Source organism: Brassica napus, chromosome C2 (assembly GCF_020379485.1).
Source record: "Brassica napus cultivar Da-Ae chromosome C2, Da-Ae, whole genome shotgun sequence".
NCBI lineage: Eukaryota > Viridiplantae > Streptophyta > Magnoliopsida > Brassicales > Brassicaceae > Brassica > Brassica napus.
Genome location: NC_063445.1, coordinates 24,701,377 through 24,845,555, shown reverse-complemented (window position 1 = coordinate 24,845,555; position 144,179 = coordinate 24,701,377). Strand labels below are relative to the sequence as shown.

At 35.6% G+C, this 144,179-nt stretch overlaps 11 protein-coding genes, 2 non-coding genes and 2 pseudogenes across 22 annotated transcripts in view; 9 read left to right on the top strand and 6 right to left on the bottom strand.

The window, feature by feature from the left end:
• LOC106430283 (myb-related protein 306) overlaps positions 1 to 3,336 on the bottom strand; it is a 3,399-nt gene extending 63 nt beyond the window's left edge. The window contains exons 1-3 of the mRNA XM_013871054.3: positions 3,054 to 3,336; positions 2,829 to 2,958; positions 1 to 918 (exon numbers count right to left, since the gene is read on the bottom strand). The exon at positions 1 to 918 is cut by the window's left edge and continues 63 nt beyond it. Coding sequence (XP_013726508.1) covers positions 165 to 918; positions 2,829 to 2,958; positions 3,054 to 3,186 — 1,017 coding nt within the window. The 5' untranslated portion in view covers positions 3,187 to 3,336 and the 3' untranslated portion in view covers positions 1 to 164. The remainder of the gene's footprint in view (positions 919 to 2,828; positions 2,959 to 3,053) is intronic.
• Positions 3,337 to 34,142: 30,806 nt separating this feature from the next.
• LOC106430254 (ATP-dependent DNA helicase PIF1-like) lies at positions 34,143 to 40,933 on the bottom strand. The gene is made up of 2 exons (XM_013871018.2): positions 40,569 to 40,933; positions 34,143 to 40,466 (listed from the first exon to the last, which is right to left on the bottom strand). Exons 1-2 carry the CDS (start codon positions 40,931 to 40,933, stop codon positions 39,713 to 39,715), a joined length of 1,119 nt encoding a protein of 372 aa, XP_013726472.2. The 3' UTR covers positions 34,143 to 39,712.
• Positions 35,267 to 36,126, top strand: LOC106430255. Its single transcript, XM_013871019.1, has 4 exons — positions 35,267 to 35,406; positions 35,485 to 35,611; positions 35,709 to 36,017; positions 36,079 to 36,126. The coding sequence occupies exons 1-4, from the start codon at positions 35,267 to 35,269 to the stop codon at positions 36,124 to 36,126; spliced, it is 624 nt and encodes a 207-aa protein (XP_013726473.1).
• A 7,421-nt stretch (positions 40,934 to 48,354) lies between the features above and the next one.
• LOC125582271 lies at positions 48,355 to 51,034 on the bottom strand. Its single transcript, XM_048748874.1, has 9 exons — positions 50,849 to 51,034; positions 49,956 to 50,229; positions 49,762 to 49,876; positions 49,548 to 49,669; positions 49,378 to 49,459; positions 49,173 to 49,284; positions 48,940 to 49,097; positions 48,751 to 48,871; positions 48,355 to 48,651 (listed from the first exon to the last, which is right to left on the bottom strand). Exons 1-9 carry the CDS (start codon positions 51,032 to 51,034, stop codon positions 48,355 to 48,357), a joined length of 1,467 nt encoding a protein of 488 aa, XP_048604831.1.
• An 18,187-nt stretch (positions 51,035 to 69,221) lies between these two features.
• On the bottom strand, positions 69,222 to 71,620 carry LOC106430277. The gene is made up of 4 exons (XM_013871041.3): positions 71,285 to 71,620; positions 70,622 to 70,937; positions 69,918 to 70,080; positions 69,222 to 69,849 (listed from the first exon to the last, which is right to left on the bottom strand). Exons 1-4 carry the CDS (start codon positions 71,456 to 71,458, stop codon positions 69,381 to 69,383), a joined length of 1,122 nt encoding a protein of 373 aa, XP_013726495.1. The 5' UTR covers positions 71,459 to 71,620; the 3' UTR covers positions 69,222 to 69,380.
• Positions 71,621 to 76,329: 4,709 nt separating this feature from the next.
• Positions 76,330 to 78,744, top strand: LOC106430241 (pentatricopeptide repeat-containing protein At1g74630). The gene has a single exon (XM_013871004.3). The coding sequence runs from the start codon at positions 76,466 to 76,468 to the stop codon at positions 78,398 to 78,400; it is 1,935 nt and encodes a 644-aa protein (XP_013726458.1). The 5' UTR covers positions 76,330 to 76,465; the 3' UTR covers positions 78,401 to 78,744.
• A 126-nt stretch (positions 78,745 to 78,870) lies between these two features.
• LOC106430242 (glutathione S-transferase U10) lies at positions 78,871 to 79,844 on the top strand. The gene is made up of 2 exons (XM_013871007.3): positions 78,871 to 79,234; positions 79,307 to 79,844. Exons 1-2 carry the CDS (start codon positions 78,911 to 78,913, stop codon positions 79,679 to 79,681), a joined length of 699 nt encoding a protein of 232 aa, XP_013726461.1. The 5' UTR covers positions 78,871 to 78,910; the 3' UTR covers positions 79,682 to 79,844.
• Positions 79,845 to 80,966: 1,122 nt separating this feature from the next.
• TRNAL-AAG lies at positions 80,967 to 81,047 on the top strand. The gene has a single exon. It is a non-coding gene; the product is annotated as a tRNA-Leu (tRNA).
• Positions 81,048 to 81,479: 432 nt separating this feature from the next.
• On the top strand, positions 81,480 to 82,924 carry LOC106430280 (HVA22-like protein a). Its single transcript, XM_013871048.3, has 5 exons — positions 81,480 to 81,725; positions 81,878 to 81,904; positions 81,995 to 82,117; positions 82,202 to 82,445; positions 82,697 to 82,924. The coding sequence occupies exons 1-5, from the start codon at positions 81,664 to 81,666 to the stop codon at positions 82,778 to 82,780; spliced, it is 540 nt and encodes a 179-aa protein (XP_013726502.1). The 5' UTR covers positions 81,480 to 81,663; the 3' UTR covers positions 82,781 to 82,924.
• Positions 82,877 to 84,077, bottom strand: LOC106430250 (annotated as a pseudogene).
• Positions 84,078 to 99,376: 15,299 nt separating this feature from the next.
• LOC106393735 lies at positions 99,377 to 100,815 on the bottom strand. The gene is made up of 3 exons (XM_013834406.1): positions 100,806 to 100,815; positions 99,788 to 100,350; positions 99,377 to 99,739 (listed from the first exon to the last, which is right to left on the bottom strand). The coding sequence occupies exons 1-3, from the start codon at positions 100,813 to 100,815 to the stop codon at positions 99,377 to 99,379; spliced, it is 936 nt and encodes a 311-aa protein (XP_013689860.1).
• Positions 100,816 to 101,180: 365 nt separating this feature from the next.
• On the top strand, positions 101,181 to 101,287 carry LOC125582606. The gene has a single exon (XR_007320063.1). It is a non-coding gene; the product is annotated as a small nucleolar RNA R71 (small nucleolar RNA).
• A 29,258-nt stretch (positions 101,288 to 130,545) lies between these two features.
• LOC106430264 (transcription factor PRE3) lies at positions 130,546 to 132,706 on the top strand. The gene is made up of 2 exons (XM_013871027.3): positions 130,546 to 131,480; positions 131,570 to 132,706. The coding sequence occupies exons 1-2, from the start codon at positions 131,349 to 131,351 to the stop codon at positions 131,717 to 131,719; spliced, it is 282 nt and encodes a 93-aa protein (XP_013726481.1). The 5' UTR covers positions 130,546 to 131,348; the 3' UTR covers positions 131,720 to 132,706.
• A 2,301-nt stretch (positions 132,707 to 135,007) lies between these two features.
• LOC106430284 lies at positions 135,008 to 137,153 on the top strand. Of its 10 annotated transcripts, XM_048747670.1 has the most exons (8): positions 135,015 to 135,346; positions 135,436 to 135,705; positions 135,792 to 135,874; positions 135,960 to 136,091; positions 136,169 to 136,217; positions 136,304 to 136,427; positions 136,701 to 136,846; positions 136,964 to 137,153. In XM_048747670.1, the coding sequence occupies exons 4-8, from the start codon at positions 136,055 to 136,057 to the stop codon at positions 137,064 to 137,066; spliced, it is 459 nt and encodes a 152-aa protein (XP_048603627.1). In that variant the 5' UTR covers positions 135,015 to 135,346; positions 135,436 to 135,705; positions 135,792 to 135,874; positions 135,960 to 136,054; the 3' UTR covers positions 137,067 to 137,153. The 10 variants fall into 10 exon arrangements, 9 of the variants coding, with proteins under 9 accessions (XP_048603628.1, XP_022551901.1, XP_013726513.1 ...); XM_048747671.1 differs by having other exon boundaries at positions 135,008 to 135,705; positions 135,960 to 136,088; XM_022696180.2 differs by having other exon boundaries at positions 135,008 to 135,705; positions 135,792 to 135,880; positions 136,002 to 136,088.
• Positions 137,154 to 140,128: 2,975 nt separating this feature from the next.
• Positions 140,129 to 144,179, top strand: part of LOC106430247 — a 4,933-nt pseudogene continuing 882 nt past the window's right edge.

The following is a 144,179-nucleotide window of genomic DNA, read 5'->3' as shown; positions in this document are numbered from 1 at the left end:
TCAGAAAAAAAAACAAGCAAGCAAGCCACACAGTAAAATAAAATCCAGCTAAATAAAGACAGTAAACCTATGATACATAGATCTCCCCACTACCCCCCAGACAAGGTTCGAAGTAGGTGCAAAGTGCAACCTCATTTTGGAGTTGGTACATGTTTTTTTTGTTCTTAGAACAAATCTTGATCGTTGTTATCATTATCTATACCTTCAAAAGAAACCTCAATCAGATCTTCTTGATTGCCATCACACTGACATATACCTTGTTCATCAAATAACCATTGCTCGATCAAAGACAAGGAGCCATGATCATCAGTAGTAGCATCGGTAGTTGCTTCAATGTCACCGTTAGGTTCGCTTCCATCTTTGAACATACTTGTCTCCGTCATCAAATTCAACTTACCATCAACTGATCCAGATTCTGAGTGCGATGAGAACAAAGACTGATGATCAAGAACTCCTACTTCACCGGTGCTTAAGCCCCGGTTCATGGAGTGTGATGAAGTGTTAGGGATTGAAGAAGATGAGCTTGTCCAGTTCTGTAGTAACTTAAATATGTTATCCGTGCTTGAGGCATAAGTAGAGGTGGCAGAATGATGAGTTTCTGATGAGTCGGGATCTGGAGGGATCGATGAAGATGGTTGGTCAAGTGATAAGGCTTGGAGTAAGGCTTGTTTGGCCATGTTTATGTCTGTTTGAAGCTTTTTCTCCCATTGACCTTTGTTGACGACTCTTTTGTTGTTGTTGTTATTACAGCTATTGTTGTGAATATTACAAGAGGGAATCTCTGTCATATCGGTGTTATCTTCGTTGGTGATACCATTTTGAACCTTCAACTCGAGTTTCTTTTTAAGATGAATGTTCCAATAGTTCTTGATATCATTGTCGGTTCTCTGTGGTAGATATGATGCTATGGCTGCCCATCTGAAATTAAAAGACGATAGCCAATTAAATTCAAGAAAAAACTAGAAACAAAACACTAATCGATAGATCAAACAAACAAAGATATTGGAGAGGAAATAAATATATTATTAAGTTTATGAGCTTTTACTTTGAAATCAGTTTATGATATAGCTCATATAATTATATATTATTGCAAATCTCATTTCATCCCTTATATACTAAAGCACAAGTCACTCAATCAATAAAATTGTGACACATGAAAATTATTTTTCACAAATTAAATAGAAGAAAAAAAAACAGTTTCTTTTTTCTAAAACTTATATCTATATAAAATTAAAAAATCCCTAAAATTTCTCACCAACACCACGATTTCACGATTTGGAAACCGTTAATCTTTTTCCCTTAAAATATTTAACTCATGATGTCATAAACTTTAAATCATTTCTATTTGCTTTCAAAATTATAAATTCTCAAATTCTTTGAAACGATTCCTGGCTCTTTCTAAAGTGTGATGAAAACTTCTAATGGTCGTGTATCTACAGTGTCGAATCAACAATTGTAGATCCATATAAACATAGTATATGGACAAAAGGTGGCACAACAAAAATATTCAAAAAAAAAATTCAACGAATTGAGAAAACAGAAATTTTCTGTGGACGGATAAACGGAACTTCATTTCAAAGTTGGCAGATGAGAACAAAAATTCCAGGTTAGTAAGATTGAAAACTCCCGAATTCTTCATGTTCAAATCAAATTTGTTTTATGTTGAATTTCATTTTCCATAAACCTCTTCCTCTTCTAATCTACATATAGTTTTTTAGATATTGGCAGATACTACATGAAAATGGAAACATAAACAAAACAAGTCAATAAGATTTTCAAAATAGACTAAATCAGTTCTCAGTTTTGCTGTAATATATATATGTTCATTTATCGTGGTGGTGATAATTCAGGGAGAGAGTAAGAGCGAGTCTTTTTTATAACGCACTTGCAAAGTCTTAAAGAAACTTTGGAAGCAACACTAGAAGAAAAAAATGCGGTGATAACTACAAGGTAACAAATAAGGCTTACAAAATTCGGGTGATAGGATAGACGAGAAAGACTCATGTTTACTCTTTAGATCAAGACCTAACCTGATCAGGTTGGTCTTCCTTATATTTATTTTATTTATTTATAATCTTACAAAAATGTGGTTACATTATTTTATGTTTACCTTCTGATCAACAGATCAACATTGATACACTTTTGTTTTATTTTTCTTATAGTGTTACCAAAATCTAGATTTTCCTTAAAACAAAAAAAAAACGTTGGAGCAAGTATGGTATTGAAGATGAAGAAATGTAAAAGCAAAACTGAAAGAAAACAAAAAAAGTTATAGAAGTAGACGGAAAAACTACAAAGATAATAGAGAGGTCAATTATCCACAAAACTAAGGTTGGTATTTTAATCTTGCTGGTGCAAGCCATTCTTTCAGTTTGTTCTCCGTAGTGATTTTTATTTTGGAAAATCAAATATTTTAGCTCTATATATATATTGGACAGTTTAAGATGTAACAACAAATTTTAATTTTCTGTTTATGATTCACAATAACATTTGTTCATTGTAAATTTTTATTTTATTTTAGTTTTAAAGAACACTAAATTTTACCAAAAAAATAAACAATAAAGAACACTATAATTTTATTTTTTAAAAAGAATTTAGTTGCAAGCAAAAATTGATCCGTGCTTAGCACGGGGTGATAATACTAGTTTAGCTAGATATAAATTTCTTAACATCTATAAAAATTAGTTTACAACTTATATATAAAGATCAATAACCATTTACTTTTAAGTTTCATGAGATGATAACTGACTAAAAGTGACTGGATTATTAATATATAAAATACACAATTTCTATAAATGGAGGATAACTAAGGTAGTATTTTTAAATACCTATTTCCCAAAAGAGCTTGGAGGCGGATGATCGTTTTCTCCTCAGGCTGAGTAAAATTTCCTCGTTTAATTCCAGGACGAAGGTAATTAGTCCATCTAAGTCTACAACTCTTGCTACACCTTAGCAAACCTGAAACCATATATACATGTATATATCAAGACCGGTGTTTAAAGAGAAGAAAAAAATATGGGATATGCATAAGAAAAAGAGAAGAATATCAAGACCGGTGTTTAAAGGAACAGATCTCCAGTTTCCAGGGCCATGTTGTTGGATATAAGAGACCAAGATTATATCTTCTTCAGGAGTCCATGGTCCTTTCTTCACCTCCATCTTCCCGCAACAAGGTGGTCTACCCATATTCACAGGCACACGCTCTTGATCGTGTCTCTCCTGTGTTTCTCTTCTTCTTTCTCTCTCTATTATATAATAGGTAGGTATAGTGTGAATGTGTGCGTAAGATATATAGTAATTAGAAAAACTCCATGATTAAATTTTTGCAAAAAGGGTCTTCTTGAAATGTCGATTTCGTACGTCATGAAATAGTTTTCCTATTTTTTTGTTGAAACTTTTATTTAGCTCCTGTTGTCGTCTCATTACAAGGTAGGTTTTAGAGATGTCAAACAAGTTTACCCATCCCGTTTCGTCCCGTACCGCAGCGGATTAGTCGTCGAGCGGGTCACAGCGGGCCTGTCCCGCAAGGGCTGCGGTCTTTAAAATGCCGGCCCAAACCCGTACCGCATAATATATAGGCCTTCGCGGGCCGTCCCACGGGATGCCTCCTTATCAAACCGCCTGCTACAACTTATTTCATGAATGTTCAAGTAGAAGAGTTGTGTAAGAGAGTTGAAGAGAGCTCATTAAGCTTCATTGAAGCCTTATCAAAATCAATGCCACAAAGCTCTGTTTGTGCTTGCATTTTTGAGTTAAAAACCTTCTTTTGTTATCAGCATTAGCTTTTGTTAAGTTTGAATCTGATTGAGTTGTTGTCTTTGTAATAATTTGGCTCAAGTTTTGTATGTCTTCATCAAACCATCTCTTTTTTTAACTATTTGGATTGCAAAAAAATTCGTAAATCACTTTGCCAAGTTATACAAGTGACGTGATATACAACTAACTTTTCTGCTAAATAACACCATTGTACTCAAATTTAATTTAAGAAAAACACTACTTCACAATACTGAAAATAAAACCAATCAACTTAAACAAAAAATATCACATTGTAATAAAATAATTCATAGTTGTGTATAATAAAAGAGAAAACAAATCAAAACACCACCAGAACTCGAATCGTCATCGCCGGAGCTCGAATCATCATCACCGGAACTCCTTATGTTTTATGGGGGAAAAGTCACAAGAATCGCTTTCTTCTCACTATCTTTCTCGTCTTTTTCAGGTAAAATAAGAAATGAAGAAAAAAATGCGGGTCCATGTAATCCCGCATAACCCGTTTCGACCCATCCCGCAAAAGACCCAATCCCGCAAAGACCCGTCCCGCGAGGCCCGCAAATTTGCGGGCCTAAAAAACCTCGTCCCAATACCGTTCCGCGACAGTCCTTTACGGACCAGGTCCGCGGTCCAGATCCATGATTGCCATCTCTAGTAGGTTTCAATAAAGAGTTTGAATGTTGAAGGAAAGGACAAGCGTCTTGGTTACATGGGTCGTTCGTTGGATTGAAATAAAGACACGCATTTAAACCGATTCGATCGCTAGCGCATGAATTACAGTTATACTCTATATATAAATGTATACATTTTGAGTTTATTTTTTTTTCTTTATCATATGTATGAAAGGATTTTAATTAAGTTGAATAACCAAAAAAGATTAAATTAGAAAATGACAAAAATAAATATATTGATTATAATACTTGTGAAATATATGTAATATTATTCCTGAATCTCACCCCTAAGAATGAAGAGATACGTGTGATATTTTATTGCCCTTAGTTTTACTAGGATGCGGACCTCCGCCAAATTGCGGAGGAAAGTTACTATTAAGTTTTCAATATTAATTTTCAATGATTACATATTAAATGTTTAAAAAATATATATATAAGATTTTAAAAAATATATATAACTGATATTGTTAAAATAAAAACATTAAAGATGAAAATAAGATTATTTGAACTTTATTATAAATAAAAGACATAAAAACACTTATGCCAAAGTGATGCAATCCTTCAGAATTATTAGGTTAACTAATCAAAATTAAAATTTCAATATTATTTTTAAAATTATTATATATTAAATGTTGAAAACAAAAAGGTTTATATATTTGTTAACTTATTCAATTTTCTATCATGAAATGGTTGAGTGAAAATGTACAATGGTTATTTTTTTTATAAGATACAACTCTTTAATGAATTAACATGTTTTCTTCTTAATTGATCAAATATTTAAATGGTTCTTATTATGAAATGGTTCGAAGGTAAAACTTCTGAAATATACAACTTTCCAATTATGAAAAATATTCAGTAAAAAAGTTCATATTAAGTTTCAGAAAATAAAAAATTCTTTAAGGAACGAACAAGGTTTTTGTTTAATTGAAGCTATGTTTTCATACTCAGGTTCCTAAATGAAATTATAGCCGATAGATTAAAGATTATGAGCAAACTCAACCGTTAGATTGATTTTTTCTATAAACAATTGATGACATCTGCGGAAAAAAAAAACCTCGGAAATAAATCAAGAAGTCATTGAGGAGCAATTTTATGAACGTTATATGGGTTTCTGCTTTAAATACGTTTGTGAAAAAATAAAGGAGAAATAAAAAACAATTTGTTATAGGTTTCTGTTTTAAAAACGTTCAATATATAAGATTCTGAAAGATACAAATTTCTGTTTTAAAAAGGTTTAGTATATAAGTTTTTGAAGAGGTAGGTACTTTGCTACTCCATAAGGTATGTGTTTCTTTAGAAGAAAATTTTACAAGTAGATTAATATTTCATAAATCATAACACTGAAAATCACACCTCTTTTTTTTTTTTAATTTAACAAATAAAAACAATTATGAAAGGGTATGTTAGTTATTCTTAAAAAAAATACCTTTGTTAATCTAAATGGGATGTATTGTTTGGAAAAAGAGAATATTCAAAGAACAGTTGCCAGTTTGTATTGTTTGGGTGATGTAACCATTCTTAGGAAGAATGTATTATATCCCTTAGTTTATATATAAAAAAAATTGACAGTTGGTGATACTGCTATATTGACATGTATATATTTTTTAAAAGGTGCCATTGTAGGGAACGGGTTGGTTCAGGATGACAAAAGACCTTCTTGGCGTTAATAAATGATGGTGTCACTTATTGTATAAATTAAATCAATCCTCACCATTGGATTGTATAAATTAAATCAATCCTGACCATTAGATATAAAAGTTGTATAATGGGAAAACAAAACTAACTTCAGTTTTATGAAAATATACAACTCTTATAGTGAGAAGATAACTCTTAAAACTAATAAATGCATTTATTTAGATATTATAGCTACTTTTTAAAAAGTTCCAATAGTTGTATGTTGAAAAAATATAGGAATACACTTGTTGAAATATGTTAACTACTTTTAAAAAGTTTTTTCAATAGTTGCATGTCGGGAAAACAAAATTAATATAATTTTTTTTTAATGAAAAGACACAAATCTTATAGAAAAGACACAACTCTTAAAATTAGTAATTGTATAAATATACTTATTTAGATATTATAACTACTTTAAAAAAAGTTTCTAATTGTTGTATGTTGGAAAAACAAAACTAATCATTTTTTGTTTTGAAAATACACAACTCATTAATAAGAATCCTAATTAATGTCCAAGAATGCAACTTTTCACTTTAACATTGTGTCTTTTCGTTTTAAGAGTTGTATTGTTTTTTTAAGTTGTCAAAATGTAGAAATATGTATCTTTTCATCTAAATAATATGTTTTTTCATCATAAAAGTTACATTAATTTATTTTTATTTGTCAAAATGTCTAAAACGTAACTTTCACTCTAACACTGTATATTTTCATCTTAAGAGTTGCATTGGTTTAAAATAAACTGTCAAAATGTATAAGTATGTAGTTTTTCACTTAATAACTTTTTATCCTAAATTTGCATAAGTTTTTAATGAGTTATCTTTAGATTAATTTTTATATATATTTAGAAATATTAAAATTGATTACAAATATGATGTGATTAGATTTTTTGGTTAGTTTAGTTATTTTATAATATTATATATTTATAAACCATTGCACATATTTATATAGCTACATATACATCTGGATCCAAAACGACACATATAGTTCCCATTAAATGCATGTTGGATTATTTTTTCGAATAAATATCAAATCACTTAAACATTTTAAGTATATATATCTACAACAAATGTGCATTAAGTTTTTGAGATCTTAAAATGAAAGACGACAGTTTTTTTAATGCCACAAAGCATACATTCAGATCATGAGTTAGCAGTAGCACTCTCTTTCGCGAACCAATGCAACGCTTCAATTGCCATCTTCATCAATTATGTATGTAACTTACTTTCCAAATAATTATAAACCAAAATATTTTTAGGACTATTAGATAATAAAAACAGACTTGCAATCTTATTTTATTTGAGACTTGCATATTAAAAAAAGATTAATTTTAGGACTTCTTATTTTACTTGATCCTAACGTTCTGGCGGCAACAACAGCAAGGTCGCTTGCGATAGTTATTATCCTACTTTATATTTTGGTTTGAAACTTAAGTCATTTCGTTTGTCTAGTATGTAATCCTAATTGATAGTATTATTATAATATCTTTAGATGACTTCTGTCAAACTCAAATTGTTTGTTTATGTTTTATGCTAATATAAATTTTGCCATGTGTAAACTCGTGAAACACTAACGATGGTTAGGTAAAACTTACGGCTCTGCATATATTTCGACTTCGACGGAAGGAGAAGACGAAAGACTATTTATGTGTGCATTTTCATAATTTAAATTCTGTTTCATATTTGTACACTTTGTGCAACCGTTATACAATTTATAGTTAAGCATCAATAGTTAAGTTTACAAGAATATACCAAATGACATACCTTAACAGAAACTAAAAAATAAAAAAATGAGATAGAAGATGAATACTAAAATATAGGAGATGAATACTAAAGGAACCAAGTATATTTTGTAAAACTATTTCTACTGTAAAAAGTTCAATACATAGATTGTGAAACGGTACATCGAGGGCTACTCTAGAAGGTATGTGTTGTTTGAGATGGAAACTCTTCGGAGAGAGTTGCGATAAGATATAAGACATTTATACCAAAATAATTTTAGGACCATTAGATAATAAAACAGACAATTATGATGGATTGTAACTCTTCAATGTTTTTAAAAGTATTTAAAATTATGAAAAGGTATGTTTGTTAAGAGATGCATTGTTTAAATAGAAAACTAAAAAAAATATTTGTTAAAGGATGTGTTGCTTAAATAGATAATTGTTTAAGGAGGAGTTGTCAAATTTTCTTTTTTTTTATGACATCAGCAAAAGTATTTTATGTTCATTAGATCATTAAAAAAGGAAAATGTTGACCATTAGATTGAATTTTTTTCCTATAAAAAAGATGATATCAGCGAGTAGAGAAAATGAGTTTGCTATTATATATACAGTGAAACCTCTATAAATTAATAATGTTGGGACTACACCAAAACTATAATTTTTTTATTAATTTATAAAGATATTAATTTATCGATATACTAATTGAACCAAAAACTCAATTTAGGACTATAAAATTATATTATTTTATAAAGATTTTTAGTGTATATTAATTTATAGAGTATTAATTCAAAGAGGTTATACTGCAGATTGTTTTACCCTTGTCAAAAACGATGATTCAGAATTCTAGAAAAGTACTTATCTAGGAATGGATTGAGAAAACCAAACAAACTCATGCTTGCGTATATTAGGCCACTAGAAGTCTTAAAACCCTGCAACCCACTAGAAGCTCTTTTTTTTTAGCAAACTGAAAGCTCTTCAACACTTAATCAGTTTCCCATATTATTTGAATAAGACCAAACCAACAGATTTTCTCTTGTTAGTCACATTATTATAGATCTCTTATATTTTGCATGTTGGCACGAATACTATCGTTTTCTTAAGCTTATATATATATCTGACTAATGATATTATATCCCTATCACGCGTTAATAGATATGGTAAATGAATTATCATCAAGCGATACTGTAAAGCTTAGCCACTACCAGCAGTGACAAAGAAACGTTAGATCACATATTTGTCAGTTTAAATCTCTTAAAATTATAAGTAAGGACACGGGCTATCTCTTTTCGTACGGTCATTATTATCCACAATTTTAAAATAAACTAGATTTTTACATGCGTTTTCAAAACGCGTAATAATTTTTCGTTAAAAACTTTATTTAATCGCATTTTCTCTTCATTTTAAAGTAGACGTAGACATAAAATCCGTAACGTAAATTCCGAACTAAATCCAAACAAAAACTCGATCCGTACCTTGTCTAAAATATAAGAAATACCAAAATGGTTTTTGTAGGGTGGTACAAAACATATTTAAACTCGAAGTATTATTACACATACCCCTACATGTAACCCAAAAAATGAAAGTCCCAATTAATCACAAATATAAATATTTGATATACAAAAATGTACTTGAAATATTTAATTGTATATTTATTTTCAATGATATCTAAAACTAAGTATAAATTTTAAATTAGTAACTTAAATATCCAAATCTATATAAATAAGTATTTATTTCTTTTTAAGAAAAAACAAATATTTATTTCTTTTTAACAAAAAACAAATATTTATTTCTTACGTTTTAATTTTAAATTTTGTATATAACTTCAGATATATCTAAACCAAACCAATATAAACCGAATCCGAAAGATATCAAGTTACTTTATGGGGTTTAGGACGTGATACAAATTAGAACTAAACCGATGTGTTATATCTGAATCCGATCCGTATTTACAAATTTTTCAGAATGAGTATAAATATATATATATATATATATATATATATATATATATATATATATATTAACTATATGTTATTTAACCCGTTTTTAAAACGCAAGATTATTTTTTATTATTATATACATTAACTATATGTCATTCAATCCTTCACATACTTGGTAAATATATTGAATTGTTTTTAACATTCTAATTTAAATATGTATATTAAAATATGAAATTATTTATTAGTTTATATATCTTACTTTAATATTTTGTTTTAATAAATTGAAGTATTTTTTAAAATTCATGAATATATGTTATTGTTTAAATTTATAATGTATAAAATAGTTAATATATGGATTTTAGTTACTTTATATTTTAATTGGTGTAGTAATTTAATTATGAATATAAATATTATAGGAATGTTATTTCTTATTCTATATAAAAAAAAATAATTACTATTCATTTATAATCTTATTTAATATTAATTATGAATTTTATTATTTAAAAGTAAATATAAAAAGAAATGTATATTTACATTTTAAATAAGAAAAACGTATTAAAAGATATCATTAAAATGCAATCTTACAAAAAGATACTTAATAATATCTTTTTGGATATCTTATTTTGAAAATATTAAAATAATAGGTAAGATATGATATATATTTAATAATAACTAAGTTAGCTGTACGAGAAAAAAATAGGAAGTAAAATAAATGTTATGGTCCAATCTATACTATTTTTAAGTAGATAAAAAGTGTTTCTGTTTTAATAGTACTAGGTTCTGGTCGAATAATGTTTCAATATTTTTTTCGAAAATATAGATTATATTTTAAAATTTTGGTGTTTCAATCGATTAGAGGTGGAAACTATTATAATTTAATATTAAAATTATTTTTAAGTTGATAAATAAAAATAAAAAATTACGAAAGAGTGATGTTTTAATTAAGAATTTTTTTACTTTTCTACTTTTCTTTGTTATTAAAAATTGTTACATTGTTTTCATATATTATGTTTTCTAAAAACATCACATTAGTAATAGTATATTTTAAAAGTGTAACAGATGAACTGTTCCATTATTTGATTCAAAGTTGTTCATTTATATATATTGAAATAATATAAAGTTTAAGTGTATATTTGTATGTCATATTTGCCATTTAGTGTAGCCATAGTGATTTTTATCGTTTTATTGTTTTTTTTATTATGCGCTTTAACTTTTCTTAAAATATTTTAATATTTTCTAATTGAGAGTTGTTAATGATAGACGATATTGATTTGAAATATTTCTATAAAAACTAATTATATATATATATAATATTTAATATTTTAGTAATGTGTAGATATAAAAGAAGTTATCATATGAATTTTAACTAACTTAATTTTTTTGAACAGAATGATTAGTACTCTTAACTATTATATTTCTTTCTGTAGCATATTTGTAGTTTCTATTAGTAAATTTTTTTTTTCCATAACATGTACTCTTTGGTAGAATTCATTAAGTTAGTAGAACTTAGTTTTTTGGTTGGTATTTGTAGATTTTTATGAAACTAATCAGTGATCTTACTGTTTTTTTCGTTTAATAGTTTTTAGTTGTATACTCCAGTATATTTTTATATGTAGTAACTATTTTTAAAATAGTGAGGATACATAACGATTAAAAGGTTATATCGGCTAATCACATATTCAAAAGAATGATTAAAAGTTAAAAACTTGACATATCTTTATGAAGGTAATGGATATTTGTGTTTCTGATTTGTTTCTATAATAGTTGTTTTTACTTGGTTGATGTTAACTTTCTAATGAGTTAGTATTGATATCTATTTAATTTTAACAAAGCTTATTTTGAACTAAAATATGTAGCTATATTTTCTTATTCGGTGTATTAGAAGCGTATGATTTTATAAATAAAAATGAGTATGCTTAATATAATGATTACTCGAGTCATTTACAATGTACATTTTAAATGGTAGTTTTAAAATTACCCTTTTACTTTAAAATTGACATATAATATAAATTTAGAACATATGAATTTTCTTTTAAGATACAAAAAATTGTAAAATGAATTATTTCATTTTATTAAATTAAAAGGTAATTTGATCTTCTGTGTGTTATTCGTATTTGCCTATTTAAAAAAACTATTATAATTTGATGGAAAACAATACAATTTAGAAATACATAAATAGTTATATAAACAGATTATAGATACAAATATAAGAGAATTATAGATATTAACTTTATTTATTTGAGAAGCTAACAACTGAAACATTAGATTTTTTTTTTGCATACTTTTTAAAGTATATCTCATATGTTTACCACATTCAGAGTGTTGCAAACATAAATAACAAAATATTTGAAAATGAAAACTTAAATTCGTATATTGTTGCAATCAAAATCTCTGAATGTTTTTTTTTCTCCTCCGCCAGCAAAGAAAACAAAAATACAAAAACAGAGTTCGGTCTTTATGACACCTCAAATGTCCAAGCACAGCCTTCCACTAAGAAAATATTCTTTCACATGTTGTTACAAACCGGTGGTGCTCTTGATGGATTAGTAACCCTTGAAGGTTTTTCCTTACATTTTTGTGCCTCTAATCCTTTACCCAGCCACCTGCTTTGTCATTAATCTCCACCTTCCTCAGTCTTCTTGCTTGCTTTTTCTTCTTACCATCACTCGTGTCTTTTACAACCACTGCCTCTGCCGCAGCCACAACCAACTCTGCTGAAACAGATAATTTTTTTAAAAAATAATCACTCAGCAAAGATGAATCTGATACAAACAAATACTTGTGACATGAACAAAATTGTCTAACAATCATACCCACATTGCATTTCAAAATGCACCTTCAAAGATAGATTAGTCATAGGAATAATGCTAATGAGAAGACCAAATAGATAAACACTCAATTAGAAGTCGTAAAACTTTCACAAATAAACGATCAAACATAGAAATTAAAAATTAACCTACGAGCAAGGAAGATGCATTCTTTACCTCAAAATTTCTGAAGAGCATTAATTTAGATGACACCCTTGTGTTCAAGCTCTCGGTTCCCTCAGCTGTGGCCAATACTCCAGCCATAGTGGTTTCTGAGATGTCACCCAGTTCTCTGACTAAGAGCATCGCCCAAGCTCCTGGTGTACATTAGATGAATCTGATTTAATATTACTATACGTACTCATAAGACGTATCGAACATATGTAGAAGAGCATAAGCAGTTACCTTATAGACTTCTCAAGCAGTGGGTCACCTTCAACAATATTATGGTAAGACTTTGTCAAGACATGTTATGATAAGACTTTGTCAAGACTGTGTACTTAAAATAAGGATTCGAGTCAAAGGATAACTCAAGTTTGAATCCTTTAGGCTCTTCAGTCATGCACCATCTAAGTGATTTGAGAGCCTAATTAGTAATCACGCTCTGTGGCCTGACATCAAGGACATTACGCTAGAGTTATTGTCCTTGGAAGTGACATCATTGTTGTTCAAGGCCATCAGCAAAAAACATGGAACTCCTTTCTCTGCAATGTGTAACACATGGAAACATGTTAGATCGTTTTTTTCTTTTATATATTTAAGGAAAAAAAAAGACACAGTATTCTTCAAGTTACCATCTTGAGTATCTTCCTCTCCTTAGTCCATCATCCATCTTCGTATCATCTGGAGTTAGTTTGACATCAGTAGTTCCATTCACTGTCTCGTAAGGCTGTGCATACCGAGATAGAATTCTAGAGAAAGTTTAAGATTATATATATATATATATATATACACACGCACACAACACTGTTGCTCATAAGTAAGATAAGGAAAATAAAAAATAGAATACACAGAGATGCTCAGGGTTTTCCATTGCTTAGATATATTGGTTTTGAATTTAACAGATGAAAATAACACGGTCCCACATAAAACTTTGAATTTCTCACTAACAATTACCTTGATATACAAAGCTTGATATATCTTTTCATACTTGGCTTCAAGAACAACAGATATATCCATGTGTTAATGCAATTAGTTTGGGGTTTTTATTCGTGAATAGGGATAATATAGGAATAGAAAATAGAATCACTACCTGTTCGTAGATGAGCAGCATCTCTACAGCAATCAGACACTTCCGCCTGCCGTGTGCAATCTCCCTAAAAATGGATGTGGTTGAGATGATTCCTGGTCTCTCCCTACCCGTAGCAACGTCGTTAAAGACCTCAATGGAGGGTTCTGTCGTCGTTGATTTTGATATCTTGTTAGCCATGGATGCGATAGCTGATACTTATTCTTGTATGCGGAGTGAATTTTATAGTGGGAAGCTCAAGAAGGTGAAGAGGACACCTCTGGAAAATTAATGAAGGAAGATTGATGATTATTGTGGGAGAAAGCGTTTCGTCACAGATTGCTAAAATTGTTGTCGTTAGGTCTTCTTTTGGGAAGGCAGAGAAAAAACAGATTTTGAGTCACTTAATGGGTACAGTGAGTCTAAGCTGGGCTTCGACATATTTTTTTAGGAAATTCACATGTAGTAAAAATTCTGGATTTAGTTAATTGACATGCTGATGTTTAACATTGATTGGCTCTAAATATTTTAAGTGACGTGGCATAGCTTAGGAACCTCCAATTTAGTTCCTTTTATATAGTAGATATTGATTGCGATGACGACTTTGAAATACCGCTAATAATTAGCACTACTTCTTAAAACAACCATGCATGATAGATCTCTAGTTTTATTAAACGAACAGCTAATAATCATCGTTGTCGTAACAAAGATCATGACGACGGGGCTACTCGGAGTTGCTAGTTCTACTAATAAAACCTTATGCCTTATAAGTATATAGAGGGGACAGGTTCGAGCAGTGCCGGTCCGGATCCGAATGGTGCCTAAAGCGCACAAAAAAAAATCTGCCCCACTATATTTTTTTTTTGCAGTCATTATGGAATCAAAATAATGAAAAATATAATTTTATTTTTATTTTTTGCATATTCAACATGGAATCAAAATCATGCAAAATATAATTTTTATCATGGTCATATGCTTTTGATATCACCAATAACTCATTTTGTTGTGTATGAGACATATTTGAGTATAGTTATTTTTTATGAGATTCAGTTTAAGCTTGGAAGTATTAGTAATATACAATAGGAAATATTGTATTTTTGGATAACAATCATTCATTCAACTTTGAAAATGTTATTAAAATTTTTAGAAAAAAAAAATCAGAAAGCAGAGCCTAATTCATGATAAAATTTTCTGTTTGTTTAGATTTTAGGAATTTTCTATCTTCAAATATTTTAGAAATTTGTAAAAGAAATAACAACAATCACACAAAAATTATAGAAGAAAAAAATGACATGGTAGAACAACAAACAATCAATAAAAGATGAAGACACAAATATTCCATAAAAAAACAAAGTTAGAGTTCAAAAAAAAAGATAAAATTAGGTTAGAGTATAATATTTTAATATTTATTTTATACGTTATATTTAATAAAACAATAATAGTTGAAAGGAATAAACTAAAATACTTTGAATATAATAACCGTATACTGGACATAAAGAATTAAAATAAAATTATTTTGTATTTATCAAAAGAAAGAGATGGAAGAAAAGGAAAGGAAAGGAAAGGAAAAAATACAGAAGTGAGTTTTCAACTTATCACCCATAGGCAAGAAGACAAGTACACAGACCACTACACTAATGAGAATTGATGTTATTTTTGCGCCCATAAGATTTTTATAAACCTGGCACCTAAAGCCTTTACTTTACGGACTTTAGCCCATGGCCGGGCCTGGGTTCGAGTCTCAGCAATTGTGAAAAAAAGATTTAGCAACCAACTCTTATCATTGTTCAGAAAAGATTATGAGTTTTTCCCCGGAACTTCTTGCAATAATTAAAAAACAAAGACCTAACGGTGTTATACTGTTACATAATGAATTAAAAATAATTAAAAACTTACTATATATATAAATAGTTGCTGAATATTTTTATATACTACAAAGTTTTCTGAAGAAATGATATTTAATAATATTAGTAATTTTAGCATTTGTTTCTAGTTTCATTTAGGATGCATTTAGAGGTTTTTCATGCACATATTTGTTCAGTTGCATTTGTTAGGATTTAAAATGCACAATTAGAAGTTGATTAAAGAGGTCATTTCTGTCAATCCGAAAGTTTGAGGATATCAAGCGTGATATTGACCTGGATATTCTTTTCCTCTTGGAAACCAAAAATCCCAATGAATTTGTAAGGAAAAAACTTGAGCAATTAAGCTTTGACTACTTTGAGATCGTCTCCCCTGTGGGACATGCTGCTAGAGGCTTGGCACTGCTCTGGAAGGAACGAGTGAAGGTGGAAATCATTGATGCCAATGCAAATCTGATAGATAAGGTGATGGAATATGAGGGCAAAAGCTTTTTCTCTTCATTTGTGTATGCAGACACAGATTACATTAAACAGAGAGATTTATAGAACCACTTAATATCCTTGTCTGATACTAGAGAAGCCCTGGTTTATAACAGGATATTTTAACGATATCTTAAACGAAAGCGAGAAATAAGGCGGGCAAAAAAGGCCGGAAAGCTCCTATAATGATCTGCGAACGTTTTACTCAGAAGGGGACTTGTATGACTTATCGTTCTCGGGGGATCCCCTATCTTGGAGAGGACAGAGAGGTGATTACCTAGTTCGATGTCGGCTTGATAGAGCAGCTGCTAACTTCAGTTGGGCTAAACGCTTCCCGGCAGCCAGAAGTGTCTATCTTACCTACGAGGGAAGTGATCACAAGCCAATTGCTTCAATCTTTAAACCAGGTAAGAAGCGGAGAAGGGGAGTTTTTTGTTTCGATAGGAGATTGAAGGATAATCCTAAAGTTCAGGAGCTAATAAAAACCACATGGAGGGAAGCGCACAACAAATCAGTTACGCATCCTATAGCGTTGACTCGAGGAGCAATATCTTTATGGAGAAAGAAGAAACAGCGTAATAGAGCGTAATAGCAGGCTATCAATAATTTGAAAGAGGATCTGGAGGGAGCTCAATGTTACATGGCTAATGACACGGTCTTGATGCAGAAAATTTCCTCGGAGCTGCAAGAAGCCTATAAAAAGAGGAAGAATATTGGAGGCAAAGAAGTCGACTACTTTGGCTTCGGTTGGGAGACAAGAACTCAGGTTACTTTCATGCTATTACCAGAAACCGCAAACGAGTTAACGCTTTCTCAGTGCTCGAGGATACAACAGAAGAGCTGGTATACACCGAGGAAAAAATCAGCAAAGTGGTGGTGCAATATTTTAAGAACATGTTTACCAGCGGCCATGGGGACAGCAGGCGATAGTTGAGGAAGCTCTCCGGCCAGTTATATCTGACTCCGACAACAAGCAGCTGATCAGCCTGCCTACTGAACAAGAGATAAAGGAGGCTGTGTTTTCGATCCATGCCGATAAGGCTCCCGGGCCTGATGGCTTCTCAGCTAGTTTCTTCCATTCCAATTGGGATTCCACTGGAAAAGAGATTGTGGAAGAAATTCAAGCGTTCTTTACAACTGGCTCTCTTCCCGGCAGACTCAATAAAACGTTCATCCGACTGATTTCAAAGATTCAGAACCCGAATGCTTTGGCGGATTACCGGCCGATTGGTCTGTGTAATGTGTATTACAAGATCATCTCCAAGTTGCTATCGAAGCGTTTGCATCCACTGCTTCCTTTCCTTATCTCGGAGAACCAATCTGCCTTCGTTGCGGGGAGAGAAATATCAGATAATGTCTTGATAACCCGAGAAGTACTACATTATTTGAAGACGTCAGAAGCTGAGAAAAGGGTGTCTATGGCGGTGAAAACTGATATGAGTAAAGCTTATGACATATTAGAGTGGGATTTTTATTGAGCAAGTTCTTCGGAGATTGGGTTTTCATCCTCGATGGATCACCTTGATCATGGCTTGCGTGACTTCAGTTACGTATGCCTTCCTCATCAACGGCTCGCCTAGAGAAAGAATTAAACCGAGTAGGGGAATCCGCCTAGGAGACCCACTATCACCATACATCTTCATCTTGTGTAGTGAAGTTCTCTCGGGACTGTGTAACCCAACACAAGCTAATGGCCTCTTGAAAGGTATCTGAGTTGGGGGAGGGTGTCCTCGGGTAAATCACCTCCTCTTTACGGATGATACCATATTTTTTGTCCGGGTAAATGAAGACAGCAGCCTCGCTCTAAAGGATATTTGGCCAAAGTATGAAACAACATCTGGACAATCGATAAATGCAGCCAAATCATCGATCTCCTTCTCGAAGAGGACCCCTGTAAGACCCGATCCTGGTCTCTCGACCCAACTGGATACGAATGCTTACTTATTAATTTCTTTGCTTTTTTGATTCATTTTAAGTCTTTATTTACTAAGTCATATTCGAATATGAGGTTCATAAACAAACGAACAGATTGCACAGCGGAATATAAATGTGTATGAAGTGTATTACTTAGAAACATGAGATCCAATACACAACTTCTTAATAGTTTCATAGACAATCACTAGTTCATCCCTAGCATCATCTAACCACACGTTACACAGCCTCTCACTGACCGAGCCTTCACGGCTCCTTGGCTTGACCAGAACCATCTTTAGTTCCTGAAACCACAACCAGATAAGCATTAATCATAACCGAGAATAGAACGGATCGATTCTACAATGCTTGGCTTGGTTCCTAGAACTTAGATAAACATCAGACAATATAATAATAAAAAGGTATGAACCCATCTACCGTATCCTAAGTCATTCAACCAACCACCCCTTGACTTAGAATCAGATAGACGGTCCAGAATAGATAAGCAGAACACACGAACAGGTCCGGATCGTCCCCAAAGACCAATCCGTCTAACCGGATAGAATTTAGGTGCGACCGCTCCATGAAGTCCGGCTCAATGGCCCAACAGACTTCCTTACCTGATCTGGCCTTGGGCCTGGATCCAAATGGCCGAGTAAGCCTCAAGCCCAATCCGGTAGGCTTAGCAACTGATCGGACCATGCGACTCTTCCCTGGCTTAGACAAACCGTGAACCATGTCTTGACTTAGCAAGTCATAGACTGATCCATATGGATCGGACACAACCTGTCTCAACAGACAACGTTTGGAACATGCACCCCTTCGGTCCTTGGTACCTCTTGGTCCTCGTACCTCTTGATCCTCATACCTCTTGGTCCTCGTACCTCTTGATGTTCGTAACACTTGGCAACTTGTACCCTTTGGTTACTTGCACCCTTTGGTAACTCACAACCTTTGGTAACCCGTGACATTTGGTAACTCACAACCCTTGGTAACTCGTGACCTTTGGCAACTCGTGCCTTTTGGGACATGTCCAACCGTTTATCCCAACCGCCCAGTCCATGGTGCGATTCGAACCATCCGCTTAGCCGACCCATGTCAAGGCTAATGGTTCGGTTATGAATGGCCAAGTCTAGGGACGTGTCCCTTGGACTGAACCAACACAACCCTTCGTGTGTAAACAGAAAGAACAGAAAGAGATCGGATAGAAACAAGTAAGAGAAGGCGGATGGGACTTAGGAACCGACAGAGCCACGGTGCGATCGCATGGACCATCCGTTCGGTCTGATGGAGCCACGGCCCATCACATACCTTCTGAACCACCTCTGGGTTCTCCACGTCCTTCTCCTTGTCTTGATCTCCCATCTTGATCGGAGGTTGCTTCACAAACGATCAGAGTCACCGGAAACCTAACCACCCTAAACTCGGTCTTTCCTTGGCCAGAACTCTCTCTCTCTCTCTCTTTCTCTCTCTCTACGTTTTTCTCTGAGTATTTTACTCTGGAATTGGATAATGAACTCAACAGGAGGGCCCCCATATTTATAGAAAACGAGGGGGTAAGTCTTGCCCCACGAACAGGCACGGCTTGCTATCGAATGGGCACCATCGGCCAAGAGTTGTGCCCTCTCGGCAACTAGCACCCCATCGCCCTTTCTGATTGGGTTTGGGGTCGATCACAAGTCCAACCCACTCCCCAAGCCCTCTAGACTTAGCCCACGGCCTTGTCCAAAGACCCAACAGACCATGGCCTCATGGCTGGACCTCACAGCCCACCACTGGCCCGGACTCGGACAATCGGCCCGAAACCCGAACAGTCTGTCTAGCTGAGATGAGCTAACTCCCAGCTGCTTCAGCTGAGTGAGCTAGTAGTCCAGCTAGTGGAGCTGACTTAGTAGTGGTTGAGCTGGAGTGAACTTAACCTAGCTCCTGTGAGCTGGTTGAGCTTCTCGAATACTTCTTCCAGCTACCGTCTTACTCGTCCTAGCTGTCTCTTTGCTCTTATAAGGTTAAGTCTAAGTCTCCTTATGTTCTTAACCTTCTTTCTTGGCCATGGAACGCCTGCCTTCATGTCTCAAGACTGGCTAGTACGTTTCCTCGATCCATGGCCGTCCCAACGATCCTATTCAGGATCGGGGATGCGACAACCCCGGGTGCTTTAAAAAATCGGGTGGCGTGCATTCTCCAAATCCATAGTGAAGGTGGAGTGGGCAAATATATCGGTCTCCCGGAACATTTTGGACGCAGAAAGAAAGACCTCTTCAGTTTGATAGTTATGAGAATCAAGCAAAAGGCTAGAAGTTGGTCTAATAGACATCTCTCCTCGGCCGGGAAATTACCTATGCTACAGAGTGTACTCCCACCCATTCCCTCATACTCCATGACATGTTTTAAGCTTCTAGTGTCTCTTATTAAAAGAATACAGTCTGCGATCACCCGGTTCTCGTGGGATAGCCCGGATGGGAACTGAAATGGACTTTTCAAGGGTCCAAGATTCAAATCATTATATTATTTTAGATGTCAATCCATTTCTAAGAGTTTTACTGCAAGGAGAATTCAGGTTCACACTTAAGCTAAATGCAATCAAAGTGATGAGGTGATTCAATCAAGCTAACAAGGTTCTAACACAACTAACTAGCAACTTTCAAGCAAATGGATAAAGGAGGACACATGGGTATAGGAATTTGATTTCAGATGACTAAGATTCAATCTAAAATGGCAAGGTTTCAATCAACATATTTCCCTAAGTCTAGATAACAATTCTAAGCTAGTTCTTTGTCAAGACAAAAGCTCATTTACTCTCATTGATCAAACATCAAATGCCTTTGGTTTGTGTCAATCAAGCAATCATTAAGAACAGATCATTCAAATTTCTAAGCTCCCCTAACATCAAATGTCTTTGGTAGGATAAGCTAAGAGCATGTTGAGTTGGCTCAGACATTTCATCGAACACCTCCCGGGCAATGAAATGTCTAGATATCTAATCCAAATTGGCCAACTCTAGATTAGCATTAAGATCACTCAATCAAGCAAGGAAACATATTAATCTACTATAAACATTCTAGATCATCACTTAATCATCCTAGCCCATGAATCCAAAGATGACTACTCACTCATTATCATAGTAGACACTAAATCATTAGTTGATCTAAGTCTAAACATGATTAATGATTAAAGCAATCAAGTAAACACAAAAGAATATGATCAAGATTAGATCTTTCACCCAAAAGTAGCTTTTGATTAGATAGAAAACAAGATATTCCCTAAAATTAGGTCTAAAAAGTATTTTATAGTGGCCTAAAAACGAGTTGGGTCGACCCAACAAGCATGGGTTGACCCAAGATAATTTGGGTAAAAAGTTGGTAAAAACAGAAGTACAGATTTTTTAAGTGTCGCAGCTGGTTTTCGACACGCGTCTTCAGGCCGCTGCAACAAGTACATATGGGGCAGGGGCGTGTGCATTTCCCCAGCGGTTTGGCTTGGCCGCTGCATTTGGCCGCTGGGACAGTTGGGAACTCGTCTTATGAACCAAAATCACCATTCTTGTCTCTAAACCATCCCCAAAGGTTCCAAACTCACCAAATAGCATCTCCATCACCTAATAGAGACAAATGTATATGCAATACACCTAAATCTACTCTAAATGCATCTAAATGGACAAATTGAGAACTAAAATGATTGCTAAAACTATGCAAATACACAAGATATCAGGAACCGAAAATGGTGTGGGTGGCTTGGAGTAAATTGAAACAACCGAAGGCTATGGGCGGCATGGGACATGGATTTTGAGTGCTATAATGATTCTTTCCTGGAGAAGTTGATCTGGTGCCTCATTGACAATCCGCCTTGTCTCCTTAGTCGGGTTTTGTTTGGCAAATATTGTCACGAGGAAAGCTTCCTTACTGTGAAACAAGGATCTTCTGTTTCCCATGGTTGGCACGGCATTCTAGTGGGAAAAAATTTGACACGGAAACACGCAGGCTGGGTGGTTGGTGATGGGACCAATGTGAGAATCTGGGATGACGCCTGGCTTAGCCTAACCCACCAAGAAAGACCGATGGTACCAGTATCGGAACCATGAGCCTCTCTGAAAGTTGCAGACCTACTTATTGCAGAGTCGAAGGAATGGAATGTTGAAGCTATCCAACGATGGCTGCCTGATTACGAGGAACAAATAAGACTTATTAAACCAAGTATTACCGGGGCTCCGGATAAGCTTGCCTGGCTAAATACTAATTCTGGAATTTTCACTACTAAATCTCGTTATCATGCTGCTTTAGAGGAAAGTGAGGATGGGAAGCTGCCAATTTGAGTCTGAAGAATTGGAATCGAGAAATATGGAGACTGCCAGTAGCACCAAAGGCAAGCTCTTCCTTTGAAAAGTTTTTCAAGGAGATCTAGCGGTGGGAGAAAGACTGGTGGCACGCCACATCAACGTGGACCCAAAATGTAAATAGTGCAATGAGATCGAATCTACTAATCATCTTCTGCTCCACTGTAAGTTTGCTAGGAGTGTATGGGATTTGGCACCCTTTAGCATAAGCATTGATACTAGAGGATTGGTAGATTTGGCAGCGAGCTGGCCTAGACTCTACGGATTGATCACACTCCCACCTGTGGGTTTGGGAGAGGGATCTCTGGCTCCATGGATCCTATGGGCTATTTGGACTGCAAGAAATAACTTGATCTTCAACAACAAAGGTACATCACCTGAGGAAACTATCACAAAAGCTCTGACAATCACTACAAGAAAACACAATTTTAATGACGAAAATTAACGAGGAAAAAAAGTCTTCGTAAAATTACGTCCTTTTTACGAGTATTTAACGAGGAAAAAATCAATGTAATTTCATCATAAAATAACGACGATAAATAATCATCGAAAAAACGTTGCAACTTGACATGGGTTTTACGAGAAAATACTGTTTGGTCGTAAAGTAGACGTGAATATAACGAGGAATTTACGACGAAATATTTAACATGAAAATTGACCTGGTTTTTACGAGGAAATACCTTTTCGTCGTAAAGTAGACATAAATATAACGAGGAATTTACGAGGAAATATTTAACGTGAATTTACCGTTGATATCTCGAGTGCACCAACCTTTTAGTTGTAACACATTTTTTTGTTTCGGCTGACTAATTATATTTTCTAGTAAAACTTCACCTACCAGTTTCGAAAATTTCCTATAAATATGTCGTTTGTGTTACACTTTAAACACACCGAAAAGAAAAAAAAAACTAAAAACGTGAAAAAAAAATGTTGAGTAATGGAAATATTATTGACTTTCGGAGGTGGATGTATACACACAGAGATGCTAACGGGAGAGTGACGAAAGAATATCTCGAAGGGCTAGAGACATTTATGCATCAAGCAGATTCTACACTGCTCGCCCAGGAAAGCGGTAAGATGTTCTGTCCTTGTCGGAAATGCAACAATTCAAAATTGGCAACTCATGAAAATGTATGGAAGCAGTTAATAAATAGAGGTTTCACGCCACATTAATATATCTTGTTTCAACATAGAGAATGTTATAATTATGGAAATGAAGCTAGTAGTAGTAATAGCAATTTTCAGGATGAACCGGTTGATCATTTGCATAATGAACATAGTTACCATCAGGAGGAGCAAATGGTAGATTATGATAGGGTTCATGATATGGTAGCTGATGCATTTGTAGCTCATGATCAAGTTGAAGAACCAAATATAGATTAAAAAAAGTTTTATGAAATGTTAGATGCTGCGAATCAGCCAATTTACAGTGGTTGTAGAGAAGGTCTCTCTAAATTGTCGTTGGCTGCTAGAATGATGAATATTAAAACTGATAACAATTTACGTGAAAGTTGTATGGATGCATGGGCAGACTTGTTTAAAGAGTATTTGCCGGAAGACAATGTGCCTGATGATTCTTATTATGAAATTCAAAAACTGGTTTATAGTCTTGGGTTGCCTTCGGAGATGATAGACGTTTGCATCGACAATTTCATGATCTACTGGGGAGATGATGAGAAGTTAGAAGAATGTCGATTCTGCAAGAAGCCATGATTTAAACCGCAAGGACGATGACGTAATAGGGTACCGTACCAAAGGATGTGGTACCTACCAATTACAGACAGATTGAAAAGATTTTACAAATCTGAGCAGACTTCTGGAGGGATGAGATGGCATGCCGAGCATACTCACACGGATGGTGAGATGATTCATCCATCAGATGCAAGAGCCTGAAAACATTTTAACAAAGTACATCCAGAATTCGCTAGCAATAGCCAAAATATGTATCTTGGATTATGCACAGATAGATTTAGTCCATTTGGAATGTCAGGGAGACAATATTCATTGTGGCCAGTCTTTCTTATGCCATACAACCTGCCACCGGAGATGTGCATGCAACAGGAGTTTCTATTCTTGACCATATTAATACCTGGTCCGAAACATCCAAAAAGGTCTCTGGATGTGTTTCTACAACCACTGATAAAAGAGTTGAAAGATTTGTGGTCAACATGGGTGAGGACGTTTGATTGCTCAACGAAGACGAATTTAACAATGCGAGCGATGTTTTTGTGGACCATAAGTGATTTTCATACCCATGGGATGTTATCTGGATGGACTACACATGAGAGATCATCTTTTCCATATTGTAATGGAATGACAAATGCGTTTCAACTGAAGAATGGTAGGAAGACAAGTTGGTTCAATTGTCACTATCGATTTCTTTCCATTTGCCATCCGTACCGAAGAAACAAGAAATTGTTTAGGCACAAAAGGGTTGTCAGAGACACTCCTCATCCATATTTAACTGGAGAAGAAATTGAAGCGCAAATCGATTACTATCTACGGAGCTCAAGAAACAGTTTATTGTGGTGGTAATTGGCATGTTCCCGGTAATATGCCTGGTTTTTACGGAGTTCAGCACAACTGGCACAAGAAGAGTATATTTTGGGAGTTGCCATATTGGAAGGATCTTCTTTTGCGCCACAACCTCGATGTGGTGCATATAGAGAAGAATGTTTTTGAGAAAATCGTGAATACAATATTGAATGTCCCAGAGAAGACAAAAGACATAAAAACAAATCGAGGTTGGACTTGCCTGTCATTTTCTCAAGAAGCGAGTTACATATAAAAAGCAATGGACAAGTTCCCGTTCCGATTTTCAGATTGTCTTCCGAACAAAAGTCGGTGTTGTTCAACTGGGTGGCATCAGAAGTGAAGTTCTCCGATGGGTATGTTTCAAATCTCTCTAGATGTGTTGAAATGGTCAAATGTTCTCCGGGATGAAGAGTTGTGATTGTCATATCTTTATGCAACGACTAATTCCCTTTGCATTTGCGAAGCTACTTCCAACAAATGCACATGAAGCACTTGCAGGTAATATATCACGCAATAATTTCTTTATTGCTCTATAATATGCACAAATAAATAATACGACTAATAATGTGTTTAATTGGAATATACAAGGCATTGGAACATTTTTCAGGGATCTGAGCACAACACTCTTAAAGAGGATGTCGTAGAACAACTTCATGAGAAGATTCTCATACGACGAACGAAGCTGTTGAAGACGAGTTTAATGAAAATGATGATGTTTCTAGTGATGACGAGAATGTCAATGATGCATCTGAATGATGATGTAATTTTCTTTAATATGATTTACACTACAAGAAAACATAATCTTAACGAGGGCGGTTTTCCTCGTGAGTTCGTCGTAAAAGAGGAATTACGACGAATTAGCGAGGAACCACGTTTGCTCGTTACTCATCTGTCGTAACACATATTTCCTCGCTAATTCGTCGTAACTTAGCGAGAAATATATTTCCTCGTAAAAACGAAGTAGATCATTTCGTCGTAAAGACCACGTCAATATTCCACGTAAGGAGGTCGCTATATTTCCTCGTAAATACCTCGAAACGAGTTCCTCGTAAACTATACGGAAATACCTTGAAAGTGTTTCCTCGCAAAATACACATAACGACCACGAAAGGATTTCCTCATAAAATACTCGTTTATCTTTCCGCGTTATTTCCTCGTAAATGTTTTCTCGTAAAATACTCGTTTACTATTTCTCGTCATTTCCTCGTAAGGTTTCCACGTAAATAGGTCGTACATTAGCTACGAATTTACTTCGTTTTTATTATTTTACAGAATTTAAAAATATAATTAAAAAATAATTAAAATTATTTAATTTATTAATAAAATTAAAATTTAAAATAAAAATAAATCAATATGAAAATATTTTATATATAAATAAGTTTTGAATTTATTATACAACAACCGGAAAAAAAAACTAAGGGTCGTTCATCGCCTGGTAGAATTCATCACTCCTCCTCGTAACATCCGCCTCGTTATGTACGTCGGATGACTCGCCTCGAATAGGATGTTGTTGTCGCATGTTCCTCAACATGGACTCCCATTCCGGATTTGTGGCCGCTATAACGTCCAAGAAGCCCTCGACTCCACCCATACGAGATTTTGTCGCGGCCAACTCGTTACGCAACTGAGCGGACTCTCTACGCAGCTCAGTGACTTCATCATCCCGTCGCTGACCATAAGACGATGTCGCTCTCGGAACATCGTTGACGGAACCAATCCCCAACGTCCGTCCCTTTTTTTTAGGGACAACCTTAAAAACAAAAAATAAATATTGTTAGTAAAAATTAAGAGTTATATTAAATGAATAATAAAAAATTAAAATTTTTGAAAATTTACCTCCTCGTAAATCTTATCCACTTCAAGTGTGGATAAGGTGACGGGTAATCCGTCGGTAGACTGCTGGGTCAGCTGAGTCTGGCGGTCTTCAACCCGAGCAACCACGTCGTTGTAGATTTGCTCGGACTTGCCATCTACAAATACGCCCGCCTTGTTCTTGTGGGTCCTCTCGTAAATTTCCATAAGAGACGGGAGATGTCCCGTCTCTTTGGCCTAAAAAACATTTAAGAAAGTTAGAATAAAATATATATATTAAAAAATTTATTTAATAAAATATTTAATTACCATTTCCAAACGGACACCGGCGTGGGGTTTTTGGCCCGTAGTGTGAAGCATCGGCCCGTTTCCGTGCTCATCGACCGTGTTACGGGAGTTAGAGCAAGCCTGGGCGATTCTAATGGAATCAGGAAGGCGCCAATAACGGATGAGGCCATCCCACACATCCGTGGTGAGCTCAGCGGGTTTGCCACGCTCATACCCCTTCACGATCCAGTCACCCTTCCAGTTGGAGACCGTGTCCAACAAGCGAACTTTCGCCTTCGCGTTAAACTTCTTCCTCACCCTCTCAGTGATCCCCAAGGCCCAATTATATTTTTGCTGTTGGAAAAAATAAATTAACAATTAGTTTTTTAGAAAGTATATATATAAATCATGAAAAAATTAAAGTATATATAATTAATTAATAGAAACTTACAGCGTAAATTTTGAACCACGTCTTTCTGACGTAGTGAGGCGTCTTACTCCAGTTCGGATGTGCCATGGAGAAGTAACCTTTGATCGTGTCGGTTACGTCCGATGCAAGACATCCGTCAACCCCCCACCTGGAAAATACAAATTTAAAATATAAATTATTTTTTAATGTTATAAAAGAATTTTAAACGAATTAAAAAAAAATTAATGCAACATACCACAAAGTTCCGTCCGGTCGGTCGGGGTCGATGACTGGTAAACCTTCTCTGCCTGGCAGACGGAGAATGTCCTCTACAGTGTACTGCGAGTAAGGAGCACTCGGAGGCACCATCAAATCGGGATGAATATCGGCGGTCATCGGAGGTGCCATCGGAGGAGGCACGGAGGAGGCATCGTCGGATGAGCCATCGGGGAAGGCACATGAGGAGCCGATGGTGCACTAGAAGAAGTAGACCCAGAGACTCTCTGAGTGTACTGAGTCTCGGGGACAGTCTCCTGACCCGAAGAACCGGGGGCTGAAGAAGAGGCCGGGTCTAAACGACTACCCGGCTCACCGAAGATCTCTCTGTAATGGGCAGTAAGTCTTCCTTTTCGAACCTGAGAAAAAAATTAAAATTTTAAAATTAACATCAACAGTATATTTCCCAACATTATCCACCTAATGAACAATAAATAACATAAAATCCGTAAATCTATCTAAATTTCCTATACTAACCACCTAATCTACCCTAAACTAACCAAATTAGAGAGGCTTACCATTGCTACTAAATGGAGAGGAAGTGGAGAGGAAGTAGAGAGGAAAGAAAGAGTGAGCGTTCGGGGGTATATATAAGATTATATATCGTCGCAAATTCGTCGTAAGGTTACGACGAAATAGCGAGCAGTTACAAAGGCCCGTGTTTTTCAATACGAGGAAATTACGAGGAATCACAAAGGCCCGTGTTTTTATATACGAGGTATTAACGACGATTTTGCTTACGTGGAATTAACGAGTCTTGCTTTCCTATAAATATACCCACAACTCTCATTCTCAAACCACACACAAACTCCCAAATCACACCCTATCTCAAATCACATTCCTCAGCAAAATCCTATTCAAATTATAAATATTTGAAAAAAAATAGGAAAAGGAGAAGATATTAGAATTCATGTGGGCGAGACTTACGTATTATAATTGCTGGAAGTCTTGCCACATATTAATCTGGTATTATTCTCCTTTTCCTTTTTTTCTAGTTTTTACACTACGAGGTATTTACGACGATTTCTGCTTACGTGGTATTTACGATGATTTGGGCTTACGTGGAATTAACGACTGTTTTGTTTAAATCTTTTTTACGTGGTGTTTACGACGATTTCTGATTACGTGGAATTAACGAGTATTATGTTTAAATCCCTAAAATCCGAAACCTCTAAACCCCAAACCGCAAACCCCAAACCCCAAACCCCAAACCCCAAACCCCAAACCTGAAACCCCAAACCCCAAACCTCAAACCCCGAAACCTCTAAACCCCAAACCCCAAACCCTAAACCCCAAACCCCATATATCCAAACCCCAAACCTGAAACCCCAAACCCCAAACTCCATATTCCTTATTTTCATATATTCCAAACTCCATCTTTATTTTTAAATTTCGTCGTTATTTCCTCGTTGGCTTACGAGGTATTTACGACGATTTCTGCTTACGTGGAATTTAAGACGATTTCTTATACGTGGTCTTTACGACGATTTGTGATTACGTGGAATTAACGAGCCACACGTTCTTTATTTTAATATTTCGTCGTTATTTTCTCGTTGGCTTACGAGTCCTTAACGACGATTTGTGCTTACGTGGATTAACGAGTGTTATGTTTAAATCCCTAGAATCCGAAACCCCAAACCCCATATTCCTTATTTTCTACTTCATATATTCCAAAACCCCATCTTTATTTCCATTCCAAACCACAATTCCCATATTTGCTTATTCATAAAACAAACTCCCACATTACTTTATTAATAAAACAAACCCCACAGTATCTTATTCATAAAACAAACTCCCTCATCTTATTCATAAAACAAATACATCAATCGGATACATCGACATTCTCTTCATCACTAGAAACATCATCATTTTCATTAAACTCGTCTTCAACAGCTTCGTCTGTGGCATCATCGGTAAGATCTTCGTACTTTTGATTATGCGGATCAATGAGAAGGATGTCATCGATTTCTTGTTCAGGTTCCTCGACTTCATTTATCTGTTCTTCTTGCAATGGTGGTTCTTCTCCACTGATGATTCGTCCTCGAGGTGTAACTTTGATCACTGCTAACCAATTTATACATGAATCTCTCATCCGAGGGTATGGAAGGAAGCTAACTTGGTCTGCTTGTGAAGCTAAGATGAAAGGCTCGAATTTGTTGTACCTTCGTCCACCGTTGACATCAACTACACCGAATTTGTTAGACCGAACACCTCTGTTGACGACGGGGTCGAACCATTCACATTTGAAGAGGACGCATTTCAGCTTCAGTATCCCTGGAAATTCGACTTCAATAATCTCCGTCAAGATCCCGTAGAAATCTGTTTCCCCTTTCACACATATTCCATAGTTACTGGTCGCCCGCTGTCTACCATACTCATATGTATGAAAAGTATAGCCTCGTGTGAAATACATCTGTGATGTGGTGACCTTTACAAGTGGAGATTGAATTACTTCGTGTAACCACTTAGGATAATCTGCATCGTCGTCGTCATAATCAACCTGCAAAAATAAAGAGAATGTTAATGAAATACAGATCATGTATGAAAAAAGAGTTTGAGTTAATACCTGATTCCGCAACCACTTAATGAAGTGTTGATCTTTCCTTTTGTCTACGTCACTTGTGGATATACCAGGAAATGTTTCTTCGACTTGAGAAACAAATAGGCTGTAAAATCACATTTTATAGGAATGAATCTCTCGCAATTATACAATTAATTATACTTATATGTGTTTCGAAGTGTCAATATATGTTACCTTTCAAAATAACGCATCAATGGATCTTCGCAATTGAGTAGAATATAGGTGTGTGCACTATGAGCGTCTTGTTCACTCGACCACCAAACCTCTTTAGACTTCCCACCGAGTCGTCCAATCTGGCTAAAGATGTCTGGAACACCAGCAACTGCATATGTTGGCGCAACACCACCATCATCATATCTTCTTGGAGCTCTTCTCCGGGTACGTACTTTTGACGCAAAGTAGTACGATGTGAAGTGAGAAACTTCTTCCGTCAAACTTCCAGCAATTATAGAACCTTCAACTTTGGCGAGGTTCTTTGCTTTTCCCTTCAAATATTTCATGGCTCGCTCATACTGATACATCCATCCGTAATGTACAGGTCCACGAAGCAATGCCTCATATGGGAGGTGGACAGCTAGATGCTCCATGACGTCAAAAAATCCGGGAGGAAATATCTTCTCCAAGTTGCACAATAAGATGGGAATGTTCTCCTGAAGCTGTTCCACAACTTCTTCTTTAAGAGTGCGTGTGCTCAGATCCCTGAAAAATGCTCCAATGCCTTTTATATTCCAAAAAAAATTAAACACATTGTTAGTCATATATTATTTTGTAAATTATTGTGATATAATACACTACGTACCTGCAAGTGCTTCATGTACGTTTGTTGGAAGTAGCTCCGCAAATGCAAAGGGCAGTAGTCGTTGCATAAAGACATGACAATCATGACTCTTCATCCCGGAGAACTTTTGACCCTTTTCAACACATCTAGAGAGATTCGAAACATACCCATCAGGGAACTTCACTTCTGATGCCACCCAGTTGAACAACACCGACTTTTTTCTGAAGATAATCTGAATATCGGAACGGGAACTTGTCCATTGCTTTTAATATGTAACTCGCTTCTTGAGCAAATATCCGGCAAGTCCAACCTCGATTTTATGTTGTCTTTTGTCTTCCCTGGGACATTCAATATTGTATTCATGATGTTCTCAAAGAAATTCTTCTCTATATGCATCACATCGAGGTTGTGGCGCAGAAGAAGATCCTTCCAATATGGCAACTCCCAAAATATACTCTTCTTGTGCCAGTTGTGATGAACACCGTAAGAATCAGGCATATTAAGAGGGACATGCCAATTACCACCCCAACGAACTGTTTCGTTAGCTCTGTAGTAGTCGATTTGCGCTTCAATTTGTTCTCCATTTAGATATGGAGGAGGAGTGTCTCTCACAACCCTTTTGTGCCTAAACAAATTCTTGTTTCTTCGGTAAGGATGGCCAATGGGAAGAAATCGACGGTGACAATCAAACCAACTTGTCTTCCTACCGTTCTTCAGTTGAAACGCATATGTCGTCCATTACAATATGGACAAGCTAATCTCCCATGTGTAGTCCATCCAGACAACATCCCATAGGCAGGAAAATCACTTATGGTCCACAAAAGCATCGCTCGCATCGTAAAATTCGTCTTCGTTGAACAGTCATACGTCCTCACCCATGTTGACCACAAATCCTTCAACTCTTTTATCAGTGGTTGTAGGAAAACATCCAGGGACCTTTTTGGATGGTTCGGACCAGGTATTAATATGGTCAAGAATAGCAACTCCCGTTGCATGCACATCTCCGGTGGCAGGTTGTATGGTGTAAGAAAGACTGGCCACAATGAATATTGTCTCCCTGACATTCCGAACGGACTAAATCCATCTGTGCATAGTCCGAGATACACATTCCGGATATTGCTAGCGAAATCCGGATGTACTTTGTTGAAATGTTTCCAGGCTCTTGCATCTGATGGATGAGTCATCTCACCATCCGTCTGAGTATGCTCGGCATGCCATCTCATCTTTCCAGCAGTCTGCTCTGATTGATACAATCTTTTCAATCTGTCTGTAATTGGTAGGTACCACATCCTTTGGTACGGTACCTTATTACGTCCCCGTCCTTGCGGCTTGAATCGTGGCTTCTTGCAAAATCGACATTCTTCTAGCTTCTCATCATCTCCCCAATAGATCATGCAGTTGTCGATGCAAACATCTATCATCTCCGAAGGCAACCCAAGACTATAAACCAGTTTCTGAATCTCATAATAAGAATCAGCAGACACATTGTCTTCCGGCAAATACTCTTTAAACAAGTCCGCCCATTCGTTCATGCAACTTTCAGGTAGTTTGTGATCAGTTTTAATATTCATCATTCTAGCAGCTAACGACAATTTAGAGAGACCTTCTCTACAACCACTGTAAAGTGGTTGATTTGCCGCGTTTAACATTTCGTAAAACTTTTTTGCATCTATATTAGGTTTTTCATCTTCATCATGAGCTACGAATGCATCAGCTACCATATCATGAACCCTATCATAATCTACCATCTCCTCTTGATGGTAACTATGTTCATTATGCAAATGATGATCAACCGGTTCTTTTTCCTGAAAATTGCTATTACTACTACTAGCTTCATTCTGATCATAATTAAAACCTTCTCCATGTTGAAACCAGATATAGTAATTTGGTGTGAAACCTCTATTTATTAAATGCTTCCAAACATTTTCACGGTTTGCCAGTTTCGAATTGTTGCATTTCCGACACGGACAGAACATCTTACCACTTTCTTGGGCGAGCGGTGTTGAATCAGCTTGATGCATAAATGTCTCCAGACCCGCAAGGTATTCTTTTGTCACTCTCCCGTTAGCATCTCTATGCATATACATCCACTTCCGCAACTCGTAAATAGTCCCGGAGCCAGCCATTTTTTTTTCTTTCACGTTTTTTTGTTGTTGGTGTGTTTAAAATGATGTTCAAACATCCATATTTATAGGAAATTTTGAATCTGGTAGTTGTAATTTTCCTATGAATTTACGACGAAAATTAATTAGGTGGCAAAAAAAAAACGTGTAACACCTACAAAATTGGTGGATTCAAAATTTCCTCGCTAAATACACGTAAACTATTTCCTCGTAAATAACACGCAAAGTTTACGTCGTATTTACAAGGAAATAGTTTTTCCTCGTAAAATACTCGTCAAATTACATCCACTTTACGACGAAACACTTTTGTCGTTACGTTACGAGGAAATAACGATGACTTTAGTTTTCCACGTAAGTTCCTCGTAATATCGACGTAAATTTACGAGGATTGTTTTTCCTCGTTAAATTTCCTTGTTAAGCATGTGTTTTCTTGTAGTGTTACTTCCAGACTTAAAGCATGTGTTTAGTTTGTTTAATCATGAAAATTAAATTATATAATTCGATTTTGTGTAAGGCAATTGGGGGTTTGGGGTTTGGGGTTTAGAAAGAAGAGATTGAGTGATGAAGTTAAGGAACTTGGTGTTTCGGGTTTTGGGTTATAGGGATTTGCATATCTTCCTCGTAAAACACTCGTAAAAAAACACGGGCCTTGTTATTTCCTCGTAAACTAACGATGAATTTACGACGAAATTGATAAACACTTCGTCGTAAAATACTCGTAAAAAAAATGCGGGACTTGTTATTTCGTCGTAACAAAAACACGAGTCTTGTTATTTCCTCGTAACAAAAACACGGACCTTGTTATTTCCTCGTTAATTAACGAGGACTTTACAACGAAATTGAAAAACACTTCGTCGTAAAATACTCGTAAAAAAACACGGGCCTTGTTATTTCTTCGTAACAAAAACATGGGCCTTGTTATTTCCTTGTAACAAAAAAACGGGCCTTATTATTTCCTCGTTAATTAACGAGGATTTTACGACGACAACTACTTCTATAAATAAGCACACCCCTCCCATTCTAAACTTTCACAAAAAAAAACTAATCAATAGTTTAAAAAAAACTGAAGGGAGTGCACGGTCACCTGAACAGTTCTGATCAGTTTCAAATGCTATTTGGAAATGATAAAACTGTTCTGGTGCCAGTGTCTTCCTTCAGGTTTTTTTTGTAAATTGAAAAACACTTCGTCGTAAAATACTCGTAAAAAGAAAACGCGGTCCTTGTTATTTCCTCGTAACAAAAACACGGGCCTTGTTATTTCCTCGTTAATTACCGAGGATTTTACGATGAAATTTAATAACACGGGCCTTGGGGTTAGGGGTTTGGGGTTTCGGCTTATAGAGATTTACAGATCTTCCTCGTAAAATCGTCGTAAAAGAAAACACGGGCCCTAGTATTTCCTCGAAAAAACCTCGTAAAGAAAAACACGGGTCTTGCTAATTCCTCGTAAATTTACGTTGGCTTTACGACGAAACATAAAAAATAAAACGCGGATCTTGCTAATTCCTCGTAATTACACGAGGGTTTTACGACGAAATATAAGTCTCTATATATACCCGAACCAAATCACTTCTCATTTTGTAGTCATTTCCTCTCCTCCTCATAGCAAGGTACTCCTCTCTACTTCCTCTCTAATTTAGCTTAGGTGGTTAGTTTAGGGTAATTAGTGTTGATTAGGTGGTTAGTGTAGGGAATATGTAGATAGGTTTATGGAATATGTAGATAGGTTTATGGAATTTGTTGATAATATAGGATGATAATTTTTAAATGTTAATTAATAATCTATTTATATGTTTTATATGGATAATAATGACAATTAAAAAAAAAATTCCAGCTGGTTCGAAATAACAAGCTTACAGGCATTACAGAGAGATGTTTGGTGAGTCTGGTAGTCATACATGCGCATCATCTTCTTCAACTCCCGGTTCTTCGTTTCCGGAGACTGTCCCCGACTCTCAGTCTTCTCAGAGAGTTTCTTAGTCGCCTCTTTTTGGTGCACCACCGGTTCCTCCATATTTTCTGCCACCGGTTCCTCGGTTTGATGCGCCACCCGCGCATTATGATCATGTTCCAGAGGAGGCACCTCCTCCGATGGCGGTCGGGATTCATCCCGATTTGCTGGTGCCACCGAGTGCTCCTTATGCTATTTACACAGTCGAGGACCTTCTCGCTCAGCAAGGCAGAGAAGGTTTACCAGTCCTAGACCCCGACCAACCGGACGAAACTTTGTGGTACGTTTACATTTTTATTGTGCAATTTTTTTATAACAAAAATAAATAATTTAAATACGTTTTTTTTTTGTTTTTCAGGTTTGGAGTTGATGGTTCTGTCGCTCGGAACGTAGCCGAGGTAACCAAAGGCTACTTCCCCGACGCTCATCCGAACTGGAAATTGACGCCAGACCACGTCAGAAAAATGTGGTTCAAAATGTTCGCCGTAAGTTACTATTAATTAATTTTATAGACTTTATTTTTATTATTATGACTTTTTATTATTTTTAGACTAATTATTAATCTAATTTTTCTTGTTACAGCAAAAATATCATTGGTCCATAGGGGTGAACGAGAGGGTGAAAAAAACGTTTATTGGAAAGGCGAAAGCTCGATTGTTGGACACGTTATCCAACTGGAAGGATGATTGGATCGTGAAGGGTTATAAGCAGGGAAAACCCGCTGAGCTCACCACGTCTGTGTGGGATGGCCTCATCCATTTTTGGAACATGCCATCGTCCATTAAAGTCTCCAACAGTTGCTCCACCTCCCGTCAGAAAGATGAGCAAGGCAACGGGCCGATGCTTCATACTACGGGTCAAAAATCCCACGGCGGTTTCCGTATGGATATGGTAAATATTTTAATTAATTAATTTTTTTTTAATATATTCTACCTTGTTAAATGTTTTTTAGGCCAAAGAGACGGCTCGTCGGCAGGGAGTTGAGTGGATTAGAGCTTGACCGCGGAGCTGGACGACCAACCGCAGTTACCAATGCGATCGCAAACGCAGTCGCAAAGAAGTGCCGATTGCGATCAGAAAACTACGTTTGGCATTTTAAAATCATATTTACTTGGTTTAGTCCGAGTTAACCTAGGTCTGTCCGGTCGACACGTTTCGATTTAAGCCTCATATATATATATATATATCTGTTTCAGGACCAAACTTAGATTTAACTATTTTTCTCTCAAGAACTCGTACAAACTAATTAAAGTTTGGATCTTTTAAGCATTTTCTTCATCTTTTTTTTTTGAGCAACTTTTTCTCAGTCTGGTATCTTTATCTCTAAACTTAACTTGTGTTTAGTGGGGTTTATAATGATTAGTGAGTAGCACTTGTTAGACGTATGGGTAAGATAGATTAGCTAGGTTGATTTAGTGATGAGAATTAATGTTAATTACATGATTAGTATAAGGATTAAAACTACGGAATTGGGTTAATCTAATTTGGTGTTCCTGAACTTAAAGATTAGCATTAGATCACCTAATCAATTGGCACCCAAGTTCTTGAATGAATTTGAGTACACTTTTCTTGCTTATTAATTGGTTATTCTTAAACTCATCTTGTTGGCTTAGATCAAGCATGAAATTTGTATTTTTTCTGTCTTGAACTATTTGATTTGACACTTTAAATGTTATTATAATGATATAGTTTTGCTTGCAACTAGAATGTTAAGGAAATTAAACCTTTTACTCATCAAGAGACAGATGAACCATTAATTCAGATGGTTAACATTTTCCCCACTCGAAAAGATCACTAGACCAAACGATGTTGGTAATCTAAGTTTGTTGTGTTTGTCTAAAGAATGGTATAATAACGTCCACGTTTACTTTTCGATTATTTGCTGAAAGAAAAAGTTTCAACCGCGTTAACTGTTCAGAATTTTGGACATATCAAAATTTAATGGTACGAGAATTTACTGCTCGTTAGTATTACTGTTTCATCTTTTAACTTTTACAATGGTTCATTTAAAACACATATCTATATATGTTGGTAAGCATAGGAAAAGTCTTTTTCTCTTATATATTTTGTTAAATCGTTTACAATTAATATATATTCCATATCGTCAATTCCATGTCAAGTCGTTCTTCTTCATATTTAACAGTTTACAGTTACACGTCATTTGGTTTATGACACAATAAATGTGCGGTAACTTATACTATTTCATGCAACGTCTTATAGTTGAAGTATCAATGTTACAGCAACGCAACCTAGAAAGTAATTAATTAGTTAGTTCACACTTCAAGCAGCTGTTAACATCATAGGGAAGCTTTAAGAATTCATATCCACAAAAATACAAGACATTAATATTTTGTACGAACGATGGCTAGCTATTGTCTTACATAAACATCCAAGAGATGAAACATCGATTAATATCTAATCCTATTTTATACATTTTATGAGACACATCAGATATTAGAACATGATTAACTCCGGTCTTTTATTTGGAGTTTTTAACTCATGATTTGACTTTTTTTTTTACGTTTTTCGGCTAAAATACGTTTCTTATATCTCTTATGTAAGACACGTTCTTAGCTTTTTTAGTTAAAAGTTAAGAACCGTCTCTTATCCGAAGCTAAGAATTTCAGTTAAGAGACCGGTGTTAATCATGGTCGGGTGTAAGTGACCTGAACCAAATGACAGAAAGGCTGACTCATGACGTGAACATGCATGGTGAATATATTTAGCAACCAGCTACACATTCCATTTTCCAATACCAATGAGATAGACGTGTAATAATAGCCACCTAACATACCGTCGAAATAGGTGAACGAAAACCCCAATGAGATAGACGTGTAATAATTAGATTTTTATTTTGGAACGAAACTTAGGTTCATAAGTTAATAATAAAATACATTAATTTAAAAAAAAAATTAAAATAATTCAAAAAAAATAATGAAGCTCATTTTAATGACGCTAACGCCACTAACTAAATCATAAATTTTAAATTCTAAACCCTAAACCTTAAATCTAAACCCTAAACCCTAAATTCTAAACCCAAACTCTAAACCCTAAACCCAAGCCTATATCTTAAACCCAACTCTTAAACCCTAAACTCAAACCGTAAACTCTAAACCCAAACCCTACACTTTAAACTCAAACCCTAGATCCTAAACTCAAACCTAGACTCTAAACCCAAATCTTAAACCCTAAAGAAACAACATCAACATTAACCCAAATCTTTAGGATATAGGATTTGGGTTCAGGGTTTACGATTTGAGTTTAGGGTGTAGGGATTAGGTTTGGACATACGGTTTGAGTTTAGAGTCTATGATTTGAGTTTAGGATATAGGGTTTGGGTTTACGGTTTACGGTTTGGGTTTAGGGTTTAGGATTTGGATTTAGGATATAGGGTTTGGGTTTAGGGTTTACGGTTTGGGTTTAGGGTTTAGGGTTTAGGATTTAGGTTTAGAGTATAGATTTAAAGTTTAAAGTTTAGTTAGTGGCGTTAGTACCATTAAAATTGGCGTTATTATTTTTTTTAATTATTTCAAATTTTTTAAAATAAAATTAATCTATTTTATTATTAATCTATATGACATTTCGACTGGTAACAAGAGGAGAACTGAATTTAACCTAAGTCTTGTTCTTTATTTTGTGTACGACGAAAGCAAAACACAGTGCTGAATCGTTTTAATGCATGCAGCACGTTTTAAAAACAGTAGTAACAACTAACAATTAAAAGCCCAACCTTGATAAAAACTTTAGTCGGCAATCAAACCAATTACTATTATATTGGTCCATCATAGTAAAGCCGGTGCTAGCTAGCAGCCTAGCAATAAGAAAGACAGTTATTAATTGTTACCTTTCTGTATTTATTACAGTCGCTTCCTGCATCATTTGTCGGCTGGTTCCACATGAAGATTTAGTTTGTTGATATATGCATTGTGTAGTAGAGGAAGCATATGTAAATTGATATAGTAAATCTATGTTATGTTTTACCAGAAAAATATAAGTAATCAATATTTGGGGATCGGCAACTTAAATTATGATCAAATATCAGCACTCTAGCAATATCTCCGATGTAATCACTCATGTCGATCCAAATGTGAAAATATTGTGATTATCAATTGTTGTCATGTTCTATTTAATTAGTTCTCCTATTATCTGTTAGCTAGTTGTTATTTATATGACCTACCATTACATATACTAGGGTCGGTGTACGTGCGGATTACATGTGATATTAAAGTAATGTTGTATTAAAATTTGAAGTTTTAGTTTGTGAAAGTGTGAGTTAAGTTTTGGTTGTTTGGATGTGAAGACGGAAAAACAAAATAGTTTGACAGTAGAAATAAGTAATTGTCCAAAGGGAATAGAATTTGGTAGATAACAAAAAAGAATTAAAATAAGATAAGACATAGACGATGTCTACTAGGTTTATTGTGAATGGTCTTGTAGAGCGGCCACTTTCTATTGCGGGCGGACCTACAGATAAATACAATTTTGTTAATACAAGTTCATTATTGAGTTTGAAGAGTTTCGGGTCGGAAGACTTACTGGTAGCTTGCATGTTATGGTATAGAAAGTTTTTGAAGATTCTGGGAAGCCTATTCTGGATGATCATCGGATTGTGATTCTGGAGGAGAGAGAGTAAGGAGTTTAGTATTTTTGGATAATGGTGTGTATTGGGTTGCAAATAATATTGGATTACCTGGTAGGTGCGGTAGACCGTTGTATATTTCTTTGTAGACAATGTTTTTAACCCTTCCTATCTTTTGATCATTTCCTTGTATAATTTTGAGGCCTGACTTGGTAGTAACTCGGGAAAGACCAACATATAGCTGTCCATGGGTGAAAACGGGTTGTGGCAAATACAATACGACCCCTTTCAAACTCTGACTCTGACTTTTGTTAATTTTCATTGCGTAACATAGCCTGATCGGAAATTGCCGCCTTTCTAGGGTGAACGAATGTTTAGTTACTGATTCTGATAGTGTGATTCTTGGAAGGTCCACTTTATGTCCAATATGGGAGCCTGTAATTATTTCACCTCTAATAACACGCTCACCTAGGTACGTGACAATCAGAGGTGTTCCGTTGCATAACCCCTTCTTTTGATTTAAATTCCTTAGGAGCATGAAAGAGGCACCCACTTTGAAAGTAAGCTTATGTGCAGGCAGGCCTGGAAAGCTCAATGAGTTTAAATACTCCACTGGGTACAATGTCTCGTTGTTCTCAAAGTCAGTGTCTATTATACCGAAGCTATCGGAACTGAGATATTCCTTTGAAACACCGTCAGCTTCAGATATCATGTATTCATTAATCTCATCCACCGTTTCGTTCCTTGGTGTGAGGATAGCCCTTTATGTATAGTCTTGTTTGGTTCCTTTCCACTGGTCAGTTCGCCCGTAAGTAGCTTCTAGAATTTGTTTGTGAGGATCTGAGCTGAGCTCCTCGACCAACGTTCGGTCAATAGAAATGAGCTGATCCTCTTCATCTTCATCAAATTCATTCACCTCAGTAGGTAGGGGGTTCCCATCGCCAACCCTCAGGACGTAGTTGGAGAACTCTTTCTCATCTTCGCTGAGGCGCATATTCTTATGGAGGGTGAATTTGTGGCATGATTCCCATAAATATGAATGACTTATGGAGGCAAAGACAATATCAGCTCTGGTGCCTTGTGGGATGACTGGTAAGATCTCTCTAAAATCACCTCCTAGAAGAACCGTTTTTCCGCCGAATCGGAGAGTTCTGGCTTTGGGATCATGTAAAGAAAGAATGTCTCTCAAGGACTTATCGAGGGCTTCGAAAGCATGCCTATGTGTCATAGGTGCCTCATCCCATATGATTAGAGCTGCCTTTTCTATTAATTCTACGAGCATAGTTCCAGGTGTAATGTGGCAGGTGGACGTGGCCTTTAGATCGATTGGGATATTGAAACGTGAGTGGGCAGTCCTGCCGCCCGGTAGTAGTAGGGCTGCTATTCCAGATGAAGCAACGAGAAGTACTATCTTTTTCTCTGACCGCAGTCTTGAAATGATTGTCTGGTATAAAAATGTTTTGCCTGTGCCACCAGCCCCGTAGACGAAAAATAGCTTCCCACAGTTTTCCTGAGTCGACTCAATAATTGCTTGATAGACATCCAATTGTTCACAGTTGAGCAAGGTGTACTGGGTGTCATGTCTACTCTTCTCCTCGGCAATTATACTGTAGCTCTTGTTGCCACAAAGTATTACCTAGCTCTTTAAGTAGGAGAGGTCAGGAGTAGGCATTCCTGGGAAATCAGTAAGGGTGTGTTCTTGGTTCCGCAAAGCCTTCTCGAGTTCAAGTAATGTATACTGCGGGTGTTTGAATTCCTTACGTTTCTTGTAGAGGGTGTCCTCACTCAGGGATTTCCTGCACTTATCCCACAATTCCTTAGGGTTAGCAACATGACAGTAGATAAGTAACGTGACAAACATTTCTCTTAGCTGAGAAGGTGTACCCCATGTGTTGAGTTCGGCCATACTTTCGTGCCATTCAGCATCGTTAGCGAGAAGACCTCGTGCGCAGCAAGTGCTTTTGAAATCGGGATATGTGACACCGTTGAAGGTTTTAAGCTCTGTATAACTTCTTGGGCCTTTCACTTTGTTTATCAGTATCCTCAAATAATAACGATCGCCTGAAGTGGGATGTACTGTAACAACCCGACCAATTGAAGTTCCTCTCTTTCTCTCTGACCAGACTTTTGAGCTATTGTTCCATGTGAAGAACTCAGGAATCTGGACATACGTTAAGGTGCGGGCGAACGCGGATGTTCTGCATTGAACCATCCACTCGGTAAACATAGTCTTTTCAATGCCTGGCTTTTGTATAACTCTTCCTAGGTTATCCGTATCTTTGATAGTGATATTATGTTCACCTTCCAGATGGACTACCAACTTCATGACGGATGGTTGGTGTTTATGTATACAATAAGCGAAAGTCCTCCACATGGATTCACAAGCGGATAAGTATCGACAGTCTTGATACTATTTTATCTCATTCCTTGCTTTCTTCACCTTTTCTTTGCCTTTCTCGGATGTCTGGGGGTCGATTCCTTTCTCGGACATTGGTGGGTCGGGGCCTTTCTCAATCAGAACTGTCGCTCTGTCGACTCCTTTTGTGATATATTTGAAAAGGTACTTGATAGCGAATGTCCTATTGCACCATTCCACATTTATATGAGCTGCATACTTCTTCAGGATTTCTATGTTATAAGGGATGACAGAAGCATTATCTATAAGAATTCCATCCTTTAAAACATTAGCAATTTCGTTCTTCCGGCGACGATATATTATGTACCCAGACTTATCAATTGATGTAGACTGAGTAAATGGGCGGGGAAATTTCTTCGTACACACATGATTCTTCATACATGGTGATCGAGGTCTATGGACTCCACATGGCCCATGGATCATGTGCTTTGCAACCAATTCATAGGCTTGGGGTCTTTCTGCTTGTCCGAAAGTTCGGCGGAAATAATCTTGTCGATTTCTTCTAAGCTGGGGGTCCTTGAGTGGTCTCCAAACCACAACAAAATATATGCATGGAGAAGACCTCTTTTTTGGAATTCAATCCTATGAAGAGCTGGTATAGAAATGATTTGAATTAGTTATATGAAGCTAAATGTGAATTAAATTTTCAAATTAAAGAGAATACCTGCTGCGTAGGGGGCGAAGAATGTACCCATTTTAAAATCATCTAGCAACTGGTCTAGTTTCATTTTGAAAACTCGGCACTCAATATCTGGTCTATCATTCGGGCTATCACCGTCGTATGCTGCTAGATGGTCTTTTATCTCTTTCCAATTTGGGTTTACCGTCATTGTTATGAATAAATCTGGATTCCCAAACTGTCTGCATATCGCCATTGCGTCATGATATTTCTCAATCAAATAACGGGGCCCACCAGTAAAACTCAGTGGTAGAATAAACCTCTTACCAACCGTCCTTGCATCCGTGTCACCTTTTTCGACTGCATCGCAAACGTTACTGTATAATTCAGCCCTTAGAACGTCTTGATTGTTCCTATGCCATCGAAGACGATCTTCCTCGATCGCAGAATATACATCAACAACATATTGGTGGATGAGGCGCCCAGACTTAATGAGTGTCATTCCTTCTTTTAACCGAGTTTGTATTTGGGAGGCATAAAATTGCCGGATACTGACAAATTTCCTTGTCCTCGAGCTTCCTTCCTCTAAATGCAACGGAATTTCGGTATTGAAACCACACTCACCATAAAGAAACAAAAGTGGGTACTGGAGGCTCATGTATAGCGGATGATCATCTCGTATCTCCTTCAAATTAGTTGACTGAAACTGGACGACTATATCTCTCTCACATATAGTGTCTGACATGTCGCCGACAATAAGTCCAACAACCTCAGATGATTGAGGTAAGTCCTATTGTTTGCCTTTCCCTTTATCAGATATGAGACTGATCGTAAAATCTTCTCCTGAGTTCACCTCATACCGATCTCGAACCCGCCTAAAAACCTTTGCAAGGCAATTTTTTGCATCCACCATTTCTATAAGGACTTTTAATGTGGCTTCGTCTGCTTTTCCTTCAGAGGTTGTTTGACCTAAAGCTTCCAGCCGATTCTTAACTTCGTTTGCCGTATCAAAAATATAGAGCTGTAGGTACTTGGGTGGTAAACTTGGCTTAGGAATGAGGGATCCGATACGGTGGTAAGTCTGCCCTTGAATACAGAATGTGAATGGCCCTGTTTGCCCTTGAATACGGAATGTGAATGGCCTTCTGCCGAAAACAACACTGTAATCTATATTTGCTCCAATAGATGTAAAAGCTAGGAGGGCATTGTACACTCGGATTGTCTCGCGAAATTGTTTACATTTCAGTAGCTTTGCTAACACGGGTGGAGGTTGTCTCAGAGGCGGAAGCTTTATCTGTCCTTGGTTGCAACAAATGGTAAAGCGTAACTCCTTCGTTCTAGGGTCTCTTCTGGTGCTCTCGAATTGCCAGACTAAAGCACCACACGATGGACATTCTAAAATTGGGTTGTTTGTTGCTTCAGAGGAGGATGACACATCTGAAGGGGCTGGAAAAATAAAATAGTCGAGACACGACTATTAGATGATTTAATAGATATTTGGAACCAATAGCAACTCCCTTATCAGTTAAGTGGTTAGTTGACCCAAGAAGATACTTTTTTTTTATTTTGTGTTCAACAGATTTCTCTAAACGACTCCTTAATAAAATTGTTTTTGTATCTATTTTCATATTTAAATTACAGGAAAAAAGTTTCATTATAAAGTAAATATACAATTATACTTCTGTGGTTACCTAATCAGAATCTTATTGGTAAGAATTTAGAGGTCGGTATTTGAGATCTAGGTTTAAAATTATGTAAAATAGTTGATAAATATTAATAAGTGGGAAAATAAAATTTTAAAATAGTTTGGAAAACTATTTTCAAATTAGGGGAAAATTTTGGTAATAATTTTGTTAAAATTAGGAAAAATTAAAAGCTCATGGAAAAATATTAAAATATCGAATTTGAAAACATGTTTTCTTAAAATAATAGTTTAAGATTATTTTTTTAAAAAAAATTTATATATATTTAGGGTATTAGACAAAGTATGTAAAAGACATAAGAGATCTGGAACATTTGGGGTCAATTTTTGTGAACAAAACTAGTAAATTGTATATTTATGAGAATTGTCCATTTTAATTTACTCTTTTAATAATTTAGTGATTTATTTAATTTAACAAAAAAAAGTAACGCACCTGAGAACTTAATATGATGCAAGTTCTACTGATGGTTTAATATGTAAACATATAATGTATCCAAAGTAGAAAAATATGTACATTTTCCTTTAGCTCTGCCGATTTGATGATTTTGTGCGGGCGTAGCTGCGCTGGGTCCTATAAAAAAACTTGTTGTTGGTTACTCCACGTAATTTATTTATTTTATTGTGAAGCTGTAGTTGTATTATTTGATGCTTACCTTCTATCCTTCTTGATGTACGTTTTGATAGTAATATTGCCCTTCGCATGGCACATGCATTTGTTCTTGCCACTGCATGTATTAAATTTAAATTATGTGTTAATAATCAGATAGTATATTTCACATAGAGAAAAATGTTATCAGTTTGAATGTTTGTACCGTGTAACGCGCAAATGTCACAGCCACCTATGAAGGAAAAAATGTTTTCCCATAAAAGCATTGTTAGTAAAATATTTGTGTCAACTTAGCATAATCACAAAACCATCACAAATATATTAATATAGTATTTGTTTTTTGTGTGATATAGCTGGATAACTCACAGTCAAAGAATCGTGGGGGAAAATGTTGTCGCATAATTCCGGCAGCTGGAGCTGTTCGTGAAGAATTCGAATAAATAAATGATATCAGAAAAGTTGGATCAAGTAGTCGGGGCATGTGTCTATTTTTTTTTTTGCCTTCAAATTGAAATTATATTGATCAAATGGGTCTAGCCCACGGCCGAAGCCCAAAACCGGCTTACAACCCCCAAAACCCAAATATGAGATGGGCAACAAAAAAAACGGCCGAATCCCAAATAAGAAGCATAGCCCAAGGCCCACAAACGCTACGCCGAGCTTGCTCTGGACGCGCGGGAAGGAGGCAGAGCAGAACACGTGTAAGAATCTGGTTCATCCGCCCGCCACGTGTCGCCCGCCTCAACTTAGTCGCCCCATCCTCGCACAGCCACCGACGCTTTCCACCGTCACAACTTTTCGCCGGAACTCCGAGCCTACAGAGCCTCCGCGCCATCGGACTTCTGCGACGCCTTGTCTTCCCGTCGGAGAGTTCAATCGTTGTACGAGATCTCTTCCGCCTATGAACCACCGGAAATCCTAGACAAGCACGACGAGAACCACTGCTAACCTCCTCTTCAAACAAACGTAACCGTCGCCGGAGATCTTCTTCTTCTTGAGATCTCAACCGCTGCGACCCACGGGTCCAAATCTGATCCACGACCCACCTCAACCTTCAAAACTCGAAACCGTCACCTCAACCCAAAAGACCTGGGATTCCACAACGGCAGCGCGGAGCTTTGTTAGCCTCCACCCTCCGTGACCAAAAGCCGGCGAAGAAGGAGCTGATTGAGCCTCTTCTTCCCGGAAGCTAGAGCGGCGTCGGTAGAACTGAGAAAGCCTCCACCCTACCCCGCGACAAGACCGGCGATGATGGATCTAGGTTAGCCTCCATCTCCCGTGTAGAACGACTACAACATGCAAGCCGCTCCATCTCCACCGCAAGCCTTCAAAACGGCCGCGCCGTTACTCCAAAGCCGACTCTCCTCTGATGGAAAACCTCGGCATCAGAGCTCCGACAAGGCAACCGTTGACGGATCTGTGAAGAGGAAGCGGTAAGGACCAAAAACCAAGAAGGAAAACAAAGCTCCGGCGACGGCACGGACGCTCACGCGCCGGCCGTACGCCGGAGTAGATCTCTCTTCTCTCTCTTCTCTCTCTTCTCTCTTGGCGATTTTTGCGTTATAAAAAATCCTCCGCATGTGTCTATTATGTTTGGGGTTTTTAATAAGTAAATAATATATAACTTTGATGGATTGAGTGATTGAATTTTGAGTATACCTTTCACTTTATTACGTACTCCTGGCGGGCGTCTACGTTTACGCTTCGGTGTGTTCGAACTCGATGACTCTGATATTGGAAAGAAGAATAATATTAATAAATAAAGTTATGATTATAAAGAGTACACAAATATATTAAATAATTGTAATACATAGAGAACTTGATAAATTAATAGGGTGTAAATTAAAAATAATTCTAAGGAGTAATGTCAACATTATGTAAAATTAGTTATTTATTATACATTATAATTTATTATTTGTCGAATAATAAGAACTAATGATGTTTTATTTAGAAAATGTAGAATTTTAATATGTTGTTGTATAATTAATACTGTACATTTTTTTGTTATAGTTGTATAAATCTTTGTTGCCGCTGTAGGAATTTGTGCGTAGGATTTCAGTTGTAAGTCTAAAAATATTTAATTATTTACTTTTAAAATTTGCAAAATAATATTAGAGATTACAAAATTAGCAAAATAATTCTGCAATATTTTGTTATGCAAAACAATATTTAATTCTTAACAACACGTTATCCTGGGATATTTAAAAATGGTGAAGAGGTTCCACATGTTTCTTTAATAATATAATACCAAAATACATGTGGTTTATTTCATAATAAGTATTTTAAAATAAAAAGCATCTTCTACATAATAATAAAAGCTACATTTGCAAACAATTATAATGATGAAATATATCTATAAGAATAATGTATATATTTGTTATTATTAGAGTTTTGGATGAAAGTATTAAATTAATATAACAATACTAATAATGTTTTTATTCAAAATGAATTTATATTTTCAGAATACCTCCTAGAAGTGGAGGATCTTGGGAGGAAGGTTTGACCATGGTGTTGTGAGAGAACTGTTAATTTAACAAAATGAAGAATATGAAAACAAATAATCTTCGCACTTTGTAAACCACTCCTTAAACAAAAAAAATCACTTACACGGATTACTTTTCAAAAGAAAAAAATGGCACGAATAGACATGAATGAAAAGCAATGAGTGGATGGTGAAATTTTTCAAACTGTGAGGCGGTGGATCTGTGTTTTTGAGATTACAATAGTTGATGTTATTTTGCAGGAAATATGTTTAATGTCGTTAGTCATTTGACTTAATGGCAGAATATATTTTATTTAATTCTCAATAAATGCATTAGATATTATTTGACTCATAATTTACATTCAAATATTTGACCACACGTATATATATTGACAACGTATACGAATCAGTATGCAGGTAATATTACAGTTGCTTTAATTACGTATACGTATGTCGAAGAATATGAGTATAACAATTAATAGCATGGACATAAACCAATCCATTCATGCATACGGTTCATAAGTACGTGTACGTATGTAAAATGCATGCTGATCAAACAAATTTAATAAGTTAGGAATGAAAACCAAACAACTTAATATGATAATGCTGATCATTCTTAAACTTAACTTCATAACAAAGCTATGAATAAAAACCAAACAACTCAAATAGGAAACCAAACAATAACGTGTTTCCAATACTAAACTGTCTTAGCAAGAAGCAAAAACAAACTGATGAAAGAAACATAAGTAGACTGTTATTAGAGAATCATCCGGACTGGGCAGTCTGTACCAGCCACTGATGGAGTGACTATTCTGCATGTGCTCTAGTCACTACGCTTGGCACGCTTTGCTTTCTTCTGGTCGTCAATAGCTGAAGCACCACCACCACTACTCTCAGCCAACTCTGTGTTCTCCACTTCAGTTCCTGGCAGCGTCTTGAGTGGGAGATATTTTGGTGGTAATTCGGCTGGTGAGACTATCTTCGTAGCGGTCAAGGACAGACGGGTAGAAGTGAAGTTGTAGTGAGCCACCTTGATCCTGAATTTCTTTGTCTGGCCTATTGTATCAATAAAACACTGTGGCAGTGGAACTTCAAGCTCAGCCGCATCTCCACCATTTTCCTAATATAACGGAATACATTTATCAATTTGGTAGACTATATGATTTAAATAAGTGTCAAGATTATGGAAATTATAACTTATCAACAGAACAACAATTACCTGAACATAAGCGTCGATCAACTCTGTTGCTTTCCTCCCTGTGAGATCTTTCCCAGCATCTCCGAGAATGATGAACGTGCACTGCTCATCATTATCATAGACAGACAGCTCCACACGATAGCTGTATTTTAACCAAGTGATTAGTATATACATTCTCGATTGAAAACATATTTTAACGGAGAAACTTACTTGGCTACTGCAGTAGCATTTTCATTCCCGCATTTTGGACAAAGCAATGTTGTCGGCCCACGGTTTAACTTGGTCTGGCAATCCTTGCAAGCAATGTAATACCACTCAGTGCCAAGCTTGACATCATCAATTGTGGCAAGGCAATCAAAGTAGGCAACCTGAAATCCCATCCCAATGGTAGTCAGCAACTACTTTGAGAAAAGTGTTTGATTCTAATAACAGAATGGGATTACCTGAGCAGGCTCACGCTTGACAAAGGCGGCAATCTCACTTATTGTGAGAGTCTCAGCTTTGACAACCTCAACAGGGTTGACCAAAGAAATCACAGAAGGGTTCGTGGTTAACCTTGCAAAGAATTTAAAATCAGGCGATCATCAAAGGTGTTAAACACATAATGGACTAATCTATAGATTGTTTCTAAAAAAATAATGTACTAACCAGGCCAAGTATTCCTTGGTGGGGTCAACCTCTTCATCGAAAAACACTCTTGAAGAGGACATTGAACTTAGGCACAATTTCCCTGTCAATATAGAAACAGTTAGTGGTAGGTTTATCTAACTGAGTGTGAGTGATCAGGAATTCTTATATTGAGTGGGGGAGATTATCACCGAGTCTCTTAGGATTGACCGTGGTGACCAATAGAACAGTTGGAATGGCTGCGCTTGCGTCAAACTTCAAGCGAAAACTTTCAGCGGCCTCGTCCCATAGATAGACGTTAATCACTGGACCCCTGCAGTTAACAAATAGTAAATGTTTCGCTTTACGTAAGAATCATAAATTAGAAAATGATATGTAGGTATTGATCGAACTACAACAGCTTACTCTTTAAGCTGCAAATGGACCATCACTTTCCGAGAAGTTGAGTCTTCATTGGTGCACAAAACCGGACGCTGATGGAGAGCCTGGCCATCAACCAGCTTAAGGTGGCCAACAACATCTACAACATACAGTAACACGCAATACAAAGTTAACCGCTTGAAATGGTTAAACATGATAAGAAAATATTTAAACATTACCGTGAAGATCCCCTCTGAGATCACAGTTGGCTTCAAAATCTGAAAAGGAATGCACCCTGAAGCGCTCTGTCAAAATGCCTTCAATGTCTTCTTCAACCTTCGACAGGGCAGAGGCGTGGGAGATGCAAATCACCAGCCTCTGATCAGCAACATTGTACATCACCTTGTTATTGGACGCGTAGAAGTTTGTCAGTGTGTAGATTCTACCACGCTGGAGCTCTTTCTCATACTGGTTGCGACGGTTCTGACCGATGAACCCCTGAGCTAAAGTTCCCTACAGAACAGAGAAACAATACTGAGTCGAATAGTTAAAGTACAGTGCAATTAGAAAGAAATAAGGCAACGACAAAAAAAATTGCAGTTAGAAACATATAAGGCAACAAAAACAAAATTTCCAGTTTCAGTTTTACTCAAACCCATGTTCTATGCTAATCTAATCTACACGACAGCACTATCAAGTGGTTAATGAGACATGAAAACTCTATATCACAGCACTATCAAGTTCCAACACGCTATATAATATAATTTCAAATAAATAAATCAGGTTTTTTCCGATAAATCACCCCAATATATACGCTAATCTAATGAGACATGAACATACGCTAAATCAAGTTTTTTTCAAAGACATGAACAACAATAAGACAGGAAAACAAATATGGGTTACGCTTATATAATTTCAAAAAAAAAATCAGGGTTTTTCCAATAAATCACCCCAATATATACGTTAATCTAATGAGACATGAAGATACGCTAAATCAAGTTTTTTTCCCCCAAGTCATGAACAACAATAAGACAGTAAAACAATCAGGTTTTTTTTCCTAATAAATCACCCAAATATAGACGCTAATCTAATGAGACATGAAGATACGCTAAATCAAGTTTTTTTCCAATACCTCCGCATCGATCATAAGCATCTCGATCCCAAGAAGGATCCCTGGTCCTCCTTTGACATTCTTGGGAGCATCCCAGAAATGAAGAAGCCAAAACTGCATGGTGGAATCTCCGGGTCCCGGTGAAACTTGTCGGAAGAGGAGGGGATGAGAAGATTCGCCGGCGCGGATTGCGGTCTCTTTCGACATGATTAGGGTATAGAGCTAACGATCTGAGGTAAGAGAGATAAGGGTATGATCTGAGGTAAGAGAGATAAGGGTATAAATAGGGATCTAGATATAAGGCGGAGGGGGGATGTGGAAGGTCCGTAGGGATCTTCAATGGAGGCTTTAAGGGAGAAAATTGAAGTTCCAGCCCTTTCATCGGAGGCGTTTTGCGGGAAGATTTGGGGGAGACGAAGAGAATCGCCATGCGGGAAAGAGAAATGGGGGAGATGGCGATTAGGGTTATTGAGAGGATGAGAAAGCTTTGGCTTTAGTTTTACCAATACGGCGATTAGGGTTAATGGGCTGGGCTGCGAGAAAGTGAATTATCTGGCCCACAGGTGGAATTGAGTAAGCCCATACTGTCATGTTTACTTTCGAAGCCTCTCTCTGCTTGCCTTTGAAGCGATTATTATTAGGATTAGCTTAATAATAAGCCCGATCGTATTGCATGGAATTTTAATTGGAAGCCCAATCCGCCAGTGACATGGCAGTATGATAGGTGGGGATTATTTTGCCCATGTGGCACCCTTAAGAACCTCCAAAATTAAGCCCTTTTATATAGTAGGATAGTGTCGTTATTATATTATGATTTTGATTCAACTCTCTACAATGCATGATATTGATATAATTTGTTCTGGTTGTTGGGTTCCTTCTAGATGTAGGAAACCCATTGGGTTTGGTTGGTGATAACCAAACTTGAAAGTTGGACCATTGGTATTAGTCCATGAGATCCTTGGAGGTTCTTAGGGTTAGTGAGACACATATATATAGTCTCTTGACCTAATTTTTATGGTGAGACTTACAAGAATCAAAAAGACAAAAGAGAGAAAAGAGGGAAGGAGGCAGAATTTCGTCTGGGTTTGTCAAGGCAGCTTTGGAGGGTCAAACGGATCCTGATCGGGCTGATATTGTGTGGGAAGCTTCTTCAGTCAGTGGGTTAAAGGTTCCCCGAAGGGATTTAGATTTCAACGGTTGGAGCTTCTGTTGTCTGGGTTTTAGTGAAGCTGGTCGTCACAGTTCTTCAGCAGTGCTGTCTTGAGTGTTTGGTAAATCCGACGGTGAGATCTTCTCTGATTGAGCTGAAATTTGGCAGAGGTGTTGTTGACTGATTTATATTGGATTTGTACGGTGGGATTAGTCTCTGGTTGCCGGAATCCTTGTGAGCCGAGGTCGTTTAGTTGCTGCTGGTTTTGAAGCTTTGTGTTGCTCTCTTGTTGTTGTTGTTCTTGTGTTGGAGGTAGCTCTTTGTAGCTTGAGTCTCTGTTCTGTTCAGGTTTTGAACAGTGAAGACGTGGTTGTACTCACATACATTTATATAGTGGATTGTTGAGTGGACTACGGTCCCGTGGTTTTTTCTTCTCACACTGAGGAGGTTTTCCACGTAAAAAGTGCTTGTCTCATTTAGTTATTGCTTATACTATATCCTGCTATCGTCGAAGTATTTTCCTCACAGGTTCTCACAAGGTCAGGGGAAACACGATCAATCACATTCCGCTGCGCTCGTGTCGTGTGTCCATATTTTTCCCCAACAGAGTGGTATCATAGCTTTTGGTTTTAGAGTTTTGGGTTTGATAACTTCGGGTTATTGTTGCTTGTGAGAATGATGGAAAATATGAGCAGGATGATCAGGTTGAATGGTGCTAACTATCATCTATGGAAGGGCAAGATGGAGGATCTGCTCTTTGTTAATGAATTCCATGTTCCAGTCTTCGAGGAGAAGAAACCTGAGAAGAAGACGGATGAAGAGTGGAAGCTGCTGCATCGCAAAGTGTGTGGGTTGATAAGGCAGTGGGTAGATAATAATGTGTTGCATCATATTGAGACTGAGATGGATGCTCGTTCTTTGTGGAAGAAGTTGGAGCAGTTGTATGCTAGGAAGACCGGAAACAACAAGATGTACATGATAAAGAAGTTGATTGAGCTGAGGTATCAGGAGGGAACTCCGATGACGGATCACTTGAATGCGTTTCAGGGATTGCTCAACAAGCTGTCTGATATGTGCATCAAGTTTGATGATGAGATTCACGGTATGTGGCTTCTCGGTACTTTACCGGATTCTTGGGAGGTTTTCAGGATGTCTCTTTGTAACTCCGCGCCGGAAGGTGTCATTTCGATGGATTCAGTAAGAACAGTGTTCTTAATGAGGAAGCAAGAAGACAGTCGAATGCTAGCAGTTCGCGTTCAGATGTCTTTGTTATTGAGTCAAGGGGGAGGAGTTCGAGTAGAGATCCCAAGAGGGACAAGAACATGAGCAGAAGCAAATCTAATAAATTTGCTAATATGGAGTGCTATTTCTGTCACAAGAAAGGGCACATGAAGAAGGATTGCTGGAAGTTGAAAAACAAGCAGCAAGGTAATCAAGAAGAAAAGGTGGATCGGGTGACTGTCACCGAAGATCAGTTTCTCATTCTTCTTGAGGGTGATGCCATTAATGTCGCATGCCAAGACACCAGTTGGGTGATTGATAGTGGAGCTACTACTCATGCAACATCATAGCGGGATTTGTTTTCTACCTATACTACGGGTAATTATGGTTCAGTGAAGATGGGAAATAATGCGATGGCCAGGTTGCTGGCATTGGCGATATATGCCTGGAGACTAGTCTTGGGACTAGGTTGGTGCTTAAGGATGTTAAGTATGTTCCTGATATTAGGATGAATCAGATATCGACGGAAAGACTTGATGATGAGGGTTATTTCAGTTTGCACGGTGGTGGTAAATGGAAGCTCTCTCACGGTTCTTTGATTGTGGCTCGAGGTGAGAAGTCTTCATCCTTCTATTGAATGCAAGCTAAGGTCTCCAAAGACGTTGTTAATGCGGTGGAGAATGATGGTGTCATGGAGTTATGGCACAAGAGACTCGGTCACATGAGTGAGAAGGGAATGTTTGTGTTGTCTAAGAATGAGGTGATTCCAAGAATCTCTGGTTTGCACCTGCAGAAGTGTTCGCATTGCTTTGCGGGAAAACAACACAGGGTGTCTTTCAAGTCTTCTGCGCCTTCTAGGAAACCCGAGGTACTGGATTTGGTACATTCAGATGTGTGTGGTCCAATGAGGACAAGATCTCTTGGTGGCGCATCATATTTTGTGACTTTCATTGATGATCATTCATGGAAGTTGTGGGTATTTCCTATGAGGACGAAGAATCAGGTGTTGGGATATTTCAAGCATTTTGTGGCGTTGGTTGAGTGACAAACGGGGTAGAAGCTGAAGTGTATCCACAGTGATAATGGTGGAGAGTATTCTGGACCATTTGATGCTTATTGCAAAGAGCATGGAATAAGGCATCAGTTCACGCCACCTAAGACTCCACAGTTGAATGGGTTGGCTGAAAGGATGAACAGGATGATTGTCGAGAGGATGAAATGTTTGATCTCACAGTCAGGCTTATCGATGACTTTCTGGGGAGAAGCTTTGAACACGGTGGTTCATGTGCTGAATTTGTCACCGAGTGCTCCACTGGATGGTGATATTCCAGAGAGGGTTTGGACTGGTAAGGATGTTTCTTACAGTCACTTGAGAGTCTTTGGGTGTAAGGCATTTGTTCATATTCCCAAGGATGAGAGATCGAAGCTTGAGATGAAGTCACGGCAGTGTGTGTTCATCGGTTATGGCCAGGATGAGTTCGGGTACAGATTTTATGATCCCGTTGAAAGGAAGCTCGTAAGGAGCAGAGATGTTGTGTTCATGGAAGATTAAACGATTAAGGACATTGACAAGTCCAAAATTCCAGCTCAGGTTTATGAGAGTTTGATTGATTTGTTGGATTCCTTCTAGATGGAGGAAACCCATTGGGTTTGGTTGGTGATAACCAAACTTGGAAGTTGGGCCATTGGTATTAGTCCATGAGATTAGTATTGGGCCTTGGAGGTTCTTAGGGTTAGTGAGACACATATATATAGTCTCTTGACTTAATTTTTATGGTGAGACTTACAAGAATCAAAAAGACAAAAGAGAGAAAAGAGGGAAGGAGGCAGAATTTCGTCTGGGTTTGTCAAGGCAGATTTGGAGGGTCAAACGGATCCTGATCGGGCTGATATTGTGTGGGAAGCTTCTTCAGTCAGTGGGTTAAAGGTTCCCCGAAGGGATTTAGATTTCAACGGTTGGATCTTCTGTTGTCTGGGTTTTAGTGAAGCTGGTCGTCACAGTTCTTCAGCAGTGCTGTCTTGAGTGTTTGGTAAATCCGACGGTGAGATCTTCTCTGATTGAGCTGAAATTTGGCAGAGGTGTTGTTGACTGATTTATCTTGGATTTGTACGGTGGGCTTAGTCTCTGGTTGCCGGAATCCTTGTGAGCTGAGGTCGTTTGGTTGCTGCTGGTTTTGAAGCTTTGTGTTGCTCTCTTGTTGTTGTTGTTCTTGTGTTGGAGGTAGCTCTTTGTAGCTTGAGTCTCTGTTCTGTTCAGGTTGTTGAACATGGAGGACGTGGTTGTACTCACATACATTTATATAGTGGATTGTTGAGTGGACTACGGTCCCGTGGTTTTTCCTTCTCACATCGAGGAGGTTTTCCACGTAAAAAGTGTTTATCTCATTTAGTTATTGCTTATAATATATCATGCTATCGTCGAAATATTTTCCTCACAGGTTCTCACAAGGTCAGGGGAAACATGATCGATCACATTCCGCTGCGCTCGTTGTCGTGTGTCCATATTTTTCCCCAACACTGGTGTATGTGATATCGATCGAGCTACGTTCAAAACGTATTATTCTTCTTATTTGAATAAGATTTAGTGGCGTCGAGAGGGATGGATGGCATACGCAAGCATAGAATGAAGATCCAGTCAGCACATATCGAGACACTCAAATAAATGTGTTGATGTAAACTGGTTTTTTGTTTCCTTGGAACAGTTTATATAATAAAATATTTTCGGTGATAAAAGTATGATGGTGACATATTTGAAAATTCGACCTGATTTCTTTCAAATCATTAAATATTTGAGTGTGAAAAGTTCATCCTTTAAGTAGAAACGATCTCATAATAAAATACAAAATATTATTAAACTGCAGTAACTAAAAGATATATTTCAGATTTTATACTCTGATGAGATAGTGTATATATATATTGGGGAAAATGATAGATAGTTGAACCTCTATATAAGGTAAGGATGTATAACTTAAAAGGTAATTTCAAATACTTAGACGTTCAAAACATTTGACCCAAAAAAAAAGACATTCAGAACATTAAAAATTCTTATAACTTTAATCTAATACAGACTCGTCTTACGGTAAACTATATATATATTGATCTTAGAATTTGATTAATAAAGTAGGTATTATCATTGCTATCATTCTTAATCAAATACATAATCAAATTCTTACTTAATATTTGACACTGATATCATTATATAAGGTAAACATTTCTTAAGTTTACCAGGTTACTTTACCAAATATTAACACCGTACTCTGAACAATCTTTTCTTCTATCAAAAATATGAAAATGGTAACATAATTCGTGATCATTTGGCATACTATAATTTAGGCACAAAATGTTAAATAACTTATAGAAAATCTTAAAATTTAATACAGGTTGAAGAACATGCATGATGAGTCGGCCCATGATCACATGCTCTTACCTTGGAAGTGTTAGTTTGTCGAAATCGCCTCGTTTGTTTATTTGTTGTCTACAACTACACACATTACTCCGAGCGAAATGATGATGCCCTATTGTTCTGGTAACCCATTATTTTAGAAGAAATTCCAAACTTTTTTTTCTATTAACATCCAAAATGATTTCCCATTTTCAGCCAGCATCTTAAAGTGAACCTATATGAAAAGCCTTTTTAAAGAACAGAGCATACTGATTTATTTCTCGGTCGAAAACACGTTATTCAATTTAAAAAATAAAAATAAAATAAAAACTAATATTGTTTGTTATAATTTGTCAAGTATTTTTACAATCAGTTGGTCAACTGTAAAATACTTTAAGATCCTAAATTCTAAGAAATCATATTAGCAATTCTTTATAAAAAAATAACGCGACTGCAACATTAGTAGAAACCAGTATATTAACTAGACAAACGATTAGATTTTTATGTTTTAGGATAACATTTAGGGATATAAAATAAATCAAGATAACCTATTACACTGCGCTATATAAACCCAAGTTTAAAGGACCAAAACATTTATATATAACGATTTTTATATAAAATCATTTAAATGAGAAATAAGTCTATTTTATTTTCGGATGGGTAACCATTAAGTGACTAACTAATGGTGTCTTTTATTTTTGGATAGGTAACTATGAACTATTAAGTTAAGCCTTAATTCAAAGAAAAAACTATGAACTTGTATTAAGTTCTTAACTAATTGTGCATAATGTATGAACAGTTAGATAAAGTCTAAAGCAAGTTAAATATTGATTTGACACCCATACCATGTCTAACAAAACTATTTGATACTCATAACTCAATGCCTACCAAACTTTGTTTGAGAATTCAAAATCATGTAAAAGTCGACAAATATATTTAATTTTCTGTGAGTCTACATGTGACAATATGCAGTACTCGAATGTGACTTGTTTCCTAGGGTATACTTCATACTATTATTATTGCCTTTTATATTTAGAGTTTATACGGGAAAATGTAGGCGAAAACAGATAAGCCAAAATAATCAAAACTTCTTTTGAACATTTGTTACAATTGTTTAAATAATCAAAACTTGTCCACATATATTTCTAAAGAACGTCCTATTGAGAATATAAATTAAATGGTAAAATCAAATGCCCTCATGAAACATGCATGCGGTATGTGATGGATTTATTTCAGAATAGTCCAAAAACCATAGCTTCTATTTTTCTTTCCAAACAATAGTATAGTTGGTTTTGGTTTCTGAAACCAAGTTCTTATATTTTTGATAATTCTTTCTAAACCATAAGTCTATTTTAAAAAATTAAGATGCTGCTGGTTATATTGAAATGTAATTGAATTATATGTTATCAATTTTATTTGATTCTTTTAATGTATTTCTAGAAATATTATTTTGTTGAAACAAAAATTTGTTTCAAGTTTCATATTATGTAAAAAGATAGAGATGATGGATGCATTTGTTTTATTTAAATTTAAATTTTATCTTGTTAAGCAAAAAGAAAAAGAATGTCAAATTTAAGATTCATTTCTCATAAAATACAGCGTCTGCATATCAATTAAATCAAAACTTTTAAGGTTTAATAATGCTGCAACCAACCTGTAAGTAAAGCCATCTTTTGTGATGTTACATGTTTTGAAGTATTGTCCATATTAAGGTTTACGAAAGCTGATGTGAAGAAGATGATATGAGAGTGGAAAGAAGTTTGTTATGAAATATGAATCTTCACATTAATGAATCTGTACAGTGTAGTTCTGTATATATACAAGATAAGATTAGCTATCGTGCACCTAACCGTATAAGTAACTACTAACATATGCATAGATGTAGATACACCTAATACGCTCCCCTCAAGCCTTAATCAGGAGGAGATGGAAGATAAAGGCTTGAAACAGATAGACGACCAAGTAAGGAGTTAAACGGTCCAGGATGTAGAGGCTTGGTCAGTATATCTGTAAGCTGGTTCTCACTGGTAACATGTATAGCCTTGAGAGCACCAGCTTTGAGTTGATTGTGAACTATGTGACAATCCAACTCAACATGTTTGGTGGCAATGTAGATGGCGGACTTGTTATCACAAAAGAGCTTAGCAACTGCCATCACATCAACCTGAAAATCCTTAAGCAACTTCTGAAAACAGATGATCTCCCGTGTAACATCAGCGAGCGCACGATATTCTGCTTCTGTACTACTGCGGCTAACCACCTTTTGCTTCTGAGAACGAGCGCAAATAAGAGAGTTACCGAGATAGACACAAAAGCCAGTAGTAGAGATCCTTGTATCCCGACATGTAGCCCAATCAGCATCAGCAAAGGCATTGATACAAAGATCAGATGAAGCAGAGTAAAAGAGACCTTGACCAGGATTGCCTTTCAAATAGCGTAGAATCCGATGAGCAGCATGAAGATGAATATCAGTTGGAGCCTGAAGAAACTGACTAAGCTTGTGAACCGCAAAGGTTATGTCAGGACGTGTAATAGTCAGGTACAACAAGCGACCAATAAGCTCCCTATAAGGACGAGCAGACGGTAAGGGAACGCCATCTTCGATGCTGAGATGAACATAAGGATCCATCGGAATAGACGCTGGTTTGCAAGCATGAAGACCTGTACTCTCCAACAAGTCCAAAGTATACTTGCGTTGACAGATAGATATACCTGCAGTCGTGCGCGCAATCTCCAAGCCAAGGAAAAATCTCATCGGACCCAAGTCTTTTATCTTGAAAGCAGAAGCCAGAGTCGCCTTAAGAGCAGTCAGGTCTTGATCATTGTTGCTAGCGATCGCAATGTCGTCAACATAGACGAGAACCGCAATAAAGGAAGGGGAGGTAGCTTTCACAAACAGACTTGTGTCAGACTCAGACTGAGTGTAGCCAACTTTGAGAAGAACATTCGTGAAAGTTTGATTCCACTGGCGAGAGGCTTGCTTAAGCCCATACAGACTTTTATATAGACGGCAAACAGCATTTGGTGGCAAGATCACACCATCAGGTGGCGTATAACCTTGAGGGAGCGACATATTTATCTCCTCATCAAGTGTACTATGCAGGAAGGCATTAGAGACATCCATCTGTGTGAGAGTCCAACCTTTGATAGCAGCCAATCCCAACATTAGTTTAACACTTGTAAGCTTGATAACCGGAGAAAAAGTCTCGTTATAGTCCACGCCCTCTTGCTGAATAAATCCTTTAGCAACTAAGCGACCTTTGTATCTCTCCACGGTTCCATCAGCGTTGAATTTAATGGTGAAAACCCATTTACAGCCAACAACGTTCTTGCCTGGAGGAAGAGAGACAACATACCAAGTTCCATTTTCTTCCATTGCATGAAGCTCCATATTTACAGCTTTCTTCCACCTATCAGATGACATGGCCTCATGAAAATTTTTGGGTTCAGTTTCAAGAGAATAGGAAAGAATAAAGGCTTTGTAATGTGGTTTGATTTTGGCATAGGAAAGAACAGAGGAAAGTGGGTAAGGAGTAGTATGAGTAAGTGGAATAGAGGAAGAATGAGATTGTAAAAGGGCACAATGATAGTTTTGTAAGTAGCTAGGGGCCTTAGTCTGTCTGCATGGTCTATCAGCATTCCCAGAAGCCACTGAAGCATCTGTTCTAGCAGTCCCATTAGTTGGCGGAACCTCATTTGGTAATGATGAAGATGATGCAATAGGTAATGCAGAGGATGATGTAGATGGTAATGTAGATGAGGACGATGATGGTAAAATATAAGATGATGTAGATGGTAATGCATTTGATGATGGTGAAGGTAAAGTAGATGATGATGTTGATGGTATGACTGATGAAGATGCATGAGGTAATGTAGATGAAGAGGAAGAAGAAGATGATGCACGAGAAGTATTAGAAGATGATGCAGTAGGAAGTTCATTTATAAAAGTTGCAGGCATAGGAAGAACAAAGTTGTGAAAGAAGTCAAATACAGGGGAATCTCTATTAAGAAATGGGAAGATATGCTCATGGAAAATGACATCACGAGTAATGGAAACAGAACGAGTATCTGATCTAGCACCTTGTATCCTTTGTAACCTGATGGATATCCTAAAAATACAGAAGGTTTGGCACGAGGAGTAAATTTGTTGCGATCTTTAGCAAGGGTACTAACATAACATAAACACCCAAAACATCGAAGCATAGAATAACTGGGAACTTTCTTCATCAATAGCTCATAAGGGGTTTTGTTATGTAAAAGAGGGGATGGGGTTCTGTTAATCAAGAAAACTGCAGTGAGTACACAATCAGTCCAATATACTAAAGGAATATTGGATTGGAAGAGTAAAGCACGAGCAACATTCAGTAAATGTTGATGTTTTCTCTCAACAACCGAGTTTTGTTGAGGAGTATATGCACAAGAAAAGTAATGAGTAAAACCATGTTTTTCCATCAAATGAGTGAATAGTAATTCAGGAGCATTGTCAGTTCTAATGGCTTTGATTTTTACTTGAAATTGAGTATGAATATGTGTTAAAAAAGAAGTGAAAATAGCTGCAACATCACTTTTATTACGAAGCATATAAACCCATGTTACACGAGTAGCATCATCAACAATCGTTAGAAAAGACTTGTAACCATCAACAGACTCAGAAAACGGACCCCAAACATCAAGATGTAAAAGATCAAATGGATTTGCGGACATATTGTTGTGAAAAGGAAAAGACAATCTTTTTTGTTTAGCTAAAGGACAGATTGTACAATGATCTTGTGACAAACTAGACTGAGGCAGAGACAAAGAATCAGACAGGACCTTTAACTTTGCAGCTGATGGATGACCAAGACGATTATGCCAAGTAACACTATCAACAGAGAATGAAGCACAGAGAGCAGCGGAATTGGAAGCAAATGTATGATGAAGATCGAGAATGTAAAGACTACGGAAGACATAACCCTTCCCAATCATCAAGGCCTGAGAAAGGTCCTGGAGAAAACAATGAGTAGGGTAAAAATGTGCAGAACAATTATTTTGTACTAGTAAAGAATGCACACTGATGAGATTAAACTGAAAAGATGGAACATGCAAAACGTTATGTAGAATTAATGTTTCAGAAAGTTTGATAGTGCCAGTATGCAAGATGGGAAATGTGGTTCCGTTAGGTAATGAGACTGTGAGATCAGATGCGGCAACAACTTCCTGAAACTTTGACAGATCGGCACAAACATGACTTGTTGCACCACTATCTATTATCCAAGAACCAGGGGGTAATGAATTATAAAGAGTCGAGAGACATTGATGTTGAAAAGTAAAAGAATGGTTTTGATAACGAAGGTTAGATGATAAGGTGAGTAATGTACCAGAGGTGGATTGTTCAGCCATGACACCATGTTCAGTGATAGAAGCAGTAGAACATGAAGCAACAGTAGCAGATGATTGAATATGAGACTGGAGCTGTTGAATGATGGACTGTAATTGAGAAGAGCTGAGCTGATTAACATCTATAGAACTCGCCGAGATAGCTGGTGGTGGCAAATAAGGTAGCTGAACACCAGTTGTAGGATCAGTAGCAATCTGAGCAACAGTTTGAGACGTATTGTGAGAAGACCGTGGTGTATAAGAGTGTTGACCACGAGGAATAAAGTTGCTCCTAGGTTGTGTGTACTGTCCTTGAGCGGCAGGAGAAGAAGATTTGAAGCCAGGAGGATATCCATGGAGCTTGAAACACTTAGCAACAGTGTGGCCAAGTTGACCACAGTGAGTACAGAGAGGTCGCTTACCACGAGGACGATAGGTGTTGTAAGCAGAAACATATGCAGAAGGATCAACATACTCTGGAGTTGTCGCAGGAGCTGAGCCATAAGTCTGAAGAGCCACACTCTCAGTTTGAGCAACTGGTTTAAGATTCCTCTGTCTCTCATCCTGAGCAACGATATTAAAAGCTTCTTCAATAGTGGGAATCGGCTTCAGCATGAGGATGTATCGACGTGTCTGCTCATAGCTATCATTAAGACCCATGAGGAACTTGGTGACACGCCCTCGTTGTTGCAACTGCTCCCAGAGACCTGCTGCATTACACTCACAACGTCCACATGTGCAGACAGGCAACTCAATATAGTTCTTATACTCCTCCCAAAGCGTAATCAACTTTGTGTAATAGGCACTAACATCCAGTGAACCTTGATTGATATTACACAAACGCTGCTCAATCTCAAATACATGAGGCGCATCATCCTGCTTAAATCTTGACATCAAATTGTTCCAAATGGACTCCGCAGTAGACATGAATAGCAAGCTTTTACCAATATTCTTAGAAACGGAGTTCATCAACCAAGTTGCTAGCATATCATTGCATCTAGACCAAGAACCTGAATCTCTACTATCAAAGGGAGGTTTACGAATCGTACCATCAATAAACCCAAGCTTATTGCGGACGTTCAATGCCATTCGAACAGAACGCCTCCAAGAATGAAAATCAGCACCAGAAGTCAATCGATCAGTGACTAACTTCAATCCCGCATGATCGGAGTTGTGGAGATAATAGGGATTGTCGTAATGATCAGTGAGAGTCGGCGGAGTTGGATTCGCCGGATTCGGAAATGGAAGAGTAGGCTCCATAGCTCCAAGAGATACAGAATCCAAGAAGAAAAAAACCGTAGATCAAAGAGTAAAAGTGCAATCAAAGCACAAAAGAAGAGAGACGAATCTCAATCGAAGCTCAGATTGGACGAAACGAGCTTCAATCAGATCGTAAAATCAAGAAAACGAAGATAGATCGAACGAAGAAGAAAACGGAACGAGTGACGATGAATAAGAAGAAGAGAATCTGATATAGAGCAAGATCACGCAGAGATGTACTCATGATCGTGAGGCTCTAATACCTTATTAAGGTTTACGAAAGCTGATGTGAAGAAGATGATATGAGAGTGGAAAGAAGTTTGTTATGAAATATGAATCTTCACATTAATGAATCTGTACAGTGTAGTTCTGTATATATACAAGATAAGATTAGCTATCGTGCACCTAACCGTATAAGTAACTACTAACATACGCATAGATGTAGATACACCTAATAGTCCACCGTAAATCTATTATAGAGAGAGCTGTGTCGTAGAGTCGTTTTCCGTAATTAAAGCAGTTCATTATAAATTTCTAATCATGTGTAACCTAACATATGGCAACAAAATTGATGCCTTTCTTTCTCTTGATAATATTTCTGAAAGCAATAATTATCCATTTCTAATGGAGATCCGATCACCCATTTCTAAAGGAGACTAAAATAAGATCTGAACTGATCGATTTAATTAATTTAAATACTTTTTTAAAAATTAAATATTTGACTAAATTTTCATGTATATCTAATAATATGTTGCGTTTCAAAAAAAGAGGCTTTCAAAAAAAAATATAATAATATGTTGTATATATTTATTTGCCTTTTACTCTTTTGAGTAAGCTAAAACCATACAATTTTTTTACTGTTATAAACTACTAGGACGTTGACACCCGCGAAATCGCGGGGGAAATTTAATATTAAGTTTTAAATATTAATATTCAATGATTACATATTAAATGTTTTAAAAATAAAAATATATGATTTAAATATATATATATATATATATAACTGATATTGTTAAAATAAAAACATTAAAGATGAAAATAAGATTATTTGAACTTTATTATAAATAAAAAATATTGAAAACACTAATGCCAAAGTGACGCAACCCTTCAAAAGTATTAAATTTTCAATACTATTTTTTAAAGTATTATACATTAAATGTTTAAAACAAAAATTATAATATATAAATGTTTTTTAAAATATATATACCTGATATAGTTAAAAATAAAAGCATTGAAGATGAAAATAAAACTATTATAATTTTATTATAAATAAAAGATATTAAAAACACTTATGCCAAAGTGATGCAATCCTTCAGAATTATTAGGTTAACTAATTGAAACTATGATTTTGAAATTATAGCCGATTAGAGATTAGAGATTAGGAGCAAACTCAACCGTTAGATTGATTTTTTTCTAAAAACAATTGATGACATCTGCGGGAAATAAAAAGAAAAACTCGAAAATAAATCAAGAAGTAATCGAGGAGCAATTTTATGAATGTTTTATGGGTTTCTGTTTAAAATATGTTTGTGAAACAATAAAGGAGAAATAAAGAAACCAATTGGTTATAGGTTTCTGTTCTAAAAACGTTCAGTATATAAAATTCTCAAAGGTACAAGTTTCTGTTTTAAAAAGGTTCAGTATATAAGTTTTTAAAGAAGTAGGTACTTTGCTACTCCAAAAGGTATGTGTTTCTTTAGAAGGAAATTTTACAAGTAAATTAATATTTCATAAATCATAACACTGAAATTCACACCTCCTTTTTTAATTTAACAAATAAAAATAATTACGAAAGAGTATGTTTGTTATTCTTAACAAAATAAATGATTAATGAAAAGGTACATTTGTTAATCTAAATGGTATGTATTGTTTGGAAAAAAAGAATATTCAAGAAGAGTTGCCAATTTGTATTGTTTGGGTGATGTAAACACTCTTAGGAAGAGTGTATTATATCCCTTAGTTTATATAAAAATAATAATTGACAGTTGGTCATGCTGCTATATTGACATGTATAATTTTTTTAAAAGATGTCATTTTTATTTGAGGGAACGCGTTGGTTTGGGATGACAGAAGAACTTGTTTGCATTAATAAATGATGGTGTCACTTATTGTATAAATTAAATCAATCCTCACCATTGGATTGTATAAATTAAATCAATCCTGACCATTAGATATAATAGTTGTATAATGGGAAAACAAAACTAACTTCAGTTTTATGAAAATATACAACTCTTATGATGAGAAAATAACTCTTATAACCCATGTTCGGAATCGCGCTAGGCGCTACGCGTGCGCTCGACCTGCGCCTAGCGAGTTAAGAGAAAATCGAAAAAAAATCGGGGAGTAATCGGAGATTAATTTTTAATAAAAATAAATAAAATTTATGTTTATTCGATATCAATAATATATTAAGATAGCATAACATATTTGTTGCCGAAGCACAGAGGTTATATGGAGTGTTGGTAAACTCCTTGTCTCGGGTTCGAATACCAAAAACATTTATTGGTGGTTTTTTCCTGTATCTCATTAATAAAGGGCAAAATAGTATTTTCCCTTTTCATTTTCTTCCTCTCAACACTTTTTCTCAACCCTTATTTACAGCTGTTTTTTTCTTTCAACATAAATTATCTTGTTTTTATCGATTTGCTTCGATTCTTAATAGTTATCAAGAAAACATTTTAGATCCATAACGAAATACTGATTTAGAACCAGAAAATGGCATGTTTTATACTCTTTTTTTTTTTAAATCCGAGTTATTGGCCGCGTAAGGCAAAAGCGTGGCGGAGCACCACCGATGTACGTTTATCCAGCGAGGAATCGGTCAACTCGCCCGCGTTTTTGAACATGGCTTATAACTAATAAATGCATTTATTAAGATATTATAACTACTTTTTAAAAAAGTTCCAATAGTTGCATGTTGAAAAAATGTAAGAATACACTTATTGAAATATTTTAACTACTTTTTTAAAAGTTTTTCAATAGTTGCATGTTGGGAAAACAAAATTAATCTTAATATTTTTTTAATCAAAATACACAACTCTTATAGAAAAGACACAACTCTTAAAACTAATAATTATATAAATATATTCTTATTTAGATATTATAACTACTTTAAAAAAGTTTCTAATAGTTGCATGTTGGAAAAACAAAACTAATCATTTTTTTTTAAATACACAACTCATTAATAAGAATCCTAATTAATGTCTAAGGATGAAAATTTTCATTTTAGCATTGTGTATTTTCGTTTTAAGAGTTGTATTGTTTTTTTTTAAGTTGTCAAAATGTAGAAATATGTATTTTTCATCTTAATAATGCGTTTCTTCATCATAAAAGTTGCATTAATTTATTTTTATTTGTCAAAATGTCTAAAATGTAGCTTTCACTCTAACATTGTATCATTTCATCTTAAGTGTTGCATTGGTTTAAAATAAACTGTCAAAATGTATAAGTATATAATTTTTCATCTTAATTACCGTGTATCCTAAATTTGCATAATTTGTTAAAGAGTTATCATTAGATTCATTTTTATATATATTTTTATATATATTTAGAAATAGTAAAATTGATTACAAATATCATGTAATTTTATTTTTTGGTTAATTTAGTTATTTAGCCATTGCACATACTTATATAGCCACATATACATCAAATAAATATCAAATCACTTAAACATTTTAAGTATATATATCTACAACAGATGTGCAACTATCGTGAAAGCAATGGTTCTCCGTCCTCCAGTTCTTGGAGGAGGCGATTGGCGGTGGTTGTGATGGATCTCGAGTCAGTGGTCCTTTACCTCACCGGAGGCACCAATCGGGAAGGAAACACATCCCAGTGCCATGGGTATCAGTTGATGTCTATGGTAGTGTTGTCTTTCACTTTCCTTTTGCAGGTCATTGAGCTTATTCCAGTCCATCTGCTGCCATCTTCTCGGATCCGTCTTTCTGCAGGTCGTTATTGTCGGAGGTGCTTCGCGTTCCTTTGGTCAATGCGGCTATTGGCGTTTGAGGTGAGATTCTACAGCGGGGTCTTGGCTCTATGTTCGGGTTTGTGTCCTCTTCCCCTTCTCATCTCTTGTCGTCTAGAGCTTCAATGTTGGTGACGATTACAAGTTTGAGGCGTTCATCAGAAGCTAGCTACACCGGAGACGACATGGGAATTCCCGGCATCCAAGGCAACGACGAGAACCTCACGTTCTCATGGTCATCGTCAATGGTAGAGAACGGCAACTGATTCTTAGGGATATAAAAAGCGGACTCGCGGAATGTGCCGGGTTTAGTGGGTGGGCGAAGCGTGTTTTAGCAATTTGTAGACTTTGAGAAATTTTGTTCAAATCGAACTTGTAATCTGAACTGTATTCCGGTTATCCGGTTTGATTTTAATATAAAAAAAAAAAAAAAAACAGATGTGCATTAAGTTTTTGAGATCATAAAATGAAAGACGACAGTTTTTTTTAATGCCACAAAGCATCCATTCAGATCTTCAATTGCCATCTTCATCAATTATGTATGTAACTGACTTTCCAAATAATTTTAAACCAAAATAATTTTAAGACCATTAGATAATAAAAACAGACTTGCAATCTTATTTTATTTGAGACTTGCATATTAAAAAAAGATTAATTTTAAGACTTCTTATTTTATTTGATCCTAACGTTTTGGCAGCAACAACAGCAAAGTTACTTGCGATAGTTATTATCCTACTTTATATTTTGTTGGACACTTAAGTCATCTCGTTTGTTTAGTATATAATCCTAATTGCTAGTATTATTATAATATCTTTTGATGACTACTATCAAACCCAAAATGTTTGTCTATGTCTTATGCTAATACAAACTTTGTCATGTGTAAACTCGTGAAAACTAACGATGGTTAGGTAAAACTTACAGCTATGCATATATTTCAACTTCGACGGAAGGAGAAGAAGAAAGACTATTTATATGTGCATTTTCATACTTTAAATTCTATTTCCTATATGTACACTTTGTGCAACCGTTATACAATCTATAGTTAAGAATCAATAGTTAAGCTTACAAGAAGATACCAAATGGCATATCTTAACAGAGACTAAAAAATAGAAAATGAGATAGAAGATGAATACTAAAAGATAGTAGATGAATACTAAAAGAACGAAATATATTTTGTAAAAATATTTCTGCTGAAAAAAATTCAATATATAGATTTTGAAAAAGTACATCGAGGGCTACTCTAGAAAGTATGTGTTGTTCGAGATGAAAACTCTTCGGAAGGAGTTGCGATAAGGCATAAGACATTTGAACCAAAATAATTTTAGGACCATTAGATATTAAAACAGACAATTATGACTGTCGGATTGTAGCTCTTCAATTTTTTCTTAAAGTATTTAAAATTATGAAAAAGTATTTTTGTTAAAGGATGCATTGTTTAAATAGAAAACGAAAGGCATGTTTGTTAAGGGATGTGTTACTTAAATAGATAACTGTTCAAAGAAGAGTTGTCAAATATAATTTTTTTGATGACATCAGCAAAAGTGTTTTATGTCCTTTAGATCATAAAAATAAGAAATTTCTGATAATTGGATTGAAATTTTTGTTTCCTATAAAAAATGATGATATCACGAAGTACAGAATTTGGGTTTGCTATTATATATAGATTGCTTGATCGAATTCATGATAATATATAATTATAAGAAAACTTTATAATGATAGGAATTTGTTTAATTTAGTTATACATTTGCAAAATACAAAAGTAAAAGATATAAAGTGTTCAAAAAAAAAGTAAAAGAAATAAATGGTCTAAGTCAGTTTTGGATACGCAATTGGCTCATTGAAATAATGGACTGAGGCCCAAGTCCACGTCGGCTAAATGAATGGCTTGTGATGAACGTACGTAGCATTCACAGAACTTGGGTCCATGATACAGAAACTGTTGCAACTCAGTAACTGTTGTATCAGAATCTATTTATTATGATCTTGGATCCATGGTGGGATTTATACTTCTAATATTTTCGTTTCTATTCAATTGCTTTTACATAAAACTCGAAGAAAATACTGAACAATAAATAAGCTAAATTATTGCAAGAAAGTTGTACTTTTATAAGATAAGAACATGGTAGAAACTAGAAAACAAAACAATATAGTAGGACGTTTTAAGTGTAGTACCAAACAATCAATAAACTATGTATGGGCCTGGGCTCACATAGTGAACTTACGAGGAAGAAGCATTGGTCTCTTGCAAGAAGTTGTAGAGCTCTTGAGCAACAAGAGAAGGATACTCTTCTTGAGGCAAGAGTGCACCTTCAACCTCCACAAATTTGCAAACTCCTTTGGCTCCTCTAAGTGCCTCCATCTCAGCTTTTGATCTCTTTGGAGCTCCTTTCGTTGACATCACCATAACCGGAAGTTTCCCTTCCAAATCAGCAAACAGCTGGAGAAACTCATCCCTGGATGAAACCGGGTCGAGTAAACCCGTTAAGAAAGCTGCAGGGACGTAGCGTGATCCCTTCTGCTTTGTTAACTCGTATCTGCTTTGGATTATGGCGTCAGTCACGTTGCTTTGGTCTGCATAAACATGGGATTTGTATTGAGACTCGATTGATTTCTCGTTGCTCACTAGCATGTTGTACATCATCCAACCAACACCAGGTGCTCTTAGTGTTCCTCTTAGGAGACCATACCTGTTGGGACAGAAACCAGGTCAATCAAGACAGGACTAAGACAGGAGGACTTAATGAAAGCAACAGACCTTGTCACCATGGAAGAGTCACGGCCAAACACAATAGGGAGAGGTCCAGCCCAAGTAGGTGCAACAGCAGCAATAGCTGATGGTTTTAGTAGCCCACGTTGGGTAGCACGTACTGCTAGTGTTGCTGCATGTCCTCCTCCAATGATTACTATATCATCATTACCTGTTTCGTTTTGACATCATGTCAAGATATAAGCATTCATTCCCATACACATGGTCTCAAAATAAGCTTAAGCTACATAATTCTAACACACATATAAGCTCATGTATAACCAATGTTCCAGAAATCACTAGGCTGTAACTAGTCGCTTTGTAGAAGACCAGCTAGGCAAGGCAGACTATTCAGAGCTTGGACGTTAACAAATTATTAATTTATTTCATATATATTTCACATTTATACAAGATATTTTAGTTTTTGAGTTTAGTTATAAAATTATTTTGATAAATTATCAAAATTAGATATTCAAAACAAAAGAAATTAGAAAAATTGTAGATTTGTACTAACATTACTACTTAATTTAACATATTTAGACTCATTTAGATCGAACAGATTTGGGTAGTATAAATCGTTTCGGTTAGGACCGATTTGCCACCTAGATTGACATTTAGAACCATGTCAAATATAGATATAACTAGTCTACATGAATCAGTTTCCATATCGTACTAAAGTCATGGAAGCAGTTCATATAAAGCTTTACACTAACCTGCATGGCTCATTGGGCTCTCAGGTGAGTTCATGAAGTCAACCACAAACCTCTCCATGACATCTGTGTCGTAATCCATCTTAAGTTTATCAGAGTAACCAAGACCAGGCCAATCTACAATAGTTGCACGCCAATTAACTTCCCCATCACGCTGCACAATGTTTCTAGCCACAGATCTCCACTCCTCCACGGTGCTAACATCTGATATCGTTGGTATCATCAGGATATTCTTAGCTGATTCACTCTTCTCTCCCTCATGCTCCTCGTAGTGTATACCAATCGAGTTTCCCTTGAACTTCCACTGCCACTTGCTTGTCTGAAACAGAACAACAACGAAAGCAATAAACTAACGATTATTCCATGAAGATCATAACTTTTCAATCCTGGTTTCAAATAAACAACATCGATCTCAAGTCAATTGATAGAGCATCCAATACATCTCACTTTAAAGTCAAATATGATCAAGCTTTCAAAACAGAACAACATGAAACCAACAAACTAAAGATTGTTCCGTAAAGATCATAACTTTCATCAATCTCTTCTTCCAAAAACTATATTCTAGAGAACCCAATACGATTATACCATTTTTAGTAATCTCTTAACGAAGTCAAATGATCAAATTTTAAACTGAAACTGAGACGATCAGACAAAACACTAACTAACCTTAGTTTGGACTGAAACTTTGTCATCGATGGAGATCGAGGGGTTTCCGACAGAAGCTCTAACCGAAACGGGTTTGAAGCTTTTTGAACCAAGCAAGAGAAACGGTCTTCGAATTTTGCAGGAAGAGGGTACGAGAGGTGGTGAGGATACAGAGAAAGCAGCTGAAGCAGCCATGGAAGCAGAGGAGAGGATGGATAATACAATAAAGTTAGAGGCTTTTCGAAGATTTGGTAGGAAGCGACAATTCAAAGGTTGAGACTTTAGAACCCAGAACCACCAGACGTGTTGATTTTGCTTCTCGTCAAAGGCGTTGGGAAAAAATCTCAGAAATTTTCAGCAGCAGTCCAAATATATTTCATATATTGCGTTCTTATCCATGAAGAATGTCAAACGTCATAAACAACCCCATACACAATATGAACTAGGCCTGGAACGGATCGGGTATCCGGGTAATTTTAAAGTATTCGGATCCGAATCCTTATCCAGCGAATCCATAATTTTACTATCATTATCCGGATCTGGGGTTCTCAGATATCCGAGCGTCGGATATCCTTCTAAAAATTGTAATATCGACGGATATCTAGATTCGGATCTCGATCCTTAAAATAAATAAAAATAATAATATTAATATATATAAAATATTAACAATAATTTAAAAATAAAAATATATATAATGTTTTAATTATTTCTATGCATAAAATTTACATAAAATTTATATATACTATTATAAAAATGATAATATATTAAATAAAATTAGTTTTTATATATAGATATTACTATTTTTGAAATAGTTATTAATAAAACTTACGGATCCGAATATCCGGACTAAAAAATCAAGATATCCAGATCCGGATCCGGCTTTTACGGATCCAACATTTTACTATCCAGATCCGGATTCGGTTCCTCTGGATATCCGGATTTTCAGATCGGATCTCGGATAAAATTTTCAGGCCTGATATGAACCATAAACCTCGCAAATAAAGACCTTAAGTTATGATTGCTTTGAAAGTTTGCGTTGGCGGTGATTTCTCCACTGATGATAGCCAGTAGCTAAAACCATAGTTCTAAAACTAGTCTAAATAACAAACCGAAATGAATTTTAAAAAATTGATTATGTGATTCAAATCAGTTTAAACCATTATAAAATTGTTTAGATGATTCCAGTCTTGTCTGCAACACTACTAGTACAAGGCACTTCAGTTTTTTTCATCACGGTCAGCTCTTGCAGGCGCTCTATCCAGTTGTATAAAGCCGGAGTGTTCACTCGATCAATTAGAGATATGAGATATCGCTATACCGATTCCTTCAAGATAAACTCTATGGAATAATGTATCATTTCACATCAATGCACTCACTCAGAAGCATGCGATGCTAGCAATGTCAAATGGGCCGGCTATTAATGGGCAGCCCGTGTCCAAATCAATATGGCCCGAAATGGTCAGATCCATATTGGACCAGAATTAAATGTTGTCCAAACGGGCTAGCCCAATTACATCCATGGTCTAAGCTGGGCTTTACCACTTGGACAACAGACGGCCCAATAGACTTAAATGTCTAGGGTTTAGAAAATTGGGAGAAAACGCAAATCTTCGGTTTCATCGATTTCTTCGATTCTCCTTTGGCGATTTCGATTCTCCTTTGGCGATTTCTTCGATTCTCCTTCTCCTTCTTTGATTCTTCTTCGATTCTTCTTCGCTTTCACCATCTCTGAAGCTTAAGGTTAGATTTCGTGTTATGTTATGGGTTTGTGTTATGGGTTTTGTCAAGACCGTTTTGATTATTAGCTACTGATTCGTGTTATATGTTAAATATTCAGATGGATCGGTGAAGCTTTAGGATCTCAATTCTCAAGGCTGAGCTCGCTCTCCTCCGCGTCGCTAAAGTCGCGGTATGTACATTTCGATTTTAGCTTTAGAGTCGCGGTTGTGAACTTGTGATTTGTGTTATGGGTTTTCACTGTGGGTTTTCACTTGTGATTCTAGCTAAGCTACTGATTCGTATCATCTACTGATTTTGTGTTATGGGTTATGTGTTAGATGGATCGGTGATTGGTGTAACAGAGCTTTCTCAAAGGTTACCACTTGGGTCTTTTCAGAACTGTCTACTACTACGAGAATCACTAAAGGCAAGTTTGCTTTTGTCATTTAGTATATAGTGATGATTGATGAATCGTTTTGTGAACTCTTTGCTACTGATATTAGTGATGATTGATGAATCGTTTTGTTTTCTTTTGTGTAGATGAATGATACTTTGAACCTGTACGATGATGATTATTTGAGTGTTGAAGATGTAATGGCTGAGAATGAAGATGATCAGAATGCACAAGCTGATTCTATAACGAGTGTTGCTCAGACTGCTGCTCAGAATAGAGGTAAACGCAGACACTCGATATGTTGGAAGAATTTTAGTATTGTAGGAGATAAGTTGCCTGATGGAACCCATAATGTTAAGTGCAATCATTGCAATCAACCCTACAACTTAGTCTAGGTAGGAATGGAACTAATACCATGCTGCGTCATTCGAAACGGTGTTCAAAGACTCATGGATGTACACCTGGAAGTAATAGGAAGCTGGATATGGTTGTCTTCCGTGATATGATGGCTCTTGCTATAATAGAGCATAATCTTCCGTATGCAGTTGTTGAGTATAGGAGGGTGAGAGATGCTCTTGCTTATGCGAATTCAAGTATTGAATTTTGGAGTAGAAATACGGCTGTGTCTGATGTGTTTAGGATTTTTGAGAAGGAGAAAGCCCATCTTAGGAAGGTATTGAGTGAAGTTCCTGGTAGGATCAGCTTCACCACTGATCTTTGGAGAGCAATCACAGTAGAGGGTTACTTATGTCTGACAGCTCACTATCTTGACACAAACGGGAAGCTACAAGCGAAGATAGTGTCATTTTGTGTGTTTCCTCCACCTCACACTGGTTCAAGCATTGCAATGAAGTTAATGGAGATATTGAAGGAATGGGGCTTGGATAAGAAGGTGTTTACTATAACGGTGGACAACACTACTTCAAATGATAACATGCAAGGATTTATAAAGAGACAGCTTCGCAGAAATTTGGTGTGTGATGGTGAATTTATGCATGTAAGATGCGCGGCACACATCTTGAACTTGATTGTTCAAGATGGATTGTCAGTGATTGGTGAAGCTCTAGAGAAGATTAGGGACAGTGTGAAGTTTGTAAAAGGTTCAGAGTCTAGGGAGAAGATGTTTGAAGCTTGTGTGGAAACTGTTCGCATTCAGAATAAGAACAATGCTGGTCTTATTTTGGATGTGGCCACGAGGTGGAACTCGACCTACTCGATGTTGTCTAGAGCTATTAAGTTTAAAGATGCATTGCGTAATCTCTCTGAAGTTGAGCCAAGCTACAATTTTTTCCTTCAGAATTGGAATGGTCAAGAGCAGCACTCATCAATTAGTTTTTGTCTCCATTTGCTGAGATGACAAAGCTGATTTCAGGCTCTTCATACCCTACTGCCAACCTGTACTTTATGCATGTGTGGAAAATAGAAACTTGGTTGATATATCATGCGGCTTCAGAGGATGAGGCAATACGTGAAATGGTGAAGATCATGAAGCTAAAATTCGACAAATATTGGGAGGATTACAGTGACATACTTGCAATTGCTGCTGTCTTGGATCCAAGGTTGAAGTTCAAGTGCTTAGAATACTGTTATAGCACTCTAAACCCATCAACAAGCAAGTCTAAAGTAGATCGTATCCGTAAGAAGATAGAGAAGCTGTTTCGAGTGTATAAGAAGACTACTAAGACCACGACAGCAACAACTTCAGAAACCACATTGGAGAATAGCTTACCAGCTGGTTATGGTGTAAGTAGTCAATCATTAGTTAGTGGTTTGCTACTTTGTATAGCTCTTAATCACTTTTTCATGTTTATAATGCAGGGGTTTTATGCATTCATTACTCAAAATGCAGAAGAAGGGAAAACAGCTTTAGATATCTACTTGGCTGAACCGCCCATGGACATGGCTACCTTTCCGAAACTAGATGTCTTAAAATACTGGAAAAACAATAAAGCCCGGTTTAAGGAATTGTCTCGTATGGCGTTTGATGTGCTTTGCATTCCCATTACAACTGTTTCTTCAGAGTCATCTTTTAGTGCTGGAAGCCGGGTCCTTACCAAGTACAGAAGCCGACTACTACCATCCAATGTACAAGCTCTCATCTGTACAAGGAACTGGATCCGTGGGTTTGAACCGATGAGTAAGTCATCTCATCTCATCTTTTACTTGTTTCTTGAACTAGGAACTAGGAAGAATAGTAGTGATCATCTTTTACTTGTTTCGGTTATGTGAAATGCCACTTGTTTCGGCTATGTGAAATGTCTTGTGAAATGCCTTGTGAAATGCCTTGTGATCTTGTGATCTTGAACCGATGTTAGCTTAGCTAGATATTCGGTTAAAGTGGGAACTAGGAAAAATAGTAGTGATCATGATATGGTCTTGACTCTTGACTTCTTGTTGATGTGTTAGGTGATTCCGAAGATGAAGAAGAAAAGAAAGGTGACATTGAAGAAGAAGAAGAAGAAGAAGAAGAAGAAGAAGAAGAAGAAGAAGAAGAAGAAGAAGAAGAAGAAGAAGGTGGAAGAAAGAAGAAGAAGAGGAAGAATGCATAAGTTTAAACACATGAATGTTAAGTCTATAACATATTTAAGCTTGTTTGTGTGAACTTGTTGTGTGTTTGGTTTGTGTGAACTTGTCTGTGTGTTTTCAACTTTTCATCTTTAAAACATAAGTTTAAAACATGAATGTTAAGTCTATGACATATTTAAGGTTAAAACATGATCTTGTGTGAAAACTTGTGTGTTTTACATCTTCAAAACTCGAAATTATATTATTTACACTAAGTGGGCGTGTGGACCGTCCATAGATAGCCCAACAAATAATGGTCTTATTTGGTTATGGTCCAATTTGGACATGGTACTATTTGGGTTTGGACCAAAAATGTCCAGCAAAAAAATGAAGCCCATTCGGACACACCCAAACCCGCCCAACCCGTCCAATTGACATCTCTATGCGATGCCAATGAGCAACTCTCACCATCTCTAAGTCTTTTTTACAAGACTCCTACAAAGGTCATGACTACAAACAAACAGACAAGACTTCATCGAGTTTTGTGTGTAAGTTAGTTACTTTGCCACTGTCTCTTTTAGACAATGTCTATTGCACTACACCATCACAACTCTCTCCTCACTAGCTGCAAGACCTTGAGAGCACTAACCCAAATCCATGCCTCCTTCATCAAATCCGGCCTCGACACCGATTCCTACTTCACCGGAAAACTCATCCTACAATGTTCCATCTCCATCCCCGGCGCTTTACCCTACGCTCGCCGTCTGTTGCTCTCTTATCCTCGCCCTGACGCCTTCATGTTCAACACTCTCGTCCGAGGGTACTCACAATCCGACAACCCGCAGAGCTCCATCTCCGTGTTTGTTGAGATGATGAGGAAAGCTCGGATCTTTCCGGACAGCTTCTCCTTCGCGTTTGTAATCAAGGCGGCGGCGAGTTTCGGGTCTTTGGGAACTGGGTTTCAGTTGCATTGTCAAGCTTTGAAGCATGGGTTGGGTTCGCATATGTTCGTCGCCACTACCTTGATCGGTCTGTACGGGGAATGCGGGTGCGTGGAGTTTGCTCGCAAGTTGTTCGATGAAATGCCTAAACGGAATTTAGTTGCGTGGAATGCTGTGGTCACGGCCTGTTTCAGGGGGAATGACGTTGCGGGAGCCGAGGAGATCTTTGGTGAGATGAGTGTGAGGGATCAGATGTCGTGGAACGTGATGCTCGCTGGTTACACTAAAGCCGGAGAGGTTGAGAGTGCTAAACGTTTGTTTTCGGATATGCCTAGCAAGGATGATGTCTCTTGGAGCACTATGATTGTCGGGTTTGCGCATAACGGTAGCTTCCATGAGGCTTTCTCTTGTTTCAGGGAGCTTCTACGTGCAGAGATGAGACCAAATGAAGTAAGCCTGAGTGGAGTTCTCTCTGCATGTTCCCAGTCTGGGGCGTTTGAGTTTGGGAAGGCGTTACACGGGTTTGTAGATAAAGCAGGGTATAGTTGGATAGTCTCGGTGAACAATGCGCTTATCGATATGTATTCTAGGTGCGGTGATGTCTCATTAGCTAGGTTAGTCTTTGAAAGTATGCCAGAGAAGAAGAGCATTGTGTCTTGGACTTCAATGATTGCGGGATTAGCAATGTATGGTCACGGTGAAGAAGCTATTAGACTCTTCAATGAAATGACTGAGTCTAGCGTTACCCCTGACAAGATATCTTTCGTTTCGCTTCTGTATGCTTGCAGTCACGCTGGACTGATCAGAGAAGGTGAAGATTACTTCTCTAAGATGAAGAGAGTTTACAACATAAAACCAGAGATTGAACACTATGGTTGCATGGTTGATTTATATGGCCGATCTGGAAAACTCCAAAAGGCTTACAGTTTCATATGCCAAATGCCAGTTCCACCAACTGCTGTTGTGTGGCGCACTCTTCTCGGCGCTTGCAGTAGTCATGGGGATACAGAGCTGGCCGAGGAAGTTAAACACAAGCTTAATGAGCTTGACCCAAACAACCCTGGTGATCTTGTTCTTTTGTCGAATGTTTATGCTACTTCTGGTAAATGGAAGGACGTTGCTTCTATCAGAAAGTCAATGATTGTGAATAAGATCAAGAAGGTAACTGGTTGGAGCTTGGTTGAGGTTGATAAAGCCATGTACAAGTTCACTGCCGGTGAGAAAAAGAAGGGAAGAATCATTACAGAGGCCCACGAGAAGCTAAAGGAAATCATCTTGAGGCTTAAAGATGAAGCTGGGTATGCCCCGGAAGTTGCAAATGCTTTGTATGATATAGAAGAAGAAGAAAAGGAGGATCAAGTGAGTAAACACAGTGAGAAGCTTGCACTTGCATTTGCTCTAGCTAGATTTCCCCAAGGAGCAAGTATCAGGATAGTAAAGAATCTGAGAATTTGCAGAGATTGTCACGCTGTGATGAAGCTGACCTCGAGAGTTTATGGAGTAGAGATTGTGGTCAGAGACAGAAGCCGCTTCCATTCGTTCAAGGATGGTTCCTGTTCATGCCGTGATTACTGGTAAAAGTTCTGATTGCACCATTCCTTTTTCTCTCGTGTTTGGGGGAAAATGTAGAATGTTCAGACATTGAATGCACAAGTCTTCCCCAAGCTCTGACATAACAGTTGAAAGTAATTGGAGACTGAAGTTGAGATTGCTTGCAGTGTGGGAGACAGCCTTGTCGTTTGAATGATCAGAGGCTCTCGGACAGTTCTAGAACAGTACTCTAGTTATTGTTTTATGATTTTCATTTTCTTGGGCGGCAACACAGTCAAAGAAATTTGAATATTAAACTCTATTTTACCAGTCTTGAATATATGTCTAATAAACAAATCCTTCATTCAATAAGTTCGAATGTTGTCACATCATATCTATTGAATAATTCAAACTTCAAAGTCACTTTGAACAAAAGATAAAATAAACACCCCAATAGGCTTGATGAACAAGACAAACACAATCCAAAGCAAAGACACTCACGTCTCAAAACTCTATAAAGAGGACAATCCCCAAGAAGTATAGAAGGAAAGAAAAACAATGGAGGAGAACAAGAGCAAAGTGACACTACATGGGATGTGGGCAAGCACATACTCAAAGAGAGTCGAAATCGCCCTTAAACTTAAGGGTATACTCTACGAGTACGTGGAAGAAGATCTAAGCAACAAGACGGAGTCGCTAGTTCAACTCAACCCTGTTCACAAGAAGGTTCCTCTTCTTGTCCATGATGGTAAACCAGTGGCTGAATCACAAGTGATTCTTGAATATATCGATGAAACGTGGAAGAATTCTCCTCGTCTCTTGCCAGAGGATTCTTATGAAAGGGCCCAGGTCCGGTTCTGGGTCAGCTACATCAACGAACAGGTGTTGTACCAGATCTCTCGCCAGAAAATTGATATGGTTATTGCATGAATGAATGATTGTTTCTTGTTGCAGGTGATTGAGGTCATGCGTAAAGTTCTGTTTCAAGAAGGTGAAGCTCAAGAAAAGGCTATAGAAGAGGCTAGAGAGAGGTTCAAAGTTCTTGAAGAAGGACTAAAGAAGCATTTCCCGAATAAAATCATCAGAGAGAATGATGATGTCGGGCTTTTGGACATCATCATTATCTCTACTTTTGGATCCCACAAAGATTATCATGAACTGTTCGGTGTAGGGATCATTGATCCAGTGAACACTCCAACATTATACAACTGGATAGAGAGCCTGAAAGAGCTGGCCGTGATTAAAGAAGCTGAAGTGCCTAGTGATAGGTTGGTGCCCTTTCTCCAGATGTATAGACAAATGCATCTCCAGCAGGCTGCAAACACGTAATGAGATCAAAATATTGGTCTAGTGATTTGATGTCTCAAAGAATAATAATAGATTGAAACTAATAAATAAAGGCACTTGCCAAGTTATTCCTTGAGACAAGTCGTTTATGTGATGGCAGTTACTAATGTATGATATTGAAACTAAATAAATGCATTTGTCAGTATCTTTCATGCTTTCTACAGTCACTTGATACACATTTATAATCAAGATTGGGCTCTATCACTGTAAGATCTCCTTCACAGAGACTGTAACCAGCAAATTCACACATAACAAAAAAAAAGGGTATAGTACTCAAAAAGTTGTACAGCTTTACATACCTCCTGCAGCTTCTTCACAGTGGTACCGTGTTCTGTTCCTCCACTATGGCTTCTTGTAGCATTACCACAAAGGGAAAGAAGAAACTGAATCAAAAAAAAAAAAAACTGAAAGCTGCATCACTCAACATCATGTTTAAGAGACCAGAGCTACTCCAACATCTTTGTGTCTTGGATAAAAGCTCACAGGGGACCTAGATTCACATGGCTACTACAACTGTGAAACCCTTTTTCTTGCGCAGCCTTAATCCCATCAAAAAGAAGTTCGTAAGCATAATATGTAATACAGCTCTTCTTCAACACATCCTCAAACACAAGCTTAGGAGCAGACACATCCTTTTTATCAAACCGTGATTAGACAATTCTTTGATCAGTGTGTTGTAAAGAATCACGTTAGGCTTTACTCCTCTCCCTAAGGCCTCATTAAACAAGGCTAAAGCACGGTTTGTTTCACCTCACACCCATGACCATGAGAAGACATATTGCTAAGAAGCCTAATAGTGAAAGAGTACACATCAGGGGCGATCAAAGTAGCCAGCATCAACCAACACACTCATGATAGCGTTATAAGAGAAAACAGTGGGTTCGCACTCGTAAAAATCCATCCTTTCGAAGACGTTTACTGCTTCTTGGACTTTCCCTTTTCTTACCGTAGCTTTTCATTACAGCGACGTAAACACCTTCGACTTCGAGCATGCGGTTATTAAGATTGCGCCGTAAATCAATAGACAAAAACCTGTTCCATCGCTTCGAATTTTCCGCAAAGGCCGAGCTTTTCAAGCACGCTGCGGTGTGTGGATTGGATAGAGACAGAGTGCGCTTGAAAGCGGTTATGACTGTAAAGGATCTCTCTGTCATTTTTAGGGGGAAGGTTACTACTTGAAATCCCTAAAAGGTGGGAACTTTCATGTACGATTTGGTTTCGGAGTTTGAAAGGATTTCTAAAATGATCAATAAATTCTGAACAACAAGTTGATATGGCCGAGTTGGTCTAAGGCGCCAGATTAAGGTTCTGGTCCGAAAGGGCGTGGGTTCAAATCCCACTGTCAACATTTCTTTTTATGATTTTTTCCCAAACTGTTCCACTTTTGGTAGATATTCCCTGAAACTGTTGTAGTTTGCTAGTGGTCCTGAAATGAATGAAGAAGTAAAACTTAAATAACTTTAAAGTTTAAACCATTGTTATTAGTTAATCTTTAGTAAATAAATAAAATATTAATATATGTTATAGCTTAACTATTTAACTAAGTTTTAAATGATAAAAATTTGAATCAATCACTAAAAATAATATATGTGTTTTTTTAGCAACACAAAAGAAAAAAAAGTATGTGCAAGTAAAGTTTTATTCAATATACATATACATTTTTGCCAAATTTCCTAAAACGGATTTTTACCCAAAAAGAAATTAAAAGATTGCTATTTTTTTTTTTTGACGTCGGCAACAGTTACATAATAGCTTTGATTAATGGTAGCTTTCTATTTACTTATTCACTCATCTCGTTTTCACACTTTTTTGCCCACCATTAAAAGCCAACAAAAGCTTTCTACAGGTCGGCCACACAATTATTCGCTCTCTCTCTCTCTCTCTGCCCATCTATCAATCTATCTCCAGTGACTAGTATTGTTTTCAGAATCAGATTCAAAGCCAAAATCAAACTTTGAGAGAGGATGGGATCTGGAGTTGGAAGTTTCCTCAAGGTTCTTTTGAGGAACTTCGATGTTCTTGCTGGGTAATGTTCAAATCTTGTCTCTCCTTTCTCAAATCTCTGAGTCTGCTCAATCCATCACAGTCTAGAGTCTAGTTTCTATTTTTTTGTAGACAAAACCCATGTTTAAAGTTCCAATCTTTGTACTGATACTACTCGCAATTCTCTTGTTGCAGGCCTGTTGTTAGTCTCGTTTATCCACTGTAAGTCTCTCCATATCTCATCATTGATCTCTAGAGGGCAAAAGCTTTTACTTGATCTAATGCTTTCCTTCTTCTTCTTGTAATGGACAGACATGCCTCAGTGAGAGCAATTGAAACTCAATCTCACGCTGATGACAAACAATGGCTCACTTACTGGGTCCTTTACTCCTTACTCACACTCTTCGAGCTCACATTCGCCAAGCTCATCGAATGGTAAAAGATGATTGAATCACCACCACGAATCCAAAGTTTCTTTCTTTCGGTTGCTGACAATGTTGTTGTTGTGTAATAATCTAGGGTACCGATTTGGTCATATGCGAAGCTTATCTTGACTTGCTGGCTTGTGATTCCTTACTTTAGCGGCGCTGCTTATGTCTATGAACACTTTGTGAGACCTGTGTTTGTTAATCCACAGAGTATTAACATCTGGTATGTGCCAAAGAAGATGGATTTCTTCAGAAAGCCAGATGATGTGTTAACTGCTGCTGAGAAGTACATTGCTGAGAATGGTCCTGATGCTTTCGAGAAGATCTTAAGCCGAGTAATCCTCTCTCTCCCTCTCTCCTTTAGCAGATTTTTCTCTCTAAGTTCCAGAATGTGACTCTTAAAAATCGGTCTAGTTGGCGTCCGTCCCCATAGGTGGGAACTTTTTGAACGATTTTTTACAAAAACGGTTTAGGCATTCAAAAAATCGATCTATGCGTCTGTGTAATCAATAATCACCTATAAAATGCCTAATTACCGTCTAGAGATTTTTGAACATTGCTTATAAGTCTTGTTTTGATCTGGCAGGCTGATAAATCAAGAAGATATAAACAGCATGAGACTATGTATGGTGAGGAGTATCTGAATGAAGGGAACTTCAAAAGCTATTAACTTTAGAGTGTGTGTGTGTGTGTTCATGTCTTTGATGTTGTATTGTTTTGCTGCTTGTGTGGGATCTCTCTGCTGTGTAAAAAGAAATGCTAATAATGAAATCAAATTACAATGTTGTGAGATTAGAAAACGTGAGTTTTGTTATTACATCTTCTTCAAGTTTATTGAAACTTGTCCAGTTCCACCAGATTATCCCTGAACAACAACAATCCCACAAAAGACAATGAAGGATATACCATGTAAGAATCCTAACAAACAAGTTAATAACTTTCCGCTAAGTTCCTCAACATCCCATAACCACACAATTATACACAAAGCTTTCTGATGGCTTTGAAGCAAGAACTCTCCAATGCAGAGACTTACCTTCCCTTGGGACACAAGCATTGATCTCTATTGTTCTTCTTCCAACTCCCCTAGGCCCTATACCCACCAGGCACCACCACTAACTTATCCCCACAAGCCCTAAACGCCATCCCCAAACCGTTCATCCAAGAAGCTCTCTCCGGCAAGTTCCCAACTTTGTTCCATACATTACGCCTCTTGTCATACTTCCTCACCTCTTGCTGAGCGTAATGCGCAGAATAGAGCTCATCTTTCACCACAGCTACAAGCTGATCTCCTCCTCCGTTGCTTCCTTGTTGTAGCATGTTAGGTATCAATGTCCATGTCTTCTTCTTAAGATCATAGACCTCACCACACATAAGCATCTACGAGTTTCCCTCTCCAACAACATAGAAGCTCCCGTCCATGAACACATCTTCCTCGCCTTGTTCATGCTCGGTATCACCGTCCACTCCCCACTCTCCAAGCTATAAATCTCAGCTGAGTTCAATATCTTCCCACGCGGGTCACACCCTCCAGCTACAACCGCGACCTCACCAAGCACCTCGGAGTATTCATTAGACGTCCACGCATGGGTCAAGACGCTATACTTGTAAATCACATGGGACATAACTTCTTTACCGAACAAAAGAAGCTCTGTACCAACGGCAAGAGACTCTTTATCCGAACAGCTGAAGCATTCGTTGAATGTCATTTTGGGTACACGTAGCCAACGGTCTCCGTTTGGATCATAAGCTTCCCATGCTCCACGATACCGTTTGCTCGTCTCAGCCTATACAGACCCTTGTCCTTGATAAGCGAGCGGAAGGCTCTGTTCGTCGAGGCGATGGAGGGGAAGTCAGATAAGGAACAGTGAGCAAAGCAGTTGAGAAGTGCCTCTTTGTTAAAGCCTAGTTACAGATGGACTCTCTAATGGTAAGTCTCTTGAGACCAGATAACTCGGTGCCTCTAACATGATTGGAGGAAGCTGGGAGAACAATCAAACAGAAACTTTAAATCCATCAATCAAATCATCCAAGAAGCACACACATCCAACTTTACTATGAAACATGTTCTTTAACTCAGCAAAACAATCATTAGAATCCACAATACGATCAGATCAAAAGCAATTCAGATCCCAAATTCCATAAAGAAGTGAGCTTTACAAATCAAAGCTCACCAGTTGTCGAAGAATCAACCCTCCCCGATTCCTTGATTTAAGATCTGCAATAAAAACAGAATTGAAATTAAGCCCACTTTAGATACGATGATGTGTCGGCTGAATTGGTAGTAGTCAGTATATTCGAGTTGTGATTTGCATTTTTTTTTTTTTTTTCGGATGCCACGAATGGAACTAGTGGGGTGATTTATACAAATATAATATCAAGAGAAAAGCTGATGAATTCAAAATCCGTCGTTGGGTTTGGATTGAACCAATCCAGGCCGTTTAGCCCATCTACGACCCTAACATGCAAGCTTCTATTAATGGCCTTGGATCTGCTTTTTAGGCTTTTAGCCTGTTTATTACCTCATCCATTTTGCTCTGAATTATCTTTGCTGAGAATATCAATCTATCATATTATCTTCTTTTATTTTATTTTTGCCATAATTTCTAGACTTGTTAATATTACTAATACTCTTTTACTTTATTTTCACTGAAATTTAAAGTCTATAGATGCAGTTCGCAGTAGCCTTGGTTTAATATGTGGTTAACTGAGGATATATATCCTATATGGTATAGTATCTTGTAATGTATCAATGAAAGATTAGTACCCTATATTATTCGACCTACGAGTTAATTTTACTTATGATGACTTAAGGCAGGACTCGGACCACACTACCAGCTTTCAAATTATTCATGCAATTGTTTTGTAATAAATATAACCAATGCACGACAAAATCTCGTTCTTTTTTACTATAACGAGACTATGGATATTAGTGACAATAAATATTATCCCCACGAATTATATAGTACATGGAACCTCATGCATCATGCATGCATGCAACGACTTTGCTTTGAAACTACTCTATCTCACTGAAATTTAAAGACTATAGGCAGCTCGCAATAGTATCGTTTGTTATCTTTTGTGTTACAAAAATAGTATCTTTTGTTATGTCTCGATTTTAGTTAATTATTATCCCATATTATTCGCCCTACGACTTAACTCTACTTCGGATGACTTAAGGTAGGATTAGGACCACACCACCCACTTCTGAAATATGCATTAGTTTTGTAATAAGCAACCAGTACGCGACAAAATCTCGTTCTTTTTACTAGAACGATAGGATAGTGACAATAAATATTACCCCCACGAATTATATACATGGAACCTCATGCCTGCAACTACTTTGCTTTTAAAACTCTTTTCTTTTGTCTCCTGGCCCGTGGGACCACATGATAAACAAGTTCTGACGCTAATTACAATCATTAAACATAAGCAAGAAGATAAATTATGACTAAGGTACTTTGCAAATTGTGAAAAGAAAGAACCTTAGACGATGGTGGATGTTGTCGATCATTTTAATATAATAATGTTGACAACTTAGGTTTAAGTACCAAGTTGTAACATAGAAAACGAATCTGCATGACGAAGAGCGACCAAGTATTGATTTGTGTTGTTTAGATCAGACACGTTAAAGCCAGCAACCTACTGTCTTAGTTCTGGTTGTTTATTAAGAATGGTGACGGTTGTTTATTAAGAATGGTGACCAACTAGAATGTGCAAGAGGTATGATGCCTCTTGCACATTTCGAATCACAACGCATGACCAACTTAGTTTCAGGGTAAGTTATTTCGAATCACAACGCACGATGCCATAAAGTTCCTGAACATTTAGAATATTTTGCGACACTCTTTTACAAAATGTGCAGGATGCGTAATCGTAGAGTTTTGTAGTGTTTCACCACTGTCTTTTTCATTAATTAATTTATTAATTTTAAAACTTAAAATCCGAATATAAATAGAGAAAATTATGTTCCTATTTGGCATTTGCTTTTACATATTCCTAATGATTTTTTTATTTATTTGATGAGAATCTTTAAGGGTGTTTTTCAAAACCAACCCACAATTTCTAGTCAAACCCAAAACCAACCTCTTTTTCTTGTCATTACTATTCATCAATAAAATTTTCATACTATCCATATGTTTTTGAATTATTCACAAAATTGTCATTTTTATTTAATTTTTTATTAATTTCGAAATTAACAAAAAACCAAATACACCCTAACCATTTCTTCTTATTTACAAAAATGACATCATCATCAATTTTTCCAACCACCATTAACCACCATTTTTTAGCTCTAAAGCTCAAGAATTCAATTTTCAACCACTTTTTTCTCATTCTAACCCAAAAAACTTCATTTCCTCTCATCTCCTCTACATTTCCATCTAAAAAACTCTCATAACTTTCATTTTCATAATCACAAACTTCATATTTTCGAGTTTCTTCATTAGTGAATAGTCAAAGATGTTTCTTTTTGCTCATATTTGGAGTTTGGACAGTTGAAAAGGTTGGAAACAAGCTTTACACAAGAAAAAGGTAACTATTTACATGGTTTTCGTTCTTTTTCAGATCTGTGTCGCGATGGTAGACTGTTTTGTATGTCTACGCCTCCTTAGAGACTTACGATGCAGTCTATTTGTCAACGCACGGGTTAGTTTTGCAATTGACTAAACAATTTTTTTTTCTAACGCAGACTTCCCCAGTAGTCTCCGTCTTTACCTTTGACAACAAAAATAAAACTTTCGGTTGATTTACTAAGACGTCTACCTAAAAGAGGTTAGTTTTTCATTTGACCGAACTTTTGACTTTTCAAAATAGACTTCAACGGAAGTCTACAAAATGTAGACTGCCAACAAAGTCTATAAAATGTCAGTTCTGCATTTGACCAAAACTTTGAATTCGTTGAATATGTTAGTTTTGTGTTTGACCAAAAAGTTTAAAAAACAATCAAAAATTTATTAAATTGTAGACTTCATATGCAGTCTTTTTATCTTAGAAAAAAAAATGTAGATTGCATATAAAGTCTACTTTTTTTATTTTGGTCAAATGCAAAACCAACCCGTCGGATTTGAGAGTAGACTTCACAAGAAGTCTACACACCCGTAGACGTTCATTTCAATCTACTGATTGGAAGTCAAACTTGGTCAATTGCAAAACTAACCTCTTTCAAAAAAAATTCAAACATGTAGACTGCATATGAAGTCTGGTTCTGAAAGTCAAATCTTGGATAAATTCTGGTCAATTGCAAAACCTAGCTTTTTTAAATTGTAGACTGAAATGAAAGTCTACATGTACAAAATCACAGCTTTTTTTCAACTATAGAAAGCAACCCGTAAAATGGTCAATTGCTAAAACCAACCCAAAGAGTAGACATATTTGACAGTCTACGTCTGTAAACTGAAACGAACGTCTAGATCTTTAGAGACTGAATATTAAGTCTGCATAGAAAAATCTATAAAAATGTGAATTTGTGTATTATTCATTAAGTTTTTTTTAGTTTTTTTTGTTTAACAATGTGTGTTAGTTAATCCTAATGGGTTTGAGTGATTTTGAAAAGAAAATGTTTTATAATTACGAAAGTGTAATTCATTTGATTTGACAATATTGTTAGCTAATAATTGTAGACGTATTTGTAAGTCTTCGTTTACAGTTTTATGAAACATGAAATATTTCTTTACTGATTATGTAAACCTGTATTTTTTTGCAGGAAATGGCTCAGATACCTGTTGTATACGGAGAATGGGTGGTGAAAGTCTCTTTGCGGGAGTTTGTGGTCAATAATCGGAAATGGGGGAGAATGTTTCTTATGTCGGGTGGTTTTACACATGGTGAACTTCTTGAAATGGAACTAGAAGATTATGGTCTGGACAAGAAAATCAAGAAGGTGGTGCTAACATATTCCTTACCAGACGTCATTTTACAACAAATGGCTCCGGATACTCCTCATATGCATGTCACGAATGATAGACAAGTGCGGAACTTGATCGAGTTAGCTAAGACACACTTTGTACGCCTTTGTGTATCAAGTCAGAGCCAACTAGAAATTTTTGGTGTTAGATAATAAGTTTAGACATCTTTGTAAATCTACAAAGGTAGACTGCAATTGAAGTCTACGTCGTAAATTCTATTAAAAGTGCAATTGTGTATTATTCATCATATTTTTTCATGATTTAATTATTTTACAGTGTATGTTAGTAATTTAATGGTCTTGAGTGAATTTCAAAAGTTAATGTGTTATAATTATACACTTGGAACTTACTGCAAAAAAATTTGATTAGTTTTACTCTTGAAACTTTTTGAGAATTTTGTATAGATTTTCTTCTTCTCACATGTGTGTTAGTTATTATTTTAGCCTATGGTGGTTTTACTTGTTTGGTTGATTAGATCTTGTGAAAAAATTGATATCTAACAAAAAATTAATAATATCATACAAGTGAAACACAACTAAAAATGAATATAATCTTTATAGATTATGCATTAAACAATTATTTAAAAATTAATATTTTATTATGAGAAATTATTACAGAGCAATATATTAAAAAGTATTCTTGAGTATGTTTGATTTTTCATAATCGTGATGCCTCAAATAAAGTCTTGAAAAAAGTACCTGCAAAATAAGATAGAGTTATGAGAAAAACATAAGATAAAAAATAAATCATATTTTAGTAGACTTTTTATTAAATCTACGTAAAGTTATTGTTTAGTAGACTTTAGTTGAAGTCTACACTGAAGTAAAGTTTTCATATCTAAAAGTGTACATTTAGAAAATTTGAAAATATTCTGTTCTGGAAGATATTTCAAAAATAGTTTTTTTGTCATCCTTGTAACAAAGCAAAAACATAAAGTATGAATCTTTAAATTTAGTTCATTATAAACACAAAATATCTTATGATGAATATATGTAAGCTTACATTTTTGGGAAGATGATTTTAAAACTTTGGAAGAGAATACCTGCAAAAAAAAGATTAAAAATTAAAATCATATTTTGAGTAAGCTTCTAATGAAATATGCTTAAAATTCAAGGCTTGTAGACTTCTTTTCAAGTCTACCAGCCCTAACTTTTAAGTAAAGTTCATTTGAAGTCTACTCTATCAAAAAAAATAAGATCTGAAATAAGTTAAATTCTAAAAAACTTTTAAAAATATAATTTAATAGATAAAATAGTAATAATTAAAGACATAGAATTTGAATATGTAACTTTATTTTAATATAAATACTAGAACACATATTTAAAATCTATAGATGTAAACCTTACATTTTTGGGAGGAGAAGAAAACAACTATGGAAAAAAAATAACTGCAAAACAAGATAAAATTATTAAAAATCATAGAAAAGAATTAAAGTCATATTTTTGTAGGCTTCCAATGAAGTCTGCTTAAACTTTGTGGTTTAGTAAACTTCATATGAAGTCTACTAGCTTTAGTAAATTTCTTTGGAAGTCTACACTGTCTGATAATTTTCAGATTTTAAAAAGTCTATACATTTTGAAATTTGAAAATAATTTTAAATCTGAAAATACTTTTCAAAATAGAATGTATAAGATAAACTAGTAGCAAATTAATGCACAGAGCTTGATCTATAAATTTATTTGAATATAAACATATAAATACATATTTAAAATCTATTAATCTAAAACTTACATTTTTAGAGGAGAAATGAAATCCATGAGTGATAATACCTACAAAAAAGATAATATTGTTAGAAATAAATAACATAAAATACACATTTAAAATCTATAGATCTAAAAATTACATTTTTTAAAGGAGAAGATGAAAACCATGAATCATAATATCTAAAATGACAAGATAACATTGTGAGAAAGACTTGGAAAGTTTTAGAGAGAAAGAAGAGAAATGAGAGAGTTTTTGAAAGAATTGAGAGAATTTTAGGGAGAAGGAAGAGAGTTTTAGAGAGAAGTGAGAGAGTTTTAAGAACTTGTGCAGCCACTTTAGAGAGAGACTGTATTAATTTTGTTTATATAGGGAGACAAAAATGTAACTAGGTTAAAATTTACGATGCTGTAGACTTCTTTTGAAGTCTAATAAAATTAAAAATTTAGAGTAGATTTTACTATAACATAGTAGACTTTTTTAGAAGTCTACTATAATAATTTCATTATTGTTGCTTATTCTTTATTATTTTAATAATTTTAATATATGATTTGCTAAATTTATTTCTTTATTTTTTAATAGTTATAGTTTATGATTTCATTTTTTTTATTTTTAAAGAACTTAACTTAGTTTAAATATAATGATTTTTTGTAAAAAAAATTGAAAAATATAGACTAAAAAGACGTCTTCAAATAAATAGACTTTATTGTAGGTCTACGATACCCTAAACCACAAATTTCAAACCCTAAATGTTTTGCTTGATAATCAAAAAGTCTCAATTATACAAAATATAAACTACTAAACATTAATATGCATATTTAAGTTAATAAAACAAAATCAAAACAAAATCTAAAATCTAACCCTATGAAATCAACCACTAAAAGACATAACATGTTAGAACCTTTTGTTTCTAAACTATGAACATTGTCTAACACATGATAACCTAATTAGTATATATTCTTCAAAATTATTCAATTATATGAAATTTTAATTTATTTTCTTCATATTATCCATTATATTGATGATTAGTTAAAAATATCACAATAATTATTTTTATACATTTTCAAAATTAAATTATTAGATCAAATTAGAAGTAGACTCCAAAATAAGTCTATAAGGTAGACTTCGTAGGAAGTCTATATATATGTAGACTTCTTTTATTACGTGTAGACTTCCGAAGGATAAAAACGTAAAATATATTTCTGTTTTTTTGTTTGGTCATAAGGGTTAAATAGTACTTTCACTATCCCTTTAGGTTGGCTTTGCATTTGACTGAAAGTGGGGTACACTTTTAGGTTTGACTTGAATATTTAGGTTGTTTTTAGCAAATGTCCCAATCTTTAATGAAAAGGTATTTAAATTCCTTTTAAAAAAGTTCATATATTTCTTAGATTTATATAAATCAAATCTAGTAAGGCAAGACTTTGTTTTATCTAGCCAATTGGAAGAATTGAGACAATTACAATTTACTAAAATAGTTTCATTAGGAAGTTTCCTCACAATAATTATTATTAACAAACTGAAACAACTAGTACTATTTTCCCCTAAATATTTTCTGATAATTATATTTCCAATAATTCACACACACACAATAATACAAGCGGATTATATTTCCAAGGAAGGTATCATCATTCGCTGACATTCTTACAGTCATCGAATTCCAAGCAAGCCTTTTATGGCTGGAAGTCTATTGAAGTAGGGAAGGACCTACTTCAAAAAGGTATGAGAACAATGATTGGTGATGGGAAGAATACCAATGTTTGGTTAGATCATTGGTTACCGGTGAATCCTCCAAGACGTGTTGTAAAAGTTTCTTATAATCAAAATATGAGGGTGGAAGACCTTATTGATAAAGAAACTACCTCTTGGGATGTTCATAAACTAGAACAATTCTTGCAACCGCAGGATATAGCTCAAGTTTTGAAGATCAATCTGTCTAGATATTCGACGGAAGACAAACTTGTTTGGCCTTTTACTAAAGATATGACGTATACAGTTAAGTCTGGTTATTGGACAGCAACCCATTATTATCATGAGGGGGAGGAAATATTGAGACCTGAGGGATCATTGGAGCTAAAGAGTAAGATATGGGATTTGAATATTCTCCCAAAAGTTAAACAATTCCTATGGAGGGTAGTGTCTGGTGCTCTTCCTACCTCTACAAAGTTGTGCATGCGAGGAATTAACATGGATCCAACATGTCAGAGATGTTGCCTTGATGATGAATCCATCAATCACGTGTTATTCTTATGCCCTCACGCATATGCAACTTGGCGTTGTTCAGGTATTCTTGTAATTCAAAGCTTTTCTAATAATCTGGAAGATAATATTAGGAATCTTTTTGGGGTGATGGAGGCAATGCGAGATCATGAAATGAATAAGTTACTAGTATTCTGTATGATGTGGTTTATTTGGAAGTCAAGAAATGAGTTCATCTTCTCCAAGAGGAATGTGCATCCTATAGAAGATGTCCGTCGTGCGATGGATGCTAATATTGAATGGCATCCTAATGTTATTCAAATTAGAAAACAAAACCGTGTGATAGAAGTTAAATCCTCAAAATGGGAGCCTCCACCAAGAGGTTGGATTAAATGTAACTTTGATTATAGCTCTGGTTCCAATAATGAAGATGCTGGGGTAGGGTGGATACTGAGATGATAAAGGAAGCCATCTGGGATCTGGATGTGCTCGAGTGAAAAGGCAACAGTCTTCGCTTGTCGGTGTAACATCAAGTTTTCTCTATGCTCTTCAGCAAGTTTGGATTCGTGGATGGCAGAGAGTTTGGTTCTAAAGAGATAACAAGGAGTTATGTAATATTATCAACCAAGTGAAGGACCATATAGAAATTGGAAATTTGATTTGTGATATTCGGTATTGGATGATGATGCTCCCGGAAAGCTCGTTGGAATTTGTTAATAGAGAAAAGAATCAAGCGGCTGATGCTCTGGCCAGAAAAGCAACTCAACAAGATTTTTCCTCTATTAATTTTCATATTTCTTATGTATGGTTGATTAAATTCTTGTATTATCTCTTCACAATTTAATTAAATAAAGTTATGTGGTTAAAAAAAATACAAGCGGTTATACCGAATTTTTTCTCAATATAAGGATTAACTGGAAATTTGCGTGTTTTATTTTGTCATCTGCGATGTACACGCATTGGATTTAGAAAGGATGCTTTTGTGGGTTTAATTAAATTCACGTGCAGATTCAGAATTTTTTTTGGTAAAAAAGATTCAGAATTTATAGGCTCTGGGGACTAATCCTAGGTCACAATCTTATAATTAATCGCATCCTATAAACGGAGTGTGCCCGTTCTTTTTCTTTTGTTATTTTCTTAACAAGGAGTGTGCCCTTTCAACCTTCAAACTATTCGCCACATTACAGATACAGATCGATAACTAGTATTAAGCTAAAGAAAATAGTACAAAGCATTAAAATTGTCCTGCTAGATAATTATTACTATGTTTTGAAATAATTTTCTTTTGATAAATATTGTACGATTATACGAGCAATATATAGTTGGATCACGTTTTTAGCAATACTATACGATTAATCTTGTTTTGTCGGTGTCAAAGAGGAGAGAGAGAATTTTACCAAAAAAAAAGATGAGAGAGAGAACACCTGAGCTCAATCAAGGGTTAGATATATAGATCATATCTTATTATTGTTTAATCATCTTTATATACAAAATATGTGATTCTCAGATTTGAATCTATTACCCAATATGTTGAGAAAAAACTATTACCAAATTTATATATGCAGTTATAGATATAAATATAATTTATAAACTAGTAACAAAATATAAAACAATTTAAGTTTGTTAATTAAAATACATATGTAAAAAAGTTTAAATGATAATTATTTTCGAGCATAATATAATTTTATACATCATTTAGAACATTAATTTAATTATTGATTAGTTACAAGTAATGATTTCTATCGAAACAAGTAAACACATTAAAGTATGGTGAATAGCTACTGTGTAGACGATTGTTTTTGTGGTAAAATGTTAAATACTGTATATACTATTTACAGTATTGAATTTTGTATGTATTAATGGTTCTACAAGCACTACGTATACATTCAGTAGAATTATGTTCTTTAACATATACAACACTATAAATTTAGAAGTCTTCGTAGACGGCTAGGGCTTTGGCGACAGATATGGCGATTTCATGATCTGCTTGAGCTCGCAGCTGATCCAGTCTCAACACGCCTCCACAGCTATCTATCGGGCACAAGGGAGACTATCCCATACTCCTTGTCGCCTCCTTGGATCTGCAGTACCGGAGGAGCACGCACGGTGACGTATTCTCCAAGGATCAATCTCTGTTTCGACTGATCTTCCAAAAATACACTCCTTGGTGTATTTGTTTCCTCTTTCCCCACAGCATCACTCGTTCCGCGGTCCTTGGGGTGTCCGATCTTGGTCTTTGCTAAGATCTCCAGTTAACCTAGAATGCAGAGACAGTGGTGGTGTCACATATTATCGTATGGGGTCAACGTTTCGTATGAAATCGGCTCACCAAGCGGATCTCAAAGGTAAGGGGATCTTATACGAGGATGATGATGAGCCGGTGAAGCTGATTGATCAGGATGATTCGTTCGTCATTAAGGAGTTCGGTTTGACCTTGATCGGGAAGATTCTAAACCCGAAGAAACAAAACGTGGAGAAGCTACTCCAGACGATGCCTTCTCAATGGGGCTTGGCTGAGAGAATCACGGCCAATGATCTAGGGAATGGAAAGTTCCTTTTCAATTTCACAAATGAGGAGGATTTGAATTACGTTATGGCGAAGGGGCCCTTTCATTTCAACTTCTGTATGTTCGTATTGGTTCGTTGGGAACCCATTGTGCATGATGATTACCCGTGGATCATACCATTTTGGGTACACTTTATCGGCTTTCCTCTCCATCTGTGGACTGACGCAAACCTAAGAAACATAGAAGGTCGAATCGGGCACATTGACACTATGGAGCTCACGGAGGGACGTATGCTTATAGATGTGGACTCAAGACGTCCTCTGAAGTTCTCTCGGAAGGTAGAATACGAAGGTGATGAGGTTACGATCGAGATAAAGTATGATCTGCTCTTCAAGCATTGTACTACATGTGGAATGTTGTCTCATGAGAAAGGATACTGCCCCTCCATCGGTGCTAGACAGCCCACTCTGGAACGAGCTGATGTGTTCACACGTATGCAGTTACTGGTGCGACACAACGGCCGTGACAATCAGAATAATGATTGCAGACATCACCAGCCTTCGCTGGAGATAAGAGAGCCCCACTCACGCACCTATGCTGAGTATATGCCATGGCGTGATTTGCGTATAAATCTCCGAGAGGGGAACGATCGTCAGTCTCGATCATGGGATGATAATCGCCGCTTGGGGTCACAAGCAGATCGCCGCATGGGGACACATGCTGATAGCAGATATGGTGGAGGACGCGCTCGTGCAGGTCCATATGATCGCAGAAAGGAGGTTTCATGGAGGCCAAAACAGAGGCTCCCCGAGGTAAATGGCAACGAGCAGATGGGTGATGGTTCAAATGTTTCGAAGAATGCGATTGTTCCCTATGAACACATCTCTGGGGCAGGGTCTCTTGACTCGCTAACTCATTCTAAGGATGCAGATGCTGGTACCTCTCAGAAGCTTGCAAGCGCCATTGTCACTCCATCGCGACTGGATCGTGTAATGGAGGATAACGTGACGGTACGGAGCAGGTCTGTGGGAAGCGGGGATGGAAAGGCTCTCACGTTCTCTCCCCATAAGGGTAAGGAGATCTCCGATGACCAGATTATTGGCGCCCTAAGTGACATGGATATAGTTGAACATCATGATAAAGGTATTCTGGATGCGGAGGATCATGATGATGATCTATTGGGAGCGGATCTTATGGAGATGGAAGGCAATGCTCGGCTTAGTGGTGAAACCATGAAGGACAAGGGGGTAAATGTTGAGAACAAACCCGTAAGACACAGGAAGCTAGGGGTCAAACGAGTTGCCTCATTGGGTAGCTCAAGTCGAAAGTTTGAGATCCTCCGTCGAGGTTCTCCAAGCAAGCGTAGTGCTCGTTCAGGATCACTTGCGCCGGAAAGAGCTGTGAAGTCAAGACGACATCGATCTGGACAGAAGAAAGATGCTGAATGTTACAAAGGTAATGGTTTGATGAGTTCCAAAAACTCATCACACCGTTATTAATGAAGACACTCAGTTGGAACTGTCGAGGGATTGGAAACGACGTCACAGTTCGACGCCTTACGGAGATGTGTCAGAAGCATCGCCCAGGACTTGTGTTTCTTTCTGAGACGAAGAATAGGCGGTGGTTGTTGCAAAACATTCAGGCCGACTTAGGATTTGATCATTTGTTTACCGTTGACCCACTTGGTCTCAGCGGAGGTTTAGCTCTTTTGTTTATGGATGAATTTCAAGTTAATGTTTTATTTTCAAATAACAGAATGATTGACATTGAGGCAGTCATTGATGGAATAAAAGTCTTTATGACGTTTGTTTATGGGGACCCTGTTGTAGAACGTAGAGAACAGGTTTGGGAATGTCTTACGCGTTTCTCAACAACACGAAATGGACCTTGGTTCATGATTGGAGACTTTAATGAGATTACTGATGATGTTAGGAGTTTTCAAGGCTCCTAAGACAAATGTTGTAGTATAGTGATTGTCGAACCAGTTCTGAGGGATATCAAAGCACTGAGAATTCAAGTACTCACTTAATCTAAGTGCAACCAATGATTTAGATGGGTTTTAAGCTATGACTAAAACTAGAAAGCAATAACAGAATGATACTTTTTTGACTAAGGGAAAAGAGAACTCATGGGAATAGGGATTAGACCTTGGGTGATCAAGTATCGAACTAAGGATGGCAAATGATCAATCAAACTATCAACCTTAAGCCTAGACACAATTCTAAGCAAGCTCTATGTCTAGATGAATGCTCATTTGCTAACATATCTCAAACATCAAATGTCTTTGGTTGAATAATATGAAAGCAATCATTACTAACAAGTCTATTAGCTATCTTAGCATCTTTAACAACAAATGTCTTTGGCAAAGTATACTAAAAGCTTAGGAGAGTTGTCTCAGGCATTTCATCAAACACCTTTCGGGTGGGAAATGCCTATTAATCAACTTTTGAGTGGCCAACTCAGAAGATGCATTAAGAATACTCTACTAGCAAGGAACAAGAATGATCTACACTAAAACATCCTAGAACTAACCTAATCACCCTAATCTCCCTAACCCATGAATTCAAAAGGTGATTACTCACTAATCTCCATGATTCCTCTTAAACCCATATTGGATTTCAGATTAATCATGTAGAGAAATAGATAAGAAATCAACAATAACACAAGAACATAACAATCAAAATCGAAGAGATGAACTTCTCAAGAGAGTTTTTGTGTATTTCTCAATAGATCAAAAGATAATCTCCTTGGTGGCTGCCAGAGATGTTTAAAACATAGGTTTTAGAAATGTAAAACGTGCATAATGAAATGACCAAAAGGGCCTTAAGTAAAATAGAAATCGACCCAACAATAGACGCGGAGCGACCTCGGCATGTCGCTCCGACAAGTCGCTCCGGCCTTCGGGAGCGACCTCAGTGGGTCGCTCTGAGAGGTCGCTCCGGGCTTCACTTCGTGTCGTCTCGCCATAGAGACGCGAGCGACCTCGGGGAGTCGCTTTGGGAGGTCGCTCCGAGAGGGGTGCGAGATGCGAGCGACCTCGGTGCGTCGCTCTGGGCAAGTCGCTTCACGGGGTGAATATGGCGAGCGACTTCACGGGGTCGCTCCAGCTAGGTCGCTCTGAGAGGTGCTTTGGAACGACCTCATGACGTCGCTTTAGGAAGGTCGCTCTGAGAGGTGGGACACAGCGACTTCGTGATGTCGCTCCGGGAGGTCGCTCCCATGCTCTGCTCGTTTGATGATCACCTATTTCACCTCCTTTGAGCTCCAAATGCATCCAAATGTCCCCAAGAACTCCATGTGGCACTCCAGTACCTAATAGAGACTCATGTATACAAAATGCAACCTAAACATGTCTAAATCCTAATCTCTATGATGAAAATGTTTATGAATGAATGGATAAAACGATGCAAATATGCAAGATATCAACTCCCCCAAACTTGTTCTTTTACTTGTCCACAAGTGAACTTTCTAGAACTCATAGGGAGAGAGGTTTGAAGATGGGAGCTCTTAGCCAAAAGAAACACAACTAGCACTCAGTTCAACATCTAATCTAACATGAGCACACTCTCTTATTACACTCTAGTTTCTCTAGGTCTATCTCAACTCCCTTTTGCCCTTATACTCATCATCAAGCATCCACACATTCAAATCAACCAACTCTCACATTCATTAAGCATAAGACATCAAGTAAATTCTTGCAAATGGTCAGTTGGTCCAAGTCATTTGGTTGGGTAAGGGAAGGCTTTTACTCAAGTGAGTCAAGAGGTTCAAAATATATGATCTTTAAGGTGGGTTTACTCTCAAAACAAGTAGTCTTGACATTGCACATAATATATCCAAGAAAGGGATCAACTCATGCATACAATGCTCAATCTCCATTGTTCTACCATTTTCCCAAACATACAAGTTACACAATCATTCCCAAAGGTCAAACCCAACTCACATCTCTCACCAAAAGATCCTAAGAACATTAACTCCTTCTCTTTGAAATCTACAAGGGATTTTTCACAACCTCAAAACATTACTTAGCTTCTAACAACTTTGCTAGCCCCCTTTTTCTTTTTTTTTCTTTTCTTTTCATATTTTATTTCTTTTTTTTTTCTTTTTTTTTTTAGATGGGGGCCAAGACTTTTCATAACTTGAGCTAGAGGTTTTTCTACTTATCCCAATAAGACAATTCACTTAAACACAAAGAGTCATTTCTTTTCCTTTTTCATTGCTCCCAAATCATAATCACAACTCTCACCCCCCCACCTATAGCTAGACAATAGAGTGCCCAATATAGCAAGAATGAAGATCAAGCATTGTCGTTCCCGATACTCTCAACATTATGCACATGTAAGACTTTCCGAAGAAGGCCTCACTCATCAAACAATGAGAGCTTAAAAGGAGGGAAAGGTTTTGGGAGTGGTCTACCACTAGAGTTTGTCAAAATAAGATTGGCATAAAGGATGTGACAACTCAGGTGTGTATAGCCATGACTCAGTACACAAGGGACCATGAGCAAGATGCATTAAGTTCGTTCAGTTTAAATAAGGTTGTAGTTGGCTTCAAAGATTTAGTTTCAGCAACTAATGAGATTCAGGAAGAGTTTTCAAGGCTCGAAACGTACAAGGCTTTTTGAGAGATGCAATAGCTACTCGAGTGTGAAATAGTGTTCTTTACAAGGCATTTTGAATCATTGCTCCCAATGCAAGTGAATGCAACCTATATGCTCTAGACTCTCCTAAAAATGCAAATTATGCAAACTAAATGATTTTTTTTTTTATATGAAAATAGGTATCCAATGCATGACTCAATGAAAAAAACATCAAAGCAAACATGATCAAATACTTGGTACCTCCCCCAAACTTAAATGACACAGTCTCTGTGTTGTCAAGTAGAGAGAGATACCCAAAAGAGAAAGCTAATATGCAAAAATGAAATGGTATATACAAGGGAAAGTAGAGAGGTACCTCAAGTGGAAAGTGGAGAAGGAGGATCCTTCTCAATGTAGGGGTCTCCACAAGTGATGGTTCCACAATACCCAACATCAAGTGGAGACTGAATTGGGTAAGAGACAGCTTTGTTGACATTGAGGAGTGTGACCTTCTTGTTGGCGAAATCGATGCAAGCACCAACAGTAGTAAGGAATGGTGTGCCCAGGATCAATGGAACTCTCTTCTCAGTTGCCATCTTCAAGACAGTGAGGTCTATGGGGATGGTGCAAGATCCAATCTTCAAAGGAAAATCCTTCATGAGACCAATAGGAGTAGTAGAAGAAGAATCCCCAAACGTGAGAGAGGAAGTATCTGGTTCCATGTGTTCAATCTCAAGACTCTTCACCATCTCCATTGAGATCACATTAACACTTGCACCAGAATCAACAAGAGCATCATCAAAGGTGAGCTTTCCAAGAGAACAAGACAAGGTGAACTTCCCTTGGGATTCTAGTTTAGGGAGAGACTTTGGTGTGATTGGTGGATCGAGTTTCAAAGTTGAGATGTTGAGAAGCTCTGCTACTTCTGCTTGGTGGTCTACAATGTCCTTGATGAGCATCATTTGGACATGAGCCTCACGCATACCCGAAATCGCTGGAAGCTTAATTCCAATATCACTTAGGTCTTTTCTGAACTTGGAAATCACCTTCTTCTGAGCTTTGGTGAGGACCCTTTGTGGAAATGGGAGCTTGTCATAGGGTGACTGCTCAACCTCAGTGGTGTCCTTCAGCTTGACCTCTTTAAGCTTCTGGTTAGCTCTCTTCGCCACTGGTTTCTCAGCCATGGGTTCATCTCCCTTCAAAATCTTTACTTCAACCATTTTGTCAGCTTCCTCCACAATCTTTGCTTCAGCTGTTGCTACAATCAGATGCTGAACCTGTTCAATCTCAGCTCCAAACACCAATCTTTCAATTTCATCTATCTCTTTCTTGTGGTTACTCAATTCAATCCCTGAAGAAGTTGTAGAGAGGACAACATTGCAATACTCCTTGGGTTTTTGCTCAGATTTTCCAGGTAGAGACCCTTGCTGGCGATTCTGGTGAGTTGACATGGAAGCAAACTGGTTTTCCAAAGCCCTGAACTTGTTGTTGAGCTCATTGTAACTTCCATCAATCTTGGAGTGAAGGTTCTTCAACTCATATCCAACCTGCTTTTCACTTCTAGTCTGAGACTCCAAGATCTGTTTCAGTAGAACATCAGTGCTGCTTTCCGGAGGAGTAGAGGTAGAAGGATTAGGTTGTTGTTGAGAAGACTGGTTACCTTTGTTGGAGAAACCAGGAGGAGGGTTTTGCTGAGGCTGATAGTTGCCTTGCTGGTTGTTCCTAGGCGGATAACCACTCTGTTGGTTGTTAGGATATGATTTCTGTTGGTAGTTGTTATACTGAAAGTTGAGCTCTTTCTTGTACCAGCTACCATTGTTGTTGATGAAACACAACTCTTCTTGCCCTTCCAAACCCTCAACTTCATGGACAACATGTGTTGCTTCTTGGTTTGGGTTACCAACAAAGTGCAGCTGCTCTTGTGTGGCTTTATCAGCAAGGAGGATGTCTATCTTATCCTGGAGAGCTTTGATCTCTTTCCTCGTCTGCTTATCATCACCCCTACTGCCCCTGTCGTGATCTGCACTGTAGACTGCATCACTCTTCACCATGTTGTCAACCAGCTCTTCTGCATCATCTTCAGTTCTTCCCAAGAAGAACCCATTGCTAGCTGTATCCAATCTGGCTCTGTACTTAGGAAGGGCACCTCTGTAGAAGGTACTGAGCAAGCTCTCCTTAGAGAAACCATGATGTGGGCATTTGGTTTGATAGCCTTTGAATCTCTCCCAGGCTTCACTGAATCCTTCCAAGTTCTTCTGTTGGAAACTGGAGATCTCATTTCTCAGCTTAGCAGTTCTTGAGGATGAGAAGAATTTCTACAAGAATTCTCTCTTGCACTCATCCCAAGTAGTGATAGAGTCGCTGGGTAGAGACTTCTCCCACTGACGTGCCTTATCCCCCAAAGAGAAAGGGAATAACTTCAGCTTTAAGGCATCCTCTGACACACCATTGGTTTTTGACAATCCACAGTAGCTGTCGAACCTGTCCAAGTGATCGAATGGGTCCTCTAAAGCCAAGCCATGATATTTGTTGTTCTCGATCACGTTGAGGAGTCCTGACTTGACCTCAAAGTTGTTGGCTGCCACAGCCGGTGCTCGGATTCCCAGTCTGTGACCATGAATGTTGGGCCGGTCATAAGTACCGATGGGTCGAGCTGCCCGCGGTTGGTGTTCTGCCCCTTGCGGTGGATCTGCCATATCAATATCCAATCTTTGCAAGTGGGCTTGTTGTTCTTCTTCTCTTCTAGCTGTAGCACACTCCCTCTCTAAAGCTCTGATGTCTGCTACTATTGGAACTAGGTTTGATGAACCCCTGCTCCTCAAGTTCATACACCTGAAAGTTAAAGGTAGGTGAAGAAGAAGAATCAGTAACAAAACAAAATTAAAATGACTTAGTCTCAAGCAAGTGACTAAATCTCAATGTTCAAATCTACTCAGAATTTGGCAACGGCGCCAATTTGATGTTAGGAGTTTTCAAGGCTCCTAAGACAAATGTTGTAGTATAGTGATTGTCGAACCAGTTCTGAGGGATATCAAAGCACTGAGAATTCAAGTACTCACTTAGTCTAAGTGCAACCAATGATTTAGATGGGTTTTAAGCTATGACTAAAACTAGAAAGCAATAACAGAATGATACTTTCTTGACTAAGGGAAAAGAGAACTCATGGGAATAGGGATTAGACCTTGGGTGATCAAGTATCGAACTAAGGATGGCAAATGATCAATCAAACTATCAACCTTAAGCCTAGACACAATTCTAAGCAAGCTCTATGTCTAGATGAATGCTCATTTGCTAACATATCTCAAACATCAAATGTCTTTGGTTGAATAATATGAAAGCAATCATTACTAACAAGTCTATTAGCTATCTTAGCATCTTTAACAACAAATGTCTTTGGCAAAGTATACTAAAAGCCTAGGAGAGTTGTCTCAGGCATTTCATCAAACACATTTCGGGTGGGAAATGCCTATTAATCAACTTTTGAGTGGCCAACTCAGAAGATGCATTAAGAATACTCTACTAGCAAGGAACAAGAATGATCTACACTAAAACATCCTAGAACTAACCTAATCAGCCTTAATCTCCCTAACCCATGAATTCAAAAGGTGATTACTCACTAATCTCCATGATTCTTCTTAAACCCATATTAGATTTCAGATTAATCATGTAGAGAAATAGATAAGAAATCAACAATAACACAAGAACATAACAATCAAAATCCAAGAGATGAACTTCTCAAGAGAGTTTTTGTGTATTTCTCAATAGATCAAAAGATAATCTCCTTGGTGGCTGCCAGAGATGTTTAAAACATAGGTTTTAGAAATGTAAAACGTGCATAATGAAATGACCAAAAGGGCCTTAAGTAAAATAGAAATCGACCCAACAATAGACGCGGAGCGACCTCGGCATGTCACTCCGACAAGTCGCTCCGGCCTTCGGGAGCGACCTCAGTGGGTCGCTCTGAGAGGTCGCTCCGGGCTTCGTTTCGTGTCGTCTCGCCATAGAGACGCGAGCGACCTCGGGGAGTCGCTCTGGGCAAGTCGCTTCACGGGGTGAATATGGCGAGCGACTTCACGGGGTCGCTCCAGCTAGGTCGCTCTGAGAGGTGCTTTGGAGCGACCTCATGACGTCGCTTTAGGAAGGTCGCTCTGAGAGGTGGGACACAGCGACTTCGTGATGTCGCTCCGGGAGGTCGCTCCCATGCTCTGCTCGTTTGATGATCACCTATTTCACCTCCTTTGAGCTCCAAATGCATCCAAATGTCCCCAAGAACTCCATGTGGCACTCCAGTACCTAATAGAGACTCATGTATGCAAAATGCAACCTAAACATGTCTAAATCCTAATCTCTATGATGAAAATGTTTATGAATGAATGGATAAAACGATGCAAATATGCAAGATATCAACTGATCATAGCGAGAAAGAGGGAGGCAGGAAACGCTCTGATAGCTCTTTCTTGCCTTTCAAGCAGATGTTGAGTGATTGTGGAATGTTAAAATTTCTATTTACTGGGAACAAGATGTCCTGGGTTGGAAAAAGATCGGGAGGAACAACTGTTAGATGCAGACTTGACAGAGCAGTGGGTAATGAGGATTGGCACGATAAATTCCCACATTCAGCTGTCAAGTATCTGAGGCTCTGGGGCTCGGATCATCGTCCGATCCTCGCAGATATTCTCACAAAACCAACAAGGAGAAAAAAAGAAATTTAAGTTTGATAAGCGTTGGTTGGATAACGAGGAGCTAAGGCAAGTTATTCTAGAGGGATGAAAGTCGAATGATCTCCCTCTTGATGCGAATATAATGGAACATATTGCTAGCTGCCGGAAAGCTTTGAGTCATTGGAGGAGGCAAAATAATGTGAACTCTGAAAAGTTAGTAGAAGAGCTTAAGGAGAAGGTAGAAGGTCTTTACGAGGACGATAATGCTACTTCTGAGGAGATATCAGAGGCTCTAAAGGAATTATCCACTGCTCTTAAGGCAGAGGAACAGTTCTGGAGACAGAAAAGCAGGGTCATATGGCTAAGGGAAGGAGATAGGAACTCAAAATTCTTCCATGCCTTAGTAAAGCAAAGAAGAGCACGTAATAGGATAACTCAGCTCCTCGATGAAAATGGAAACGTGGTGGAGGACGAGGACGGATTAGTAGCCATTGCTACTAGCTATTTTAGGCAAATATTTGAGTCCTCTAACCCAGAGGACATAGCTGATGCGTTAACAGAGGTTTCGACGACGATTACTAGGGATGTAAATGACAAACTTACAGCCCAGGTAACTGAGTGGGAGGTCAAATTAGCTTTGTTCGCTATGCATCCAGAGAAAGCTCCAGGACCTGATGGGATGACAGCCCTCTTCTACCAAAAGTTTTGGGATATTGTCAAGGAGGATTTAACTCGTATGGTTAACCAATTTCTCTTCGAAGGGACTATGGCCCAGGGTCTGAATGACACGAATATCTGTCTGATCCCTAAGACATCAAAGCCGAATGAGATGACAAAGTTTAGACCTATTAGCCTATGCAATGTCAGCTACAAGATAATATCTAAGGTCTTATGCTAATGATTGAAGAAGGTTCTGCCACAGAGGATATCTGAGACTCAGTCAGCTTTTGTTGCTGGTAGACAGATCACAGATAATATCATGATTGCGCAAGAGATGTTTCATGCTCTGGGAACAAAACCAGGGGGAAGAGTTAAGAGAATGGCCATAAAAACCGATATGAGTAAGGCATACGATAGGATGGAATGGTCATTCATTGAAGCGGTCATGAGAAAGATGGGATTTTCGGAGATATGGATTGAATGGATTATGCGGTGTATCACTTCGGTCAAGTATAAAGTTCTCATGAATGGTGAACCTAGGGGAAACATTATCCCTGGGAGGGGTTTACGTCAAGGTGATCCTTTGTCTCCTTTCATATTTATTCTATGCACGGAAGCGCTCGTTAGCCTTCTTAATCACGCAGAGAATCGAGGGAAGATAACAGGGATGCGTGTTGCACGCGCTAGCCCCTCGGTATCTCACCTTCTCTTTGCTGATGATAGCCTTTTCTTCTGTAAGGCGGAGCCCCGTGAATGTGTAGAAGTTATGAAAGTGGTCAGGATATATGGGATAGCATCAGGTCAATGCATCAATTTTGATAAATCCTCTTTACTCTTTGGTAAAAGGATTCCAGCGAATGATCGACATCAGAATAAAGATACACTTGGTATTCAAAACGAAAGAGGAATGGGCTCTTACTTAGGAATCCCAGAGGATATTAGTGGCTCAAAATGCCGGCTCTTCGCATTCTTAAAAGAAAAGCTACTGCACAGAGTTAATGGTTGGACTGGTAGATGGTTGTCAAAGGGAGGGAAAGAAGTCCTGATCAAGTCAATCCTACTAGCTCTTCCGACTTACGTCATGTCCAGCTTTCTGCTCCCTTTGGAGATATGCGAAAATTTAGCGAGTGCCATTGCACAGTTCTGGTGGAGTTCGAATCCGGCAAAGAGAGGGATTCACTGGGCAAAATGGGAGAAAATGTGTGCGCCTAGGGAAGAGGGGGGAATTGGATTCCATATGATCCATGAATTTAATCTAGCCCTCCTAGCCAAACAGCTCTGGCGCCTTGTTCAATATCCAGATTCATTAGTGGCAAGAGTTCTTCGGGGGAAATATTACCGTCTAAGTTCGCCCTTGCGTTCTGGTGCTGTGGATTCCCCATCGTATATTTGGACGAATATCATAGCGGCAAGGAAGCTACTACTCTTGGGCATCAGGAGTAAGGTGCACTCAGGATACGAAATTAATGTGTGGGAGGACCCCTGGATTCCTTCGACGCCGGCAAGGCCAGCAAGATCAAGAGTCCCAGTTGTACATCCAAGCATGACCGTCAGCAGCCTTATTAATTTCGAGTCAAAAGAATGGGATGCCCGATTACTGGAACAATATGTGGACCAAGAAGACATTCCGTTGATTAAGAGTATGGCCATAAGCCCTACTCACCGACGAGACACTTATTGTTGGAGCTATACTAAAAGTGGTCAATATACAGTAAAGTCTGGTTATTGGGTTGTTATGAACGTGATGAGAACATAGGAGGCTTTAGAAGTCCTACAACCCAATATAACTAAACTCCAAGCCTTTGCTTGGACAGTAAATGCGCCACAAAAAATTTGTCATCTTATATGGCAATTAATCTCTGGACAGGTAGCGGTAACGAGGAATCTAATACGCCGAAATATGCGATGTGAGAACTACTGCCCAAGATGTGGTGAGCCAGAGGAAACTGTTACTCATGCAATCTTTGAATGCCCTCCAGCATTACAAGCATGGGCCTCATCATCTACACCATCGAGCTCTCAAACCTTTCCGGTACCAAGTGTTTACGCTAATATGGATTATTTGTTCTGGAGGAAGAATAATATAATGGAGCCAGAAGATGATAGGGACCCTTATCCTTGGATAATTTGGTACATTTGGAAAGCCAGAAATGATAAGTTGTTTAGAGGCATCGATAGAGACCCATTGGAGCTAGTTAGGTATGCAGAAAGTGAGTGTCAAGCTTGGCATAATGCGAGGGAAACTATACCTGCTCCCATACTGGGACAGCCCGAAGTGGAAGAGCAAGCCGTAAGCTTGGATGAGATATGTATGGTGGATGGCTCGTGGACCTCCACAGCTCAGTTTAGTGGAATGGGATGGGTCTGGAAGGATAGCACGGGAAAAAATCAACTTATGGGTTCCAGGAATCTAACGCGGCGCGAAACACTTTTACATTCAGAGTTGGAAGCGCTAAGATGGGCAATGAAGTGCATGATACAACATTCGACCTGCCAGAGATTTGGGACGGATTGCTAGGACCTGATCACAATGATGCAAGAACCACAAGCATGGCCCAACTTTGCAACGGAGCTGGAAATCATTCAAACCCTTCGCTTGTGTTTTTCGGAATTCAAGTTCACCTACTTACCAAGGACGCAAAATAAGATTGCAGATTCGCTAGCTAGGAATGCACGTTCTTTCCATAGATCTTTATGTTTTGTTGGTTGTTCTATTCCGGTATGGCTTCACAGACCACCTCAAGTTTGAGTAATAGAATAGCCGTTTGCTGTAAAAAAAAACATATACAACCACTATCGTTTTTCTACATGCATTAAGTTAGAAAAGTGAACCTCAGTATAGTATAAATCTAACCTCAGGATTATAAAACTGTTAATATGTCTTTAGCCACACTAATTAATGGCGTTCACACAATTATATATTTTTGACATATACTATATCCAGGATATAGATGAGCATGAGCATACATACATATACACATTAGAAACAAATTAAAATGTCAAAGTTAAAGCAAAAAAAAAACAAATTAAAATGCGAAATATATCAGTCAATCAGTAGAACTATATAGCTTCATCAAATCTGATGGTTAATTATATTGTAAGAAAATCACATATATATATTGTATTTAATTTATTATGGAACAAAAACTAAAACCCGAGGGGATCCAGACAAACCGAAAACAAGCAACAGAACGAATAAACAATTGAATGGAATGCTCGTGATATAAAGCTTATTCTTCGCTGTCGAGTTAAAAGATCATGTGCCGCGAGAGACACGCTGACCTCCCTCCATTTAACACTTCTGAGCTCTCTCTCTCTATATATATATAATTATAAACTAATTAAAAGCAAATTTTTTTTACATGAAATAAAAAAGTAGAATTAGATCTTATCTCTCTAATGTATAGTCCCTTCTGAATATAATTAAGTTGTTTTCTATAGCGAAGAAAGTTGCGATTGATGGCTTGGGTTGACCTTGTATACATATTTATGCTCACCCGGCGTTTTAATTCTCCTTCTAATTTTTTTTTTTTTTTTTGTAACTTGTCCTTCTAAAAATTTGTCCTCTAGATACTCATGGTTCTTTCACCATGTTCAATCTTATCCACATATATGTATATCATACTTGTTGGATGATTTAATATGGAATTATCGAGAAGATGTCTCTAATTTCTATCGTTATCTTTTGTAATTCGGTGGGTAATTTAATTTATGTTGGAAACCGTTTTAAATAAAGGTGAATTTGTTGCATAACTAGTTTTTAATGATACAACTAGATTCTAACATGCGGAAATTGATTTGTAAATTTTTTTTATTTCTTTTGTATATAATATGTGTATATATATATATATATATATTTGAAGTTCTATCTCCAGAACTCCACCCTTTAACTCTAAGACCTAAGTCTAAGTTAATTAATCCATTAATCCTAGGGTAAATATATATTTTTACTTTTTAATAAAATTTATTTTGGTCATTTTCTTCATTGAAAGCTATTTTTGTCACAAAAACTTAAAAAGTGATATCCTAGGAAATTTCTCTATATATATTTCTATATCTAATTTTTTAATGGTGTTATAATTTGTGTTGTATAGATGTTGTTAGTTTGTATTGAATCTTGTTTCATTTTTAGTATAGTAGTTTGACTTGGATCACTTTAAACTTACATTTATTAAATTTAAAATATTCGATTAAATTATTATATAATTTTAATAATTTATACGATGTGCTTATAACTAATCATAATTAGTTTGTTAAAAAAATATAAACATACAAATAGATTTGATTAAATCTAATTTAAATATGATTTAAATAATAGATATGGAATCTGAATGTAGTTGGGAAGGTGATATATATTAAAGTCGGAATAATATGATATTTGTTAGAGAATATTCATCTATTTAAAAAGAATAGATTAAGAAAAAGTAACAAAAAAATATGTTGTTTTTGGTGGATTTATTGTTTGCAATACACGTAATCTTGGAGAAACATGTATGAATTGTATACATGTATGAATCGTATTCTGTGATATGATGCAGGTGAAGAGTAATTAATGATTCAATTTTAGTTGAAGGTGAAGTTAGTGATATGACCAGAAGCAACCACAGTTTTGCCTACAAACATGACGTCCATATAGAATGAGTATTGAAGATACATCTAATATATATGATTAAAGGCTAGATTCAAGTGAAATTAGTGATATGAACATAAGCATACACGGTTTTGTACTGAAGACACAATTATAAATGAGTCGTGTATTGATTAGTATAAGGGCGGTTCCGTTTTGTATGATATATTTCTATAAGAGATAACCAAAGTTATTTTAAATATGATACTGAAGTTTCGGTTAAGTTTAAGTAGGTATGTTACATTTATAAAGTAGTGTGATATATTCTAGTAATATTTATGAAAGAGGCCAAAACATAAGTGATAACTTCAAGTAGTAGATAAAAATAGACCTCTAAATTAATAGATTAGATTGCACCGTAGTCTACTGGTTAAGGTTTAAAGGCTTCTGCACCCAGACTACGGAAGAAAAGCTTACAAGAGATTTTCAACATGGTGCAAATAAATCTGGCCAGACGTGGATCTTCATAGGACGGTTTAGGTGATGTTGTTAGGTGTAAGTCTTCATAAGGCCGGTAATATTGTCGGTTGTCGAATCGTCTAATCTTTCTTGTATCATAATTGTAAGATCATAATAAATCATTGTTAAAAAAAAAAATTGTCTGTGTTATGTGATTTACATAAATAATGTGATTTAATGATATATACGTACGTACGTATGATTTATATTTTCATATGTTATAACATAGTTTATTATAGTGACATAGTTTGTTTTTTTTTAAACTGTAAATCTTTACCTCTTTTCATATTTTCTTATCGCCAGTTTTTAAAAACCATTTTAGTGAATGATAACGGAGTTCAGGAAAAAATGATAACGGAGTTCACTTTGTACCAGAGCATTACAATTAAGTTGCTCTTTAAAAAAACTTTACAGTTAAATTATTCTAGAACAAAAATTACCAAAAGGGCCGTCTGCCATATATTTCTTCAATGTATTAAATCTGAGATCTGTTGTTTCATCCTCCACAGCACACACTTCTAGTTTCAAACATATTTCCTTTTCTTTTTGCCAAATTACGTATTTCCTTAATTTATTCGCTTGTTCTTAACAGAAAATACAGTATATACATTTTACATTTGTCCTATAGAACAGAAAAATCGAACCACACCAAAAAAACGAGGTTGGTTTGGGTTTGAATCATATCAATTATACTAATTATTTATATATTTCTAGAACAAAAAAACTGGAACTCGATTCGAAATCGAACCGAAAACCAAATGGATACCCAAATTTCTATAATATAGTTTATATATTTATAAATATTAACTATATTTAGTTTTAAAATAATCAAATAATTTAAAATTATAACTTATAAGTTGAAATAACTAAAATCGAATTACTTGAAAACTTTTTATCCAAAATATTTAAAATTATCTGAATTTTTATCTGAAAATTCCAAAAAAATAATATTTAATCCGAAAATCCTGAGTTTTTTTACTTTAACCCAAATTTAACCAAAAAAACGGAACCGAACCTTAACCGAATGATATCCAAAATTATTTTAGATATAAGCCGGTTCTCAATTTTACTACCCAAACCAAATGAAACACCGAAATAACCAAACCGAAACCGAGCAAAATTTTCTAAATACCTAAACCAATCCTAAATCTCTAAAACCGAAAAACCGAAAAAATCAAACTGGGACCAAATAAAAAATCGAATGCCCAAGACTAATACATTTAATAAAGGAGAAAAATATACAGGCTCAAAACTAGGAGGAGCATGCATGTTACATGTATCAAGTTAATATCATAAACATATAAACCGTGTGTAATAGATATAAAGTTGGCAAACATATTTGTCTATAAAAATTTTTACCCTTAATACAAATTTACAAAGAGAACAAATAATAAAATGCAGGTATATGGGTTTAAAATCTTGAACTAACTTTGTAATAAAAAGACAATTTAAACGATTTATGTGAATGCTCTTTCTGTTTCATAAAAAGTGTTATTTTACAGTTTTATAATATCCGTGAAAGTATCATAGTGACAATTTGTAAGAAATGGAGAGTATTTGTTTTAATACATGTTTTGTGGTGCAGAAGATTAGTGTATAAGTGAATAAAATAAAACGACCTTAGGTGAATTAAGTGTTTTAACTTTTATGTGTACTAAGGTCTTTGCCCGGGCTACGCCCGGGTAAATTTCTTCTTATAATTTTTAATTAATTTTAGCTTGTTTATTTTTTATAAAAGCATGTATATATATTATTTCAAAATTGACTACCAAAAATATAAGTAATAAAACGCAAATTAATTTATTATGTTGTCCAACGAATTTGAAATGAATAAACTCAGGGATTGATTGGTAATGGTGGTAAATATTTTAGACATCCACTTTTTTCTAAAAAAACATTTTTCTTAAAAAACAATCATATTTTAGCTTTTAAAATTAAAGATACAGTATAAAGTGTTTTCTAAAAAAATAATATATTAGTTTTCAAAATCAACTTTTTAAAAGATTTTATTTAGTGCTTTGAAAATAAATATATAGCAAAACAATTAAAGCCGAAGCAAAACAATTCACAGTTTATTTTCTAAAGTGAAAATAAAAACAAAAACTACAGAACAACCAATCAACCCCTCACTCTTTGTTGTTTATTTATTATTTAAATTAACGGAAAGTGTTGAATAGCCAATATTCTTAAGTTTCAGCTAAAATATTTTGTTTCATATAAAACAATTTTTAAATCTACATTTAATTTAAGACTTTTTTATGTATTTAGAATTATTGATTTTACATTTTCAATTTCTGCCCTCTCTACAAAAAATACAAACTGACATATATATAGGCTTTTTGCATTGTTTATTTCAAATGATAAATAATTCCATTGTATAATTAATTTACGGCTATACAATATTGATTTGATACACTAACCAAAATTATTTTATCAAGGAGACTAAAAACTAAAATTTTCAGCTAAAAGTTAAGAATTTTTTTCGGATCAAATATCAACGGAATTAAGAGAAATGAAATTTCTTTACATGGTTTCTGATTAAAATAGATGATTTAAATCGGTTATTTTTACAAAACTAAACTATTTTTTGATAAAGAATAAACTGAATAAAAATATCAAACAACAAAAATTCTATTTTTCTCAAAACCAGCTTATGGAAACACATTATAAATAAAAATAAAACACAAACCAAACTAATCCAAATTTTTTTTTTTAAACACCACCCAAAAATTAGTCTTTAAATCATATAAACCGGACCATCACTCTGTAGATTTGGAAAGACTACATAAAATTTAGAGTATAATATAGGACTGGCGATGCCTTGCAAGTGCATATAATTATGCAATGAGTATGCAAAAGCATGTTAAAAAGCCAATATTATCTTAAAAACAAGGGCTTATTTGTGATATAACCAAAAAAAAGTAAAATTAGTTTTGTAGAAAGAGGTTAGAGAGAGATAGGAAGAGAGAAAAGGAGAGAGAGTGTGATTTTGGTTATATAATGAATTATGGATTTTTGTTTGGTTATATCACCTAATTTCCCTAATAACAAACTATGTGCTAAAAAAATCTTAAAAACAAACTCTTGTTAGTGTGAATAGCTCGGTCGGTATATGCTTTCATTTTCTCGTAATGAAAATTATGTCTCAACCTCTCTGCCACTCTTCAAGTTGAAAACTATGTTTATCTTAACTGGTCTTGATTAAAATTGCATGAAAAAAAACCAGAGTAGACATGGTAGTCTCTTAGTGGATCTGCATTTATTCTTATAGTATCCATCATCTCCAATTATGCAAGATGTGTTGGTGTGCTCTCTCTTTTAGACTGTGTTTTTCTTTCATGGTTTTGAAATATGATAATTGTGACTATTTGCATGATCACATCACCCAGACTTTATGCTGACAAAATATATGTGTATTAATAAGGATATAGACTATAATTTTTGACGGTCATGACAGCTTGATTATATATGCCTGAGACATCAGCTAAGATTCACATTCACATGTTTAAGTGCATTTGCGAGAAAAGGAATTGGCATTCACATGAGATTGATATATTATTTGGTCTTTTAACTCGTTACTAAACCGAACCGTCAAGGGTTCATGTGAGGATGTTCCATGACCATATCATTATTGTATAAAAGGCCTACGTGCAAATGTTATACCAGGCTAGTCATGATAGTTGAGGAACTTGCCACAATAGCAAAGTTTGAGGTTTTGGGAGGGAAGCCTCAGTTGCCGTCATTTCTTTTGAAGATACTGCAGGAGATACCAAATTGGATGACATCTTCATCTGCAGTAGGGAATATCAGTGAAAATATATTTGAATACATACTGAATCCTAAATCATTTTTACAATCCAGATTATTGTCATATATATAGATATAATTAAACATATAAAATTGTGATTTTATTTTACCTTTAGATGCATAGTTTTTCACTCGCTCTAGCTTTCTTCAGTGATTATAGAGTGATCAAGATCGTTGAACGAATTGTCCTAAAAGCACATGCTAAGAGAGATGATATGAAGACACATTTTCTCATTGGCCCTGTTCTTTTACCTGCTTTTTTTACTTCTCGCTCACTTTTGTTGCATTAGCAATTTATGAATCACAAACTCAATCAAAAACCCCAATTGTTGGAATCAGATTATTTTTTTTAAGATGGGAACACTTACCTGATCAAAAAGCAGGATATATGTCACTACAAGAAAACAACGGCATACTGAGGGAAAAAATCGTCGGTATGTCGTCGGAATAACGCTATTCCGACGACATACCGACGAAAAAAGTCCTCGGAAATAACTCCTCGGAAATTCATATTTCCTCGGAAATCCCTCGGAAATTTCCGACGGAATTCCGAGGAAACCCTATTTCCTCGGAATTTCCGAGGACCACAAGTTCGTCGGAAATTCCTCGAAATATTCCGAGGAAGATGTCGTCGGAATATTCCGAGGGATAAACTTCCTCGGAATATTTCCAAAATTAAAAAAACAAATTATAAATTTATTTTTTTAAATTGAAATTCGAAAATATAAAATTAAAATTGAAATAGAAAACATATTTAAAATACAAAAAATAATAAAATAGTTTTTATAAATAAAAAAATGTTTTATAAATACAAAATTAGTTTTAATAAATATGAAATCATCTTTTTATAAATACAAAATAGTTTTTATAAATACAAAAAATAATAAAAGAGTGTTTATAAATCAAAAATGTTTTATAAATAAAAATTAGTTTTATAAATATAAATATTTTTATAGATATGAAATCATCTTTTTATAAATACAAAATAGTTTTTATAAATACAAAAAATAATAAAATAGTGTTTTTAAATCAAAAAAATATTTTATAAATACAAAATTAATTTTAAAATATGAAATCATCTTTTATAAATCCAAAAATCGAATTTATATACAAAGAACGGTTTGTATATTTAAAAATAGTTTTTATAAATACAAAAATAAAAAAATAGTGTTTATAAATCAAAAAAATGTTTTATAAATACAAAATTAGTTTTAATAAATATAAATATTTTAATAAATATGAAATCATCTTTTATAAATCCAAAAATCGAATTTATATACAAAAAACGTTTTGTAAAATCGAATTTATATAGAAAAAACGTTTTTTAAATACAAAAATAATGAACAATTTATAAAAAAAGTTCTAAATCAATTCAACACAACCAAATCACAATTCTAAACCTATTACACAACAAAACACAATCCTACCCAATCACCCTAACAAAAATCTATCAAAAACCTTCTAAAATCATCAAATCTACTTAAAAACCTAACAAATAGGGCCTAAGAGAGTGGGATAGGGTCCTTACATGATTTGCAAGGGAATGGAAAGGATTCGCCGGAGAGATCGTCGCGAGAGAAGGTGGAGAACGCCGGAAGGAGAGAGAGATCGCCGGAGAGGAAGAAGAGAGAAATGGGGAAGAAGAGAGAAATGGGGAAGAAGATGCGTTTCAAGTTTATAAAACCTTGGGTCCGACGGATATTTTCCGTCGGAATTCCCTCAGTATTTCAATTTTAATTTTCGCGAAATATTTGGCGGCTTGTTTGCCCGGTTAAATGAAAATATTTCGAGGAAATTTCGACGGCCACTTAAATATCCGTCGGAATTTCCTCGGAATATTTTCATTAATTTGAGGAAAAAGAATATCCTGTGCATGTATTTCTATTAATTTATATTGTTCCTCGGAATTTCCTCGGAATATTCCGAGGAAATACCGAGGAACTAGTGTTTGGGGTTTCAAAACATCAATTTTTTTTGTCGTATTTCATTTCTTATACAATTGTAATGCATACCATTGAGGATTCTTTGTATAGATGAGCATAAACCATGAAATAACAAATTTCAAAACGAATTGTAAGTATTCCCTTTACCGTTCATTAAAGTGTATAAGTGTTTCTCTTATGTTGTGGGGATTTCGTTCATACAATCGGAAAAGTGTTTATTATAGGGTAAGGAACAAATTTTTGACTTCATAATGAACGTAAGACACTTAATAAGGGTTATGTAGGTGTTATTCAAACCGCAAAACGTTGTTTTCGGTTTAAAAACCCTATTTCCTCGGAATTTCCTCGGAATATTCCGAGGGAATTCCGAGGAAACCCTCTTCTTCCTCGGAATTTCCTCGGAATATTCCGAGGAAATTCCGAGGAACTAGTGTTTGGGGTTTCAAAACGTCAATTTTTTTTATAAACGCATCGATCGATGTATATATATTCAAAAACGCATCGATCGATCACGTAGATGCACCGGGCCGTAAGAATGTGATCGATCGATGAGATTATCCCATCGATCGATTGAGGATATCAAGTGTTCCTCGGAATTTCCTCGGAATATTCCGAGGAAATTCCGAGGAACTAGTGTTTGGGGTTTCAAAATCTCGAATGTTTTTTTATAAACGGATCGATCGATGGATTTATGTCCAAAAACGCATCGATCGATCACTAAGATGGACCAAAGCGTAACAATGTGATCGATCGATGGGTATATGTCCAAAAACGCATCGATCGATCACTAGTTCGTCGGAATTTCCTCGGAATTTTGTAAAATCCCTATAATATTTCCTCGGAATTTCCTCGGAATATTCCGACGGATTGATGTTTCCTCGGAATTCCGTCGGTTTTTTCCGAGGAACACATTTTTCCTTGGAATTTCCTCGGAATATTCCGACGGATTGATGTTTCCTCGGAATTCCGTCGGTATATTCCGAGGAAATTCCGAGGAAACCCATCCTCGGGGAATTCCGAGGATTTCATTTTCCGTCGGAATGTCCGTCAGAATACCGCTGTTTTCTTGTAATGTGTACTCTGCAATCTGAATTTCTACATTTTCTCGATTTTCCTGTCAAGATCAAACACTAATAGATGTCAAATTCCGTTTACTACAGCAAGAAAAATATAACGTAGCCAAGAACACATCATCGCTGCTAGACCAGTACCAAACCCAACAATGCCTGAATCCAATCAGATACAAACACAATGAAAAGCTTATATGAACGGCTCATGAAAAACAATAAGTCTAAACCAAAACACAAGCATGTCAAATATGTGAAGGATTCAAAAATACATAATTGCTCACAAAGATTGCTGAATACACGACTGTTCTTGGATCCGCTAATCATGTTGTGCAGGGAAAGGACTCCACCAATGCCAGTATCTTCCCCAAAGCCGTAAGAGCTTCCACGAAAGAGTTCCACCAACTAATGCAGATAAAAAAGAAGGCCAAGAACTATACGATGTAACTAATTAACTAATCTTCTTTATCAAACTTTCATATTCACTAATATTTTGGCCTTTGTGTTCACATTCATCAATTTATTTTATGGGGGGAGATGATGAAATTGAAATAAATTTAAGCCGATTAGATTTCTGCAGTAAAGTGATAAGCTTTATGACTCTTTGAGGAGCATCATAATCGATAGTAACTGCCAGGAGTTGGAGGCATACCATGAGACGATGGTAGTAAGTCACCGGCGAGAAGATATGTTTTACTTTTAAAAATGGGCCAGTTCTCAATATTAACGGCCCACATAATTGGTCTCTGAAAAGTTTGTGTCGAGTAAACAATAGTCTGATGCGGCCACTAAAAACTTTTTTATTCGTTGATTATTTTTAATGACGTGGCATAGTCAGAGGGCTTCATGTTCCCCTTGATAGTATTGTAAGATTAAGTTAAGTGTACGTTATAGTCTCGAAATGCCACGTCTGTGTTGCTGATCATAGAACATGGCGTGTGTTTGTGTGTAGGTATGTGTATGAACCTTTTGACCAGTCAACCCACTAAGTTACTATTAACGTTTCGATTCAATTAATGGAGGAAAATATATACATTTCCAGAATAATCGTTTGATTTTTATAAAAGGGAATTTCAATTTTAAGCCCTAGAAATCGAATTAAAAGTACATGTGGACGTGGTAGAGCAAAACCCTAAACAAGTTGTGTTTTGAGGAATCGACAGTCTCTTATTATCATATATTAAAAGTGTGATCGGATGCCATTAGAGTACAGTACAATAGAGTAATTTTAATATGAGAAAAATAAAAGTGGTAAAAAACAAGAAGAAAAAAAACTATTACCCTAGCAAAATACAGAGCGGAGTGGAATTTGGAGTAAATAAGAAGTATTGGAAAATGTTACTCTAAAAATGTAATACAATCACACTCTAATACTTTATCTTGATAGCGCAAAAAAATTTAATTTCATATCTTCTTCTAGGGCATGTCGTTTGGATAACGCCGAGACAACAACCAGCGATTAAAATTACACAACATAGGAAGAGAAAAAAAAAAAAAAAGAAGAATTCGCTGGTTTTCAATAGGTCAGACAAAAGAAACAAAGGCTGAGAAGAGAGAAACAACAGAAAAGGAGTCGCTGTTTTGTTTTTCATCGCGGGCATTGCCGGATTCCTTTAATTATTGACCGCTGCGTTTTATGTTTTTAACCTAAGAGACTAGCAGAAATGAATATTAGGAAGAAATTTTGGTCGCCGATCTTGGTATGCTGGTTTGGTAACGAACAGGACCTAAGTTTAACACTTTTTTTTTACTGTGAAAGTAGCGCCTTATATCGTGGTTCATCCTAAGAGAATAGCAGAAATGAATATTAGGAAGAAATTTTGGTCGCCGATATTGGTCTGCTTAGAGATGGGCGTTCGGGTGCAGTTCGGATCGGTATTTCGAATTTTCAGGTATTTCGGTATAGGGATATAGAACCCGTTCGGGTATTTTTGTATTTCGAATCGGGTTCGGATATTTTTAGTTCGGGTTCAGTTATTTCGGATCAGGTTCGGATATTTACATTTTGAAATAAAAAATGTGAAAATTGTTTTTTTAGAGCAAAAAAATGATAACTATGTCCCATTAGACTAATCTCATATACTTTATGTCCCATTAGACTAATTATTTTCAAAATGGCAATAATGCCCTTATAATTGTAATTTTTAAATATAATAAATAATGGGTTCGATCAAGCGGGATCGATCGATCCGAAATTACAAAGGTCCATTTCACTCGATCGGCAAAGGTCGATTTCATACATATCGACCGATCTCGAATTATAGACCGATCGATCCGTGGAAGCATAGATATGAATCATGGTAGAAATAATGGGAAATTTTTGGGAAATTTTTGTGAACAATCAATGAAATATAGAAGACTGCGTGAGAAGAAGGTTACCACTTTTTTTTTGTTTTTTTTAAATCGATTTTTCAAAATATGAAAGTGAATATTCCCAAATATTTTGTTTCCATATTTTTAGGAACTGATTTCTTATCCGTAGAATACAGCTAATATGTAGAAATCAGTTTGTACAGGTTTTTAGAATTATAGTAATGTGTAGATTTTGATTTTTAAATGTTTTAGATTTACAGTAAATCTGTAGAATTCGGTTTCTACGTGTTTTAGATTTATATTAATGTGTAGATTTTGATTTCTAAAGATTTTAGATCGGTAGGTTAAGAGCGAAATGTGTATTCTAAATATTTTTAGAATACTCTTATTTATGTAGATCACGTATTCTTAACATTGTAGATTCAATGAAAAAAATGAATTTCGTTTTCTACTTCGTAGAATGTAATTTCTATTTTATTTATAGCATAATCTGAAAATTATGATTTAAACATTTTTATAACTGAAAAAAATACCACTAAGTTCATATAGGTATTTTATCAATAGTTACAATTTTTCAAATTTTTTTTTGTTTGTAAAACAATTTATTAAATTTATTTTCAAAAATATTAAAGGATATTATAGGCAAAAATGACACAAAATAGATATTAGTGTAAAAGGACATAGTTATCATTTTTTTGCTCTAAAGAAAATAATTTTCCCAAAAAAAATTAATTTTTTCATTTTTTTAAGTTTCTTGTATTTAAAAATAGGGAAAATTGTTTTTTTAGAACAAAAAAATGATAACTATGTCCTATTAGGCTAATCTCATATACTTTATGTCCTATTAGTCAAAATATTTTCAAAAATGCAATATTGTCCTTAATTTCAATTAAAAATTCGAAATTACAATTAATAAAAAAATGTTAAATATTAAAATATATTTTTTAAATAAAATAATTTTTAAAAAATATTATAAATCCACAAAAAAGGAAATTAAAAATTCGAAATTATAATTTTAAAAAAATATTTTCTTCCTATATTTTTGGAACTGATTATCTTTATCCGTAGAATCTGTATTCTACTATATATAGAACACGGTAAACATGTTTGAAATCGATTTCTACAGGTTTTAGATTTATAGTAATGTGTAGATTCCAGATTCTAGAGATTTTAGAACGATAGGTTAAACGCGGAATGTGTTTTCCAAGTAATTTTAGATTACTATTATTTACGTAGATCACGTATTCTAATAAACATATTAGATTCATTGAAAAAGTGGATTACATTTTCTACTGTGTAGAATGTCAATTCTACTTTTTGTAGAACAAAATATGAAATTACGATTTAAACATTTTTCAAATTATAAAAAAATATCAATAAGTTGATATAGGTATTTCATTAGTAGTTAGTATTTTTTGAACTTTTTTTTTGTTTGTAAAACTATTTATTTGATTTATTTTTGAAAATACTAAAGGATATTTGAGGAAAAAATGGTACAAAAAAAAAATTATCCTAATAGGACATAGTTATCTTTATTTTGGCTTTTAAAAAAAAAATTCCCTTAAAAATATAACTTTTAGTTAACTGATTTTTTTATTTTTAATAGATTGAGTGATTAATAGATTTGGAGATAACATTGCAAAAATAAATAAACATTAATTTGGTCATTTTTTTAAAACAAATTGGATGTAACTTTTGTTAATACATAAAACAAAAAGCTTGACATGTATTTTAAGTGAGTATCAAATCATTTTGTATGTACTTATATGTATATTATATGATTTTAAACTATGTGTAACATCAATATAAATATTTTAAATAAAATAAAAGATTTAAAATAAAAAATTTAAGGTTATATATGTTCGGTTATTTTAGGATATCCATTCGGGTTCGGATATTACCCGTTCGGGTTCGGATATCTAATCTCTTCTAAATCAATACATGTTCGGGTATTTTACTACTTCGGGTCGGATTTCGGTTCGGGTTTTTCGGGTCAGGTTTGGGTGCAGGTTCGGGTATCAGGTAAAGTGCCCAGGCCTAAGTTTAACACTTTTTTTAACGCCTTATATCGTGGTTCATCCAAATGTGCATGCATATTCAGTTTTCGTGGCTAATAATATGAAGATATTATAAACAGACGATTGAAGAGATGATAAATTTTCTTTAAAAAAAAAGAGATGATAAATTTCTGGTAAAATTATTTAGCAGCTAAGAGGATAGGTATTGATTAGGGGAAAATGTTCTTTTATAGTCTGTTTACATTACACAATACCAAGTTTAAAACATTTATACTGTTGTGACTGACCAGATATTTTTTTTCCGGGCTAAGAATTCTATTAGAACCAGATTATATATCTTTTCATGGACCGAATGTGTTATTGATCGAGTGTCCGTCATCAGATTTCCATAATTTCATTTAGTATGATAATATTTTTTGAGTCTAAATCCAAATGGATTAGTTTCTGGAAATGCATCCCCCAAAAACATCATAATAAAAGGAGTTCAACAAATTATCTATTATGTGTAATATCAATAAGTTGATGTAGGGGTGGGCGTTCGGGTATCCGTTCGGGTTCGGATCGGGTATTTCGGATTTTCGGGTATTTCGGTATAGGGATATAGAACCCTTTCGGGTATTTTTGCATTTTGGGTCGGGTTCGGGTATTTTTAGTTTGGGTTCGGTTATTTCGGATCGGGTTCGGATATTTAGATTTTGAAATAAAAAAAATTAATTTTTTCATTGTTTTAAGTTTCTTGTATTTAAAAGTATAACTTTTACTTAACTGATTTTTTTTATTTTTAATAGATTGAGTGATTAATAGATTTGGAGATAACATTGCAAAAATAAATAAACATTAATTTGGTCATTAAAAAAAAATTGGATGTAACTTTTGTTAATACATAAAACAAAAAGCTTGACATGCATTTTAAGTGAGTAACAAATCATTTTATATGTACTTATATGTATATTATATGATTTTAAAGTATGTGTAACATCAATATAAATATTTTAAATAAAATAAAAGATTTAAATTAAAAATATAAGGTTATATATACTTATGTTCGGTTATTTTTGGGTATCCATTCGGGTTTGGATATTACCCGTTTGGGTTCGGATATCCAATCTCTCCTAAATCAATACTCGTTCCGGTATTTTATTACTTCGGTTCGGATTTCGGTTCGGATTTTTCGGGTTGGGTTCAAGTGTAGCTCCGGGTATCGAGTAAAATTCCCAGGCCTAGTAATCTGTTTGAGTTAAAGAAGTTTAGCGTTTTAGGAGATGTAAAAATAATTCAGCAATTTTTGTTTAATTTATGTTACACACAAATAACATATGAATAGATCAATTATTATGAGATGTTCGTTTTTCGCTTCCAAAAATTACTATAAGTTAAAATATGCAAGTATTATTTGTTAGTTACAAAAAAAGTAAGTTATGTTCATCCAATTGATATTTAATCGTTTTAGATTTCGAATTTATTTCTAAATATAGCATCTTACAAAAGATACATGTCTACCGTGAAAAAAAAAACGAAAAACAAAACATATATGTTAATTTATTTATGTTACATGAAGTATATGATTGTTCCAAGTTTAGTAGTGGTTCCAGGTATTTATGTTTAAGTAGTGGTTTCAAAGCTTCCAGGAATGTCCGGCTTATGGCTCCGGTTTCTATCCGGCTTATGTTGCTCATGACTTTTGATTAAGCTCTTTTTTTTATCATCTCATCTTAATCTTTGATGGATGATGTTGTGCATTGAACTTTGTTTACTTTTGGTGGTTAATAAACAATTCACAATTGATAAAAAAGGACGTCGATGTTTGTTCGTGTAAAGATATTATCAAATACACATTTCACAAACTAATTTTTTATGGTGTTCGCAAAAATAATTACGTTGACTCTTACTTCATTTTAGTTGATAAATAGTCTAAATCATATCTTTACGAAATACAACATATGGACTCATTTTCTTACAAGCTAACTTTTCTATGGGAAACTTACCTGTAAGATTGGGAAATTTACATTTAAGATTAGTAATTATTTTAGTTACTAGGACCAAGTTTAAGATTAGTAATTATTATAGTTAGTCAATTTATGAACATATATACGTCTAGAAAATCTTATATATGAGGGGAGCCGAACCCGGACCAAGCAAGTCTAACGAAACAGTGGTTTTAATCCTTTAACTTTTTTGAAATTTTTATATGGATATAAACCCTCAAAAAATAATTTTAAACTCTCAAATTTGTATAAAAAAATTAGTTAAAATTTTTTAATAAATAATCTATGGCCTCCTAAATCTCAGGACTGGCCTGCATATGAGATGTGTAATGTAGGTCTCAAACTCAATACTCAAAACATATCAATAAAGCGTACGATAGGGTAACTGTGTAACCTAACAATAAGATTATAAGACATATCATCATGTCAAACTTAGATTTATATATTAAAATTATGAGATTCTCTGATATCGATCTACTATACAAAAGTTGTCTGGAGGGGGCTTATAATTCAATATTTGAAAAATAAGATTCCCATATATCTATACATATATGTCAATTTCTGGTAAAATTATTTAGCAGCTAAGAAGATAGGTATTGATTAGGGGAAAATGTTCTTTTATAGTCTGTTTACATTACAAAATACAAAGTTTAAAACATTTACTAGATCTCGATCCGCGCAACCGCGCAGATTTTTGTTTTCATTTATTTTTATATAAATATTTTGTTTTTAATTCTAAATTGGTATATATTATAAGATATATGTGTCTATCAATTTTTAAAACATAATAAAGTTACGGTATATTTTTTTATTGAATAGATTGTTTCAGACTTTCACATCTATTTGTATTTTCTTCAATATATATATTTTCGGATTATTATTTCATTATTAAAATCGTAAGTATATATATATAAAGATTAGTAAAATATTGTTTATTGTCATATTCAAAGATATTGTAACATTTAACAAATTTAGAAAGTTTTTAGAAATTAAACTTTTCGATTCATAGATTTATATTATCGAGTAAATAATTAAACATTTAGTTTTTGTTTAATTTAAAAAAAAACTATATAGTTTAAATTTTTTTTCATCGGTTTAAAGTAGTAAAGATTAATCACTGTTAGATAATATGATTTTTGTTATTTAAAAAAAAATCTTTATAATTTTAAAAGTTAACATCGACAAATATTTAAATATTTAACATATGGAGGTATAGTATTACAACATTAAATTATACCTATTTACTATCTATAAATCCAATGAATCATCTATTGTTTAAATCCAATTATTAATAGTCCAATAAAAATTTTTGGAATGCCCAAAATTTAAATAATAAGATTAGAGATTAAATGTAACATGACTTTATAAGAATAGATCCATTAGATCATTTTTTTAAAAAAATGACACATAAATCAAGATTATGCCTTCTGTTTTAATGTATAAGATTAGGACTGTTGTGACTGACCAGATATTTTTTTACGGGGCTAAGAATTCTATTAGAACCAGATTATATATCTTTTCATGGACCGAATGTGTTATTCATCAGATTTCATAATTTCATTTAGTATGATAATATTTTTTGAGTCTAAATCCTAATGGATTAGTTTCTGGAAATGCATCCCCCAAAAACATCATAATAAAAGGAGTTCAACAAAATTTCTAAATTATATTTTATTTAGTTCAGAGGGTGTTATTGGCAAGTACCGTAACTTTTATTTTTTGGTTTTAGAATAGTAGTTGTAATTTATTTGTTGTAACTGTTATTGTTGTAGTTGTGTAAAATATTATTTTTGTTCTAAAAATAAAGTTCTCTACGTCACTTTTTATTTTTCAAAGACATTTTTGATGTAACTTCTTAAAAGAAAGGAAAGCATGATTAGTTGACATGTATGGCTTTAAACTAAATTTTAGCTTTTTAGAATATCTAAAGCCATAACCAATCACCTTCTTGATATCTAAGACCATCATTAACTCAGTCTCTTAACTGAGATTTTTAGCTTTGGCTAAGAGCCTTTTATTAGATAAGAGATATAAAAGTTGTTTCTTAGCCGGAAACTGTAAAAAAAAAACCCAAAAAAAATGTCAAATCATGAATTAAGAACCCCGAATAAGAGACCGAAGTTAATCATGTCCGGTTTGAATTGTTTATTTATCCTAATAATTATCATTTCAAAGAAAAGACCAATGAATCTTATCTCCGATACTAATTTGTTGTGACAGACATAGATATCTATTTTCTAGGGAAGACGTTTTATTAGAAGTAGACCAATGCTTTTCTCTGGGCACAGTATAATGGTAAAAAACTTCTAATTTTTTTAGAAAGACTATTTCCCAAAACCAATTATACTAAGTAAAGTTGGACGTTTAAACTTTTTGTGTCTAATATCCAGGCGTGAGACTTGAATTGTGTATTTACACACAAAAAAATATTTTCCTCAAATTAAAGATGACATAATTTCGGACTCTAATACCAGTTTATTGTAACGTGTATTATAATAGTTGAGTTTTTGCTCACTCCTCAGCGCGCCACGTGAGCGTTTTGTGGGTCTCACTTTTAAAAAGTGTGACAAAGTGTCAAGTTCATGGCTCGACCCCGGGTTATTGAGATATAAACACCAACATTTATACCACTAAGCTAAATGGTATTTTGTATATTGATGGCAAAACCTAATATATATTTATGAAGGTCAGAATCCCTTGCTTCTTCGGCTTCCTCTGGGGGTTGGGCCTACAAGTGTATTATGAGTTTCATTTTTAGATGGGATTCATCATGTTATATGAAGCCCTTGCAACAATTATAGTTTTCTCATATTGTAAACTGTTGTCGTTTAACATGAGTTTGAGTTTTTTCATCATTTTCTCAAACAAATCTGAGTTATAGAGTTGCGCCGTGTGTCTGTTCGTAATCTATTTTTTCACCGGTGAACTCTTCATGTCCCCATCTTAAATCGCTTGATCATAAATGTTCCTGGTTTGTAGCCCCTCTATAAACCCTATATATATGATTCTCATCTTTGATGAACCCAATCTGCATCTCCACAAAACTCACTGATTCCTCTTAACTTTAACCATCTTCTAGAAAATGTTTATCTGTGCCTCTCCAGATCTTCAAACCGGTGTCCCGGCGTCCGTCACTCAACCTTCGAGTCGCTCCATCTTGGTCGTAGTAGTCAGAGCATAGCCTCTGGCTTCCTCTGTTTCTGGCATTCCCTGAATTTCAAAAAACACAAGGAGTTTGTGGGAATCACGGTTCTCTTCCTTGATGAAAAGATAAGTTAATCTTCGATCTATCACACTTATTTAACATAATTGTTTTAATTGATTTCCTGATTCTTTGTTGAATAATATTATTTGCAGATTTCGTGATTCATGGGTTTACTCCCGTCGGACGTGCTAATCATTACATGCCATCTTTAAAAGCATGTACCATTGTGAAAGTCGATGGTTTTGAGGTTGCTAGGTGCTCAAGCATATACAAGATAACTGATCATCTATTTCTCATTCGTTTAATCTCACTAACTATTATTGATGAAGTCATCACAGGTGCTCCTGAGATCAATCTCCAGTCAAGATTAGACTGTTTGACAATCTCCAAGTGATTGCGAACACAAACCTAGAACTCCCAGGTATATTATCATATTGCATCTGGGTTTATATTATGTTTCGATATCATAATTGATATTCAAACTCGCAGATGTGGTTGGGAAAATCTGTTCTGTCCAGGACTCTGACCTCACCAAAGAAAAAATTCGAGTCGTTATCCGTCTCCTCATTGATCTGTAAGAAACAATCAACACATAATTCCCTTTATATTACTGTGTATATTGTGCTAACATCAATAATCAAAAATATTTCCTACCCAAAATTTGTGGTCGTCTATTTATCTCTCTTACTTATCAATCTAATTTTATACAAATCTTTATTTTACAGCTTAAAAGAAACAACAATAACTCAAACAATCAAAACACCAAAAACTAGAATCCCAAAAAAGACGAATCATTAATGATCACCTATTTTTTTGTCTAATCTTGCAAATAAACTTCAAAACAAATATACCAAACCAATCAACACAACTAAAATTCAACGACACATACATTGAGCTAGCTAAACAAATACAAACTACACGACCAGCTATTTAACAATTTACAAACTTACTTTCGCAGATGCTTACGAAGAAGACGAAGACGACAACCAAGACCAGTGAAATTACCTAAACAAAAAGGCAGAGTAAATTACAAACTATGATAAATACAACTAACAATGATTTTTGTTTACATATTACCCATCAAATAAAAGAGAAACAAACACAGCCATACCAGGAGATACAAGAGACAATCCCAACATACACAAAGGCGGCAACAACATCTCCACCTGCTCACTCCTCTTGTCTTATGAAAATAGCTTATATGCTCAATGTCAACATACCAATGCTATTGTATTCTTATGAGAAATACATATATTTGTTTAAAACCCATTAAGCACAAATACTAATTGTCACTCATTTTATAGTTATTTCTACAAATCTTCATGTATTTGTTTTAAAGTTCCGTTAAAAGCAACAAGTTTAAAAATAAAAAAAACATATAACCAACATAATAAGAATAAAAAAAATTACTCCCTCCGTTTTATAATGTAAGTAGTTTTGGCTAAAAGCACAAAGATTTAGAAAATTATTATATTTTAAAAAATATTGTATAATAAAGAGGTTAGATATAACTTAACCAATCAAAAATAAATCTATTTAATTTGATTGGTCACAGTATGTTCAATAAATGTAAAAGTTACCAAGCAATATGAAAACTACTTACATTTTAAAACAATTTTTTTTCCTAAAACTACTTACAATATGAAACGGGGAGAGTATTACTTAATACACACAACTTACACAACTAAACTGGAGAAAAAATATCCAGAAACAAAAGGGTACTCTCAACAACCTTAATATAATTTATGTAATCTCAACAGTATAAGTAACAAATTAACAAGACAAACAAACAATAAGTTTCAATGACACAGTAAACAACACCACAAACTATATCAATCACATTACTAACCCAGTTTAGTCTTTCATGAGTGGAGAACAATGCATACATACTTCATCATCACAACTCTAACCCTATAACAATAAAATACTTGAAAAACAATGATCAACCCAAAACGTAAAATTCACAGCTACAATGACAAATATTGAGATGAAACAAGAACTATGTCCATAACCGCGGAGGCAATGCCCCTTGTGAACTATAAGTTTTCTCTGGTTAGACGCTCTGCAAAAACTAAACAAATTACTTTTCTTGGACCAGACGCTTTAATGGAATCAGATGTCCGTTATAATATGCCTAAGTCTTCGCTCAGTATGAAATTATCTATTGTGTAATATCAATAAGTTGATGTGATTTTATAAAACCTTATTTTAAATTACTAATGATGGTTATCTGTAGGGGTGGGCGTTCGGGTACCCGTTCGGATTCGGATCGGATATTTCGGATTGTCGAGTATTTCGGTATAGGGATATAGAACTCGTTCGGGTATTTTTGTATTTCGGGTTCGGGTTCGGGTATTTTTAGTTCGGGTTCGGTTATTTCGGCTCGGGTTCGGATATTTAGATTTTGAAATATAAAATTAATTTTTCATTGTTTTAAGTTTCTTGTATTTAAAAATATAACTTTTACTTAACTGAATTTTTTTATTGTTAATAGATTGAGGGATTAATAGATTTGGAGATAACATTGCAAAAATAAATAAACATTAATTTGGTCATTTAAAAAAAAAATTGGAGGTAACTTTTGTTAATACATAAAACAAAAAGCTTGACATCTATCTATCTATATTATTGAAAGAAAAGTACTCATATAAATTACCCCTCAATTTTTCAATTTATTTACAATCATATGCCACTGAAATAATAAATTTACTTACCTTTTAAAATTCTTGTCTTTTACAGTTTAATTAATGTATATCCTAAATCTAACTTTGATTTAAAAAGCGAGTATAAATGCATATTTATAGGAATTTGTATTTTGAATCATATAAATGCAAGTGTAAATGCATATTTATAGGGATTTTCTATTTTGAATTATTCTTTCAACCTGCTTTGGTAACAATACTATCGGTTTCCATATCTAATAACAATCAATTCAAAACAATTAATTAAATAATTAGCCTGTGTAAATATAAATATATATTGATTTTCCATCTCAAATTGTTTTTTCTATCGTTAACTTTCTCAGAGAATAATTAAATAATTAGCTAAAATTATGGGCCTTAACTAATTTAAGATGACCCAAATTATTATGTATCTTTATACAAACTTAAGCCCATAATTAATTTGTAATTATTTTAAATTAAATTTATACATTCATTTTTAGAAATCTTAATCTATTATATAAAAATCCGATAAAATATGTAAAAATCGTTAAGTATTACGATTAAATTTTACTCAAAAAAATCATTAATCCATGATACAGGTTCTCTATTTCCTTCATATTTTTATTGAAAATAAATTAAAAAAATACATGAAGATTAAATTTTATAAATGAATCATTTAGTATAAACAAAAAAACTAATAAATAAATAAATATCAGTGCGGTTTTGGAAATCAAAGTCTAGATGATAGTAAAAAATTAACTTCTTACTTAGAATATAAAACATATTTTAATAATATAATTTAAAAAATCTAAAGAAAAAAGTAATTAGGAGTTATCTACTGGGTCAAGCAATGGTTGATCAGGTAGTCAGATTCCAGATTTTAACGATTTTTACAAGCTTTATCGAGGTTGTATATAATAGTTTTTTTTTTAACTCAGACCGGATTACATATAGGTCACCAGATTTACCGGTTCGGTCTCGAATCCAGGTTGGATTTCAAAACATATTAAAATAACTATGTAACCAAGTATAACATTTAGTATAACTTGCCCAAACAAAAACATTTAGTATAACTAAAATTTAAAATTGAAAATAAATACCCGCGCGGTTACGCGGATCAGGGTCTAGTGCATTTTAAGTGAGTATCAAATCATTTTATATGTACTTGTATGTATATTATATGATTTTAAAGTACGTATAACATAAGTATAAATATTTTAAATAAAATAAAAGATTTAAATTAAAAATATAAGATTATATATACTTATGTTCGGTTATTTTCGGGTATCCATTCGGGTTCGGATATTATCCGTTCGGATTCGGATATCCTATCTCTGCTTAATTAATACCCATTCGGGTATTTTGCTACTTCGGTTCGGATTTCGGTTCGGGTTTTTCGGATCGGGTTCAGGTGTAGCTTCGGGTATCGGGTAAAGTGCCCAGGCCTAGTAATCTGTTTGAGTTAAAGAAGTTTAGCGTTTTAGGAGATGTAAAAATAAATCAATTATTATGAGATGTTCGTTTTTCGCTTCCAAAAATTACTATAAGTTAAAATATGCAAGTATTATTTTGTAGTACAAAAAAAGTAAGTTCTGTTCATCCAATTGATATTTAATCGTTTTAGATTTCTAATTTATTTCTAAAAATAGCATCTTACAAAAGATACATGTCTACCGTGAAAAAAAACGAAAAACAAAACATATATGTTAATTTATTTATGTTACATGAAGTATATGATTGTTCCAAGTTTAGTAATGGTTCCAGGTCTTTATGTTTAAGTAGTGGTTTCAAAGCTTCCAGGAATGTCCGGCTTATGGCTCCGGTTTCTATCCGGCTTATGTTGTTCATGACTTTTGATTAAGCTCTTTTTTTTATCATCTCATCTTAGTCTTTGATGGATGATGTTGTTCATTGAACTTTGTTTACTTTTGGTGGTTAATAACAATTCACAATTGATAAAAAAAAAGGACGTCGATGTTTGTTCGTGTAAAGATATTATCAAATACAGTTCACAAACTAATTTTTTATGGTGTTCGCAAAAATAATTACGTTGACTCTTACTTCATTTTAGTTGATAAATAGTCTAAATCATATCTTTACGAAATACAACATATGGACTCATTTTCTTACTAGCTAACTTTTCTATGGGAAATTTACCTTTAAGATTGGGAAATTTACATTTAAGACCAAGTTTAAGATTAGTAATTATTTTAGTTAGTCAATTTATGAACATATATACGTCTAGAAAATCTTACATATGAGCAGAGCCGAACCTGGACCAAGCAAACCTAACGAAACAGTGGCCTTAACCCTCTAATTTTTTTGAAATTTTTATATGGATATAAACCCTCAAAAAATAATTTTAAACTCTCAAATTTGTATAAAAAATTAGTTAAATTTTTTTAATAAATAAGCTATGGGCTCATAAATCTCAGGGCTGGCCTGGATATGAGATGTGTAATGTAGGTTTCAAACTCAATACTCAAAACATATCAATAAAGCGTACGATAGGGTAACTGTGTAACCCAACGATAAGATTATTAGACATATCATCATGTCAAACTTAGATTTATATATTAAAATTATGGGATCTCTGATATCGATCTATTATACAAAAGTTGTCTGGAGGGGGCTTATAATTCAATATTTGAAAAATAAGATTCACATATATCTATCTATACATATATGTCAATTTTAAGTAAGAAAGGCCAATTTCATTTTTTGTTATATTTTTTGATAAACAAATAATAAAAATCCTACATAAATACAACAGTCACTTCACTTGTTCCATTCATACTGTCATCTTCCTATCTCTCTCTCTCTCTCTCTCTCTTTTTCGGGCATAACTTGTTTGATCCTAAACTCTATAACCTGCTTCATCGACAAAGTGTCTTTTGCTTCAATATCTATCCCTTACCACTTTTAGAAATCATATTTAAAAATGTCCGGAAGAAGATCACGTTCGAGGCAATCATCAGGAACTACAAGGATCTCAGAGGATCAGATCAACGATCTCGTTATCAAGTTGCAGCAGCTTCTTCCTGAGCTCAGGGACAGTCATCGTTCCGACAAGGTACGCTAAATCTTGGTTTTAACTAGCCATAAAATATATAATATATATGGCATGAAAATGATAAGTACATAAAGTTAATATATCGACAGGTTTCAGCAGCGAGAGTGTTGCAAGATACATGCAACTACATAAGGAATCTGCATAGAGAGGTTGATGATCTCAGCGAGAGGCTATCTGAGTTACTCGCAAACTCAGACACTGCTCAAGCCGCTTTAATCAGAAGCTTACTTACCCAATAACTTTCATCTTCTTATTGTTTACCATAATAATAATAGTACGCGAATTTGTTTTTTTTTATTCTATAGATGATGGCCTTATAGGTGTTTAAGGATACGAGTTCGTCACTTCTGCTTCGGTCATAGATTTAAAATCTTTGCCCTTTTTCGGTTATTTTGTTTGTCTCATTTTCGAATTATGTTAGGGTTTTGACTTGGCTATGCTCATTTTCTGAAATTTATTTGTTTGTGTCTTTTAATTAGTAATTTAAATCATATGTCATAGCAAGAGATCATCTTACACTAAAAATCACAAATTTACCGCTTAGGAATTTATCGAAATTACGATAATTAATTAAGAAGAAGCCTTTAAAATTCTTGGAAACTAATAAAAAAATTTGAAATATAGAAAGGAAGAAATTTGATAAATCCATAAATTTAAGAAGCATAATAATGAACAAAATATTATTCATGTCCAAAAATATCCAAGAACATATTCGAAGAACAATATAGAGAAAGGAAATTTATTTAAAAATCATTTGAGTTTTATGGGGCTTCAGAATATTAAAAGAACAATATAGGATAAATCATAGTTAGTTATTATATATTACATAAAAATAAAGTAATTAATTATTTTGAGACCAAGGCATCGATGAAACTCCATTTCCGCGTATTAACATCTTAAAGATTGAAATATGTTTATGGGCAACAAAGTATGGGGTGAATTTGACGCTATGCGCTCAAAATAAGCACAAAAAGATGCAAATAAATATTATGCCATACCCTAATTTCGATTGTTGTCACTCTTGTTTATAAATTACTTTTGTAGTTTCTATCCTTCCCACCGAACATTATTTAGTAAGATATTTTGAATATTAATAAACTTTATTACATACGAGAGGATTGAAAAAAAATTTACGTATGAGAGAATATCTACTTTTATTTTTGTAGTATTTACTCCAGTTTTAAACACCACATAATATTTACACATAACGATAGCCCGTATGCATTTTTAGTAAGGGGAATTCATTATATATATATATATATATATATATATATATATATATATACCATTTTGATGAACTTTCAAAAACAAAATCTAATGAACGATAATTGAAAAATTTACGCCTAGAGACACATTTTGAGTTTCTAATTTCATTATAGGACACATTGAATTTGACACACACTTTTTATGAGAGAAAGACTTTAATGTCCTTTAACTAAAGAGAACCGTGAACTGATCAACTTTTTTTCCCTTACAAATTCTAATTGCCAACTCCCAAATCCTTCGTACATGATGACTAAACATATCTTTTTATTTTTTCTGATTTTCAAAAATTTATTTTTTTACTTAAATTTTTTTTTTCTCTTTTCCATTGAATCTCTGCATTCGCTTTCAATTCAAACCCAATAAACTCAGAATAGAAACTCAATTCCTTCAGCAACATCACCAATAGCTTCCTTAATGTTAGAATTGCTCATCCTAATCTTTCTAAAATCTTCATCAACACCTTCATCAATACTCGTTTTGAGATATGTTCGAAGACGTGGTGAACGTGCCTGTCTTATCGAGGAGCACGACCGGACTATGAACCCCTTTCTCTTCTGTAGAGGTCTTCTTTCTCCCTGAATCTCGACGTCTTCTTTCTCCCCGAATTTCTCCCCGAAATCAAAATTGACATCTCGATCTCTGTTTCTCGACCTCTAAACTATGTTCTTTACCGCCTCTGGTGATTCATAGATTAACTCCAAATGGAAGGTTAGATCCCGCTTCTTAAAACAACTACTTGACTCTGTCTTCTCGGTCCAAACCCTAACTTTTGCATCTTGAGAAATTGAACCCCTTTCTCGAGGCTCAGTCCCGTGGAAACGATGGCGGTGGCGGTGGAGAGCATGGTGGAAGAAGCGGTGGATACCGCAGTGGAGGCGGTGGTGGTTGTGGAGGCGATGGTGGAAGACGTGAGTATTGATACAATGGTGGTGGTTGGTGGAGGTGGCTGCCGAATCTTCATCCACAAAACCTTGAACATAAGACCTCATCCACAAGATCTTCATCCACAAAACCTTGATTCATGTGTCCACATTTTCCCGTGTCCATAATTTTACCATCCACAATGTGTATGTTCATATCTAACTCGTCCACAACTTTTCGTGTCCACAAACACTTGATATGCAAGGTGCAATTTCTGCTTCAAAATCGAAGCATTTTATCTTTGTTTTGTTTCTAAGGATATATCTCAACTTTCGTCTCTTTGTTCTAAAATTAGCAGATAACGGAGAAGAATAGTTTATCCCCTGTCAAATGTTCACCGTAACCACAAGCATTGCGTCCATACATATCCATCCATAAGTATCTGATAAGTGTCCACGTTTCTTGCGTCCATATTTTTCTGTCCATAAATGTTCTATTGATTGTGCTCGATGACTTTTCATATTTACTTAACTTTTCTACTATATTTATGTACATATAACAAGTAAAAAGATAATTAAACAGATTTTAGCCTGCTTGTTCATAATTCTTGTTTCTACAACTCATTTGTAATTTACGTGTTAACAACTCATGAATCCACCTTTTTTTTCTATCCACAATATAGATGTCCATAATTCATTTGTCCACAAATGCTTAATCCAAAAATCTGACGTCAAATGGTTAAAATATATGTTAATGGATGTTAAAATGTAGAAGATAAAAAGTTAGAATTTGTTATGTCAAATTTTTTAATTTATATACTTTAATATTTGAAAAATAATCAAACAAAGGAACGAGAGGTGAACTTATAAAACTAATAAAAATATATTAAGAAAAATACAAAAAATTGCAACTCATCGGTCAAACCATAAACTAAGTTACATTCATGTAATCACTCAAACCAATATCTAATATAAGTTAGTTACTGTGTCACCAAATCCAATTGACCATGTAGTTTCTTCTTTAAAAGGAACAAACTTACCTTTTCACCTAAAGCAGAGGTAAATCCGTCCACAAAAGGACAGCTGTATGGACGTGTCCCAACCACAGAATGTGTCTCTCAAGGTAAGAGAAAGACATAATGTGTCTTTGTACGTAAATGTCTCACGATAATTTATCTATACCAATAAAGTAGGCTTTGCTCCTTTCTCTTTGCGCCACGTCAGCATGGAGGGAGGAGCAATCGCTGACACGTGGCATCTCAAATTTATTATGTTTCGCTGATACGGTTTGGACCAGCAACTTCATTTACTTAACCAAATCCATTAGCCCAAAAGTAAGTTACACAAAGACCCATTTTTACAAAACTTAAATGGGCCTAGAGGTGAAGGTGGAGATCAGTAGATTCGCAATCCGTCGTCTCTTCTGCTACCTCCTCTTTTTCTCGACGGCGTTACTAACGTTTATAATTCCTCCAAATCAATTAGCCTCACTACGTGTTATTGAATGGTGATTCTTTGGGTTCTCCGTTAAGCTTAGATATTGTATATATATATATCGTCCTTTGATTTACTGAGAGTATGAGACTCATGGTGCCAAAGTCAAGCTGTAATGGAGATTTACCAAAGTCAAACTTTCTGATCTGAAGGCTGGCCGTTGTAAGGAGGTTTGGGTGTCCCTCTGCTTCAATTCTGGGAAGCTCGAATCTGAAGAAAGGAGGCAAGCTTATTGGAGTTGACATGGTGTTGTTGGACCAGAAGCTACTAAAAACTTGCTTATTTAGGATAACCTACTTCGACTTTCATAATAGCTACACTGTTTTTGCTTGCAGTCAACCTTGATTCAAGGCTCCATTGCCTCACACCGGCTTAACAGTTTCGAGAATCTACTGAGGGAAGGAGGAGTGTATGAGCTCAGTGTTTTTGATGTTGCTAGAAGTAACAACCATTTCAACGTCTGTGTTCGATTCACCGAGCATACCAAATTTTGTCGAGTTGAGGAATCCCACGACTTGCATTTCAACTGAGATGCTCTGGTCTCGCAAGTATGAACAGATGACTCTGGCTGACGGCTCTAGCTGACAGCAACGTCTACTTGTCAGGCATGTATTTCAGCTAATCATTCTCCCTACAAATCTTCTTATAACAGATACCTATCCCACTTGAAGTAACAAAAGTAATTTCTCAGATGTTTATGGGGAGATAGGAGTATCAGCACCATTTACAGTGACGAAATCAGACCATTCAGCGTGTTATGTTGACAATTTAAATGTACATGTATGTTACTATTTTGTCTGAAGTTATATATGTTTGGGGTTGCCTTGAACTCTGTTTGTTTCGGAAAAACCTCAAATAGCTCTGCAGGTCAACCACTGTTTGTGTTACTGTGTTTGACAAGGTCGTAAATCTCCTCCATGACAAGTTCGAACTCTTGGGTGTGAAGCCTATCCAATGGTTGCAACAAACATAAATCCCAAATTTGTTGGTGGTAACACTTCTACTTTGTTTATGTGACTATTTTATAGTAAGTACCAATTTTCATGCTAGCCTATTGTCTTAATGCAGGTTGTTTATTCTACAATGAAAGCCTAGCCACGCATGGACTTTTAAAAGAGTAAATTACTTCTAAATATAATTGTTATGTCAACCTTTTTCAGCTTATTCAGCACTCAAATCTCACATTAACCATACGTGATGCAGGTTTTTTGTGGAGGTGAGGCTGGTTCCAAGTATGGTGATCTTAAGAAACTTGAGTCAGTCACGCTCCAGGAGCTTAATAGCTATGTTTCTCAATTCAACCCCCCATGTACGTCCACTTAATAAGGTATACTTCTAAGACTCCATCAAGCTGAGCTTTGTCACCTGCGCTTACATAACATGTTTAGTAATTGACTATATTTTAAAAGTCTTATGTTGCGTACAACTGCTCCACCTTCAAACCCTTGAATTTTTTCTAAATCTTTCCTTTTGCATATGATTATCTGATAAATGATGCAGTTTGAATAAGATTTTAAATTGTCAAGACTCTCCAATGAATTTTGTTTCATTGTACTCAGCTTATAGTATCTAACTAATGTATTTCACTTATGTTACCCAGAGGCTGTGGAATTCATTTGCAAAGGTGAGGTGGCTGATATTGACACAACCAATGGATAGTGCTGCATCTCATGTTCTATGTGCTCGCGCAAGCTGCTTTGTGGATTCACATCTTTCAGCTGCTCCGGATGCAGTGATAAGAAAGCAGTAGGTGTGGTTAGATGATGTTGTCCTCACTAGAATTTATTTTATTGTGTAGACTACATACACTGAGTTTAAAAATCGGTGATGAAGCTTACACATTCTTCAAGTTCCAATGTGCAGGTTCCGAGTGCAGATGGTGGTAGAAGACGTCACCAATGCAGCTCTTTTTGTCGCAGTTGATGAGGAAATCACCAAACTTTCTTTAGGTAGGAATCATAGTTAGATTTGAGGCCAGTTGTGTTGGATTTGATGCTGTACACAATGAAAACATTTCATGTTCTTTGTTTAATTCTTGATTTTGATATGTCAATCGAAGAGTGGAACTATATACAAAACTTGAGGTAAGTATAGCAAAATACTATAATTTAGCTGTTGGACACTGAAGAAAAAAGAACACAAGGTTCAGAACATTGAGTGCATTGTAAAACTACATTGTGAAACCAGACATTAGCACAAAAATCTGCAAAAAAATAAACAAGAGAGATCACTCAAAAAACAAAGTTAAGAAGCTGATTAAGAATCAATAAATAACACAAGAGTGAGTATTATGATAACAATTTGAAAGCAAGATGCAACCAGATCAGAGATTGACTATAATGATATATCGAGACTTTATCTGTTTACCATATTATCTATATAAATCTTCAAAATTACACACAGTTTTAAAAAGAAGAAAGGTTCCAAGGCCTATCATTTTTCTAACATTACTACAGCTTAGAAAGTCACAGATAATATCTCTCATGATTTGTGAAACAGTGCCAAAAACAACATTGAATTTGGTATCAATGTCTATCATGAACAAGGAACTCAGATCCTTTGTCATAGCTCTATAAGATTGAATCTCTGAAATGAGATCATAGATTCATAAAATGCCAGGCCTAACTCCACTTTTCACAATAAAAGCTATTATTCCTACATTGATCTTTAAAGAGATGTCAAATGATTGAAGATTTCACAACATTTTGTGAATGTAAGAAGCGTCTCTGAGATATCTAAGACGTCGTTGTTGGTCGCATAAGAAACACAAAATGAGTTTCTTGAGGACTAATAAGTTTTCAAGAATATAAATTATATAATTCACTACTTCAATCCAAATCTTCTTTTTTTTTGAGTAAAAGATTTAATAATTTGGTTCTCTCGATGTTTCCCGCTCTTTTCTTCCCAACTTTCTCAAACCATAGTCACTTCTTTAATCTCAACCCATTCAAGAGTACAAAGAAAGCCCTGTGGCACAACAGTAGATTCAAGATTCTCTGGTTCTACTTCCTTCAAATTAAGTGGAACTCTGATTCTCACGCACGAGTTATGACAACACCAAAACCAACCATTAAACCAAATGAATACAAATTCTACGAATGCTCCCACAAACCAACACATCATTTGATAAATAATATTGAAAAGTTTCATTCAACTTGGCCAAACATTAGGACACATTTGCCATGAAAGTTTGGCATCCGCTGCAAGTACTAAATTTGCAGACCTAAGAGCATCATTATTGGTGGGATAAAGAGAGAGAGAAAGAGAGTCCTTTGTTTTGTTTTTTTTTTCTTCTCTTTCTTCCTCGGTTCCCACCCCCCTCCTCTAATGGATGCCTTAAGGGAACAACTCTCGTACCCACGACCTGAAACACTTAGAGCATCATTATCCCAAAGACTCATTTAGGAGCTCTTATTTTTTTTTTAATATTTTAAATAGTAAAAGTGAGTTAAAATATAACATTAAGAAACCCAAACATTTTTGTGCTCCATTGCAAGGCTCTTAATTAAGGGTTTTAAAAAAAAAACATTGTTTAATTAAAGATTAAAGAGAGAAGATGAGTAAAAGAATGAAACTTTGGTGTTGTGAACATAAGCAAAACAAAGACAATGTATCAGGTCTCCACATCCGTACATCACCCCATGAGCTGATAAGATCACATGTGAACATAAGCAAAACAAAGACAATGTATGTGTGTGGGGAAAGAAAACTTAACGAAACAGAATCATCCGCAAACTTAACAAGACAGAGCAACCTCGGCAAGATTAAGATATAGTAACTAACTAGTAAGGCAGGGGGGGGCACTCACAACTAAGAATGCTAGAACTCTACACTATATCAAGACAGTGTATATCTTTTTCTTTTCAAGATGAATGGATGGAAAGTCCACTGCAACAAAAAGGGTCAAAGAGTATCAATATCAAAATGGCTGCTCAACAATACTCAAGTCTTGAAAAAAACTGATGCGACTATGAATGTGACAAGACTCAGATTAAGACGAGGATTGTTCAACGACAAGAGCATTCTTATGTAAGACACCCCAAACATTTTGGTCTTAAGAAAGAAACAGACACTGCTAAACCAGGAACATGAGGAGATCAAACTGATTTTGTGTTTAAACAGACAAAAACAAATATTTTGTCTTAAGAAAGAAACAGACACAGCTCGCATAAGATGTGGGGTTAATGAAAAAATCAAACAAATATTTGTAAGAATCTGGAGCATTACCTTGCCGGTGATAAGTTTATACATGTTCAGCACATCAACAACAGTAGTATCAATGTGTGTTGTAGCATCATAACTCTGTTTAAGACGGGAGTTAAAAAGTTTTTATTAGAAACAATCAACTTTAAGATGCTCACTGGTAAAGGCTTAAGTGAACAAACCGTTGAAATGCAGCAGTTGTCCAAAGTGGGTTTGTTGACAGGCTCGTATCTATCATAGATCTCGAAGAACAGCTCATCAACTTGACCAAGAAGGTCGATTCCAGGCTTCAGCTCGGTTTGAGGGTTGTCAGTCTCTGCGTCGGTCGACACAAATGCTATGAATTTCCCCTTGGGAGCAAGTTGTGGGAATAAGAACAACAGAAGACATACCTGTCCATTTATAATCAAAATGTTATCATGAGCTGGGAAACAAACATATCAACCGACTTCATATTTACACATGGCCAGGTTCTATTGTAATCATAGCAAATAACAAAACGAAACGTAAATTCTCAGAAAGTCACAATCTTTCAACCAATTTCATGAACCCCAGATTAGGAAAAAAATCACAGCTTTATAATCAGATCATAGCAATTCAACATCGAGTCAGGAAACCCAGACTGGATCATAAACCTACAATACCACAAAGGGCCTCCCTGCTTGAACTTTGACTCCTGAGTATTATCGATCGAAAGTGAGGAAGAGAGGAGACGATCGTTCCCGAAGAAGATTGGACGGGAACGGGAAGCAAGAGAGAGTGTCCAGAAGAACGTCTCTTCTGTCTCTTGATTAAGAGTCGTTCCTTACGTTAATTGCTATTTTTCTTTCTTTTTTAAAATCCTAATATGCTAAGAGACGGTGCCAAGGAACCCGGTTAATGATGGTCTTATAACATCAAGCCTACCAATATGGTACTGAAAACTTTCTGTCCGTTTGTGGCCGTTTAAAATTATAATATTGGATGGCCTGAAGCACAAGCTTCATTGGCTTCCTTCCAAAGCTGTCTCTGCTCACAATCATATCTTTAATGAAATTTAAGTTATTAAAACATTTTCAGAGATTGAGATTTTCGGCGTTACTTTTATTTTGTAAGGATTTGGCAATTTCCAAAATTTGTATCTTAATTAGCGTGGTATTTTCGAATGAAACGTAACAACTAAAACTCGTTGTGTTTTTGCAAAATTATGCAATACACATTGTTTTGTTATTTAAATTTTTGCGAGAACCAGATAAGTACTTTTACTGATTTAATTAACGATATATTTTTATTATTATTAATCCATTATTTACTGTCTATATATCATGCTGATCAATTTGTAATAATATGGCAATGTCATGGTCAAGGAGGCGGTAGTAATACTGGAAGCTCGAACCTGTCATATGACTCACATCTATGGAGTTTAAAACCTTTAATTACACAAAAAAACGTGAAGCTTCCAGCGCTCTACATGTAGCCAGAAAAGAAGGATTGACATATTGCATTCCAAATATCTAAAGTACTTTATGTTAGATGAGCTAAAGAATGCTACAGGAAACGTTTTTTTGAAAAAAAAATGCTACTAGAGTCTCACTGGGGAAGGAGGGGTTCGGGTTTGTTTACAAGGGCCGCCTGAATAATGGACCTGGAACCTTTGCTGTGAAGAAGCCTAAATGTTGAGATTCTCTCTTCTTTGGCTTGGCCTCTCCACTCACATCACTCACGGCCAGCTCATTGTTTCTACTTGTATTATCATCACACAAGCACACTCATACTCTCTTTACTCTCTCACACGTTTGGTTTCTTGTAGAGAGAAGAGAGTAAGCTTTAGTTGTCTACATCTTTTCTTAATTTCTCCAATTCTTTTTCTTTATTAGACTTGGATACCTTACAACATCATGCACACATACACTTTATAGTAGACTTCTCTACTTACTACACTTGCACAACTTCTTCTAGTCTATGTCCCTAAGACACTAGACTATTCTTACAAGCAATGCTTATTCTAGACATCAACAACTCTCAACAACTATTTCCCAACAACTTGACTTGGTTAGCTTTTAACCAAACTAACACCAATTCTTTGTTCTTCTTCTTATTGTGCAACTTGTGGCTACACAAACAATCTTTTTCGTTGACTTCTTGTTGTCCATGTTGCACACGTTGGTTGCCTTCTTCTTCCTATGTTGCTTGCGCTCCAAGCTTCTTCTTCTTAGATTCCTTTGTAGCTTCTTCTAGCTACTCTTCTATATTCTTCTTCTCTTGGAGTATTTAATCAAGGTTCAATCTCAACACTAAAACTGAAGGGTTTCAGGCAGTCCCGCTTTGGCCATGTGCCAAAAGTGCATATTGCACAAGGTCCACACTTTTAATTAAATTTTCTATGTGTGTTTTAAGTCCTCATTTTTGATATTTTATATGACAAAGATCCAACTTTCATATTTTATAGATATAAACCTTACCTTTGGCAAAAAAAAAGAGAGAAGTTTGCGCAGAGCTCATATTTAGTATGAACCAGGCCTGGTTTCAGGGAAACAAGGAGTGGCTGGGTAAGCTTCTTTTCATTCATTTGAGTATGAGACTCTTCTCTCGATGGAGGCTATTCCATTGTTGGAAACTTTACCCGTGAATTTTTTTTCTCTGAACTAAATAGGGAAGTGATTTATCTTGGGAGATTGCATCATCCAAACCTGGTGAAACTGATTGGCTACTCCTTGGAAGACGAAGATCGTGTGTTGGTCTATGAGTATATGCCTAATGGTAGCTTGGAAAATCATTTTGTTTGAAATAAGTAAAGAAACATTTTCTTAATTCCACATCTTATGTTTTTTTTTTATCTCTACATGCCTCATGGCCTGAGTTCTGATTATTGTAGGAGGTTCCAATGTGCTTTGTTGGTCATTACGTACCTATGAAAGTTGCAATTGGTGCTGTGCGAGGGATATATGTTTTTTTGCATGAAGCTAAGAACCAAGTCATTTACAGAGATTTCAAAGCGAGCAAATATACTTCTCGATTCAGGATTCAACGCCAGACTATCATACTTTGGATTGGCTAGAGAAGGTCCAAAAGATGACCGTTCATACGTGACAGCCGAAATTCATCGGTACACAAAGTTACGCAGCTCCAGAATATCTACTAATACTCATTGATTCAATGCAAAAACACGAAATTTTCTAAAACACTTTGGCTTGTTTTGTTCTCTTCCCCGTCAGGTCATCTAACAACGAAATGAGACATCAACAGCTTCAGTGTAGTCCTGCTAGAAATTCTCTCTGGACTTAGAGCCATAGACAAAAGCAAAACTAGAGAAGAATAAAACCTAGTGGAATGGGTGAAACCTTACTTGCAAGGCAAGCGAAAAGTGTTTAGGAATATGGACACTAAGCTTGTGGCTCAATACCCTCAGAAAGCAGCTGCTATGATGTCTTTTTGTTGGCTTTGCAATGCATCGGAGAGGTTAAGGTTAGACCATCAATGCCTAAGGTTTTGTCTCCACTTGAGAAAATTCCAATTTTAAGACAAAGAAAGAATAGAAGCAAAAATTTTGCTACTAACTCTTCTTCTTTGTCTTCAAAACGGTTTCTCAGACACACGGTTAAAAGCCTAAACGTCCATGCATGGCTTTAATATCTTACCTAGATCACAATCCATGCTCGGTTTGATCTTTTCTTTTTACTTTTTATTCGTACACGGAATTTGTATTGAATAAAAAGTTATTCACATCAGTTCAGAATTGGTGAACATAATGAACTTTAGAGAAACTTTAGAGAGATATACGAATTCATTCAGCATTTTTGCAATCGCCAAAATTCCACGATCGACAAATTCAGTAGTAGAAAAGCTTGCGCTGAATGCAAAAGTTCAGCATACATATGTTGTCCACACAGATACAAAGTTTCCACCTTGGATCATTTCCTGTGATAGAATCTTTGTCAAATATTGGTTGATTTTGGAACGTTGTTTTTGTGGAGTATAAACTTTTTTGATTACTTCATAAATAAACTTATAATCAAATATGGAAAAACACAGAAATATAAAGACGGCCATGATCAATAATAAACTTTCATCCATACGTTACATCTTGGAACTTAATTAGTACACATTGGCTATTAATTATGAACAATCATGATCATTGTGATGTGATGTATGTATGTATGTATGTATGAACATATACACACATATGTGTAAATTGTAACTGTGTATTGTATATACTACACTACTTTTACTTTTCTCTTGCATGCATATACACATGGAGAAGCTAATCATGGTGAACCAAAAAAATGAAAAGAAAACTCTAATCCAAACCTAAACGGACTTATAATTACCACTAATTAGCATTAATCATATCTCTCTTGTAACTCCAAATTTAACAGAGCAATCAATTAGCCGTCACCCCACGTCCTCAAATGGATTTATCATCACTTCATTTCTTCTCTCTATCTCTCTCCTGTTTCTATATATAAGTGGTTTCTCCCTCTCTGGCTTTACAACACACCCTTATCTCTCTTGCTCGCACTGTACAATGGCTGATCATACACTCAACGAAGAGAACCCCTTCTCAGTTCCAACCCATTCACTTTCCTTTGATAATCACAGGTCAACTCATAAGCTTTTGTTTAGTTTAACTTTGTTATTTTCTTGTAATCTAAATTCTCATATGTTATATTGCACACGCAGCTTGTTAATGGATCCTTCATTTGAATGGGAAGAAGAGCATCTTTTTATGAACAACTCTGTTTATGAAGCTTTTCCTTTGCCTACACCTTTACCTGACCTTGAACCCTTGTCTCAAGGTATACTATAACGTTTGCATAGTTGTTACTATATTAACAATATATACACGTAGAGGTCTAATGGGTTTTGCTTTGTCTTGTACTCTTGTAGATGTACTCGA

Bases quoted from the DNA above. Each gene is read 5' to 3' on its own strand.
- LOC106430280 (XM_013871048.3), top strand. From the start codon at position 81,664: ATGGGATCTGGAGTTGGAAGTTTCCTCAAGGTTCTTTTGAGGAACTTC. The intron at 81,726-81,877 runs GTAATGTTCAAA...CTCTTGTTGCAG, and splicing joins AACTTCGATGTTCTTGCTGG to GCCTGTTGTTAGTCTCGTTT. The intron at 82,118-82,201 runs GTAAAAGATGAT...GTAATAATCTAG, and splicing joins TTCGCCAAGCTCATCGAATG to GGTACCGATTTGGTCATATG.
- LOC106430255 (XM_013871019.1), top strand. From the start codon at position 35,267: ATGGCGGTCGGGATTCATCCCGATTTGCTGGTGCCACCGAGTGCTCCT. The intron at 35,407-35,484 runs GTACGTTTACAT...TTTGTTTTTCAG, and splicing joins CAACCGGACGAAACTTTGTG to GTTTGGAGTTGATGGTTCTG. The intron at 35,612-35,708 runs GTAAGTTACTAT...TTCTTGTTACAG, and splicing joins TGTGGTTCAAAATGTTCGCC to CAAAAATATCATTGGTCCAT.
- LOC106393735 (XM_013834406.1), bottom strand. The intron at 99,740-99,787 runs GTTGATTCTGGT...GAGATGGTGAAG, and splicing joins TCACCTTTGATGATGCTCTT to AGTCTTGAGATTGAACACAT.
- LOC106430264 (XM_013871027.3), top strand. From the start codon at position 131,349: ATGTCCGGAAGAAGATCACGTTCGAGGCAATCATCAGGAACTACAAGG. The intron at 131,481-131,569 runs GTACGCTAAATC...ATATATCGACAG, and splicing joins ACAGTCATCGTTCCGACAAG to GTTTCAGCAGCGAGAGTGTT.
- LOC125582271 (XM_048748874.1), bottom strand. From the start codon at position 51,034: ATGTCGAAAGAGACCGCAATCCGCGCCGGCGAATCTTCTCATCCCCTC. The intron at 49,670-49,761 runs GTAAGCTGTTGT...TGTTAACTGCAG, and splicing joins GTCCATTTGCAGCTTAAAGA to GGGTCCAGTGATTAACGTCT. The intron at 48,872-48,939 runs GTAAGTTTCTCC...GTTAAAATACAG, and splicing joins AATGCTACTGCAGTAGCCAA to CTATCGTGTGGAGCTGTCTG.
- LOC106430284 (XM_013871056.3), top strand. From the start codon at position 136,055: ATGGTTGCAACAAACATAAATCCCAAATTTGTTGGTG. The intron at 136,092-136,168 runs GTAACACTTCTA...GTCTTAATGCAG, and splicing joins AAATCCCAAATTTGTTGGTG to GTTGTTTATTCTACAATGAA. The intron at 136,847-136,963 runs GTAGGTGTGGTT...TCCAATGTGCAG, and splicing joins GATGCAGTGATAAGAAAGCA to GTTCCGAGTGCAGATGGTGG.
- LOC106430242 (XM_013871007.3), top strand. From the start codon at position 78,911: ATGGAGGAGAACAAGAGCAAAGTGACACTACATGGGATGTGGGCAAGC. The intron at 79,235-79,306 runs GTGTTGTACCAG...TTCTTGTTGCAG, and splicing joins TCAGCTACATCAACGAACAG to GTGATTGAGGTCATGCGTAA.
- LOC106430277 (XM_013871041.3), bottom strand. From the start codon at position 71,458: ATGGCTGCTTCAGCTGCTTTCTCTGTATCCTCACCACCTCTCGTACCC. The intron at 70,938-71,284 runs GTTAGTTAGTGT...GTTCTGTTTCAG, and splicing joins AAGTTTCAGTCCAAACTAAG to ACAAGCAAGTGGCAGTGGAA. The intron at 70,081-70,621 runs GTTAGTGTAAAG...AAAACGAAACAG, and splicing joins GAGCCCAATGAGCCATGCAG to GTAATGATGATATAGTAATC.
- LOC106430254 (XM_013871018.2), bottom strand. From the start codon at position 40,933: ATGACACATAGGCATGCTTTCGAAGCCCTCGATAAGTCCTTGAGAGAC. The intron at 40,467-40,568 runs GTTGGTCGAGGA...CTATACATAAAG, and splicing joins CTCATTTCTATTGACCGAAC to GGCTATCCTCACACCAAGGA.
- LOC106430241 (XM_013871004.3), top strand. From the start codon at position 76,466: ATGTCTATTGCACTACACCATCACAACTCTCTCCTCACTAGCTGCAAG.